At 40.2% G+C, this 127,534-nt stretch overlaps 3 protein-coding genes and 1 pseudogene across 11 annotated transcripts; 1 reads left to right on the plus strand and 3 right to left on the minus strand.

Moving 5' to 3' along the window:
* Nucleotides 1–47,388: 47,388 nt before the first annotated feature.
* DRAM2 (DNA damage regulated autophagy modulator 2) lies at nt 47,389–67,386 on the minus strand. Of its 6 annotated transcripts, XM_033093727.1 has the most exons (11): nt 67,261–67,334; nt 66,772–66,904; nt 66,095–66,223; nt 64,482–64,586; nt 63,322–63,466; nt 59,551–59,618; nt 58,124–58,263; nt 52,440–52,617; nt 51,828–51,910; nt 50,492–50,584; nt 47,389–49,972 (listed from the first exon to the last, which is right to left on the minus strand). In XM_033093727.1, exons 5-11 carry the CDS (start codon nt 63,450–63,452, stop codon nt 49,865–49,867), a joined length of 801 nt encoding a protein of 266 aa, XP_032949618.1. In that variant the 5' UTR covers nt 63,453–63,466; nt 64,482–64,586; nt 66,095–66,223; nt 66,772–66,904; nt 67,261–67,334; the 3' UTR covers nt 47,389–49,864. The 6 variants fall into 6 exon arrangements, with proteins under 6 accessions (XP_032949618.1, XP_032949617.1, XP_032949619.1 ...); XM_033093726.1 differs by lacking the exon at nt 66,772–66,904 and having other exon boundaries at nt 67,261–67,386; XM_033093728.1 differs by lacking the exon at nt 66,095–66,223.
* A 1-nt stretch (nt 67,387) lies between these two features.
* On the plus strand, nt 67,388–101,906 carry CEPT1 (choline/ethanolamine phosphotransferase 1). 3 transcript variants are annotated; one of them, XM_033093720.1, is made up of 9 exons: nt 67,388–67,510; nt 73,660–74,069; nt 80,305–80,452; nt 81,608–81,749; nt 93,209–93,293; nt 99,011–99,142; nt 99,598–99,756; nt 100,279–100,404; nt 101,024–101,906. In XM_033093720.1, exons 2-9 carry the CDS (start codon nt 73,731–73,733, stop codon nt 101,141–101,143), a joined length of 1,251 nt encoding a protein of 416 aa, XP_032949611.1. In that variant the 5' UTR covers nt 67,388–67,510; nt 73,660–73,730; the 3' UTR covers nt 101,144–101,906. The 3 variants fall into 3 exon arrangements, with proteins under 3 accessions (XP_032949611.1, XP_032949612.1, XP_032949613.1); XM_033093721.1 differs by lacking the exon at nt 93,209–93,293 and adding an exon at nt 87,946–88,030 and having other exon boundaries at nt 101,024–101,790; XM_033093722.1 differs by lacking the exon at nt 67,388–67,510 and adding an exon at nt 68,321–68,431.
* On the minus strand, nt 75,373–76,320 carry LOC117014562 (60S ribosomal protein L28-like; annotated as a pseudogene).
* Nucleotides 101,907–104,167: 2,261 nt separating the features above from the next.
* Nucleotides 104,168–121,668, minus strand: DENND2D (DENN domain containing 2D). 2 transcript variants are annotated; one of them, XM_033093731.1, is made up of 12 exons: nt 121,453–121,668; nt 116,819–116,994; nt 115,867–115,979; nt 115,092–115,161; nt 114,312–114,389; nt 113,102–113,242; nt 111,782–111,930; nt 109,274–109,451; nt 106,175–106,216; nt 105,685–105,769; nt 105,102–105,341; nt 104,168–104,684 (listed from the first exon to the last, which is right to left on the minus strand). In XM_033093731.1, exons 1-12 carry the CDS (start codon nt 121,508–121,510, stop codon nt 104,608–104,610), a joined length of 1,407 nt encoding a protein of 468 aa, XP_032949622.1. In that variant the 5' UTR covers nt 121,511–121,668; the 3' UTR covers nt 104,168–104,607. The 2 variants fall into 2 exon arrangements, with proteins under 2 accessions (XP_032949622.1, XP_032949621.1); XM_033093730.1 differs by lacking the exon at nt 121,453–121,668 and adding an exon at nt 117,593–117,875.
* Between the last annotated feature and the right edge of the window lie 5,866 nt (nt 121,669–127,534).

Raw genomic sequence — 127,534 nt, forward strand, 5'->3', positions numbered from 1 at the left:
AGAAGAACACACTTCCAGATGTAAAAGGTGATTGGAGCCACCAAGTGTACCTTTTGGTGCACTCCCCTGAGGTGGCCACTGGGTCCATGAAATAAGTGGACGTGGGGAGGGGTTGCTGCAGCAATGCAGAGATGAGCTAAATGTAGACACATTTCTCTTGAACTCTGCAAGGTACAAAATGTCAACAAGAACTGTTCTGTCAGCAAGAGACAGAGACTGCAGATGGCTGTAGGGAAAATTCCCCAGTGGGGAAGGCCCCACACATAGCTAGCAAGTGGATTACATTGGATCAATGCCAGACGCAAATACACAAAATACTATTAAAGCCTTGGAACAGAAAATAGTGTACTAGTTTGGACCACCAAGTTACACTTCTTTGGATGAAGGGATGCACTTTACAGCCCACAGTGTCCAAAAGTGGTCCCCATGATATCACATCGGATGGACTTATCATGTTGCATCTCATCCTCAGAGTAATGGTTTAATAGAAAATCAGAATGAGCAGTCGAAACATTTGTTGTCTAAAACAGGGGAGATAAAAACATGAATGGTTGGCTTTCATGGCTTCAAGAATGTGTGCTCACATTCAACATGAGGCGGGGTTGAGGGAGGGTCCCCACTGGATAGATTCCTCCATTTTTCTAAGGGATCTGGGGAGAGAGTTAGGGAGGATGGCGGTTCGACTATACAATTCTTCCCTACAGTACCGTAACTTTCTTCTTTCCTACCTGATCTGGGACCACAGGTGCAACTGCGGGTGCTGGAGGCAGGGATGGTTCCTAAGTGAGAAACTGTAACTACACCTTTAAGTCTTTGTGTCAGAATTCCTAAGGGCTTGATAGGGTGGATTGTACCTTCACCCCATTCAGGTAGATAGTGTCAAAATTGAGTTGAATTCTCAGACACCCTGGTGGTGTTCACAAATTTCTTGTCCTACACACACATTGGAATTGGGTTTGGGAACCTAATTTACACACACACACACACACACACACACACACACACACACGTGTGTATGTTTATTTATATGAAACTGGGTTAGTAAAACATAAGCTACTCCATCCTTGTCAGAACTAGAAGTTTTCTCAAGAAAGCCCATTGATTCTTTAATTTTAATATTTATAATTTTCTTTCCTAGGATATCTAGTTCCTTTTCAATTCTGTTTCTCTGTGACTTTTTGATACATGTTTATGTTTTTAACTTTAATATTATTCTGTAAACAAAGTAAACACTTTTCTTATAGCTTGACTCTGTACCTGAAATCTTTGAGAAACTCATTCTGCTATCCATTGTTTCTAGTTATGATTTCTGAATGTGAGATCATGTTTCTTGGAACTTTGTGTTAATTTTGAGCCTTTTTAGATTGCATTTCTTTTTAGAGAATTTGCATGTGCATTGTAAAATTAAGTATTTTTATTCAAAGTATTATTTACATACAATAAACTATAGAAATCTCTTTTTTTTCTTCAGGTAAGACAGGGGAAGAGATGATTTAGTGTACATGTTACATTCAGCCACAACTGAGAACAGAATCAGTCCAGAATGTCACACGTCCAGAGAAAAGGACCAAAAGGGTCCAAAGGACCCAAAAGGCACTGTTTTCATATGAGCAAAGTGAGTCTCTCTAAAGGTGGTCACACGATCAGATGGCAATGGATGTTCTAGATCCATTGAGAAGTTCTAGACAGCAGGCATGCAGTCCAACAATTTGTACCAGCATCCTGGCCTCCGGCTTTCCTTATTTCTTCTCCTGTGGCTCCCACGGGTGCACAAACTAGTGATTTATTTGGACCTCGGCCTCATCTTTCTTCTTTTGTGCTTTAGCCTGTGCATCCACTTCTTTCTCCACTTGGCTGTCATGGCACGGGGGGTTTCTAAGAAGATGGCGCTAAGGCTGAGAGCTAAACTATAGAAATCTTAAGTGTACAACTCAGAAAATCTTTACTTATATATATATACATGTAGAACATTTTCTGTCCCCTAGAAGGATCCATGTTGTATCTTATCACTCAATATTCTACCACTAAGGATGAGCAATATTCAGATTTTTATTTCCGTGGATTAGGTTTGCTGAATCTTAACTTTTATATAAATGAAATTTTACAGGATACAAAAAGTTTTGCTCAACATCATGTCTGTGAAATTTGTCCATGCTGTTGTATACAGCAGCAGTTCATTTCTTTTTGTTATGTAACATCCCATTACATAACACCTAATTTATTTATTTATCCTAACACTGATGAATGTGTTTTTTCTAGCCATTTGCATTTTCTCTTGCCAGTCTTTTGGGGAAGCTGCCCATGTCAGAGTAGTTTTAATTTTTTGCTTGAAAATTTTAAGACCATGTCTGTAGTATAACTTTAAGTGTAACTTAAAATTTCCCTTCACCAGTGAAAAGCTGAAACAGGTAATATGTTTTTCCATGCTTTCACTTTCAGTCTGTGTCAGTCTTGCAATTTAAAGTGAGTCTCTTATAGGCAGCATATAGATGGGGTTTTGTTTTGTTTTGTTTTATCCATTCTGCTACCCTATATCTTTTGATTGGACCATTTACTCCATTTACATGTAAAGTACGGGGTCAGACAATTAAGTTTGCCAACTCATCTCAGAAAAAGTGCTGCACACCTCATTGCTGAGTATCACTGTGGTCACCTTCAAAGTACTCCCTATGAGAAGCTATGTACTGATGCCAGCACATAGTCCACCCTTCAAAGCAATTTTGGAACTCTTTTTCTGGAATGGCCATCAGAGCTGTCATCATATTACCCTTGGAGTCTTGAATGTCATCAAAATGTCTTCCTTTCAATGTTTCCTTTATCTTTGGGTAAAGAAAGAAGTCATTGGGGGCCAGATCAGGTGAGTAGGGAGGGTGTTTCAACACAGTTAGTCGTTACTGGCTAAAAACTCCTTCACAGACAGAGTTATGTGAGCTGGTGCATTGTTGTGATGCAAGAACCATGAATTGTTGGCAAAAAGTTCAGGTGGTCTAACTTTTTCATGCAGCCTTTTCAGCACTTCCAAATAGTAAACTTGGTTAACTGTTTGTTCAGTTGGTACAAATTCATAATGAATAATCCCTCTGATATCAAAAAAGGTTAGCAACAGCATTGCAACAAGTTCACGAACTTAATCATCAGACCTTTGTAATTATTGATAGGTATGTGCTTATTGTCATTTTGTTGTTTTTGGTTGATTTTGTTGTTCTCTGTTCTTTTCTTCTTCTCTTGATCTCTTTCCTTGTGATTTGCTGGTTTTCTTTAGTGTTTTGATTGGGTTTCTTACTCTTTATTTTTTGTATATTTTTTGGTTTGTCGTTACCATGAGGTTCAAATATATTCTATAACTGTCTATTTTAAGCTGATAGGCATTTAAGTTCAAATCCATTCTAAAAGCACTACATTTTACCACCTCCCTCCACTCTTTATGTTTTTGACATCGTGTTTTATATCTTTTTGTTTTGTGTATCCCCTGACTATTTATTATAGTTATAGTTAATTTTGCTAATTTTGTCTTTTAACTTTTATATTAGCTTTTTAAATTATTGATTTGCTATATTTATTATATATTTGCCTTTACCAGTGAGATTTTTTTTTCTTTCCTCTTTTTCTTATTTCTGGTTATGGCCTTTTCTTTTCTGCATAAAGAAGACCCTTTAACATTTCTTGTAAAGCTGGTTTGATGGTAGTAAACTCCTTTAGTTTTTGTTCATCAGAAAATCTTTTTATCTCTCCTTCAATTCTCAATGATAACCTCACTGGATATAGTATTCTAGTTTGTAGGTTTCTTTCCTTCAGCACTTAAATATGTCTTGTCACTCCTTTCCGGTCTGTGAAGTTGCTGCTGAGGAATCAGCTGGTAGCCTTATGGGGTTTCCCTTGCATGTACCTTGTTTTCTTGCTACCTCCAAGACTGTCTCTTTATCATTAACTTTTATCATTTTTATTAGAATATGTCTTGGTGTGGGACTCTCTGGGTTCATCTTCTTTGGAACTCTTTGCGATTCCTAGAGCTGTATATCCATTTCCTCCCCCAGATTAGGAAACTTTTAGCCATTATTTCTTCAAAATATTTTCTGCCACTTTCTCTCCTCCTCTCCTTCTGGAATCCCTATAGTGTGAATGTTAGAGTGCTTGATGTCATCCCAGCGGTCCCTTATGCTATCTTTATTTTTAAAAAATTTGTTTAGGGCCGGCCCGGTGGCTCAGGCTGTTAGAGCTCCATGCTCCTAACTCCAAAGGCTGCCGGTTTGATTCCCACATGGGCCAGTGGGCTCTCGACCACAAGGTTGCCAGTTCAATTCCTCGACTCCCTCAAGGGATGGTGGGCTCCGCACCCTGCAACTAAGATTGAACACGGCACCTTGAGCTGAATTGCCGCTGAGCTCCCGGATGGCTCAGTTGGTTGGAGTGCATCCTCTCAACCACAAGGCTGCCGGTTCAACTCCCGCAGGGGATGGTGGGCTGTGCCCCCTGCAACTAGCAATGGCAACTGGACCTGGAGCTGAGCTGCGCCCAACACAACTAAGACTGAAAGGACAACAGCTTGAAGCTGAATGACACCCTCCACAACTAAGATTGAAAGGACAACAACTTGACTTGGAAAAACAGGCCTGGAAGTACACACTGTTCCCCAATAAAGTCCTGTTCCCCGTCCCCAATAAAATCTTTAAAAAAAAAAAAATTGTTTAGGGCAGCCGGTTAGTTCAGTTGGTTAGGGCGCAGTGCTCTTAACAACAAGGTTGCTGGTTTGATCCCTACAAGGGTCACTGTGAGCTGCGCCCTCCACAACTAGATTGAAACAACTACTTCAGTTGGAGCTGATGGGTCCTGGAAAAACACTTAAATAAATAAAAGTTTTTTAAAAATCGTTTAAAATTTTGCTTTTCTCATTGGGTGATTTTCACTATTCTGTCTTCCAGATTGCTATTCTGTTCTTCTGTATTAAGTAATCTGTTGATTCTAATTATTTTTCATTTCAGTAATTGTATTCTTTATTTCTGATTGGTTCTATATTACATTTCCTAATTTTTTCTTGAGGTTCTCTCTAAGTTCCTCTATTCTACGGTCAAATTTGTTGAGGATCTCGGTAACTGTTTTTTTTGAAAAAAACTTTAATAGGTAAATTACTTATCTCTGCTATTCTCTGGGATTTTTCTTATCCTTTCATTTGGGTCATATTCTTCTTTCTCCGCATTTTGTTTGACTTTCTATGTTTGTTCCTGTGAGTTAGATGAAATAGCTCTCTCTCCCAATCTTGCAATAGTGTGTACGCTGTGCGCCATATGTTTTTTGCAGGACAGTTGTAGTCTGGATAGGGATGTGCAGTGCCTGGTGTGCCACGTGGACAGGAGTGGACTCCGGGCAGGGAAGACTGGTGTATGAGCATGTGTGGTAGCTCCCTGTTGTGTGGCCAGAACAGAGTCAGTGCGGGGCAGCCTGGTATGTGTATATTTCCTTGCTCTTCTGTTCCAGGTGGGGCTCTCCAGTGTGTGTGCATCACAATGCCTTCCTAGTTCTGCACTTTCTCTGGCTGGGTCAATCCCTCGTGTGCATGCAGCAGTGCCCCATATCTCTGCACTTTCTCTGAATGCGGTAGCCCTGTGTGTGGGTATTGCAAGGCTTTGCTAGTTCTGCACTGTCTCCAGGGAGGGGAGCCCTATGTGCATGCAGCACAGTGAGGGACAACATACAGTGGATCTGTAGGTCAGACAGAAAACCTGGATAGAGCTCCTGCCCGCTATCCAAGTGCAGAGGAAATCCAAATAATGGTGCTCACTGGTTCCTCTAGTCCTGGAGAGTTCCCTCAGCTCCCAGAAAGCTCTTATGGATCCCCAGCCTTCTCTATCTCTCTCTCTCCTGTTTGTTGTGTAGATACTATTCAGTTGGCCCTCAGCTGTCTCTCAGGAGGAATAGCTCTAAATATAGGTGTATATTTAATGTGTTCTTGGGAGGGGCACAGTCAGCACCCCCCTGTGCTGCCATCTTGGACCTGCCTTCTATCTGCTGTGGCTTTGCTTTTCATTTCCCTCATGACTAATGATGTTGAACATCTTTTCACGTGCTGAGTGATCGTTTGTATACCTTCTTTGGAGAAATGTCTATTCAAGTTCTTTGTCCATTTTTGAATTGGGCTTTTAAAAATTGATGAGTTCTACATCTTGATATATTCTGGATATCAATCCCTTATCAGATATATGACTTGCAAATATTTCCTCCCATTGAGTAGATTGCCTTTTTGCTTTCTGTTCTTTGTTCTTTTAGGTGATGGTCGGTCGGGTGAAGCCACAAGAGAGGGCTCAGGAAAACAAAATTTGTTATACCTACAGGTCCTGGAGAGGCAATGTCACTACGTGCTGAGGTCACACAGGAGGAGCACCAAGGAAGCAGACTCAGAAAACAGGTGGGAGCTGAGAGAGAGACAAAGAGAGGACTTGTGGACAAGTACCTTTATTAGGGATCAGTGTGGAGTATAACAGGGGTTTTCATTGGTGCATTTAAGTGTCAATAGGTCACAGTCAGAAGAAGGCAAGAAGGGGAGTTCGTGGCAAGGGGCAACCTTATCACACTGGTGTATCTGGTTTTCTAGGCAGGGGGCTCACAGCATGTTTACTGGGATATTGAGGTAGTAGGAAAATGTGTTTTAAAATTTACAATACAATCAGTTCTGTGATGCCTCAACATCATTAACAATACTAACTGGGGTGGATAATGCTTGCCACCTGGGTTGTGGAGTTGTTAAAGGTAAATGGAACAGCTTGACTTAGCCACTGATGACAAATTTTGATAAAGGTGACAACTAGGAGGATCCACTTGGGTATATTAAGAGGGTTTGATACCCAGTTCACAATCAGGCATGCTACTATGTGGGACAAATCCAGGTACCTCTGGATTAAGGGAATCTACTAGATGATTTTGGTTAGGTTTAAAAGACTTTTACCTCTTGGCCATTCCTCATAACTTGGCCTGTATCTGTCTAGAGTTACTCATGCACATATAACAACGGATGCTCTAAATGGCATAAACTCTTCCTTCTCTGGCTAGTAAATAGACAAGAACTAGTCTGTTATCCATTACCCTTTGGTCTAGAGACTCATGGACAAGTTGTATAAGGGACAATGTTTTAAGCAACCTTTGAATATGATCTGAAAGGTCCACTGAAACATGCTGGTTGGCAGTTATGATTTGATTTTGTTTTACAAAGGCTACTGTTCTGATTCCAATTCTGGTGGCTCGTGTAGCTATGGAAAGTCCTATTAAGATAGGAATAAATATTGCCCATTTTGCCTGGTGTTCTTGGGTTGATGGAAATGGGGCAGTGCCTGTGGATAAAGAACTAGGGGAAGCCCCTGTGTAAAACCACTGCATATTTGGGTGTGGCTTTATTGGGGAAAATCTGCAGAGGAATTGGCAAAGAAAAAATATATAAGGTGATGTACCTGTGAGTTTGGGTCACAATAGAACTCAAAGGTGCCATTATTTAGAGCATAATGTACCTGAAAGGATGTTATCATAAAAAGGGTGAAGCCCTCAGCATGTGGACTTGGCCAAGTACAGCTGAGTCCTGGCCATAACTGGACTACAGTTTGCAGCCGTCCTGGGTGAGTACACTTAGGAATGCAGTCAGGTAAAGTATTTATGTGAATGGGGTGGGGGGGAGGCTTTCCTTGGAAGCCATTGTAGAGTTTGGTCTAGCATGGCATTGGCCGGGAGGATGCTGATGGGAACTAACACAGTTTCAAAGGACTAAGGTCAAGACCAGCATTTCCCTGGCACGTACCTATGAGTGGGAGGTTTGGTCTGTCAGCAGGGTGGTGCGGTGGTGGTTGTGATATGAGAAGAGCAGGGAAGGGAAGGTGTGCGTGGGGGTGCTGTGTGTGAGCGTAGGCTCCTGGGTGCCAGCCAGCCTTAGGAGTGCTGGGGGGTGTGGAAGTCCTGCCATGCTCGGTGTTTTAGGGAACAGAAATCATGGGAAACGTTTAGAAGGGCACATAGGAATAGCAAATCTGGGGGGTGAGGAGCTAGGCATGGCAGAGAGGTATATGAGGAGAAATTGCCTGCTGGGTGGCATTAAGATGCGATGCTTTGCATCCTCTAGAGGCTTAATGCATTCTAGGGCTGTTCTACTAACATGGGGTTTTGAACTCATGATTCCACGGGCAGATTTTAGCAGGATCCAGGGTTAAACAATTAGTAATCTCTGGGAAATGGTACTCCCAGGGTTCACGTTCCTAAGGGGCCAATAGTACTCCCAGGGTTCATGTTCTGGAGAGGCAGTACGATGAAACAGTTCCTTGTGATCCGTTGTGGGTGGCAGCGGTATCACACTGAGTTCAGGAGTTGTTGAAAGGGGAAGTGTGCAAAATAGAGTTCAAATCCTGAGCAGAAGCAGTTGTCTAAGATGAAGTCACCTCCACTGGCAAGCTCTTGGGCTACTATTTTCACTTCCTGTAAGGAGCTGGTAGAGTGGGAGTTAAGCCACTGTCCTTCACATTCTGAGTACATTGACAAGGTCTCAGGCTTTGGTATTAGCTTATGGAAGTACTCCTGTGTCCAAATTAAATATCTAGGGGATCCCAACTGGCTTTCAATAACGAAAGGATATTCAATCAGCTGTCCCTGACTGGGCCTCCAAGCCAAAGGGGTTGGAGGGAAAATCAAAGGGTCATATTTACATGAGGAGTCACTGACAGGAGTAATGAGGACATAATCATCCCAGACAGTGAAATGAGCCAGATTGCCTTTGATAACAAGCAGGGAAAGATTGCACGAAATTAATGTGAGGGGTAGGGAACCTCCTGGGTAAAGAGTTGTGGAAAATGGGGGCTTGTAGGAGCAAACAGACTCACTTAGAAGTTCATTTCCCAGAGAACAGTTTTAGTAACAAATAAAAGTCCCTTAAGATGTTTTCTCACCCTGTTCTAATGGCCAGGTCTGAACTGCAGGGGAAGTGGAGTCCCTTGGTCAGAATCAATGATATCCAAAACACCAAAGAGTCTAAAATTATCTTCATGAGGTTAGTGACAGTGGTCTCCTTTGCGGCATGCCAAATGGGGAAGGCTAGCATCAATCCCATAAAAAAGTCAATCATAGTAAGGGCATACTGGTTGGCACCTGTGCTTGGGGGCAACGAACCAATATAATCAATGTGCCATTGGGAGAAGGGACAGTTACCCCGTGGAACAGATCCCCCCTGAAAAACATGCCAAAGTTTATTTTTGGAGCATAAGTCACAGTTGTCACTCACTGTTTTGGTCAGAGGGAGACCCAGAGGAGTGTCCTGTTTATAGTTCCATTTGACAAGAACATACATACCCCAGTGCCCAGTACTATGTACGCAAACTACCGGCATGTTTGAAAACAAGGAGGGGTCCAGCGAGGCAGCTGTGTGGCTAGCAAAAGTGTCTTAATCTTAGACAATTGGTTTGCTGTATTGCTGAAATGTGTCTCTAGAGTGTCATGTATGTGCAAAACATGGTTGACAGAGTGGGAATGGGCAATGTTTCCAACTCTTTCCAAATGTGGGCTCCTCAGAGGGGCCGGCTTTGTACTAATTAAGAAATCATCTTTCTGCCATTGGCCTGACCAGACCATTGCAACTGCCCATGAATCACTTAAGATCCCAATATGAGGAACCTGCACAGCAAAGTGCATCCTGGAGTGTCAAATGCACCACTTCCAACTTTGCAAGCTGGACAGACTCATGGACATTATTCTTAGTCAGAGAGGTATTCAAGACCAGATGACAAGCTGCTGCTCTCCCGCAGGCTGCATTGCATACAGTGGTGGTGCAGCTGTCAGGGAACTACACTCACTTCCATTCCATGTGAGACAGTTGGTCCCAAGGGGCTACCGATTTCACTATGAAAGGAAGCAATGGGGGCATCATTGCCATCTCCAGATTCATGTGCAAGAAGCTGAGCATAGGGGAACCCACATCTTTCTACAACTTAGAAAGATACTGTTTGTCAGGTTTAACCAATCACTGGAGGTTCCATTTCCACTTCAGCAAAAAGGCTTCCATGGCCTGGCAAATTGTCTGTCTTGGAGAATGACCCAGGTGAGCTTTAGAAAAATTTGTATTCTGCTGTTCTTGGGTGGCGTGTCCTTGTATATGGTAGGTCTAGTCTATTTATTGTGTTCTTCAAGTCTTTTATTTCCTGACTTATCTTCTGTATGGTTAATCTATCCATTATTGAAAGTGGGGTATTGAAGTCTCCAGCCATTATTGTAGAACTTCCTATTTTTCCCTTCAAATCTGTCAATTTTTGCTTCATATATTTTGGAGGTCTGTCATTAGGTGCGTAAATGTTTATAATTGTTATATCTTCTTGCTGTATTACACCTTTTATTAATATAAAGTGTTCTTCTTTTCCTCTTGTAAACTTTTTGAATTTAAAGTCTATTTTGTCTTATATTATAGACATCTCACACTCATGGTTACTATTTTCATGGAATCAATTTTTCTATTCTTTCACCCATTTGTGTCTTGGATCTAAAGTGAGTCTCTCATAAACAGCAAATAGTTGCATAATGTTTTGTTAAAATTTATTGTGCCAATCTCTATCTTTTTATTAGATAATTTGATACATTCACATTTAAAGTAATTACTTATAAGGAGGAACTTAACTTCTGCCATTTTGCCATTTGTTTTTTATATGACTTACAGCTTTTCATTTCTCATTTTCTCCATCACTGCCTTCTTTTGTGTTTAGTTGGTTTTTTATAGTGATACATTTTGATTCCATTTTCATTCCTTATATGTATATTCTGTAGATGTTTTCTTTGTGGTGATGATAAGAATGATATATAACATCCTACACTTATCCAACTCAAAAGTCTGCCAACTTAACTTCAAGAGCATACAAAAACTATGTTCCTACATACCTCTGTTCACCATTTTCTGTTATTGATGTCGCAAATAACATCTTTATACATTAAGTGCCAAATAACATAGATTATGAACTTGTCTTTTTTTATGAATTTGTCAAATTTTGATGAATTTGTCTTTTAAATCTTGTAGAAAATAAAAAGTATTGTTACCAACAAAAACTACAATAATACTAGATTTTATAATTTTCCATGTATTCATCTTTACCCAATTTTTTAAATTCTTACAGCTTCGAGTTACTGTCTAATTTCATTTCAACCTTAAGCACTACTTTTAACAATTTTTGCAGGGCAGGTCTAGTGGTAACAAATTCACTCAGTTTTTGTTTATCTGGGAATGCCTTGATTTGTTCCCTCATTTGTGAAGGACAGTTTTTCCAATTATAGAATTCTCAGTTGACAGTATTTTTTTTCTTCCAGCACTTTCAATATATCATCCCATTGCCTTCTGACCTCCAAGGGTTCTACTGTAAAATCAGCTTATAGTCTTATTGAGAATCCTTTGTATGTGATGAGTTGTTTCCCTCTTGCTCCTTTCAATAGTCTCTCTTTGTCTTTGTTTTTGAACAGTTTGATTATAATGTGCCTCAGTATGGATTTCTTTGGATTTATTGCTCAAGATTGCTGTGGTTATTCAGGGTTTTTAGTGTTTCCATACTAATTTCAGGATTAAATTTGCTATTTCTATTAAAAATGTTATTGCAATTTTGATAGGGATTTAATGGAATCTCTAAATTTCTTTTGATAGTATGGATATTTTAACAATATAAATACTTCTAATCACAGAACACAACATATCTTTCCATTTATTAATGTCTTCTTCAATTTCTTTCATCAGTGCCTTATAGTTTTAAGTGTACAGATTTTTCACCCCCTTGATTGAATTTATTTCTAAGTATTTTTTTATTTTTGAAGTATTAATGGTATTGCTTTCTTTCTTTTAAATGGTATTGCTTTCTTTATTTCTCCTTCAGATAGTTCACTGTTACTGTATAGAAATTCAACTGATTTTTATATGTTGATTGTGTATCCTGTAACTTTAATGAATTTGTTGATTAGTTATAACAGTTCCTTGGAGGAGTCTTTAGGGTTTGCCATATATAAAATCGTATCATTTGCAAATACAGACAGTTTTACTTCTTCTGGTTTGAATGCCTTTTTTTTCCTTAATTGTTCTGGCTAGAATTTCTAGTACTATGTTAAATATAAGTGTTGGGATTGAGTATCCTTGTCTTATTCTTAATCTTAGAGGAAAAGTTTTTAGCTTTTCACAGTTGGATTTAATATTAGCTATCAACGACTTGTGGGAGCTGCAGATCTCTTGCCCTACCTCAGCATCTTACGCCATGGCCGTTCCCGAGACCTGCCCCAACCACACTATTTATATCAACAACCTCAATGAGAAGATCAAGAAGGATGAGCTGTCTTCTCCCAGTTTGACCAGATCCTGGATATCCTGGTGTCATGGAGCCTGAAGATGAGGGCCCAGGCCTTTATTATCTTGAACGAAGTCAGCAGTGCCACCAATGCCTTGCGCTCCATGCAGGGTTTCCCCTTCTATGACAGCCCATGCGCATCCAGTAAGCCAAGACTGACTCAGATATCATTGCCAAGAGGAAGGGCACCTTCGTGGAGCGGGACCACAAGTGAGAGAAGAGGAAGCCAAGAGCCAGGAAACCCCGGCTGCCAAGAAGGCTGTGCAGGGTGGGGCAGCTGCCCCAGTGGTTGGGGACATCCGGGGCCTGTTCCAGTAAGCCAGGACATCTCATCACCGGCCTTCCTCTGCCACATGGCCTCACTGTGGGGCAGAGTGGGGAGGGGCCTCCACTTGGGGTTCAGAGTCCCCCTTCCATTTCCCTGTGCCCCTGTCTCTGGATGATGGTATCTCCACTCAGAAATGCCGGTCCCTTCTTGCCAGACTCTTCCTGTAGTATCTTTCTCTGTATCTCAGTCACTTGGTGTCTTTCCTTGACCTTGATTTTGCTGTCTGTGTAGAAAATCTAGAAGAAGCTACTCACTAACAGTTAGGAGTAATAAGTGAATTTAATTTAGCAAAGTTGCTAGAAATAAGGTCAATATGAAAAAGTCAGTTCTATTTCTACATGCTAGCCATACACGAGCAGACTTCAAAATGAAAAATAGCTCTGAGAAGTCAATTCAACAAAAGGTGTGCACGCCCCCACACACAAACACAACACATACCCACTGAAACTACAGAACACTGCTGAGAGAAATTGGTGATGGCCTCAGCAAATGGTGAGTGTCTCTCTACTGTTCAGATGCCAGTTCTTTCTAGATTGATCTAAGAGTCAACACAATTCCAATCAAAATTCCATCAGTAATTTTGGGGGACACAGTCTGTTTCTAAATTGGGAAAGGCTAAGCAAGACAGGTGAGATTAAAGCTGGGGGCCTGCTATAGTGGTCCAGATGGTGTGGTATTGGTATAAGGGTAGGAAGATGAACCGATGGGGCAGAATAGAGTCCAAAAACAGATCCACACATGTGTGGTTACTCAGCGAATGATGAAGCTGCTGCTGTAGTCCACTGGCAAGAGGACCTTTTTGCCTACTCAGTGATGCTGGACCAATTGGAATCCATAAGGGAAAAAATGAGCTCTACCTCAATTATATATGTTAATTTGAGGTGACTCATAACCTGAATGTGACAGCTAAAACAATACAGGTTCTAGAAGAAAACAGGAAAACGTCTTCATGACCTTGGTGAAGGCATGAAAAGTGGGAAGGAACATCCTGCTTTCTAAACAGGATACAGAAAGCACGAAGTATATAGGGAAAGATGGATAAATTGCACCCACTCCTTAGATCTCTGAATCTGTGTGTGGGCTTTTCTGGTGGGTCACACTGTTTTGTCCTATGTCCACTGATGCTAACTCACACTTTGTCTGGCATCACTGATGGTTTACTGTCCAGCTTCCTCACTTTTGCCCTAAACCTATTCTTCTGCACCCAGATTTCTGTCTACCTTTGATTCATCAGGTGTGATTCCAGTTCCAACAGCCCTGTCCCCTCAGTGTATGTGTTGTGTGCCATTGAGCTGTCTCCTTTCTTCTCCTTGCTGGCACCCCTCCCATTTCATTTTGCTCCTGTCCTATTCATTCTGCCTTCCACTGTTTCTTTTTTCTCTGTAGGTCTCTGGGACTGTTTCATTCTTTTGTTTTTCCTTAGAGTTTATTTTTATAAGCAAAAGTACAGTATGCTCATTATAGTGTTTATTTCCATCCCTTTTAGTTAACAATGGTTAATGTTTTGAATTTTTTCCCAGTCTTTTTTCCTACTCAAATATCTATAAATAAAGTTATGTCACACTAATTTTTATATATTAAAAAATATGTTAGCTGTCATATATGGCCTTTATTATTTTGAGGTACATTCATTCTATCCCTAATTTGTTGAGAGCTTTCATCGTGAAAGGATGTTGAATTTTGTCAAGTGCTTTTTCTGCATCTACAGAAATTATCACGTTTTTATCCTTCATTCTGTGAATGTGGTATATCACATTGATTGATTTGCATATATTGAACCATCTTGCATCCCAGAAATAAATATTATTTCATCATGGTGTAGGATCCTTTAATGGACTCTTGAAGTTGGTGTGCGAGTACTGTGTTGAGGATTTGCATCAATGTTCATCAGGTATTTTGGCCTATAATTTAATTTTCTTGTTATGTCCTCATCTAGCTTTGGAATCAGGATAATGCTGGCCTTGTAAAATGAGTTTGGACATGTTTCCTCCTCTTCAACTTTTTGGAAGAGTTTGAGAAGTATTGATATTGTTCTTTAAATGTTCGGTAGAATTTACTAGTGAAGTGATCTCATTATGGACTTTTCCTTTTCGGAAGGTTTTTGATTACTGTTTCAGTCTTCTTACTTATTATTGGTGTGTCCAGGTTTTCTATTTTTTCATGATTCAGTCTTGGTAAATTGTATATTCCTAGGAATTTACCTATTTCTTCTAGGTTATCTAATTTTTTGGCATATAATTATTCATAGTAATCTCTTACGATTCTTTGTATTTCTGTGGTATTAGTTGTAATGTCCATCTTTTGCTTATCATTTTATTATTTGAATCATCTCTCTTTTTTTTTTCAGTTAGCCAGCTAAAGATTTGTCAATTTTGTATATCTTAAAAAAAAAAAAACCTCAACTCTTTGTTTTGTTGATCTTTTCTATTTTGTTTGTGGTCCATTTCATTTATTTCTGCTCTAACCTTCATTACCTCCTTCCTCCTGCTACCTTTGGCCTTCATTTTTCTAGTGTTGATGAACTCTCTCAACTTTTGTTTGTCTAAGAAAGCCTTTGTCTCTCTTATTTCTGAAGAACAAGTTTTTCAGGTAGAATATTCTTGTTGGGCATTTCTTTCCTTTCAACGCTTTAAATATATCATCCCACTTTCTTCTGGCCTGAAAGGTTTCTGCTGAGAAATCTGATGATAGCCTTATGAGGGGTTCCCTTGTAAGTAACAACACTTTTTTTCTTTCTCTGCTTTCAAAATTCTCACTTTAGCTTTGATTGTTGAGAGTTGGTTATATTTGTCTTGGTGAAGATCTTTTTGAGTTAAGTCTATTTGGGGACCTTCAAGATTCATATACCTGGATGTTAATATTTTTCCTCAGATTTGGGAAGTATTCAGCCATTATTTCTTTTTGTTTGTTTTTTTCAGGTGTGCAAAACAACATAATGATTAGACATTTACACCCCTCACAGAATGATGACCCCACTAAGTCTACTACACATCTGACATCGTACATAGCTATTATAATACCACTGACTATATTCTCTATGCTGTACTTTACATCTTGTGAATATATATATATATATATATATATATATATATATATATTTGACATTCAGTAGTATTTCATATTGGTTTCAGGTGTACAGTGCAGTAGTTAGGCATTTATATAATCTATGAAGTGATCCCCCGTAAAGTCCAGTACCCATCTGACACCCTACATAGTCTTTACAACATTATTGATTATATTCCCCATACTGTATTTCACATCCCTGTGACTATTTTGTGGCTACCAATTTGTACTTCCTAATCCCTTCACCTTTCTCAACCATCCCCCAAAACCCCTTTTTTTTCTCTTTATCTCTGAGTCTATTTCTGTTTTGTTTGCTCGTTTGTTCTGCTCTTTAGATTTCACAAATAAGTGAGATCATATGGTATTCGTCTTTCTCAGTCTGACTTATTTCACTTAGCATAATATCCTCTACGTCCATCCATGTTGTTGTAAATGGTAAGATTTCATTCTTTTTTATAGCAGAGTAATACTCCATTGTATCAATGTATCACAATTTCTTTATCCAACTATCTATTGATGGGCATTTCAGTTGTTTCCATATCTTGACTATTGTGACTAGTGCTGTAGTAAACATAGAGGTGTATATATTTTTTCGAATGAATGTTTTGGATTTCTTTGGATAAATACCCAAAAGTGTAATTGCTGAGTCATGAGGTAGTTCTATTTTTAATTTTTTGAGGAAACTCCATACTGTTTTTCACAGTGACTGTACCAAATTGCATTCCCACCAAAAGTGCACAAGGGTTCACTTTTCTCCACATTGTCGCCAACACTTGTTTATTGATTTATTGATGATAACCATTGTAACAGGACGTAGTATCTCATTGTGATTTTTTATTTGCATATCTTTGATGATAAGTGACGTTGAGCATCTTTTCATGTCTATTGGTTATCTGTATGTCCTCTTTGGAGAAATGTCTATTCAGGTCCTCTGCCCATTTTATAAAATAAATTTTTTGGGGGGGTGTTGAGCTGCATTTTTTTTTTACATATATATAAATTTTGGATATTAACCTCTTATCAGATGTACCATTAGCAAATATCTTCTGTCATTCACTAGGATGGCTTTTTGTTTTACTGATGGTTTCCCTTGCTGTGAAAAAACTTTTTAGTTTGATGTAGTCCCATTTGCTTATTTTTTCTTTTGTTTCCCTTGCTTGAGGAGATATATCAGTGAAAACATTACTAAGGGTAATGTTTGAGTGTTTACTTCCTATATTTTCTTCTAGGAGTTTTATGATTTCTGGTCTTACATTTAAGTCTTTAATTCATTTTGAGTTTATTCTTGTATATGGTGTAAGAAGATGGCCCAGTTTCATTTTTTTTTCATATATCTTTCCAGTATCCCCAGCACCATTTATTAGATTGTCTTTACCACAATGTAAATTCTTGCTTCCTTTGTCGTAGATTAAATGACCACATAGGCATGGATTTATTTCTGGGCTCTCTATTCCATTCCATTGATCTATGTGTCTGTTTTTATGCCAATACCATGCTGTTTTGATTACTTGTAGTATTTGATATCAGGTAGCATGATACCTCCAGTTTTGTTCTTCTTTCTGAGGACTGCCATGGCTATTAGGGATCTTTTATGTTTTCATGTAAATTTTGGGATTATTTCTTCTAGTTCTGTGAAAATGCCATTGGTATTTTGATAGCGACTGAATTGAATCCATATATTGCTTTGGGTAGTATGAATATTTTAACTATATTAATTCTTCCTATTCATGAGCACGGTGTATGTTTCCATTTATTTCTATCTTCTTTAATTTCTCTCTCCAATGTCTTATAGTCTTTTACTTCCTTGGTTAAATTTATTCCTAAATATTTTACTTTTTTGATGCAGTTGTGAATGGGATTGTTTTCTTAATTTCTCTTTCTGATAGTTTGTTATTGGTGTATAAAACTGCAACTGATTTCTGAATATTAATTTTGTATCCAGCTACTTTACTAAATTCATTTATGAGTTCTAATAGTTTTTTTGGTGGAATTTTTGGGGTTCTCTCATGTAGTATGATATCATCTGCAAATAATGACATATAATATCATGTAATCTGCAAATAATGACAATTTTACTTCTTCCTTTCCCATTTGGATGCCTTTTATTTCTTTTTCTTTTCTGATTGCTGTGGCTAGAACTTCCAGTACTATGTTGAATAAAAGTGGTGAAAGTGGGCATCCTTGTCTTGTTCCTGATATTAAGGGGAATGGTTTTAGCTTTTCCCCATTGAGTATGATGTTAGCTGTGGGTTCGTCATATATATGGCCTTTATTAGGTTGAGATATGTTTCCTCTACTCCCACTTTGCTGAGAACTTTTGTCATAAATGGATGCTGGATTCTGTCAAATGTTTTTCCTGCATCTATTGATATGATCATATGATTTTTATTTTTCACTTTGTTTATGCAGTGCATCATGTTAATTGATTTGCAGATATTGAACGAAACTTGTATATGAGGAATAAATCCCATTTGATCATAGTGTATGATCTTTTTAATATATTGGTGAATTCAGTTTGCTAATATTTTGTTGCAGATTTTTGCATCTATGTTCATTAGGGATATTTATAGTTTTCTTTTCTTTTTTTTTTTTTTTTGTTTGTGTAATGTCTTTGTCTGGTTTGGGGATCAGGGTAATTGTGGCCTCACAAAATGAGCTTGGTAGACTTCCCTCTTTCTGGATTTTTTGGAATACTTTGAGGAGAATAGGTGTTCTTTTTTGATGTTTGGTAAAATTCACCTGTGAAGCCATCTGTTCCAGGACTTTTGTTTGGAGCTCGTTAATTACTGATTCAATTTTGGTGGTAGTAATCTGTTCAGATTTTCTGTTTCTTCTTGATTCAGCCTTGGAAGATTGTATGCTTCTTGGAATTTATCCACTTAGTAGCATGCTATTTAGTCTCCATGTGTTTGTGTGTTTTTCTAATTTGTTGGTGTATAGTTGCTCATAGTATTTTCTTATTTTTATTTTTTTGTGTTTCTGTGGTGTCTGTGGGTCACTTCTTCTCCTCTTTCACTTCTGATTTTATTTATTTGGGTCCTCTCTCTTTTTTTCCTGATGAGTTTGGTTAAAGTTTTGTCAATTTTATTTATCTTTAAAAAAAACCAGCTCTTGGTTTCATTGATCTTTTGTATTTTTTTTCTAGTCTCTATTTATTTTTTTAAACTTTTTTCTTTTTAATTTATTTTAAGTGTGTTTTTTCAGGACCTATCAGCTCCAAGTCAAGTAGTTGTTTCAATCTAGTTGTGGAAGGTGCAGCTCACAGTGGCCCATGTGGAGACTGAACCGGCAACCTTGTTGTTAAGAGCACCGCACTTTAACCAATTGAGCTAACTGGCCACCCCTATTTTGTTTATTTTTGCTTTGATCTTTATTATTTCCTTCCTTGTAATAACTTTGGGCTTTGTTTGCTGTTCTTTTTCCAGTTTCCTTAGGTGTAAAGACAGACTGTTGATTTGAGATTTTTCTTGTTTCTTTAGTAGGCCAGCATTGCTATGAAGTTCCCTCTTAGGACTGCTTTTGCTGTGTCCCACAGATTTTCGGTCATTGTGTTTTCATTTTCATTTGTCTCAAGGTATCTCTTGACTTTTCTTGATCTCATTTGTTGACCCACTCATTATTTAGTAACATTTTATTTAGTCTCCAGGCATTTGTTTGTGTTTTCTGGTTTTTTCTTGTAATTAATTTCTAGTTTCATACAATTATGGTCAGAGAAAACACTTGGTATGAGTTCAATCTTCTTAAATTTGTTGAGACTTGTTTTGTGACCTAATATGTGGGCTATTTTGGAAAATGTTCTATGTGCACTTGAAAACAATGTATATTCTGCTGCGTTGGGGTGAAATGCTCTAAAAAAATTAGATCCATCTGGTCTAGTGTCACTTAAGGCTGCTGTTTCTGTGTTGATTTTCTGTCTGGAATATATGTCCATTGGTGTCAGTGGGGTGTTAAAGTCCCCTACTATGATTGTGTTACTGTTGATCTCTGCCTTTATGTTTGTCTTTATTTGCTTTATATATTTAGGTGCTCCTATGTTATATGCATAAATGTTTATTAGGGTAACACTCTCTGGTTGCATTGATCCCTTTATTATTATGTAATGTCCTTCTTTGTCTCTTATTATAGTTTTCATTTTTAAGTCTATTTTGTCCAATATAAGTATTGTTACCCCAGCTTTTGTTTCATTTCCATTTGCATGAAATATCTTTTTCCATCCCTTTACTTTCAGTCTCTGCATGTCTTTCGATCTGAGGTGGGTCTCTTGTAGGCAGCATATGCATGGATCTTGTTTTCTTATCCACTCAGCTAACCTGTGTCTTTTAATTGGAGCATTTAATCTATTTACATTTAAAGTGATTATTAATAGGTACATAGATATTGCCATTTTATTATTCATATTTTTTTAATCTTCATTTTTCTCCTTTCTTCTGCTTAAAGAAGTCCTTTTAACATTTCATGTAATACTGGCTTGGTGGTAATGAATTCCTTTAGCTTTTTCTTGTCTGGGAAGCTCTTTATCTCTCCTTCAATTTTAAATGATAGCCTTGCTGGGTAGTCTTGATTGTAGGCCTGCAAAATTTCTGTTGAGAAATCGGCTGACTGTTTTATGGGAGCTCCCTTGTAAGCAACTAGTCGTCTTTCTCTTGTTGCTTTTATGATTTTCTATGTCTTTAACCTTTGGCATTTTAATTATGATGTGTTTTGGTGTGGGCCTCTTTCAGTTCATCTCGTTTGGGACTCTCTGTACTTCCTGGGCCTGTATGTCTATCGCCTTTGTCAGGTCAGGAAAGTTTTCAATCATTATTTCTTCAAATAGGTTCTTGATCTCTTGCTCCCTCTCTTCTCCTTCTGATACTCCTATGATGCAAATGTTGTTATGCTTGCTGTTGTCCCACGGGTCTCTTAAACTATCTTTATTGTTTTTGTTTTTTTTGTTGTTGTTGTTTCGATTGGTTTTCTGCTACCTTGTCTTCTAAATCACTGATTCAGTCCTCTGCTTCATCTAATCTCCTATTGATTCCTTTTAGTGTATTCTTCATTTCAGTCATTGTATTTATTTCTGACTGGTTTTTTGTTTTTTTTATGGTTGCTGTGACCTTCTTTATGCTTGCTATCTCTTTGTTGAAATTCTAAGTTCCTTAAGCATTTTTAAAATCAGTATTTTAAACTTTGCCCCTGGTAGTTTGGTTGCCTCCATTTCAGTTAGTCCTATTTCTGGAAGTTTCTACTATTCTTTTATTTGGGACATGTTTCTTTGTTTCCTCATTCTCTGTTTTGCTTCTATGTGTTACTGTGTTTCCCCGAAAATAAGGCCTAATTGGAAAATAAGCCCTAGCATGATTTTTCATGATGACATCCCCTAAACATAAGCCCTAATGTGTCTTTTGGAGCAAAAATTAATATAAGACCTGGTCTTATTTTCAGGGAAACGTGGTAGGTAGAACTCCTATGTGTCTCAGTCTTTGCTGGGTGGCCTCAAGTAGTACGTGTCCTATGTGGTCCAATGGCACAGTCTCCCTGATCTCCTATATGTATGTTCCAGGAGTGTCCCTTGAGTGTGTTGTGTGTGTTCTCCTGTTGTAATTGAACCTTGATTGCTTTTGGAACATCAGTAGATGTAACTGACTTTCAAGCAGACTGTGATGATTGGCTATGCTTACAGTGAATGAGAGGCTGTGTGGGGGCAGACCCCTCTGAAGAGGATTCACCCCTGTGGGCTCTTGTGCCTGTTGAGAACCCCCCTTTAGGTGTGCCACTTGTGGGCTAACCAGGTAGTGCTCTGGTGTGGTCTGAAGGTGGCCTGTGTGTATGTTATTTCTGGTATCTCCTTGGTAGGACTCCTATGCAGGCCAATTTCAGCTTTGCCTGTTACTGGCCCATGGTTACATGGTAGGAGCCATAAAGCTATATGTGGTTGGCTGCTGCCTGTGCTGTACCTGGAGGCATGTGGGGGTGGCCTCGCTGTAAACATCTGATGCTGGCTGCCACTAGTAATGGGCCTCAGGCAGCTTAGCAAAAGGCCCAGGGCCCCCTATGCCTATTACTACATTCCAGCTGCCTGTCAGTCCCAGTTGTTGAAAGAGCCTCCCTAGGTGTGTGGGCTGGGCTGGATGACCTGGTGTTGACAGTACCCTTGGCAATGCAGCACTAACTGGGCAGGGCAGAATCCCAGGGAGTCAAGAAATGTGGCTGGTGGTTTCTACAAAGTTAATGCAGATTCAGTTCTTATGCCAGTGCCCGGCCTGTGACCACTTCGCACAGCACCCCAAGAACACTGCAGTCAGCCACCGCTTGCTTTGGTGTAGTGCCTGGCCTGTGACCAATTTGTGAAATGCCCTTAGAATACCAGAACCAGCAACCAGTTGCCTCAGGCTTGCAAATCCCTGAGAGCTGCCCAAGAGTGGCTGCAGCACAGGTTTTGGGTCACTGTCTACCACCAAAATTTCACTGGGCCATTGTGGGCCATTAGCTGCTGCAAAAGGCTTCCACAGCTTATGGTGGTGAGGCCAGCCACCCAGGTGCCCAGAGTGTCTCTGGCAATCCAGCTCTAGGTGGGCAAGGTGGGGTTCCAAGGAGCTAAGGGGTGTGGTTGGTGGTTTCTACAAAGTCAATACAGTCTTGGCTCCTGCACTGATGCTGGGCCTGTGACCATCCTGCAAAAATGTCCTGAGAACACCATGGGCAGCCACCCCCTGTCTCAGGCTCACAGGTTCTAAGAGCTGCCCAAGAGATGCTGCAGTGCAGGTCTTGGGTTACCACCCATCAGCAAATGTTTCCCAAGGCCTATTCACTGCTGCAAAAAGGCTTCCACGATTTGTGGGGCAGGGCAAGCAGCCCAGCAGTCAGTAGTGTTCTGTGCGATGTAGCACCAGCTGTGCAGGGGGCAGAGACCCAGGGTATCACCAAGGTGGTACACATGCACAGATTCCACCAGACCAATGTGGTCCCAGTCTTGGCCCTTTGGGGGAGGACTTAACACTGAAAGATGGTGCCCTCATGTAGGCCACACGTGTGTCAGGTTCCACACAGGGACAGCAATGTCTCCTGCCCCTCCAGCTCCTGCCCTGAAACCACACAACTCAGTCCTTCCCCGCATATCCTTGGGCTTCCCAAGTTTCCACCCCTCTATCAGAAACCAGGCAAGTGCCCACAAGTGAGCGAGTTCGTGTGCTGGCTCTATAAGAGAGTGTCTGGGTTTCCAGCTGCCCTCCACTCCACTAGGAAGGGCAGACAGAGTCCTCACTGATTTTTACTGCCAAATGCTATGGGAACTCCTCTTCCTGGCACAGAACCCCTGGCCTGGGGAGTCTGGCATGAGGCTGGAACCCCACCGTCTTCAGGGGGGACCTCGGCCACTGATGTGGCCCTCCCAGTGTTCAACCACCATCCATGGGCTTAGGGTCAGACCACTTCGTGTCTTCCCACTTCCTACCCATCTCAATGTGACCTCTTCTTCAGATCCTTAGTTATAGGGATTCTGTTCAGCTAGTCTTGAGATGATTCTTGAGGTTGATTGTTCTATAATTTATTTGTAATTTTGGTGTGATCCTAGGATGTAGTAGGCATATAGTGTTTACCTAATCTGCCATCTTGGCTATAAATCCTATTATTTATTTAAATAATCTTTCTGCCCCTTTCTTTCATCTTCTTCTAGGACTCCCATAATGAGTAATTTGCTCTCATGATAGTGTCCCATAATTCTGTAGGCTTTGTTCACTATTTTTCATACTTTGTTTTTTCTTCTCCAGGATAAAGAGATTTGTCTGCAAGTTCACAGATTCTTTCTTCTGGTGATCGAGTCTGCTGTTGAAGCTCTCTATTGGATTATTATTATTATTATTATTATTATTATTATTATTATTATTATTGCATTTGTTGTATTCTTCAGCTCCAGCATTTTTGTTTGGTTCTTTTTTATGACTTCTATCTCTTTGAACTTCTCGTTTTGTTTATGTACTGTTCCCTGAGTTCCTTGATCTCTTTATTTCTGTTCAGTTGAAAATTCCTGTACTTCTTTAAAATCATCATTTTTAATTCTTTTACAGGTAATTGGTAGATCTTCCATTTCTTTTGTGTCAGTTTCTGGATAATTATTTTGTTCCTTTTGTTGTGTCATGTTTCCTGACTCTTGTGGGTTTGTGTTGATGTCTGTACATATTAGGGAACAATCACCTCTTCCAGACCTTTTGGATTGGCTTCAGTGAGGAAAAACTTTCACCTGTGGGTGGTTGTGAAGGTACTATTTGGGGGGGGTGCAGAGTTTACATTTTTGTGGAGAGCATAGTGGCATCCTCTCATAGTGGCATACAGCTTGATCACCTGTAGTCAATGTCAGTGAAAACTGCAGGAGTTCTCAGTGGCCAAGGCTGTAGGTGTCTTCAGTGGCAATGGCATCTAGGAATGTTGGGGCCCTTGGTGGGAAAGGCTGCTGGGGTCCTTCTGATCTTTTTTGTTTGTAGGAGGAGATTCTAGCCAAGAAGGTACCTTCTGGCATCAGGTCTGGAGCAATGGCACTCTAAGCAGCAGCCAAGTTAGGGAGCATGCAGAACTATGGTGATGCCTGGGACACAAGCACAATTGTGTTGGTGGCATGGGTGTCTGAGGTGCAGGCATTGCAGGTCATCCACGGAACTGAGGTCTGGGTATCTGGAACTTGCTGTGGTGACTTGCGCCCTCAGATGGGGGTGCAGAAGTGGCATGGGTCCAGGGATGACAGGATGTTGTGGTAGCCTGGGCCTAGAGAACAGGGTGCAGTGGCAATGCAGCTATGGTGATGGCAGGTCACAATCATCACTCAGGCCTCAGGAAATAGAGTACAGAGCACTAACAGTGTGGTCATAGCCACGACTTACGCCATAGGGGTCAGGGCACAGAGCAATGGCAGTGAAGCACTAGTGATAGTGGGTCAAAGTGCTGACCCAGGACCCGGGGAGGGGGGTAGGGAATGGTGCAGCCACTCTGGTCCCATAGATGGTAAGGTGCTGTGGCAACCCAATTTTGGGAAGTGGAGTACAGCAGTGACTTGGGCACCAGGGGACTTAGCACAATCAAGAGCTCCAGCCCTGGGAAGGAAATTTAGTGACAGGGACTCTGGGCAGCTACATCAGCTGTGGCCAGTGTCAGCAGAGTGTGTGGGTCCTTGGTAGCGAAGGCTGCAGATGTCCCTGGTGGTGATGAAGATTGCTAGATTCCTCCTGTTCCCCTTTTCCCCATGGGGTGAAATCCATGCAAGGGGATTCTCTTGGTGCCGAGCTGCTTTTGAACTGGTGGATGGAGTGAGGCAGGTAAAATGCTTCCTATGCTTTTTTATGCAGCCATCTTCAGATTTCTGTGCTCCACAGGGTTTCTGCTGCTTCTTCAGTGTAGTCCAAAGCTTTCGCAGAGCTTTTTTTGTTGGTCTGTAGTGGTTTATGTGTCGTTTTTGCAGGGGAGTCAAGCACTGGGATCTCCATGTTCATCATCTTGCTCACATCACCTCCCAACTGGAGGTATTTCTTAGGGTGAACTCAGCATTCAGTCTGACAAAACTATCATAAACCACTCTTACGTCTCAGAGGCTATGAGGCAGGCACCACAGCTTGCCATGTGTTCCTCTTCTGTGGAAGAAAACTGTGGTAGTTCACATAGCCACCTAGAAGCTATTTTCTCTGACCTTCCAAGTAAGAGCTCAGTTTCAAAGAAATGAGATTAAATTTGTGTGAAATGTGGAAGCTTTTCTGGTTTAAAAGCATCATGTTCCCCAGAAGCTTAACACAACTCCATAGGTATAACTTCCAGGGTTCCCACAAGGAAGTTGCCCAGTTATAAGAGTCCCACACTAAGGAAACCATCAAAATATGGCTTCTCATGAGATATTTATAAGTTTACAAGTTCAGACTCAGTTTACTGATCAGGGTTTGTTTTAACCACAGTAAAATTTGCTTAATAACATCGTTGATACATACCATCTTTACTTACTTCCAGAGGTAGGAAACTAACTGAAGGTAAAATTCTCATGCAGAAAAGGGAATAATTTAACCCTTTATCCACACTCTCATTAACACCTTTAAAAGTCAAATTAATACATTTTATAATCACCAGACTTATCATTCAATGAGACTTCTTATTCAATGTTCCTTCTGTCCCTTAACAAATTGGACTTTTCTTTAGCCAATTAGTATCTAGAGTGCCCACAGATTTTGCATTCTAGATATCAAAGGTAAGTTTACATTAAATAACAACACATCAGAACACTTAATAAACCAAACATAGTACAGTCATTTTTCATTCTTTTCAGTGAAAGTGTTTCATTTCATTCTTTTCAGTGAACGTGTTTCTTTCACATACCATCAGTAAATTAGAGGTTTTATCCAATCTGAAAGCAGTCTTATCACTCAAAACTAAGGTTTTGTCCATAGGCTTTTGGCTTACATTTTTTAAAATGGTGCTCACTTAAAGACATTTAAGAAAGCTTTGCGTTCCCATCAGTTGTCACTAGATGACAGCATTGGACATTAATCAGACTCCAGCAGAGGATTATACTATATGAACATGCATTGATTGACTTTGTTGGAATGTTGTTTCCAGCCTAGTTGTGGTTTACCCACTCCCACACATATTGGGTATTTTTTTTCCCTATGACCCTCAGCCTTAAGTTAGTGTGTGTTAGCAACACACAGCAGAGGCTACCCTTGCTTGCCAGGGATCTAATCCAAATGATACAGGACAGGAACCACAGCTGCTAGTGGGACAGCTGTAAGCATACCTCTTCTGTGGGAGAAAAGCTTCCAGTAGTCCTTACAGCACTCCCCACAGCCAGGTAAGAGCTAATTTCTCTAGCTCCCTAAGTATCAGCTCAGGTGTGAAAAAAGACTCACATTACGTGTTTTATTGTTTGTTTTTATTTTTATTTTCCCCCCTTTCTTCTGCCTTCCCCACATTAGGTGGTTTTGAGAGCCATCCTGACTTTACAAAATCATGATCCTCAAGAGCAAATAATTGCTGTTAGAGATGTCATCTTTTTAAATTCCAGATATTGAAAAATTAGTTTTTCTTGCTTTTGTTCCTTAATCATTCTTGCTAGGCAGTTAATATTTTTATTAAACTTTTCAACAAACTTTCACTACTTATTTTCTCTATTGTGTGTCTGTTTGTTCACTGATTTCTGCACTTGTCTTCATTTGTTTTCTTTTATTTTCTCTAGATTTAATTTGTTTTCTATCTTCTTAATATAGAAATGTAGATTTTTAAATTTCTCTTATAGTAAATGTGTTTAAAACTTTACATTTCTCTCTATGCTCTGCTTCAGATGTATCCTTCAAGTTATAAAAGTTTTTTATTACTCAACTTAAAATATTTTCCACTGTGAGTTCTTCTTTGAACAACTGGTCATTTGGAGTATGTTGCTTAATTTCTAAATATTTAGACTTTAAAATGTTGCCTTTTTATCTTTCTTTTCTACCTTAATTTCACTTTTGTCAAACTGAATACTCTGCATGAGTATTCATATCCCTTTGAAATGTAGTTAGACTTGCTTAAAGGCACAACAGATGGCCAGTTCCCTTGTGCACTTTATCAAGATTAATATACTGAAGTCGTTGGACATAGTCTTCCATAAATATTAGGATGAGCTGGATAATAATGTAATTGAAATGTTCTAAATCCTTACTATTTTTTAATGTGATTGTTCTATTAATTACCAAAGGTGTGCTAAGTCTCAAATTATGATTGTGGATTTGTCTTTTGGTCTTTATAATTCTGTCAATTTTTGCTTCATACGAGTATATTCAGAAGGAAAAAAATGACTCATTGTATGAGCGATCTTTACTTAGATTAACTGCTGACTGCTTACCAGATACTGTGAAGGCCAGCAGGTAATAAAATAACATATTCAAAGTACTGAAAGAAAAAGACTATCAACCAAGAATTCTATGTCCATAAAAATTATCCTTTAAAAATGAAGGTAAAATTAAGATGTTTTCAGACAAAGAAAAACTGATCATTTGTCACTAGAAGGCCAGACCCATAACAATACTAGAAGGAAAACCTTCAGACCAAAATGAAAGGATACTAGGGAATAACTTGAATCCAACAAAGAAACAGAGGGCACTGCTAAAAGTAACTACATAGGTAAATATTCAGTATAAATATATTTCAGTTTGTAATTCTTTTCTTCTATTTGATTCAAAAGATAATTGCATAAATAATTATAAATTTTTGTTGATGGCCTTGTAAAAATGTAATATATATGAAAGTAGTAGCACATATGCATGGAGATAATATAGCTATATTGGAGCAACATATTTGTATGTGGGGTTCTGGTCAAGATGGCAGAGTAGGTAAACACTGTGCTTACCTTCTCTCATGACCACATCAAAATTACAACTAAACTTCGAAACAACCATTATTGAGTGTGGGGACAGAGTCCCAGAGAGCAGTTTCCAGGCTCTCGGCCTCGCGTGGGGAGGTGTTGGCTCGGGTAGTGAATGACCATCAATTGTGATTGGTTGGCCATCAGCTGTAACTGGTTAGCCAATTGGCTACTGATGTAACTGCGGGGCTGCGTTGGTTGGTTGGCAGGCAGAGAAGTGAATGGCGGACTGCAGATCGTGTGGCTACTACTGCGTGTGTCTCGCCCAGCTGCCAGAGAGAATATAGTGGTATGAATCCCCTATCTATGGCTCCATGGGTATTCCTTTTTGGCCTAGCCATATCCTGCATTCTTATGTGGGGAGCAGGATCAGAGGCCTCGCAGGCTGCCCTGCACGACATTGAGAATTGCCTGAAATGTTGCTGAACTGAAGCCCTACAACTAAGGACATACAGAAAAAGCCATCTCAAGACTGGTAGGAGGGTCAGAGATACAGAAGGGACTGGTCCTGTACCCACATGTGACCACTAAAAATTGGGAGGGATATCTTGGCTGCAGAGGTCTCACCCAGAGGAACAAGAGGTCCCAGCCCCACCCTAGCCCAGGGTTCCAGTGTTGGGGAGAGAAATCCCCATAATTTCTGGTTGTGAAAACCAGTGGAGATTGTGGCTGAGATGAAGAGTAGCTGCACTCCCAGGTGCTCCTCTTAAAGGGACCGTGCCAGACTTACTCACTGATGGAATCACTGGCTCTGAGCTCCAGCACTGGGGCAGCAGCTGGAGAGGTGACAGAGACATATGGGGGGAGGGGGGAAACTGAGTTGTCTGGCTTCAAGACAAGGGCTGGAGGGGCAGCTTTCTATCAGACAGAGGAGCTGCCAGAAGCCATTGTTTCTTTGTTGAGCCCTCCCCCTTCCCAGTATGCAGATGCAGGTGGTTGCTATAAATGAGATCCATCAAGCTGGCTAATGCTGTTCATTCAGCATGCCCTGGTGATTCTGAGACCCTGCCCTAACTATGGGACACAACCAAGCCACTTCCAGTGGCTTTTTCATACAAACGACCTGCCTTGGCTCATGCTGCAGACTTTCCTATGGTCTCTCAAAGGTTTGCAAAAGCCAGACAAGCAGCATTTGGTTTGAGCATGTCCCGTACATCTGGCTGAGCAGCCCTAAGCTGGCAGCCAGCCTTGGTTCATGGCTTGGCCTCTCAAGCCACTTCCAAGCCTGGCATAGGTGGCGGCCATCTGAGGATTGCTTTGTGGCTCCTGCCAGGTAGCCCCAAATGGGGGAGAGGATGTGGTTGAACTTGTCCTGCAGTGGGTACCTTCCCAGGTGGCCCTGGAGCTAGCACACCCAGTGACCAGCTTTGAAGCAAGCTGGAGCATCACCCAGCTTGTTCCAAGGAGGATGCACCCAAGGGGCAGACTGAGCAGGTACCAGCACCCTGCTTAGGCAGATCCTGCTCTGTAGGGTCAGCCTCTGCACCACAACTCTTCCACTGTAGTCACAGCCAATCCTCACACCCAATGAGCCCGAGGGTCAATCGTTCCCACTGATGTGCAAACAACAACCAAGAACCAAGGCTCAACTACAACAGGAGGGCACACACAACACACACAAGGGACAGACCTGGAGTATCTGGCTCAGGAGACCAAGGAGACTGCACCACTGAATCCCACAACACACCTATTACATAAGGCCACTCTACAAAGACTGGGAGACATAGCCCCACCTAATACACTAAAACAAACACAGAGAGGCAGCCAAAATGGGAGACAAAGAAACAGGTCCCAAATAAAAGAACAGAACAAAGCTCGAGAAAAAGACCTAAAGAAAATGGAGACAAGCAATCTACCAGACATAAGAGTTCCAAACACTGGTTATAAGGATGCTCAATGATCTCAGGGAGAACTTAAACAAAGAAATAGGAAACATAAAAATGGAGATAGAAAACATAAAAAAGAACAAGTCAGAAATAAAGAATACCATAATGGAAATGAAAAATACACCACAGAGAATCAATAGATTAGATGAAGCAGAGGATCAAATCAGTGATTTAGAAGATAGGTAGCAGAAAATACCCAATCAGAACAACAAAAAGAAAAATGAATCAAAAAAAATGAGGAGAATTTAAGGGGCCTCTGGGACAACCACAAACATACCAACATTTGTATTATAGGGGTACTAGAAAGAGAAAAGAGAGAACAAGAATTTGAAAACCTCTTTGAAGAAATAATGATGGAACACTTCCCTAACCAGGTGAAGGAAATAAATATAAAAGCCCAGGAAGTGCAGAGAGTCCCAAACAAGATGAACCAAAGAGGCCCATACCAAGACACATTATAATTAAATGGCAATTAAAGACAAAGAGAGAATCTTTAAAGCAGCAAGAGAAAAGCAGTTAGTTATATACAAAGGAGCTCCCATAAGACTGTCAGCTGATTTCTCAACAGAAACTTTGCAGGCCAGAAGGGATTGGCAGGAAATATTCAAAGTGATGAAAAGCAAGGACCTACAACCAAGATTACTCCACCTAGCAAAGTTATCATTTAGAATTGAAGGACACAGAGCTTCTCAGACAAGAAAAAGATCAAGGAGTTCATCACCACCAAATCAGTATTACAAGAAATCTTACAGAGACTTCTTTAAGATGAATAAATAAACAAAATGAATATAACATAGCAATAACTACATACCTATCAACAATTACTTTTGATGTAAATGGATTAAATGCTCCAATTAAAAGATAGGGGGCTGAATGGATAAGAAAACAACCCTTCACACATACTGCCTACAAAATACTCACTTCAGACCAAAGGATACACATAGACTGAAAGTAAAGGGATGGAAAAAGATATTTCATAAAAATGGAAACAAAGAAACAAAAAGGTGGGGTAGCAACACTTATACCAGACAAAAAAGACTTTAAAACAAAGACTATAACGAGACAAAGAAGGACCTAGTAATCCCACTTCTGGGTATTTATGTGAAGAAACCCAACACGCTACTTCGAGTGGACATGCTCATCCATAGGCTCATTGCAGCCCATCATTCACAATGGCCAAGATATGAAGGCAACCTGGGTATCCCTGAATAGACGAATGGATAAAGAAGAGGTGGTACATATACACAATGGAATATTACTCAGTCATAAAAAAGAAAGAAATCTTGCCATCTGTAACAACATGGACCTAGAGGGTATTGTTCTGAGTGTACTAAGTCAAATAGAGAAAGACAAATGTCATATGATTTCACTTATAAGTGGAATAAAGAAACAAACAAAACTGAAACAAAAAAAAAATGTTCAAAACAGAAAAAAAAATTGAAATTAAGTTGGTACAAACATGAACTAAAATGATTTAATTCAGAATGTTAATTATAATCCCTAGTGTGATCACTGAAATGAGAATGACTCAAAAATACATAAGAATTAAACAGGTAGACTAGAAAATGTCTATTTAACACAAAAGAAGTCAATAACAGAGAAATATAGATACAATAAAGATACAGAAATGTAGAACAAAGTCGTATCATGGTAAATGGTGTAGTAAAAAGCTCCAGGAATCCATCCCACCAGCCAAACAACTACTGAGGTGACAAGAACTGCCAAATTCAACTATTTTGGAACTCTGGAGTCTAATTGAAAACTTGCAGTGACCAGTGGAGTGCTTGATGAAGAAAGATGCTGGTAAATATTGGTAAATTTTTATGCCTGGCACAGTAGTTACCATCCTTTAGCCACAGTCCTTCAGCAGCTAGCCATGGGGATACTGGTATATATCCTGGTGTGGCTTGTTGGTTTAAGGGGGACAATAAAGACTTTGTCTTCTAAAAATCACGGTTGTATATTTTGATCTGACTGGCAGTTCACTGAAGGAACAGCACAGAGGGTGGTCATTTAAAACTTAGGCAGAAGTGATTTCCAGGTGGCATCTGTCTAAAAAATTTGTTTTCTTCTATTTTCCCTTTGGGCCCAGGCATTTAAGGAAATCTTTGTCAGGTCTCTGGCTGAGCATGTAGATAGTGAACAGAGACATTAGTCACTACACATGACAAGGAATACAATCTTTGTAAAAATAGTTTGAAAAAGTCACCCAAAAAACAATAATGTTGGTCTTTACCAACCAACATTAGTTCTCTCTGGGCAGGGGAAGAGTCTCATTTCCAGAATTACCACATTACAATATTCAATATTTCCAGTTCTCAACAACAACAAAGTTACAAAGCATTCAAAGAAACAGGAAAGTAGTTTATTCAAAGGAAAAAGAGAAATTGACAGAAACCATACCTGAGGAAACCTAGACATTGAGCGTAATGACACAAAGACTTTAAATTAACTTTCTTAAATATGCTCAAAGAGCTGAAGGAAACAATGGACAAAAAATAATGAAATGTAAGAGCTAAAAGTATAAAATTCTTCACAGTTAGAAATAAGTCCCCATAACAGTGGGTTAGGCAATGGTTCCTTATAAATGACACCAAAAGCATAAGGGACAAAAGAAAAAATAGATAAAATGGGCTGCATAAAATTAAAGATTTTTGTGCATTGAAAGACACCATTAAGAAAATGAATCTTTTCTGACCACAATGGCATGAAACTAGAAATCAACTACAGAAAGAAAACTGGAAAAAACACAAATATGTGGAGACGAGGTAACATGCTACTAAACAACCAATGGATCAAAGAGGAAATCAAACAAGAAATCAAGACTATCTTGATATAAATGAAAATGAAAACAAAACTTTTCAAACTTTAGGGAATGCAGCAAAAGCAGTTCTAAGAGGAAAGTTCAAAGCTGTATAGGCCTATCTCAAGAAACAAACAAAAAGTCCTAAATAAACAATCTAACTTTACACCTAAAGGAACTAGTATAAATAAATAAATAAATAAATAAACAAATAAATAAATAAATAAACAAAACCCAAAGTAAACAGAAGGAAGGAAATAAAATGAGAGAGGAATAAAATAGAAATTTCAAAAAAACAACAGAAAAGATAAATAATACTAAGAACTGGTTATTTGAAATAATAAACAAAATTGACAAACCTTTAGCCAAACTTATCAAGAAAAAGAGAGCTCAAATAAATAAAATCATAAATGAAAGAGAAGTTACAACCAACACCACAGAAATACAAAGAATCATTAAAGATTACTATGAACAAGTATATGGCAAAAAAATTTGACAATCTAGAAGAAATGGATAAATTTCTAGAAGCACATAAACTTCCAACACTGAACCAGAAAGAAATAGAAAATCTAAATAGATTGATTACTAGCAATGAAATTGAAGCAGTAATCAAAAAACTCCCAACAAATAAAAGTTTAAGACCAGATGACTTCACAGGTGAATTTACCAAACATATAAAGAATTAATACCCATCCTTCTTTAACTATTTCATTTTTTATCAAGGATAATCATTTCTTCAGTTTACAATAACATTCCTCATTCCCATAGGAGGCCCCCTCAGAAGCATCTTTTTTTTAAAATTTATTGGGGTGACAATTATTAGTAAAATTACATAGATTTCAGGTGTACAATTCTGCATTACATCACCTATAAATCCCATTGTGTGTTCACCACCAGGAGTCAGTTCTCCTTCCATCGCCATATATTTGATCCCCCTCAGAAGCATCTTTAACATCCATAATTCTACCAATAGTTCCTTCAAAGCAATCCAGGCTTTTTCTAACATGCATCTCGAAACTCTTCTAGTCTCTATTCATTAATCAATTCCAAAGCCACTTTTTGTTTGGATATTTGTTATAGCAACACCCCACTTCTTGGTAAATGATTAATTTGTTAGGGCTGTCATAACATAATGTCACAGACGGATCATGCAAAGTATCTTTTTTGACCACAATGGGATGACACTAGAAATTAACAACCAAAGGAAAACTGAAAAATTCACAAACTTGTGGAAATCAAACATCATAATCTTAACAAAAATGGGTCAAATAATAAATCACAAGGAAATTAAAAACCACTTAGAGATTAATGAAAATAAAGAAAACATCAAAACTTATGGGACACAGAAAAAGAATTGTTAAGGGGAAATTTATCAGTATAAATGCTTACATAAAAAATGTAATAAAGTATATTACAACAAATCAACAACATAACTTTAAAATTTAAAGAACCAGAAAAAAAATAAACCTCAAAATAGCAAATATAAGGAACTAATAAAGATTAGAGCAGAGATTAACAAAAGAGAATAGAAAACCAATAGAGAAAAGCAATGTAACAAAAATTTGGTTCTTTGAAAACATCAACAAAAATGACAAACCTTTAGCTAGATGAACTACGAAAAAAGGAAGATTCAAATTACTAAAATCAGAAATGCAAGGGGGACATTACTACTGATTCTACAGAAATAAAAAGGATTATGAGAGCATTATGAACAATTGTATGCCAAAAAATAACCTATTGAAATGGACAAATTTTTAGAAACAAAAAACTTACCAAGACTAAATCATGAATAAATAGAAAACCTGAGTAGAATTAAAAATTATAAGAAGATTGATTATAAGAAGATTAAATCAGTAATCAAAACCCCCCAACAGAGAAAACCCTTGAACCTGGCTTCACTAGTGCATTCTACCAAATATTTAAAGAACTAATACCAACCCTTCTCAGACTTTTCCAAAAATTGGAGAGGATACACTTTCTAACTTATTCTATGAGGCCAGCATTATCTATATACTGAAGAAAAACAAGAACACTGTGAGAAAACTATAGACCAATATCCCTTATGAACATGGATGTAAATACTAGCAAACAAGAATTTGGCAGCATATTTAAAGAATTAGACGCAATGAGCAAGTAGAATTTATTCCTGGAATGCAAGGATGGTTCCAACATATAAAAATTGATCAATGTAATACACCACATCAACAAAATGAAAGAGAATAAGCCCATAAGGTCATCCCAATTGATGTAGAAAAAGAAGTTGACAAAATTCAACATTTTTATGACAAAACACTCAACAAACTAGGAACAGAAGGAAACTACCTTAATGTAATAAGAGCCATATGCGAAAAACCTACCATAAACATCATACTGAATGGGGTAAGTCTAATTATATATATAATTTCCATTTGCATAAATTATATCTAAGGCCTCTTCCAGCTCTGTGAATCAATTTCTTCCTAACCAAAGTAGCATCCACTATATTTACACCAAGAAAAAGATTTCCATTCTTTAATGCATTTTAGTGTGTGTGTGTGTGTGTCTGTGTGTGTGTGTTATGAGCTGAATTTTATTCCCCCAAAACTTGTTTCAACTTCAGTTGAAGTCCAAACCCCAGTATTTCAGATTGTGACTGTATTTGGAGATAGGATCTTTAATGAAATAATTAAGGTAAAATGGGGTATTTATTACATTTTTCTAAACTTACTTCTTCACAATCTTACTACCCCTGGCCCAAACACGTCCCTTTTAAAAAATTTTACCATCCCCCACCACACTCCCTTTTGGCAACCATCAACTAGTTTTCCATATCTATTGGTCTGTTTCTGTGAGGTATTTTATATGACATATATGTGTGTGTGTGTGTGTGTGTGTGTGTTAGATTCCATATATAAATGAAATCATATGGCATTTGTCTTTGTCTGACTTATTTCATTAAGCATAATACCCTCTAGGTCCATCCATGTTGTGACAAATGGCAAGATTTCATTTTTTTATGGCTGAGTAATAGTTTATTGTATATATGGGTAATACACACACACACACACACACGCACGGTGCCAAAAAATGTATACACACTTTAAGAAAGGAAAACGGTATTAAGATAGTAATACTCAACATATACCAATCACAAAAGATGAATACAAGTCACGTTTGACTTCTGCAATTACAAGAGGTGCTCAAAATGTTTACCATCAGCGTCCAGACACTTCTGATTACAGTGAACATTGTTTGGTAGACTTCTGTGGTGAGTGTGCAAACTGTTCCAACGCCACAGCAGAAGCAGGACTTGTGGCTGTGCGAGGTGTCCCAGATATTCCCTTGTGCACATCACACACAGCACCACGCGTCTCAAACTTATCATGGATGCATGCAATTGTTAGGCATGTTGGAGGTTCTGTTTCATACTCATGTCTTCATTGTCATTGTACTTCCACAACGTTCTCGAATTACAAAATGGTCTTGCGCTCCTTGAACGACAACCGTGCTTCCTTTTTCTTTGACTGTCCTGCTTGTCACATGATGATGCCATCTTTTGAGCGAACATCATACTACACGTTGCTACCATAATTCAATTCAACTTCAAAAATACATAGATAGCATCTCTTAAAATGTGTATACGTTTTTTGGCATCCTTGGTATATTACATATTATTTTACATACTGGATTTTCCTGGCACCCTCTGTGTATTATATATATTATACACAGAGGGCACCAGAAAAATGTATATACATTTTAAGAAAGGAAAAAACTGTATTAAAATTATGCTGATGGTAACCACTTTGAGCACCTCTTGTAATTGCAGAAGTCAAATGTGACTTTTATTCATCTTTTGTTATCAATATATATTTATTACAATTTTAATAGTTTTTTCCTTTCTTAAAATGTGTATACATTTTTTGGCGCTCTCTCTCATATATATACATAGAGGGTGCACATCTTCTTTAAGCAGTCATCTATCAATGGACACCTAAGTTGTTCCCATATCTTGGCTATTGTAGATAATGCTGAAATAACCGTGGTGTATATATAGCTTTTTGAATTAGTGTTCTTTGTTTTTGTCTGATAAATTCCCAAGAAGTGGAATTGCTGGGTCATATGGCAGCTCTATTTTTAATTTTTTTGCAGAACCGCCATACTGTTGTCCATAGTTGCTGCACAAATTTATCAACCCACCAACAGTATACAAGGTTCCCTTTTCTCCACATCCTCACCAACACTTGTCATTTGTTGATTTATTGATGATAGCCATTTTCACAGGTGTGAGGTGATATCTCATTGTGATTTAAATTTGCATTTCTCTGATGATTATTGACATTGAGCATCTTTTCACGTCTATTGGCCATGTGCATGTCCCGTTTGGAGAAATGTCTATTTTGGTCCTCTGCCCATTTTTAATTGGATTGTCTTTTTGGTGTTAAGCTATATGAGTTCCTTATGTATTTTTGATATTATCCCCTTATTGGATATATTCTTTGCAATATATCTTCTCCCATTTAGTGGGTTGTCTTTTGGTTTTGTTGATGGTTTCTTTCACTGTAAAAAAGCTTTTTAGTTTGATGTAATTCCATTCATTTCTTTTTTCTTTTGTTTCCCTTGCCTGAAGAGATATATAAAAAGCAAAACACATTATTTAGACTGATATAAAAAAACTTTATTGCCTATATAAACTTCTACGAGTTTTATGATTCATTTTGTCTTTATTTTTGTATATGGTGTAAAAAAAGTGGTCCAATTTCTATTTTTTTTGCATGTATCTGTCTTGTTTTCCTAACACCACTCATTGAAGAGATTGTCTTTACTGGATTATGTATCCTTGCCTTCTTTGTCATAGACTAATGACCATGAAAGTGGGTTTATTTCTGGGTTCCCTATTCTGTTCCATTGATGTATTTTTTGCCAGTACCATATTGTTTTGGTTATTGTAGCTTTGTAGTATAGTTTGACATCAGGGAGCATACTACTACCTAATTTGTTCTTTCTCAAGGTATCATTAGCTATTCGGGGTCTTTTGTGGTTCCATACAAATTTTAGGACTAGTGAGCTGCTTCAGTTCTGAGAAGAATGCCATTGGTATTTAAATAGGAATTGCACTGAATCTGTTGATTGCTTTGGGTAGTAAGAACATTTTAACAATATTAATTCTTTCATTCATGAGCACATTATATCATTCCATATATATGTGTTATCTTCAATCTCTTTTATCAATGTGTTATAGTTTTCAGAATACATATATTTCACCTCTGTAGATAAATTTATTCGTATTTTATGCTTTTTGATGCAACTGAAAATGGAATTGTTTTTTTTAATTTCTCCCTTTGAGCGTTATTAGTGTATAGAAACACAATATGTTTCTGTACATTGTTTTCGTGTCCTGCAGTCTTACTGAATTCATTTATTAACACCAGTAGTTTTTTGGTGGATTTTCTATATATAATAACATGTCTTCTGCAAATAGTGAGCATTTTACTTCTTTCTGATTTGGATGTCTTTCATTTCTTTTCCTTGTCTGATTTCTGTGGCTAGAACTTCAGATAGCATGTTGAATAGAAATGGTGTAAGTGGGCATTCTTGTTTTATTCATGATCTTAGAGAAAAAGCTCAGTTTTTCACCATTGGGGTTTGCCATGTATATAGAGATTTTTCTTGTTTCTTGAGGTAGGCCTGTATCACTATAAACTTCCCTCTGAAAACTGCTTTTGCTGCAGATTTTGAAACATTGTTTTCATTTATTTTGAGGTACTTTTTATTTCCTCTTTAATTTCTTCATTGACCCATTTATTGTTTAGTAGCATGTTATTTAGCCTACACGTGTTTGCGTTATTTCCATTTTTCTTATTGTAGTTGATGTCTAGCTTCATATTATTGTGGTCAGAAATGATGTTTGACGTGATTTCATTCTTCTTAAATTTATTGAGACTTGTTTTGTGGCCTAACTTGTGCTCTGTCTTGTAGACTGTTACATGTGCCCTTGAAAAGAATGTATATTCTGGCATTTTTGGATGGAATGTTATATATATGCGTAGTGCCAAAAAATGTATACACATTTTAAGGGAAAAAAACTATTAAAATTATCATACTCAATATATACTGATAATAAAAGATGAATACAAATCTGTTTGACTTCTGCAATTACAAGAGGTGCTCAAAGTATCCAGACACTTCTGATTACGGCCAACTACTGCTTGAGCAATATTGACCAAAGTATCCACTTGTATTCATTTTTTGGCACCTCCAGTATGTGTTGTGTGTATACGAATATGAAAGTGTATTTTAAGTTGATCATCACACAAGTTCGAATGCATTCTGAAAGGACTGCATATTTGCCTCCCCCGTTTTGTTTTTGATGTCATATTTTACATTTTTGTGTGTATTTCCTAAAAATTGTTGATACATAATTTTACTACTTTTGTCTTTTAACCTTCATACTAGCTTTATACGTGGTTGATCCTTTACATTTGTCATTAACAGTGACATTTTTTCCTTTTTATTTTCTTATTTCTAGTTTTTGCCTTTTCTTTTCTACTTCTACAAGTCCTTTTAACATTTGTTGTATTGCCAATTTAGTGGTGATGAACTCTTTTAGTTTTGGCTTGTCTGGGAAACTCTTTATCTTTACTTCAATTACAAATGATATCCTTGCCAGGTAATCTTGGTTGTACGTTTATCTCTTCATCACTTAGAACATATTGTACCACTCCCTTCTGGCTTGCCAGTTTCTGCTGAAAAATTAGCTTAAAGTCTTATGGGTGTTCCCTTTTAACTAGTTTTTTTGTTTTTTTTCCTTGCTGCTTTTAAGATTCTCTGTCTATAATTTTTGACATTTTAATTATGATATGTGTCTTGATATGGGTCTCTTTGGATTCATCTATTTTGGGACTCTGTGTTTCCTGGACTTGGATGTTTGTTTCCTTCACCAGGTTAGGGACATTTTCAGTCATTATTTCTTTGAATAGGTTTTCTGTCTTCTACTGCTGGGACCCCTATAATACAAATATTAATATGCTTGATGTTGTCCCAGAGGTCCCCGATACTCACCTCATTTCTCAAAACTCCTTTTTCTTTTTGCTGTTCTGATTGAGTCATTTCCACTACCTTGTCTTCCATATCGCTGATCCATTCTTCTGCATCATCTAATACACTATTGAATCCTTCTATTGTATTCTTCATTTTAGTTGTTCTATTTTTCAGTTCTGTTTGGTACTTTATCTGTTTAAACTACCTCTGTTTAAGTTCTGTGTTCATCCATACTTTTCCTGAGTTTGGTGACCATTCTTATGAGCATTATTTTGAACCCTTTATCTGGTTGATTGCTTATCTCTGTTTTGTTTAATTCTTTTTCTGGTGTTTGTCTTGTTCTTTTTTTTTGAAACATATTCCTGTCTCCTCATTTTCCCTAAGTTTGTGTATTTCTTCCTATGTATTAGATAAATCAGCTACATCTCATGATATTAGAAGAGTAGCTTTATGTGGAAGATGTCCTGGGGTCCAGTCCTACAATACCCCATGGTCACCAGAGCCAGGTGTTCCAGGGATGTCTCCTGTGTGCCCTCCTGTTGTAGTTGTGCCACAACTGTTGTGGGCAGAACTCTCCCTTGGCCCAGTTGTCTCTGAGTCCTGCCTGCAAATACCATTGCCATACTGATGTGCAGGCTTGCCCCCAGCATGACTGGTATGAGGTTCAGCTATGACTGCTGTAACTGGTGTGGACGCTCTAGTGTCCAGTACAGGTCTCTAGTATAGGTGGCTGTGAGGCCTAGACTCTACTCTGGTAGGCATGTTGGTAGGTGGGGGCTGGCCCCCAAGTGCCACACCGCTTTAGAGTAGCTCCAGGGTTGCCTAGGGCCTCCTGTGAGGTGATGGGGAGCAGGGTGCTGTCCTAGAGTGGCTTTGATGTGCACTGGCCAAGACAAGGTTGGGCTGCACAGGTCCTCAGAGGAGCACTGGGGTGGGGCAAACTGCTAGTAGGTTAATGGAGAGTACCAGAACTGGTGCTTGCCAGTGTAGGACAAGCTATATGGGAGAGAAAAACAAAGCAAAACAATAGAAAATAGTATCCACCAGTGCCTCCATCCAAGTAGAAAGTTCCAAGAGATCCCTGCCCCTCTGGCACATGCTGTCAAATCATTCAGTATATGTGCTTTGCATACGACCCAGATGCTTTTCAAACTGCTGCCTCTATGCTGAGACTGAGAGTGAGGTTTTCCAAGACACTCTGCTCCCTTGGAGGCAAGCCTCTCTGGTCCTCAAAACCAGATGATACAGGGGCCAAAGCTGGTGCTGGTCCCCTAGGCTGGAAAAACCAACATAAGTTTCAAAGCCTTCACGTCTCAAGGGGTCCTGCACAGCTGTGATATCCCTTGCACCTGTGGAATGCCACACTAAGGGTGTGAGGCCTGACTAGACTTTGTGTCTACCCCCCTGCTTGTCTCAATGTGGCTTTTTCTTTACATCCTCAGTTGTAGAGACTCTTTCCTATTAGTCTTCAGTTTGCTCTCAGAGAGAGTTGCTCTACATGTAGTTGTGTTGGTGTGCTTCTGGGAGGTGAGACCAGGATCTAACTACTCCGCCATCTTGACCGAAAGTTCAACTATAGATCTTAATTATTCAGTATGATCAGTTCACAATAGTATATACCTGTCACACACAACTCCATTTCAAGATGGACAATGTTTGCAGTAAAAGCTCTGTATTAGTTTGCTAGGGCTATCATAACAAAGCACCACAGACTAGGTGGCTTAAACAAATTTATATTTTCACAACCTCAGACACTAGAAGTCTGATATCAAGGTGTTGACAGGGTTGGCTTCTTCTGAGGCCTTTCTCTTTGGCTTGTAGATGGCCATCTTCCCGTGCCTTCAGATTGTCTTCCCGCTATATGTGTCTGTGTCCTAGTCCTAATTTCCTCTTCTTATAAGGACACCAGTCGTATTGGTTAGGGTGAAACCTAATGACTATTTTAACTACCTACCTATTTAAAGACACTATCTTCAGGTAGGGTCTCATTCTGAAGTACTGGGAATTAGGACTTCAACATGAGTTTGGGGGTGGAGGAGACAACGCAGCCCACAACAATACTTCATGCCCCTTTACTGTCAGTCTTTCCCATAAAGCAAACACTTTCTGACTTCCTTCACCATAGTTTTGCCTGCTCTTGTGCTTCAAATAAAGAATCAATTATTATGTATTTGCATCTGTGTGTGGCTTTTCCTGCTCAATACAATGCTGTGGTGATCCATCCAGCTTGTACATGTCTTATTTCTTTGTACTGCCAAGCAGTAAGCTGTTACATAAATATACAGTGGTACCTCGGTTTTCTAACATAATCCATTCAGGAAGACTGTTCGAGTTCTGAAGCATTTGAAAACCCAGGTACGGTTCCCCCATAGAAAGTAATGCAAAATGGATTAATCCATTCCAGACCTTTAAAATCAATCCCTAAAACTGCAAATTTAGCATGAACTTTACTATCTAATGATACCATAGATCCGTAAAATTTACGGCGTTCGTAAACCGAAAGGTTCAACGGAGACGTTCAAAAACTGAGGTACCACTGTACCTCAACTTGTTTATCCATTCTCTTAATGATGGTCATTAGAGTTGTTGCCACACTTAGACTATTATGAATACAATTGCTGAGATTCTTGTTACAAATTTTTTGTGATCATGTTTTTATTTCTCTTGGGTAAATTCCTATGAATGGATTTTGCAGGATCACTGGGTAGATATATGTTTAACTTTAAAAGAAACTACCAAATCGTTCTCCAAATTGGTTTACCAGCAACACAAGAGGCCCAGTTTCTCATATACTTATCTACATTTGGTGTTGTCAGTCTTTTTTATTACAGACATACTAGTGGGTATGCAGTGGTATCTCATTGTGGCGTTTACCTTATGAGGATGTGCATCTTTTCATGTGTAATTTGTCCATTCGTATATATATTCTTTTGTGAAGTATCTGTTCAAGGCCATTGAACGTTTAAAAAACTGGATGGTTTTTATTTTTGATTTGTTGGTGTTCTTTATATATTCTGCATGAGTTCTTTGTAAAATACACATATTGTAAATTTGTTCACCTAGTTTGTGATTTGCCTATTCATATTCTTAATTGTATATTTTGATTAAAAAAATCTTAACTTTTGAAAAAGTCCTCTGTATTCTTTTATGTTCCTAAGAAAATTTTGCCTTCCTCAATGTCACAAAGATATACTGCTAGGTTTTCATCTAGAAGTTTTATGGTTTGGGATTTTTCCTGCAGGTCTATGATGCACCTTGAAATGTCTCCATAGGACTGAGGCAGAGATTGAGATTCAGGTTTCCATTAGGATGTTCTGATGTAAAAGCATCAGTTGAAGATTTTCTTTTTCTAATTGCATTTTCTTGACTCTGATTATGTATAGGTGTCTATTTTAGGACTCTATTAACGTTCCACTGGTGCTTTTGTCCATCTTCATGTCAATAATACACTGTCTTCTTTATTGTAACGTTATGATGTATCTTGAAATCAGTGTTTGTGTCCTCCAATGTTAAGATTCCTTTGGCTACGTTAGGTGCTCTGAGTTCTACAATTAACTTATCAACTTCATCAAAATATCCGGCTAGGAATTTTGTTAGGGATTACACTAAATCCACAGATCGTCAACTAGAGATTGGGCATCTTAATATATCGTTTTCCGATACATGAACGGGACATATCTTTCCATTTAGTTACATGCTGCTGAACGACGATACATTCTGAGAAATGTGTCATTAGGCAATTTAATCATTGTGCAAACATCATAGAGTGCACTTACACAAACCTATATGGTATAGCCTACTAAACACCTAGGCTGTATGGTACAGCCTATTGCTCTGGAGGGGAGGAAGTGTCTTCTGGGTTCTTGGCTGAGGCATCCCTGTAATAAGACAGACTAGCAGGAGGAAAACAAACAAGTTTAATAACATGTATGCCTTCTGCATACATAGGAGAGACCCAAAACAATTGAGTCACTCACCAAAATAGCTGAAGCTACCACCTTAATTATCCTCAGCTGAAGACAAAAGGAAGTGCTGGAGTTAGGAGTAGTCAGTTATGTAAACAAAGGTATGGTTCTTGTGCAGATTTAAATGACTGTTTTTGCATTTTTAACAGTTTCTAGAGATAAGGTCAATCCCCTCTTCCAGGTGTGGCAAGAGAGACACCATATAAATGGAAATTTTCCTTAAAAATTTAAATGTCTTTTACAAAGGGTAGTTTCTTGTTTTTCAAAGCTTCTCTCATGTCTGCCATTTCTTAAAATTAAGCAGCCTAAAATAATCCTTACGTCAAATAGACATATTTTGATGCGACAAATTCTGTTCCCCCACAGCTCCTAAGCTACAAACCATACATGTTACTGTACTGAATACTGTAGGCAATTAAAACATAATGGTATTTGTGTAATGCATCGTTCTACAACATTACAATGGCTACATCACTAGGTGATAGGAAACTTTCAGCTTCATTATAATCCTATGGGACCATTGTATATGCAGTTCATTGCTGATCAAACCATCGTTAAGCAGCACAATTGTATTTAGGTATTTTATATTTTAAACAGCAACTTTTGTAGCTTTCACTGTAAAGGTCTTATCCATGTCATTAGATTTGTTCCTAGGTGTATGACTGCTTTATGCTATGGTAGGTAGTATATTTCAATTTTTGTGTTAATATAGAATTGCAGTTTATCACTACTATTGAACTTCTATCCTACTATGATCTTTCTAAGTTCACTTAGTCCAAAATTAGTTTTTAAAAATTTCATAGGATTTTTGTAAATACACTACCCCTTTTCTCTTAATCTTTATTTTTAATTTTTGTTGTTGTTGCCTTATTATACTGACTAGGACTTCTATTGCAATGTTGAATAGAAGGCAAGGATATTTTTGCCTTCTTTCTAATCCTAAGGGGAAGGAATTTAATATTAAATCATTCATATATTAGCTGTTAGATTTTTATAAATGCCCGTTGTCAAGTGGTGGAATTCTGCTTCTGGTTTGCTGGGAGTTTTTATTGTACATAAGTGTCCAATTTTGTCAGCTTTTTATGTTTCTGATTTTTCTTCCTTATGTTACAATGGTGAATTGTATTGCTGGGATAAACTCCACTTGGTCATGCTATATCATTTTTGTTTTTTTATTGCTAAGCTTTATCTCCTACTATTTTGTTAAGTATTTTTGCATCTGTATTCATGAGGGATATGAATCTTTTCCTCTTCTCATTTATCAAGTTTTGTTACTGGGGTCATGCTGGTCTCTCATAAAAAAAGTTGAAACGTTCTCTATTTCTTGAAAGAGTTTATGTAGAACTTAAGTATTTCTAATTTAAACAGTTGATAGATTTCACTTGTGAAATAATTAGGGCTTGACGTTTTCTTTTTGGAAAGATCTGTGATTACAAATTCAATACTTTAATAAATATGGAGCTATTTTTAGATTTTTTCCCCCCTTCTTATATCCCTTTTTAGAAGTTATGTTTCAAAAGGCATTTGTTCATTTCATCTGAATTGTTGAATTTATTGGCATAAAGTTGTCCATAACATGCTCTTATCTTTAATATCAACAGGCCATCTAGCGATATGCCTTTTTCATATCCTTGGTAGTAGTAATGTTTTCTCTTTTCTACTTCATCAGTTTTTGTTGTTGTTGTTAGACTATCATAACAAATTACCATAAACTGGGTGCCTTCAAAGAACAGGAAGTTATTCTCACATTTCTGGAGGATAGAAATCCAAAATCAAGTCTCCCTTTATAGGGTGTGGGAGAGAATCCATCGTTGCCTCTTCCTAGTTTCTGGTTGCTGGCACTCTTTGGCTTGAGGCTGCATTACTCCAACCTCTGCCTCCATCGTTAGTTGGCCATCTCCGTTTCTGTGTCTCTATGTGGCATTCTTAGAAGGGCACCAGTCATTGGACTTAGGGCTCATCCTAATCTAGTATAATTTCATCATAACTAATTACATCTGCAAATATCCTATTTCCAAATAAGGTCATATTCTGAAGTTCTGGATGGACATGACTTTTGAGGGGAATACTATTCAACCCCATGTTAGTCTTGCTAGGTGTTTATCAATTTCAATCATTTCCAAAAACTCTCTTTTGGTTTTGCCAAATTTCTGTGTTAAATTTCCATCAATTCTGGAAAAGTTCTCAGTCGGTATCTCTTCAAACATTTCTTCTGTACCATTCTCTTTATCCCCTCCTTCTGAAACTCAACTACAAGATGTAAGGCCATTTGACTTTGCTTTCAAATCTCATATACTGTTCTTTTTTATTTTCACTCCCTTTTTCCCAATTTTGTTTTTATACTTTCAAATGCCATTTTCTAGTTTATTGATCCTTTCTTGTATATGTAGTCATATCACATTCAATCCTAGAATGTTTGTGTTTTTCAAAGTTTACGTGTCTCTGCTGAAAGTCCCCATCTCCTCATGCCTATTTTATCACCCTTTCACTAGCTCCTTCGGCATTTTTATCATAGGTATGTATTATAATTTGATAACTGCCACATTTGGGAAATCTCTGAGTTTGCTTCTATTGAGTGTTTCTATCTGGATCAAATTTTTCTGCTCCTTTGAATGTCTTATACTTTCTTATTGCGTCCTGGATATTTTGTATGAGAATAGGCATGAAAATAAATGTTACCTGCAGAAATGAGTATAATTGTTTCTTTGTCAGACTCCTAGAGTGGGAAGCTGGGTTTATCACATATGTAGCTGAGGTGATGAATTTGTTGCTGCTTTAGTTTGATTCACTTCACCAGTTGCTTCAAATATTTTAAGTGAACAAAATTTTCTTTCGGCAGGTATTGGAATCTGAGCATTGGTGCAAGTTTAGTGAAATCTTTGTCCTTTTCAGCTGAGCTGCCAGCTTCCCAAATATGGGGGATTTCTCCCTGAACATTCCAACTGCACAGTTTAGAATTTCTGAGGCATTCTTTGTATTCTACTCAAGCTTTCCAAGTAGGTGAATTCTCAGGTGAACTCTTTCTTTCAAATTACCATGCCTTTTGGAGGATAGAGTGACTCACACTGTTAAGACTCATATGCCTGAGAGAGATTATTTCTTTGTTTTAAGTCTGTTCTATATTTTAATCATTCCCCCCCAATATTTCACATACTTTTTATTATACAATATTTTTAAAAATCACATTATCCTCAGAAAAGTCTACATATTGAGAAGGTGCCAAGAATGTGGTGGCATATACACATTTTCCAAAAGTCTAACTTTCATTTCAAAACTTGAGGGTTATCAGTGGTAACAAATACTTTCAATTTTCCTTGACATGACAGGCTCACTTTGTTCATTCTCACTAAAATGTCTGCCATATACCAAAGTCTGCATAAGCATAGTTTGCTATTCTTTTGTTGTTGCTGCTGTTGTTTTTAAAGAAAACTATGGAGGGGGTACAAACTTATGCAGAGGTTGTCAAAAAAGGGATTTTTTTCCTTCTATATTTTAATCTTTTTAATGAATGAGTACATCTCTTTCTAAAACCAGCATCCTAGCTGGTTAAAAAGAGGTAAGATGTACATCATAGATTTACAAGGACACTAATAAGCCAATATTTACTGAATTTAAATTTCAGTGAGTCTGTACAGGACACTGCAGAAGAGATAATAAAAGTTATCTTTGTCTTTAATAAATCCTTCGAGCATTTACAAATTATGATACTATCCTAGAAATATAAAATATAATCTTAGTAACTGGGATGGACAAAAACACAGCTCCTAAATTATATTAGATCTCGTTTAATTTTCGAAAATCTGGTTAAAAGTGGCTAGTGGAGGCTCCTTCTACCATGAGATTCTGCCATGTTTTAAAATCTTGTTTTTATCCAATCAATATCCAATATGTAAGGAGGAAAAATTAAGAAAGAGCATTCCTGTTTTTCAAAACCTTAATATGAAAATAAACACACGCATTACATTTGTATTTTACTGGCTAAAATTCAATCTCATGCGTACACTTAATCGAAAGAGAGGCTGGGAAATATAGTCTTGCTGTGTTCCCAGGACATAAAAGAAATAAATTTTCACTAACAGGTCACAGTATCTGCTAATTTTATCAGCTTAAAACCTCTTCTTAAAGCTAAACATCCAACACAAAAATGTTAATTGAATTAAAGAGAAATGCCATTATGTGTTCATCCAATCTGATAGTGAAGACAAAGCATATTTTGAGGGTATGGTTGTCTGCTATTACTTCACCCTTAAGGTGAGGGTTTAACACATATTCAAAATTTCTATTTATAATTCTTTTTTGAACTTACTAATATTTTCAGCCTATGTTATTTCTAAGGGTAAAAGTTAAACAATGGAATTAAGATACTATTTTTGTCTTAAAATAATTTCTTTAATGTGTTAGTGCACATCTCTAAGCCTAATACTCTAGTATGGATATAAAAGTCCATCTTCTTCTGTCATCTTCCCCCCTGACACAATTTGTAATTTTATGAACTCTGATTCTCTCAATTTTCCCCTCACCATACTATGGTCCTTCATACCTTGTATTACAATTTCCTTGATAATATAGCAATCAGGACTGGATGCTGTTTCCCAGGAGTGGTTGCACCATGATTTTCAGAGGCATAATAAAAACTTTGTTATAGTTTGTATAAGAGTACATTTTTTGTAGTGATGCCAGGTTTCAATAAATCAATGTTTATTGAAATGTCTCCCATGTTCACTGCTGCTTGATACAGGTAAACAGTATTTCATTCCATTTTCTGTCTTCTTAGTCCAGAAGTCTTCAGAAATTAAAGTCCCATTCTAGCAACGTATTCATAATCTACCTCTCTGGTTCCACCATATAACCATTTGCCCTTAAATTGCTCCCCCTTCATACTTGTTCTCACAATGTTTTATTCTGGATATTGAACCATTTCTTCAAAAAAGATAAACCTTGTTAATCTTCTTCAAGGATTCTTTTGCAAACCAGTTTGTCACTGGGCATCGTCTAGATGAGCATTTTCTTCTTTGGATTTCATCTGGGATCTGTAAACCACTCTTTAGCTGCACAGATAGGGATCCAAGTAGAAGCTATCCAATCACTTGTAGGATCAAAGAGATAGATAGAAAATTGTTTTGGTGGATGTACATACCACAGTTATTTTGTAACTAGGTTTTTTGGATTGTTGATTTTTGTCCTTTAGAATTTGGGTTCTATAAAGAATAACCCATTAAAAAGGCTCAAAATTTGCCTGTTCAAGACTCCTTTTACAAATAAATATAATTTGTTATAAAGAAAAATCTAAAAACTCTTGACTGCAGGTTGGAGTGACTTTTATATTAATTGTACCTGCTGTTATTCACAAACTTCTCAGCCTTGTGTATGCACATTAACCTTTGTTTTATGTAAAAAACGATTGGAGTATATTTAACTATAGCTACTTTGCTCATTTGTGATTAAAATCTCATACCAGAGACCAAGCTTCATGAAATTATTGCAAGCATGTGATAGACCAGTTAGCATAATATCTGACCTGATGGCAGGAATCAAATTAATACCTCCAGAATCTCTTGTGCGAAGCTTAAGCAATGACAGTGCTCACATGAGTCCAGGTCTGCTGCCCTTGAAAGGTAGATTCCAGAAGAAAAAAATTTTATAAAGACTGTAAGTAATGTATTAATATGGTAAAACTATTACTTCAAAACCCAATTCTAAAGGAGCTGCTGAGCAACGATGATCATTTGATGTCCTGAAAAATGTCTCTGATAAAGGTGCTCCAAGGAAAACATGCTTTACAATGATTTCTAAAATGAAAAAGGTTGGGTTTTGCAGACTGCTTAGTGCACTTCTGGTGTTTCTCTTAAATAAAGCAGAAAAAAATCTACAGTGTTGTAGTCCTTTGGTTTTATTTTCTGGGATGAAAAAAAGTATCGGCATAAATGTTTCTATATGATCTTCTTGAAGATACCCTTTAAAATAACGTATCAAATGGCTTAATTCATGTCTCTTGATTATCAGTTTCCATCAATGTCACTGTCAGCCTTGATTAACTGGTAGAAAATTTCAGGGCAGAATAAGTAACTTTTATGAGTATTTTCCCAATCCCTGAGAATCATAATCATCACAGAAATATTTTATCCTTTCATTACAAGTCTCTGGAAAGTAGCCGTGTCCGTTCATTGTTAACAGGGCAAGGAGCAGTGTCATAGAGGGTTAATCCATGTAAATTGGCTTCCACCCGTAAAGAAATTTTCTGGAACAGAAAAGAAAATTATATATAGAAGTTTGCTTCTTAAAGACAAATCACATCTTCAATTCTTCAATATGTTCTGAGGAATATCGTTTTGGATTAGGAAGGTAACTCAATTCTAACTAGTAACAAGAGTGAGACAGCTGCTGTACGGCCAAAGGTATCATCTGTAGTACCAATAGAGCTGGAAAACCCACGCTTCTGTACTCAGAAGTTCCTTGCTTTTCTTTGGTTTCTATGAAGAATCAGTAAAAGTAAATGTTGAGGCTGGCCTACGTACATGTAGGCAGAGTTGATGAAAATTCTGTGAAAGAATTTCTGCATATTTGATTGTTTTACACCCCCATTTTTAAGGCTGAATCTTGCTAGCAAGACACAACTTCTGCAAACATGAAAACAATTCATCTGAGAAGTTTCTCTTCTCATATCACTGCTTACGAAGTTAAATTTTGAAAAGGCTGGAGACTTGCCTATAGAAAGTTCTCAAGGAAGTTTGACAGCATAAAATCTGTGTTTTCTTACCTGAAAATCACGGATATAAGTCAGGAAAAAACCAAAGAAGGAAAATGACATAGACCATTCTGCTGCAGTAGTGATCATGTGAAGCACATAGCCCTTGTGTGACGATGGAAAGAAAGAATAGTTCTGTGACATTTCATTCAAATGATCTGCAATTTCTCTCAACTAAAAACCCATAATATTTATAAACCAATCTGCCTCCTGAAAAGAAACCCTTGATAGATTACACCTATCTCCAGAACTCCAGGCAGACACTAGGAAAGTTCTCCTAAATGATCTAGCTATCCTGCTTTTATCCAGGGCAAATCCAAGTTCCATTTGAATAGCTAAGACAGGAGATCTTCTAGTCTACAATCAAGAAGTCACTGCCTTTCCCAAAGCCATAAGAGTCATGAAATACCACTAAAAAAAGTTTAAGTGAACAATGCTCACGATACACTTAGTGCTATTTTTAGAGCATTAAATAATACATGGATTATATTTTAGACAATCTTATAAATTATTTCATTCATTCTCACAAACATGTCCTACCTAGGGCTGATTTCTTTAAAAACAGTTTAAAATAAAATACCACTGAGCAGTTGGTGAAAACAGATGAAATCATTTAATTTCTATTTAGTACTGTGTTTCCCTGAAAATAAGACCTAGTCGGACCATCAGCTCTAATGTGTATTTTGGAGCAAAAATTAATATAAGACACGGTGTTATATTATATTATATTATATTATATTATATTATATTATATTATATTATATTATATCGTTTTAAGACCTGGACTTATTTTACTACAATATAAGACCGGGTCTTAATATATATTAATTTTTGCTCCAAAAGACGCATTAGAGCTGATGGTCCGGCTAGGTCTTATTTTTGGGGAAACACGGTATATGTCCTTTCTCTTTTTTCCTCAGGATCAAAGACGCCATCTCTATTCAGATATGCACTATATTGGAACTCAAATACAGAGTCCATAATAATAAACTTCCAGGTAACAAAAAGTCGGGGACTTTTTTTCAATTCAGTAAACAAGTATTCTAATAATAAAAGTTCTCAGTTGGGTATATCGTGTACTATATCCATATTTAGAGGAGTCAATTTCTGAGAAAACTCTTTGCCATCACAATTCTCTTCATGTCTTTAAAATGGCTGCAGACCACAGCTGACAGGAGAATATGGATGGTTCCACATAAATTCTATCACATATAGAAAATAATCCTAATTCATAACTGATTCTTCTACTGAAAAAAGTTTCATTGTTATTGATGAAAAATACAGCAAAACCAACCCAAACTGTCATCTTCACTATAAAACTTAAGTTTTATAGACTCCAAGTTCTTACTTTGTCCTCGGGCTTCCAGTGGAGTTTCTGTACTATATCAGGGCCGAAACTGCCACTGTACAAAAGTGATGAGCAAGTCAGCACTATAAAGAGAAATAGTCAAGGAAAAATCTCAGAGAAGACCTGTATGTTTACATTAGATTCGAAAATCACTTTAAAGGTCCAAAAGGATTCCTCATACATTTGTTTTCAAGCTCCAAACCCATTTTCTTAGAGACGTCATGTTACATGGCAGCAGGAACATTTTCAATGTGCCCAGAGGTTTGCTATGAAATGGTCACCAAGTCAACCCCCTCGTAGCTCAGCAATTTAGCAGTTCTATCACAAGCTTCAGTCAGCTACATGATTGTTCTCAGGAAGGGAGGGCACTGATTCATCCCTCACATCTCTGAAGTGAGCATGATGACGCTAAACACGATCTTTGTTCCCAGCCCAGTGACTGAGGTCCTTCGTAAAATTTGAATTGCATGTTTCAAATCCTTTAATTTGGGGTTACTAACCCAAAACCTCACTGTCCACAAGAGACCTGCTTATAACATGCCAAGAGTGTTCACTTAAATGTTATTATTTCATTCCCTTCCAGGTGTAGCCACGTTTTAGAGCAAAGGATACTGCTAAATGCACTTACTCCACACCAGACGACTGCCAGCAGTCTAATCCAGAAGACTTGTTTGCCATGAATTTTGGGCTGCATTTGGTAGGAGAGGATGGTCTGAACAAACATGTACAATGAGCCCATTCCAAAGGTGAGCACAGCGCCACACACATGTACAATAAAAAAGGTGGTTTTCTGAGCGGTAGAAAGAAGAAATGAAAATAAAAGAAACTCAAAACACACTGCCCGCACAATATTGAAAAGCATAAGCCAGTGATTTCAAAACGACATTCACTGAATTTGAAAGCTCTGCAGATTCTACAGATTACTTCCGGAAGGAATTTTCTCTCCGAGCGCTCAGCATAAACCTGAGGATTACAGTAATACAAATTATTTCGTATGCCACTACTGAAAATATGATAGTAATTATTTATTTACTCATTTAATGTTTGTTTACTTGGGTGCCTTTTATATGTTAAGCACTGTTCTAAGTACTCAGACATATTAGTGAACAAAACAGACAAAAATCTGGCCCTTAGAGTTTACGTTCAACTCTAGAAGCATAATCAATAATAAACTTTAGAAATAAATTCCATGGTATGCTAGATGGTGGTAAGGTTACAGAAAAAGAGCAGTGCAAACTATGAGGATTAGGACGGTGGAATGCCGGGAGTAGGGAATTTCAATTTAAATCTAATTTAACTCTAAATGCAATTAAAAGGCTCAAGAAATTAAAACATCCCCCCTTGGCTTTAGTTTTATTGGTTTTGAAAAATTACACAAGGGATTACCATAAATTGTAATTTTTTTTTCTCCTTTACCTTACTTTCTTATCAGTATCCACTTACACTTCTCTTTTTACTATTTATACCATTTGCTTAAAAAGCGATGACAGAAGCTCTCGAAAAATTCTGCAACGGTTTTCAGTTGAACCGCTCTATTTTTCTAAACTGATGCTGTCTGTATTTCACTGGGTTGAGATGGACAGTATAGCACTTGGCACAGAGGGTCTGACCAAAGTAACAAGAGAGGGGAGCTTAGGGCTTGGTTCCCTCATTTTACAAATCAACTGTGCTAATTTAATTCACAAACACAGAGCCAATTTTCTTAGGTGAAGGTGTAGGAAGTTTCTAGTACAAAGAAGTAAAATGTAACAATTTATTTGCCAAAGGCATTGATGTCCTTTTGGAGAGAGAAAGGGCTACTTTGATATGATTTTGGGTGTTAAAACTGACAATAAGTTAGGAGAACTGGGAAGACAAAAAAAAAAAAAAATCCTTGTTATTCTACTCTGTGTAACAAAGGGGGGAACCATTCAACACTGATAAAACATTAATATAAAATGGTATTATCTTTTTGGTTTATAATTATGTGAATTTATCTATACATATGGATAAAGGCTGGAAAATACAGGCAAAAATGAAATCAATTGTTTTACAGTTAAGAGCAGGAATATGGGTAAATTTTCCCCCTTAAAAGTATTGTCACATATATTGATGAAGCTAAATACAGATATATCCTGATCAATGTCCCTTGTGAGCAGTACACAGTTCTTTTAACACAATCCTCTGGGTTAAAAAGTAAAAATAAAGAATGGAGAGCATTTACTACTATGTTTCTCTAATTAAAATAGAGGTATTATAAAACTGGTTTTAATTGGCCGTATCTCTGCTTAATACAAGGTTTGATCAAACAATACGGTGAATGTTTAAACAAAAAAAATTTATTACAGTAAGACACATTACCATTAATCCGCCTCAAAATACTCACCCTTGCTTTGAACACACTTATCCCATGATTATTGCCACTTTCTGAAGCAGTTCTGGAAGTCTTCTTGGGTGAGTGCCTTGAGTTGCACTGTCGTGGCTGCCTCGATGTCCTAAATCATTTTGACTTTGGGGAGAAGCCAGAAGTCACACGGTTCCAGATCCGGTGAATAAGGAGGATGAGAACACACCGTAATGTTTTTATTTCACAGAAATTGCCGTATACCAGAAGTGATGTGTAACATGGAGCATTGTCATGATGGAGGATGATTTACGGCACACGTTAAAATAGACCTTCTCTCAACTGTAGCTCACACCCAAATGACTGCACCGAACACATTGAAACTTGTCAAAGACTGTTACTAAGGTTTGACACGCCGCTTCCCATACTGAAGATCCCTGCCTTTCCGTTGGATGGCATTCGGCAGCAGCACTCACCATAGTTTTTGATCATAACGGAAAGGCTTGGTGTCACACATCTCTTCTGGTATGGCAATTTCTGTCAAATAAAAACATGACGGTGTGCCTTTATCCACCGTATTCACCAGATCTGGCACCGTGCAACTTCTAGCTCTTCCCCAAAGTCAAAATGATCAGGAAAGGTAAACGTTTTGAATCAATTCAGGACATCGAGACAGTCATGACAGCGCAACTAAAGACACTCACGAAAGAGGACTTCCAGAATTGTTTCAGAAAATGACAAGAATGACGGGATAAGTGTGTTCAAAGTGAGGGGGAATATTTTGAGGGAGATTAATGGCAATGTGTCTTTTACTGTAATAAATTGTTTTATTTAAACATTCACCATATTATTTGATCACATCTTACACATTTAATTTTGTTATTTTAGAGACTAGGGAAACAGCAAACAATCTTGAAATGGGCAAGAGGTTATCTTTTCAATGGAATGCTAGAACCTCTGGGACTGGTTCTACAGGAATGTGAGTTTTATTTGGCTTTGAGTAGGCTATTTTGCAAACAAAACTTGTGTAATGATAGAAGTTATGGGTAGAGATACAACTTACAGAAAACTGATAGTAATGCAAATAATTCACATATATAGTAATGCAAACTGTGTCCTGCTGAATGCAATTAATTATCACTTGTGAATAATGACCAGTTTTGCATCTATTTGTAAATTCATTTTAGCATCCCTTATCCAACTATAAATATGTGATACTTTGACTTCTCTTTTGAACTGGTTTGTAATATGTAGTATTTTTCTCATTAATTAGTAAGTTAAATAAAATATTGGACATGTACAAAAGTCATGATTTTATCCTCTTTAAAAATATATTCTTTACTAAAATAAAGACAAAAACTTATCCTTGACAAAGACAAACAAGAGAAATTAGAAATATGTGATCAGGGGCAAATGTTTTATATAGAACTTATAAATTATACATTGAGTGGTCTATAATATTTACATAAAAGCAGTTAATAAAATTTAGGAACTAATCTGCTTACTTATCCTTATCCCTTCCAAAGTCTTCTTGAGGATAAATTTTCTAGTAAGGGAGAATGCCATGTGACACTAAAGGCATAAATTACAGAGTTATGCTGCCACAAGCTAAGGAACACCAAGGATTACTTGCTACCACCAGAAGCTACGAGAGAGGTATGAACCCATTCTCCCTCTGAACCCCCCAAAAGAACCATCCCTACCCACACTTTGATTTCAGAATTCTGGCCTCCTGAACTTTGACAGAATACATTTCTGTTATTTTAAAGCCATCCACGTTGTGGTGTTTTGTCATGGTAGCCCTAGGAAATTAATACAGATTTCAGCCTACTTATCCCTTCCAAGTTTCCTTGAGGATAAATTTCCTAGGAAGAGAAAAATTCCTCTAAGTAGGCACTGAGTACACTTGCTATGTATTTGTTTTCCTGAATATTATGACACACTTTTTTTTTCCAAAAAAATTTTGTAATTTTTAAGTCAGATTTTTTTCAAATGCTGTATTATAATTATTAGGTGTCTTTAAATGCAGACAACCACTGTAATAGCAAGAGAATTTTTTATCCATCCTGCTTAGTTCCTTTGGGCTCTCTCAATAAGTTACTAAATATTTAATGAGAGCATGTGTGTGCTAAATACCATGTTAGTTGTTGAATACACAATGGTGAACAAAAGTGTTGTGCTTAATATTAAGATATATATCAACTAAAATATTTTTAAATAAAATTTTAAAAGCACAGATATAAAATTAGACTATAATAGGCGCTATGAAGAATTTGTTCCCAGAGGCTTGGAGAACACAAAGAAAACTTGAAATACATAGGAGCAAGTCTATCCACATCAAAGATTGCCCTGAGGAATTACAGTCTGCACTGAGACCTGAAAGATGCCTAGGCCGGGGGTGTGGAATGTCCCACAGAAGAAACAACATGTGGAGTTAAGTAAACTTGTCTTATTCAAGGAACAAAGAAAGGCCACAGTTGTGGACAATGGAGACATCGGAAGGGGAACAATGCAGAGTGAGGCTGGAGAAGGAGACAGCAGCCAGATCACAGGAGACCTTTGAGTTAATTAAGCAATTTGGCAGTTACCAAATTTCTTTTTCTCTGTTGATTATAGCTCTTTTCATGCAAGTTTGAAGCTACAGATCTTTCCACAAGGGGACAGGGAAACAGAGGGAGATGTATATATGTATTTCCAAAAGATTACTTTGGCTGCTATGCTAAATTAAAGGGATATAAGAGTGAATGCTGAGAAACTATCAAGGAGGCTATGGCAGGAGTCCAGAGATGAAATCTAAACTGGTTGAGGAGATGGTAGGGATAAAAGTGGAGTTAGAAGTGGAGAGAAGCAGTTGCTTACAAGAGATGTTTAAGAGGTGCACCAACAAGTCCTCACTTGGAAACACAGCGCTAGCCTCTCTTCTAAGTCAAGCTCTGTAACTGTCAACCTGCTTCTCACTCAAAGGTCTCGTACGATCACGCTGCTGTCTCCCCCTCCAGCTTCCTTCTGCATCACTGCCCTTCCTCGCGTCTTCATTATCTATAACACTGGACATATGTATGAAAGAAAGAAATTTCTATTGCGTTAAGACACTGAAAATTTGGGCTTTGTTACAGCAGCAAGCACTACCCTAATATCCCCTTGGATTATAACACTAGAGATTACTAGTGTTACTATGCTTAAACAATGAAAAGGAGAGAGTAATCAGAAGCATTATAGGAATGGAGAACTTTGAACACGAGAGAGAGACAGAATATGCCTCTGTGTGTATTTGTATGAGTTTATGTCTGAATAGTTATTAGATCTCTCAATAGGTGTCTAATGGAAACTTTAAAGATTGCAGAGAAATTAATCAAAAAGCACCAGAGGCCCAGGATGCAACCAGTAGTGCCAAAGATTTATCTGAAAAAACTGCAATGGAAAGGAATGTGGACAGTTTGCAAATATATGGTGAAGGTTGACTGCTACTTTAACATTAAGAATTCCCTGCGAAAAAGCTAGAAGAGCCTCGGATCTTCCCATTACTTCCTAATATAAGAGCTGGGTACCTAGGAATGCAGGCAATCAATGGGAACATCTAAACAAGAACATAAAATAGGTAAATGAGTATAAACTGTCAGGCATATTTTTTAAAAAAGCTCAAATCTGTAATTGTGTCACTTATAATTTATAGCGATTCTTAACTGGTCTTGGAGTAAACTCCAACTAAGTAGTAATAAAGAGTCTAACAAATAGAATCCTGTGGATCCTTAAAAAGTCAGAATAATTTATATTTGTACAAGAAATTATTGAGAACGAAATTTTCTAATTTGTGAATGTAGCTATTTCTAAAAGGGTCAAATAATATCAAAGCAGTGGAATTCTATTTTGCTAAGGCAAAGAAACAATAAAGCAAGTAACTGAATGTTTCAGGTTTCCTTTGTAACATGTATATTTATGTACTTCAGGGAAACATCTGGATTAAAGCACAAACCTGGAAGTTGGCCACAAGAGAAAGTCCTAAACAACTCAGCAATCCAAGTACAAGGCCAGCCTTGTTTAATCTGATGATACAATTGCCTTCAGGATTCAGAGCATGAACTTGCTTATAACGAACATAAATGGTAGCAACGCCTGGGAAGAGATAATCCAAGAAACAAGCAATAAATAACCAAGGAATAAAGTTGCCAATAAAGAGTTCGCAAAGGTCACGTCTATCGAGAAACACAGATTTGTCCTTCTAAAGTTAATCTGAGAGAAGAAAAAAAACTAAAAACCAAAAACAGCTGTAGATTTCAAAGGAATCTGAAGGTTGGACTATGTAATTACTGCTAACTGCAGTGTGGCTGAGCAGTTCATTGCTTCCCACGGGCCTCAATTTACCAATACTTAGGATAAAATGTAAGACATAAGCTTAATGCGTCCAAACATCAATCTTTCTGAAATCTCTAATGGTGTTACATAAAACACAAAATATTCTATATGATTGGCATTCAAGTCTAAATTAATTAGTCGTAGAATATGGATACAATGTGCGTACGCACAAAACACCAAGATTTCTTGCCTCAAAAAAAAAAAAAAAGATTATTCACCTCACTCTCTCATTTCATTTTATTTCAAATTACTACAACATGGCTCAATCAGACACAGCACTTACACAGAAAATAAAAAAATTTTATCACCCTTATGAGTGAAGAAAGGGCCAAATCGAACTCTGTATTGTAAAAACATTGTCAAAAAACTCAGAAGTGCAGAAAACATAGCAGAGACATGATTATGTAGACATGTTTTTGAAAACTTTAGTTGTAAGATAAACTTCTATACATTGAGTCATTTACTTGACTTTACTTTCTGACTTCATATGGAAGAATGCAGATATTTAGAACAATCGTTAAGTGGTGGAAAAATAGTATTTTGGTAAACCATTAATAAAAATTTGGTTCAAAAAATAATTAACAGGAACATAAAATACTACAGTAGAACTCCATTCCTTTGGCATTAGAATATCACTCAAAAATCAAAACATGGTTCCATCGCTATTCTCAAACTTCTCAATTATTTATCCTGAAGGAATATAGTTGGGGTTAGTTGTGGTCAGTGTGTTTACAGTTCTTTGTCCTCTAATCGCTGCTTAAGAAATCTACTTAAGGTCTCAGGGGATATTTGGTTATACTTTACAACTCGTATTTGAACGAGTAGTCAAATAACCCGCCAGATTTTTTTAAAGATTTATTTCCATAATTTAGTATTTCTAGAAATCGTCTTTTAAAACGAATATATATGTGAGCAATAATTCAGCGATAACATTCCCTCAAGTATGGTAACTACAAAGTAAAACAAGTAACACAGTAATATCCAAGAAAAGGACAGGGCAATTCAGCTATTAATTTTGATTGTTACAACGTCACTCTTATTACTTACATAAAACTGCGGCGAAATTTAACATTGCCCCAAACAAGCATTTTTCTGGAGCTACTGTACCAGTGTCACTGAAAGAAAAAAAAAAAAAAAAAAGAAGGTATGTGGATTTCTGATCCTAGATATACTCGTACACATGTGTTTCTTCTAAGGGATAAGAAATAACGGGTTACTTCAAATCCTTTATCTTTTTTATATAAGTTCAGCTCATAATTTTATAATGGGACATGACAACTTGAGCTCACAATTATTTGCCAGTTCACTTTTTCTCATACCATTTAAGATGATTTCTTTTTGACATCATAGAAATCAGTATAAATTGATTTTTAAAAAAAAGCTATGCTTGGCATGTGAAGGATGCATTACTGACCTACATCAGTCAGCAGATGTGTTCATCTGTCTCTCCTGAACATCCCCTAAACATCACAGGTCTTTTCACAACTGTCTTTTGTCATCTGTTGTTGACTCTGCCTATAATTCAATTAACACAGAATCATTTCCTGGTCAATTAAAAAAATATTTATCAAGCACCTACCATGTCACAGACAGCATTTGAGAGAGAACATGGTGGTAAATAAATGAGACAAAGCCTTGCCCTCCTGGAGTTGCCATTCAAGATCAGTTTTGAGGCCCCTCCTCTCAATGGCCTGGGCCAATCCTCTAGCAGAATGCTGACTCCCATAGCATTCTGTCCAGACTTCCATTAGAACCACTTAGCACACTGTACTGCCAGGTATCTGGGTACGTGCCGGTCCTTCAGGACAGTGTGGAGTACACAGATCCAGGTCAACAGCCCTCCACTGACTAACTGAAACCTTGGGTGCGTTCTCGTACCTCCTTAAAACTATTCCCTATCTGCAAAATGGAGCCATTCATTCCTTCCCAGCCTCTTCAGATCAACATGGCTTTTTGTTGCTGTTGTTCCTTCTACCTTTCAAGTTTGCAACAATAATGTGTAAGTATTATTCTCATAATCAGGAAAAACCCCATCATTTTAACAGTTGTATTGCAAATGATGCTTTTGTTTTGGATTACCCCCAAAGTAAACAAAAGCATGCATTTCCAAGATGGCTGGCTAAGCGGGGCGCCTTCCCTGGCTCTGGGACACGATGACACAACCTGGCCTCCAAGTGAGAACAGCCATGCCCACTCCCTCTGCAGCATAGCCCTTCAACCCACTCATACCCGTGGGCATCACACTATTTTGATCACATACCAGGAAAAAAAGTCGATCATGTAACTTCAAAATGTATCTATTTATTATATTATACATATGTATTAAATATAAGTTTAAATATTTTAAGATTAATAAAATATACATAGAAGTTCTAATAATTTCTTCTCATCCCCCAGTGGTTAGTCTCATGCACCCTACTTGGGCACCAACTAAGAGAACACCTGAAGCCCACTTGTGTAGAATTGGCTTTGAAATGAAATTTACTTTCATTATGTCCTTAGGGGCTATAACAATTAACTATTTTACCATGTTTCCCTGAAAATAAGACCTAGCCAGATAATAAGCTCTAATGCGCCTTTTGGAGCAAAAATTGATATAAGACCTGGTCTTATTTCACTGTAAGACTGGGTCTAATATAATATTATACATAATAAATATAGTATATAATATAATACCAGGTCTTACATTAATTTTTGTTCCAAAAGACGCATTAGAGCTAGGGTTTCCAGGTGGGAATTCCCGCCTGTTCTCAGGAATTCTTTTCCCTTTCCCATTCCCAAAACCCGAGATATAAACTGTTTTCTGTTCTCCACAATGAATCGTTTCCACAAAGTGACAGCCTATACTACCAACCACCTGGGTTCAAGGAGCCGATTTGCCTGATTTCCAGACCAACTTTTCTTGGGATTCAGGAATGCAAAAGTGGAAAAAATTCCCGAGATCGGACAGGAATTCCCGCCCAGAAACCCTAGCAATAAATAGGGAAAAAGTCTAAGAGATACATTGTGAGTAGTGCGTTTATTTCCCATTGTGGGTATTACTGGGTTCAAGGAACCAATTTTCCCGATTTCCCAACCAACTTTTCTCAGGATTTGGGAATGGGAAAAGTGAAAAAAAATTCCTGAGAACGGGCGGGAATTCCTGCCTGGAAACCCTAATTAGAGCTGATTGTCCAGCAAGGTGTTATTTTCGGGGAAACACGATAGTTAGAGTCTATGAACTGAAAGAAACTATGCAGAGTATCTAGTTTAACTTAATCATTTTACAGATGAAGGAAATGAGCCTGAGAAGTCAAAATAAGTACCATTGAATTTAAATATATTAGAATGCTGGGGAAAGATACTCAGATAACAACACTCAGTTCATTAGAAGAAAAATAAAAAGGTGGAAAAGGGACATAAAAGGAAGTGTCTAGTGTACTATCGGTCAAAAAAATCACATGCAATACCAACAGAGAACTGAAACTTTGAAAGAGAACTCAAATGGCCTCTTAAATTATTTAGGGCTTTTTAAAATGAAAGCAGGCAAGTTTTCGAAGAGGAAATAAAAATGCTGAAGGACCCACATGAATCTTATGTATGTTATTTTCTCTTGGCATTACTAAAGAATGAACTGACTCCTTCAGCTACAGGTTCCTCTAGCAAAGCGGGAAATAGTGGTGATTCTTTATCAAATTAGTCCTAGAATTGGAACCTTAAATTCTAACATATCTTTGGGTTTTGGAAATCTTCCCCCAGTGCACCCAATATGTTGATACCCTTTGTGTCACACCATGCCACTATGGAAGTAACAAATGTAGATGAGAATGCCCTGATCTGACACTTAAAAACAAATAAACGTAGCCTTTTGAATGATCATCCTTTAAAAGTGTATTATTTTCTGGTTAGAAAGGTTATTTCTCAGAAGGTAAACAAATAAACAAAACAACTACAACCACAAGAAAACAAACCAAACTCTGGAAATGCACCAAGTCATTAATGACTGGGGAGTGGGCAGGAACTGGAGGGGGTTTAGGAAGAGATGTCCACTTTTTATTTTTATAATCACTCTAGTACTCTTTAAAATTTGTTATAATAAGCACATGCTGCCTTTATAGTTGGAAAAAAAGAGGGTTACACACAGCACATGCAAATGAGCATCCATCATTAGTAATTTTGAAATTTCAAAAACATTGCCTATAAATTTTGATACTTAATGTGTCAGAAAGATCTAGGCCACATGTCATAAAAAGTAGGAGTCCAGCCTTTAGAGTCAAACTGCCCGATCAAATCACACGACTCAAAAACTGAGTCGTGTGCCTTTGGACAAATAACTTAACCTCCCTGGACCCCATTTTCTCCTCTCTCAAATGGAGTAGTAATTCCAACCTCAAAAGGTGTTTGTAAGAATTCAATTATTTAAGACCTGAAGAATGCTTAGAACATCACCTGTACACAGTTAAGCAGATCAATAAATGTTTGTCATTACCATTATCTTTTAGTATTATTGTTGTTTGCAGCATTTTGGTTTTTTTTTAATTTTAAGGAGAGAAAAATTCCAATTCTAACTTCTGAGACAGCTTCCAATACTTATTTGGAAGACAAGGCCCTCAAGTGTCACAATTCACTAAGCAATTCCCCAAAGGAATCTCAGCCCTCTGTCTCCACATTTCTCTATCTCATAGAAAGAGCCAAACACAACTTCCCTGTTATGTTCCGTTTATCACTGTAATGCCAAACATAAAATTTGAATTTTAAAATGTTAATATTAAATCTCGGCTTCAATGTGAAACTATGAATGAGACATAAACATTCTCCTATAAAATACATTTCACTGACCTGATATAAGGCAAAGCAGGGTCAACATGGTGGAGGGTTATGGCAGTAATGTATGAAAATATGAACGCAGCGGCGGTCCAAATTACAAGGGCTGAAGGAAGGAAACTGAGGCCTTGCTGAAACCACCACATCTCAAACAGGTCCTCTGAAGTAGGAAAAAACAAATTACAAGAAGTTATTTGCAAGAATTTCATCTAGTCTACTATAGCCATCTATTCCCCCAACCTTGGACTTATCACCCCGAGCTATTCTACTTCTGAAGTCATCCCTACACCATCTAACACCTGTCCTCCTTCGATTTCTCAGTGAATGAAACCAAGATCCACCCACTTGCCAGAAGCCTTCTTTCTCCCCCACCTTTCCATACATAATCAAATACCAAGTACTGTTTATTCCACCTCCGAATTTCCTTTAAATCTACCTCTTCTCTCCATCTTCACTGCCACTACCCTGCCTAAACCACTATCATTTCTTGGCCAGATTATTATTATAACCTACTAAATGGTCTTCCTCTAGTCAGGACCACAACCAATCTAGACTCCACCCTAAAACCTTCTCATTCTAAAATACCAATCTGATCACCTTATTCTCCCACAAAGAATTCTTCAGTGCCTCCCCTACGCCCTTATAAACAGTCTTTCCTCCTTAACATGCTTTAGAAGGTCCTTGCGTTGTCCGATCTCTACTCCCTTTCTATACTCATCTCTCGCCACTCTGGCCTCCAAATCCCGTGCTCTAGTCATCATCTCCATCATCATTACAAACGCAAACACAGTGCTTACTGTGTCAGCAGTGTTACTAAGCGCTTCAAATACACGACCACATGTATTTCTCACAACAGAATTATAGAGGTTAAGAGAATTGCCCAAGGTCATACATAGGGAGGTAGACAGGATTCAGACTCAGGCGGTTCCATTCTAACACCAATCGCTACACTGCCAGAGCAAACTTCTTTCAGATCTTCAAATGTGTCGCCCCTCGCATACCTTCAGACCTTATGTACGCTGCTCTGTCGGGATGACTAGACGACAATGCTATCAGTCCTTCCTCCTCACTACCACCAATTAACTCCCACACAAGTCCCAACTCTTCTAGCTTCGGCTGACGGTCCCTGCTTTGTTTCCAATAGCACCCCTTTACTTCCCCGCCAGGACACTCACCACTCTTAACTGTTACTTGTTTGGTTTTATCTTCTGCACTAAACTTTAAGTTCTGTGAGGGCAGGAACCAACTGTTTTGTTCACCATTGTATTTCCAGCTCCTACCTAAGGACCAAAAGAGAAGGCCTAAATATATACATACCACACATCACCTCTTCCTAGCTTACATTCCAGACTGAGAATATCGGTAAGAAATAATGAGTCAGTAATGTGAATTAGAAAACATGAATGTGTCTTCATGCGTTTAATTTTTTAAAATAAATATAGAAATACTTTCAAATTACTCCTATGCATGTGAAAGTAATTTCATGTTTGGAAGAGTATCTTCTCAGTTTGTTAGACTGAAATTTAGTATTTCCAATGAACTCTGTAAAAACTTAACTATTTTCTCCAATGTGCTCAGCTTCCTCGTCTCAGACTGACCTTCCAAATCATCAAATCTCAGCCATTTTTGACTTGTACTTGTCATTTACTCTGATCATCTGACTTGTTGCTAAATATGTACATTCAAATCTTGTCAAGTAAGTTTCTTTTTCCTTTGTCCCTAAAGCCACCATTAGAGACTTGATTTGAGTAATTTCCTGTCTGAATTACCATAATCTCCTCCTTCGTGTTCTTTTTTCCTCAGCAGTCTTTAACATTCCAAAAGTTTTCTTCATCTATTTAATCATGACAATTGCTTGCGAAATTCCTATAATGGTTCCCCCAGCATTTATCTCTGAGACAATAATTCTCAATTCCTATAAATTTTGAATTACAGTACTTCTAAAATCTTTAATTTTTCTCCTTTCATCTCTTTAAATGTTCATTTGTTTCTGATAATTCTAATCTAAAATCCTTGAGAGTCTGGTTCCATACATGTTGATTCCACTGATCTTTGCACATGTCTTTTATGGTTTTTGACTATGAGTTCATATTTAGCTTATCTTAATTAGGAGCATCTTATATGGCTGAGGTTTAAGATGAACCATTTCAGGGAGGGTTCGTGTTCATTTTTGCCAGGTACTCTGACACATTACTAACTTGGGCCAACTTTAGTTTCTTGGCTTCCAGGTTTTTTAGACCAGGTATGTCAATTTGAACCTTGAATCTGAGTAATGGCAGACCCTGCAGTTTTAGTTATCAGGTGGTATTTTTATTCCCCCACCTGGAGCTCTTGTGAAAATGAACAAATTTTTTTGTGTTCTCTCTTTGCCAGGAAGGATTTTTCCTAGGCCATTTTCCACTGCTTTTGTATAGATTTTTGAGGGTTCTGGCTGAATTTGGGAGGAGGTGGTTTCCAAGGCTATACAATTTCAAGTAAAAATATTTACTTTTTTTTTTTAATGAAAAAAGTCATTCCCTGAAACACAGGTACCATTTACACAAACTACCTACCATGTGAATGGTACCTCTTGGAGGTACATCTGGGAGGTCAAAGGGGGTATGATTTTTATCTACTTTGGGTGGGGACCAAAGCCTATCACCTGTCCCTAACTGCTTCTGCCAAGCAAGCAAAATTAGTATTTTAATGGTTAATAATTTAATAAACCAAAATACTTGAAAATATGCAGGAATAACCTTTACACAGCAGTAAGAGTGTTTAACAAAATGTTTCTGCATCGCTCACCCACCTATCTTCTCTACTTTCTTTGGTGATCCATGAATCAGAACTGCAGTTACACTTTTTAAGTTTCACGAATACTTAAATGCCAGTGGTAATAAAATGAATTCCTTATGCTGTCTCCTGTAAGTGGTGACTGCTAAAAAAACGATAAGAAAGAAAATTCTCGATATTGCAAGTGAAGAAAGCCCTAAGCTTCTTTCCGAGGTACACATAACCATTAGGCCTAAAGCAAAGCATAAGAAAAAAAATGGTTGTTTTTTCTAAACTCTAACTTAACCTTCTGACAAATGTAATATTCTTGTAATGGTTAAATTCTAAAGAATCTAGAAGTTTAACATTTTTTATAAGTTGGATCGAGTATTACAGACAATTTGGGGAGACTCTGATCACGCACTGCAAATTACAGAGCTGCATTTGCGTGCTGATTTATAAATTAAAATTTGGGACAACTGGAAAAATCATTTCTGTGTTGTTTTTCAAACACATCCTGATGCAAAGCACGGTAGTGGACACAAAGCACTTGCCATTTACCTTTCAGCACTAGGCTCACCCCCGCGATAGAATTGCGCGTAGTAGACTTGAGTTTCGCAGAAACACAAGGTCACCACAGATCTCAATTTCAAACCTCCTCCCAACCTCCCCATTAAGGAATCTGAGGCCGGGAGTGACAACTGCAACACGTACTCAACCGTAGTTTTTGTGGGACTGAGGCAGGGCTTCTCGGTAACGGCTTAAATGCCAGGGAATTGCATATTTGGATCGCTGCCTTCTTCCGGAGGCGCAAAGCTTCGGGACGAAGATCACCGCTCCGCTACGCCTGGGGCCCGGAAAAGATGCGGGAGGCGGAGCTTAGCCCGGCTTGGGGCGGTGGGAACCCGGGAAGGGGGAGAGGAGGCCGAGACCAAGGACGGGGACGGGAAGGTGAGGCGCGGAGACCTGAGGCCAGCCTGCACCAGCCCCGGCCCCCAGGAACCCCGGAGCCCGCCCGCTGCCACCACGCTGTCCCTCTCCCGCGCCTCCCCCAGTACTGTCCCTGGAGGCGCAGCGAGCTGGCACGCGACTCGCACGCCCGCCACGGGGGTTGGGGGCTCCGGGCTTTAGCCATTTCCCCGACCCGCTGACATACAGCCCTAGAGCGGGCTGGGGCCGCCCTTCATCCCCTTTCCGGCCTACCTTCCTCGGACGAGCCCGCCAACGCCGGCCGCCAGGTCCGGAGCCCCGGGATGGACAGAGATGGGGCGGGGCCCCAGGGCGCGCTCCCGAGCAGCATGGCCCGGCCCGGGGCGCGCTCACCGCGAGCTCCGACCCCGTATCCCTTTACGGCTGTCGCGAAAGTGTCGTGAACGTGCTGCCTCCCATCAGAGTCACCCAGTCGGCTGGAGGCGGAGGTCTTGTTTCTCCGGGTGTGCTTGTAGGGGTCCGGGTAAGGCTGCGGGGCTCGGTCTTGGGAAGACCTCAGGGGAGTGATGGACGTGTTGGGGAACGCGACTCTTAAGAGGGGTGCACAGGGGGCGTCCCTGCTCAGGGGTGGGGCGTGGGAATCTCCTGTGTTTGGGCTCGCGCGAGGCGGACGCCGTCCTTCCTCGCGCTGGGTGGCCTCGCGCGCGGAGTTGTGGGGAGGACGAGGGGCGAGTGCCCCTCTGGCCCCAGTTTGGAAGATTGCGGTGGCGAAGTGCCAGCGCGGGAAGGGGGCCGCGGTGTGCGGGCCGGGTCGGAGCGGGGAGAACCTCGGCGGGCCGGGGCTGGGCGGACCGACGGCTGGAGGCGCTGCCAGCGCGGAACCGACCTTGCCCGTCGTGTCCACACCCTCCTCGGGTGCTGCTAAGTCCACAGCCGGGTTGCATCCTGTGCCGGGGTTGCCTTCCCTTTGGCATGCGGGGCTGGTGTTGAGTGGTGGGGCCACGCTTCTTGGCCAGCAACTTTTCTAGAAATTTCAGTGTCTATCGACGAGCTCTGAGATCGCCAGCGAGGGTTGACTTGAGCAGTATTCTTGGAAGGAGGAGAAAGGGCCGGAGGGTTGCTAGTCGGGCTTGCCGGCGTTCCCATAGACACGGGATGAATGAGGTCTTTACATTGAGCCGTGTTGAACTTGTGTCCTCCGATTCGGTGCTTGGCGTTTTTGTGTCATTTTGGCCGTTTGCATCATGGGTATTGAATATATAGTTTTGCATCGGAGTCACCCCATTCATGAATGAATCCATATTACTGTAGTAGGCACATTCGCGGTTCTTTAAACAAATGTTCGTGTCTTATCTTGTAGGTGGACAAAGAATAAAGATTCGGTTTCTACTCTCCAACTAGTAGGAATACTATGTTCAATGTGTGGGTCGAATTGAGGACTAACGTAAGTTAGACTGTGGGAAGGGCTTTAGAGCATAGCATTACTATTGTAGAATCATTGGCGTTCACGTAAAATTCCAGAGATTGAGGTTCTAAAAGCATTTTGTTGCACATTCGTTCTATGCTGAGAAAAACTAGTAGAAGCGCGCGTGTCTTTACAACCCTCCCACTTAAACAGGTTAGGTAAATCTGCCTCTTGCATTAACTTGTTTTGACAGAGGCGTCTTTGTTGTCCAGTTAATAGGTTATTGCTGAATATTTACAACTATGGTTTCATGAAGTTGTTCCCTTTCCTCTCCCACATCCAATCTCTCCTAAAAATGTACATTATAAACATTATTAAGTATTTGATATTTGACTGTAAACTTTTCTTATAACTCCAGTTACATTCTGGTGCATAGTCAATTTCTTTTCTAGGCAGCAGTAGACATGTTCTTTAAGCTAGCGGAAGTGCTGGTGATGTTTTTGAGGGTCATGCCGTGCTGTCTTTTTTAAGGCAATAGGAAAATAATTTATAAAATGCCAGGTTTTTGCTTTTTCTTTCCTTGAGGAAATTGTTCCCTATTTTTAAGGAATGCAAGATTTCACTTTGGCAAAACAGGAGATCTACATTGTGTTACACAGGACTGTTTTTGCTTCCAAGTCTACTGAAAAGGCTTTTGTTTTCACTAACTTGTTCTGTGTATCACTTGTTAAATAATGCTGAATGTGATCCTCTGATCCTGTTGGTTTTCTTTCTGTTTTTTAAACTTGCTTTTTATAGTTTGCTCTGCCTCCCAAATAGTGTTGGCCACTAGTAGTGTTCCTTTATTGCCATCAAGGTTGGAAGGAGCTGTGTAATCACCAATTTCTGTGAAAAGACTGTAAACATGCTGCTGAATCAGTGCAGTTCAAAACTTGGCATCTTTAGGCATGGGGGGGTTGGGAATTTTGGAATCTCGAACTGCAGGTTGGATATTGTGTAAGCTTATCTAGTGCTCTGCTGAGTGGTGGAGATTCCTTTTTTAGTGTGATACCTGTCAGATGTGCCCCGGTGCTGATCACAGGAGAAATGTAGGGTGCACGCCATTATCCTCAGCTGCTGTAAGCTCAGATGTTGCACATCGTAGATTTAAGGTGCACAAATTGTGTGTGATTTTAGTAAAAGTACTCACTAAATGTCTGATTATAGTTTTGTACCTTTGTTGGACTTTTCACATAAATATTCATGCCTGCACGAAGAAAACTTTTTTTTTTGTTTAACCATATGTGCCCCCTGCTCTGGAAGTCTGTTCACAGCGTGTTATTATAACTTAGCTGTTTCCAAGACACCCCTACCCCCGCCCTTGGGCTTCTTGTGGGCATGGATGACATATTTCAATCTTTCTGTTTCCTCAGGGTCTAGAACAACTAAGTGATCATTAAATACTAGATGAATCATATTTGTTCATTGTTCCACGAAAAAGTACTAATTACCTACTTAGGTATGGTTTGAGATTCTGGGGAAAATAATGTTGACAGGCGTGGCCCCTGTGTTCATAGAGCTTTGACTAGTGTGGGGAAAAAGAGCAAAGCCACCACCACCAATAATAACAACCAAAAAAAAGTTCAAAATGTGATAAGTGCTATGAAAGGACTATTGAACTAGAAACAGTTTATAACAGAGGAAGGAAATTTGCTGATTAAAAGTAGAAAAGTTAAAGTAGCTATATGAATGCGATCGATATCATAAACTGAATTCCAGGTGATGGGAATTTTTTACAGTTTAAAATTTTTACTATTATGATTTATGAAAACATATCCTCCGTTAACAAATAGGCTGTGCTATAAAATTATAGGCTTCTTTATAAGCTCGTTGGTGGCTTTCCATAACATCAGAATAAAAATTCCTTGCCATGGTCTATTAACCTCTGCATTGTCTGGCTTTGCAAACTTCATTTTATTCCACTCTTTCATCTGGTTTACTACTGTCCAGACATGGTGATTTCAAAGGCACCTGAACAAGATAAGCTGTTTCTTGCTTCAGGGCCTGTTCCCTTTGCTTGGTCTCTTCCTCCTGCTCTTGAAATGGCTAGTTCCTTTGGTATAAATGCTACCTCTTAATAGACTTCAACCACTTTATCTAAAATGTGCACCCTCAACTATTTTCTGGTCCACACTGTTTTCCTCATAGCACCCATCACAATGTATAATGTTATTTGCTTGTTTACTAGTTTTTAGTTATTTTCCCATTCGACCCGGGAGCTGGGATCATTTCTATCTTGTTTACTGCACTCCGATATTGACTGAATGCATTTGGAACTTGTAATCCATTTTCTCATAAAAACTTAACGACTGGTGGCAAGATTGCTAGGATAGCCAGCAATAATTTTCATTTCTTACATTATTTTTTTTTTTTTTTTTAGTTTCTTGTAGTGTGTCAAGAAAAGGACATTTTTTCCCTCACCCTTTCTGCATAGGCCTAGCTCAGATAAAAATCGCAAGTGACTAAAAATGATTTTTGTAATATTTATACCTCCTTTTCATATTCCCATCCCACATCCTTTTCCCCTTTCTCTTTATTTATAGTCTGATCTTCCTATTGTAGTCACCTACCCAGTCCTGCTTCCTTGAGATGTGCATGCTTTTCATTGCTGAAATTCGGAAGCTCCTGTTTTTTCATGAGATGGTTTTCGTATCAATAGCCTCTGAGTCTCAGGTGTGACTGGGGGAAGGAAGAGTGGAGATGGACCTGTGGCAGTGACTTCTGTGTCTCTCTGTATTTGTTGAAAACAAAGTAGCTATCTATATGTCAGAGGCTACATGTATCTGAATTTATATTTGCAATCTTGTTGCTAATAGCTTCACAGAGACAATCTTGCCAAATTGAAATGGTCACAAATTCATTGCCTTTTTTGCATATATGAATTATAATGGCTAGATCTAGAAAGGTTTACCAAAATGTAGATTTTTCTAAAAGAGAAATAAGAGGTAAAAAAACAAAACAAAAAAACAACTAGGTCATCGGGAGAAAACACTCAGAAGGAAAGTATCACTTTATCATACAGTCCTGCCAAATGCTCAAACTTAAAACCATTAGATCAGTTGCTTGTAGCTGTTTAGTGCCAAAAGCAGGCCAGCACCATCAATATGTCACTTTATTTTTTTTAACAATAGAGGAATGGAACACTACAATAATTAAATATAAATTAAGTTGGCTCAACTTTTTATTCACACTTTAAGTGGAATTTCATATGAGCTGATCAGTTATAGATTATAGCTCACCAAATGTGAAAATGCATCATTCAGTTTGACCATATAAAATTTGGCTACCACAAAGCTAAGTATTTTGGTGATTATCCATCTATCATTTGATCTAAAATGATCTTGTAACCAGTTGATTGACATTGTATAACTATGGCTTAAAAAGAGTTTTAATCCATTGCTTTATGACATAGTTAGATGAGTGGAAGAATTCTTTAAAATAAGCTTTGATTTGCCTTGGTTTGAAAATTATCTCAATATTTTTATTTCAGAGTACTTTAGTTACATTGTTGCACTGGTGATCTCGTGATACTTTTGAGATTTTTGAGATTTTATTTATGGCAGTTAATGACTTAAGTTTTTCTGAACCAATTGTTGAGATACATGATTGAGATTTTAGATGTTGCTTTAGATCATTAGTGACATTGAAATTTTGGAATTTGTTATTTATGGGAATAGAGGAAAGAATTCTTGGGCATATTTTGATACTAGGTCCATTGTTGAAATGTCCTAGACCCTGTATCACATTCTGTATTTCATAGTGCAGCATTTCTGGGAATTTCGTATTGCATTCTGGATAGTGGCTAGCTAGCTCTCTACGAGAAGAGCAAAGTACACCTCACTTGGTTCAATGCCACTACCCTTTTAGCTCTATTAAGATAATTCCTTTTTTTTTTTTTTTTTTTTTTAATTTTCTAAGTCCTCTTATGGCTTCTCTTCCTCCTACTCACTAACCATGAATTTCCCACAAGGTTCTGTTTCCTTTTTCTTTCCATACTTAATCCCTTCAAGAACTTTTCTACTTTTTAGTCTTTAACTAGACTTTAATTTCTAAGTTGATAACTTAAAATTTTCATCTCTTATAGAAATTTTAGTCATTTGATTTTGTCTAAAACATCTCTACCTGAAAGTTGCATGTATGTGTCTCACCCCCGACCCTCATTCCTCCCCACCCCCACCACCAAAGCCAAAATAGCAAACTGATTTTCCTTTCTAACTCTCCCTACCGACACTACTACCTACCACTCATCTCTGTTAATTCCTTTTTCCTCTGCTCTTCATCATCATATCTGATCCCTAAACGGTTTCTCTTGACTCTTCCTTCTAAATAGAAATTACTTACAGATTTGACTCTTTCATGTTTCCATTTTTATTACCCTACTCTAGGCCTTCCATGTTCCCACTGCTTTCTCCATTCTGATGAGTATATATAACTATCCTATTAATCTTGAAAATATATTTGTCGTTATCTTCTTACGTTGCTTAATAACTTATAACAATCATATTATCTCTAATCTTTTCTGAGTCTCATGCAGGTACGTCAGGGATTAAACTCAAGGTCCCGTATGCACTTAGACTTTTTTTCGTACTGCCTCAGTTCATCAAGTCACTCTGCTAATGCATGTATACGGTCCTCTTAAAGTTCATTTCTTTCTTCTTGCTATTTATCCCCACCTTGTATATCCCTTTCCACTAGTAAGAAGTTTTATCTTTTAATTTCGCTTAAACAGAAACCCTGTATTTAAACTTCATTTACTAGTTCTATGAGCTTGGGCAAGTTAATTAGCCTCTCTGTGCTTAGTTTCATTTTCCGTAAAAATAGGGATAATTAATAGTCCTTACCTTCTAGGGTTGTTGTGAGGATTAAATGAGTTAATACAGAAGACGTGCTTAAATTTTTAGTACATAGTAAGTGCTCAATTAATGTTAGCTATTAGCAAATGAAATCTAATTTAAGACCCATGCTATTCAGGTCATTCCTCTGATACTAATACTGATTTGCTGCTGCTTTGGTATGCCTTTGGATCTCAGTTTTCAAATATGTGAAATGATTAGATCATTTCTAAGATTTCTTCCTTACACTACTGAAGACAGTGTGAGACAGAAAAAAGATACCTGATTTTCTGATCCCTGTTTGATATTTATTACTCTGTTACCAGTTTGATTCTTTTTTTTTAATTTACTAACATTGATGTAAATAATGGCTGATAATTTTTTGTTTGTTTTCAGGTAAAGACCAGCTACCAAAAGCTATAAAAGAAGATAAACTATTCTCTCCAAATAACAGAAAACCAAAGCCCATGAGTGGGCATCGGTCAACAAGGAAACGATGTGGAGACTCTCACCCGGAGTCCCCGCTGGGCTTCGGGCATATGAGTACTCCCGGGTGTGTATTAAATAAATTGTTTCAGTTACCTACACCGCCTTTATCAAGACACCAGCTAAAGCGACTAGAGGAACACAGATACCAGAGTGCGGGGAGGTCCCTGCTTGAGCCTTTAATGCAAGGATATTGGGAATGGCTAGTTGGAAGGGTCCCCTCCTGGATTGCCCCAAATCTCATCACCATCATTGGATTGTCAATAAACATCTGCACGACTGTTTTATTGGTCTTCTACTGCCCTACAGCTACAGAGCAGGTAAGAGAAATTTCTTAACAGCAGCTACGAATGTTTGTTATGTATCAGAAACACCGTCTTTGGCATTTCTAGGTCATTTTAGCTAAAGATCAGATAGATAGTTGGACAGCTGTTTTGTCAACTGTTTTAAAATATCCTATTACACATACTGTTAGTAAAACTCATAACAATCACCTACTTTATACACTATGCTTATGAGAAACCAGAAGTAAATGTGGGCTCGGATCCTAGTAGATAATGTTAGCAGGGATTAACATGTAAAATGTTCCTTTTAAAATCAGTAAGTCTCAATTCTTTACAAAAGAGTTTTATTTCTTTTCTTTTTTTTGGAATGTTGGATAAAGTCTTAGCAAATTTAAAATGGTCACAGAGAAAAGTCTGATAGTTAAAAGTCTGTGGCATGGCTGTAAATTAGTCTTATCAAAAGTGTTTTCCTCTCCATTCCACGGACAATTGTTGAATATCTCTTTTTCTATAAACATGTGCAACTGATAGACCTCAGGTATTTCTCTATTATTCTAACATGACAACAGAAGTGTAAGAAAAAGTCAATATAATGTATTTGCTGTATATCCTGCAATGGCTGCTATTAAAAAAGGAAGGAAGCATGGAATTGCTTACAAAGACTCTCCCTGGGCCTTGTGAATACAACAAGTCTCTCTACTGCTGTTCCCTTTTTTACCCTCTGTACTCATTACTTAAAACCAAAACTGAAAGTAGAACCTTTCATCACAATGGGTAAATTGATGTTTATCTCTTCGGTTTTAAAATTTCCTTGTCAAAAATGAATTAAGATAGTTAGGTAGATGACGAGAATCAGAAACAGTTGTTGTGCCCGTATTAATCTGAATGCTCAATCACAGGGAACCCAAAAAATAGGAGCTGGTCCTCGACTAAAGGCATCAGAAGTGATTCTGGACCATGTGTCACAATGGCCACAATTCCTTGTCTTGTTTTAAGATTGAAATAACAACTTTTTTTTTCCCTTTTTATTTTATTTTTTTATTCGTTACAATTTTTTTAAACTAGTCTTTTCAGATGATTTGTTAAAATTGTCACCATTTAACCCTCTGTCTTCTATTGTTATCAATTCATAGTTACTTAGTTGGGTTTTTTTTTCTTTCAGATGCTCATTTCCCCCTCATTCTTGACTAACTTTAATTGTTCTTCACCTTACAAATCTAGTCCATACAGATTATATGGACATATTTCTGGTTTTTCTTCATTTTCTTAACTATCTTGCTTTACGTCAATCGGGAAACTTAAAAACAAAAACCAGTATGATTGCTTAACTATTGCTGGGTCAGTTTCCCAGGGCAGTCACTAAAGAGTAATATAAGACAGGCAGGGTGGATAAGGGTACTGGGACGGGACCTGCTGCTGGGGGCAGGGCCCCGCCCTGTTCTAGGAACTTGTACACCTGGGGCACAGGGGAGGCCCAGGCAGGTGAATCAGATGGTTTCCAAGGGGATATTCAGGAAGCAATCTCTATTTTGGCCCAGATCTAGCTGATGGGTCCTGCAGCCATTAGGTAGCAGTCGTGTCTGGAATAGTCTCTCCTCCACAAATACGGGGGGTGCCAAACAAATGTATACAAGTGGACACTTTGGTCAACGTTGCTCAAGCAGTAGTTCGCCATAATCAGAAGTGTCTGGACGCTGATGGTAACCACTCTGAGCACCTCTTGTAATTGCAGAAGTCAAACGTGACTTGTTACCGGTAGATATTGAGTATTACAATTTTAATACAGTTTTCCTTTCTGAAAATGTGTATACATTTTTTTGGCATCTTCTGTATGACCTTGAACTTTTTTTTGTTGTTGTTTTTTTTTTTTTTTTTTTTTGGTTGGGGGAAGTCGGCTGATGCTTTATGCTTTGGGCAGTGGGTTTGAGGAGGTTCCCAGGAGCTCTTGGCCGGGCGAGTCCTCCTTCAGTGTCACGGGCTTCTGGCTGCGCAGAAAGGCTCTAGCTCTGTGGATGGCGGCCATGTGCCTGGGCGTTGTTGTTGATGGTGGTCCTCATGTAGGAGCTGGCCGGCTTTTGCTGGCCCGATCTCCACTCATGACGACCACCACACCTTTGCCAACGGCCGCTGGCTCTACGCCCACTGTCTTGCGGTGAATCAGCCCGTTGTAGCTGAAGGAGTTGCGGGGCTTCACATCATTGGGTTCCGTGCAGTACCTCTGCTTGTTCCTTTTGATCAGGAAGCTGGAGCACTTGCACGTGACCAGCCACTGCAGATGCGTGGACATGGCAACAGCTCCTCTCATTGCGGCAGCTGGAGACAGAAAGAGCTGTCCGTGGAGTATTTATTATGTGTCCTTTGAGCTGTGGCTTACTTGAGGATCAGAGGAATTTGGTCCAGATCTCACACATCCTTAGAGACAGAACAACAGGGAAGCGGGTTGATTATAGGAAAAGCCTTCCAATCCTCCTAAGCTAGCTAGTTCCAGGATGGGGATCAGGGAATGAGAGTGGGTTTAAAGGTAGCGCAGCCACTAATGGTCATTTACTAGACACCCAGCGTGTACTAGGCACCATGTTCCCTATGATACTTTTTTTCAGCTTCTGTCCTTACGTGCTTTGGAATTCTTGAGTCACCCTAGAGTTAGTTAAATCTTTGGGGAAATTTCCAGAATAGGAACTACTCTGATCACAGAGAACTTTTCAGAATTGCTGCTGGGAGGAAACAAGGTGGAATATGACTGAGCCATGGTTGGGTGCCCTGCAAGGGAACGTTCAACACAGGCTGTGCCTGGATGCATTTATAGCTGCATGGCAGAAATCCTTTTCGGCTTAGATCAGAATGCGTTAAAAGAGGCCATGGCTGGTTTTCATGACCTGTCTTATTATCTCAGTGATTATTAGTGAATTACGTGTAAATTCTCCAAGTTGCATTTTATTTATCCTTTTATACCTTATTTTGGAGTATTATGAGGATTAAGAAAGATCATACATTCAAAGTGCCTAACATACAATACTCAGTAAATGGTAGGTGGTTAATGTTTCTTTCGTTAGAAAGATAAAGTATATAACCTATTCTTCCACAACCCGCTCCCATTCCTGATTGCTCTAATAATGCATTATATATGGACTCATAAATTCATCTAAGTCCTTATTGAATTTCTTGTTTTTTCTTTGTCAGTGTGTCGAAGTCAAAGAATTACATAAACGTATTACTCAGTGAAATTCTCATTCATTGTAGCTCTTAATTCTTTCTGGGCCTTGTACCAGTGGGTGAGCGTTAAATTTCATACCTACAGGTATGATGAAGTTTCCATATATTTTTTTAAGTTACTAGATTTTAAAAATACACTGCCATTTCAGATACCAATCTTTCTGGAAGAAAAGAATGTCACTATTATAAAGCCTTAATCTGGGTTTATCTTTTTTTATTAGAAAAAAGCAAACTTTCCAGTAAATAAGAAAGGAAAATGGGTCCTTTTTTTCAAGTGCCTAAGGTAGAAATGTAGACGTCTCCCTTTTTATATAGAATAGCAAAATGTCCATGATCCATTTCCATTGCTAAGTATTTAAACCTTATCAACTGGTAGCTTTGGTTTTAGTATCATAAGGTAATTTAGAATTTATCTGGCAGCTTGATATATGTTACGTACGCTTGAGTTACCCTTGCCACGTAAGAGACAGAAAACCATGTACTGGTTTACCTGTGTTTCTATTTTATACACAGGAAAAACAGTACTGAGCTATATGCTATTACCAGTAAGAGCTCTTTCAGGTTTAAATATAACTTTTTAGAATGTGATTAAGTGTTTTGTTTTAATGATCATTTGCTTTGTTTGTGTATTGCTAAATTTAATGTTTTTTATTTAACTCACTAAAAAACTTGTTAGATTTCTTTCAAATATAGAAAAATGGGAAGATAATTAAAATGGCACATTGCACAATCTCATTGCCCAGTTAACTCCTGTTAACATTAAAGAGGAAGCGGAAAATATTTGTTTATTACATAGCAATAAACAAAAAGGTGTAAAACAAAAGTAAAATCTTCCCTTTTTTACCTGACTTTCCTTCCCACCCCTACTTCCAGTTCCCCTCCTCATACATAATGTTTAACAATTTTTTATTGGATTCGCCCAGGGGGAAAAAAAATCACTCTTGTACCAACATATTTGAGTGTGTATGTAAATCCCTCAGTTCTGTTTCAAAAGCTCAGTAAAATCTTAACGGTGCTTAGAATGTTTCTTAGAATTTTTCGCCTGAGTTGACTTATATAACAATATCGATGCGAGATTTTGCAAGTTAGTTACTTGCCAGATTGTGATAAGATTATTTGCTTACCAGTTCTTCCCCACCCACCTGTCAGGGTATAATAATGGTTTCCTGACTGATACATGAGTTCCTTCATTCATTTAGTGTATCTCCAGGCTCTTAACCCAGCTGAGGCCACACTCTTTCCTGAATGAGAAGGCAGCTTCTTAAAACACCCCTGAGAGTTGTGAAATAATGTGAACAAGGAAGAAATATATAAATATTAGTGGTTTACTGATTGACAGGAAGAAAATTCAAAGACAAGGCTTTGTGCTCCCTTTTCTTATGTATGTAATCACTATCTTGCAGCTTTATAGGATTATCCGTATACTAATAGTTGAAGTTGTCTTTGTTCCAGAGTAACACTTTGCCCCATTAAAATGCTAAGTTTAGACCCCAAGAAGACCCTACCCTCCTAGTCCCCTCAAGACATACTACTCAGTAGGAATGTCTGTGGTGCTAGTAGTGTCTGTCTGTCTGTCCGATCCGGTAGCCATAGCCACATGTGTCTTTTGAGTCCTAGAAATGTGTGTAGTGCAACTGAGGAACTGAACTTTTAGTTTGACTTAATTTTAATGACTTTAAACAAAAATAGCCCCATATGGCTAACGGCTATTGTATAGCACAGTGCTGCTGTCGACATCCTGGATTCCTTTAGGAGCAAGAAGCATTTGACCCAGAGTCTAAGGTGGTGTTCTTAGACAAACAAGATTAATCACTCAGTCCAGTGTGCCTGCATGTAAACTGTGGTTACATAACCACAGGTACTGCTTTCTGGCTTGGAACCCTGGCTTGGGGGAGGTATGTAGTAGTCCTTTTAACAGCCTCAGTGTTCTAAAGTAGGTGATTCAAAGAAAACGTTTAAGAGAAGCCTTACCTTTAATAACTGAGAGCTAAATAGATCTCTATTGGAGAGAAACCTCTTTGCGGTGCAGAATATATACTGAATATTATTTGTAGCTCTCAATAGTTTTAATTTGTAGCTCTGAGCATTTAATACAAGTTTAACTTGATAACTAGTACCTGAGAAAATATCTTGTGATTATAATAATTTTTCATGGCCTGGGTATGGTGAAATAGTGAAAAGTGATACAAACCACTCTTCTCCATTCTAAAAGAGAACAAACCAAATAGAAGCTCTCCTTTTTTAATGTACAACATTTAAATTCAATATTAGTGACTCAATGTGCTCACTTCGGCAGCACATATAATATTAGTGACTCAAGTTCTGTCTGGAAAAAAGAATCTATTCCCTGAAAATGTGGCCATAAATATTGGAAAAATATCGTTCTAAGCACTCTGTGTACAAGATAGTTATTTCCCTAGTGTTGCGCCAGTGTGTTTAAAAGTAAGTTACATGCTCAAATAAATTTGAAAGGTGGCAACACGTTGTATCCCCTTTCTTGGATATTCACAGTGTACATTAGCGATGTTGAGGACTAGAAGAAGTCCTGTAGGGAAATCTGTTTAACATTGTTTAACCCAGTGTTTCCCACGTGAGTTTAGCATGGAAATTGTTTTTTCACGTAATACCTGTAAACGTCTTGAAAGATAAAATTTGGGGAAAACTGTACTACGTGATGCATTAATTGACTCCTAGAATCTTAATGTTAGAAAGAATTTTATAGGAGTAGTCTAATCTCTCATGGGATTTCTGTACTGTCCCCGTGAAGTGGTTATCCAGCATCTGCTTGAGCACACCTACTAAGGATTTTAATTCTTTTATGCTTTGGATTGTTTAAAAACGTTTTTTATTATGTAGCACGTGGATCTTCTCTCCTATATCTTCCAACCAGTAGTACTTCTCCGGAGAATGAAGATAAAATACCTGCAAGCAAAAATTTATTAACCAAACATAGTAATTAGTATGTCTTAATACTCTTAGTAATTAATTAATTAATTAACGCTCTTCATATTTATATTAATTAGTATGTCTTAATACTCTTGCTTATTTTTTTTCACAGGCACCTCTGTGGGCGTATATTGCTTGTGCGTGTGGCCTTTTCATTTACCAATCTTTGGATGCTATAGATGGGAAACAGGCAAGAAGAACAAACAGTAGTTCTCCTTTGGGAGAACTTTTTGATCATGGTTGTGATTCATTATCAACAGGTATTATTGATTTTTTTCATGTTAGTAATTAATAGTGATAAAAAGAATGATAAACAATGTTAGAATAAATAAGAGCTTTATGGTGTTGTAATAGTTATCAGAATAAGTGATTTTGTATTAAGTTTTGGTATTTTCAAAAAACTATAAATCTGGTTAATGTTTGTTCATTATTAGCTGTATTGGGAAATTTAGAGTTTATGTTAATTTCTCCTTGTTACGTTTTTTCAACCCAAATATAATTGTTTTGGGCACCTTTTATTTTTAAAATCTTAGGGCATAATTGTCTTCATCAAAAATCTCATAAGTTATAGATGAGAGTACAATAGTGGGAGACTAGGAAATTCCTAGTCTTCAGTTGGTTTCTTGTCATTTGGCATAGCATTTAAACTATTTTGAAAGAAACAAACAAAACCTTTGATAGTTACAGTTAGTGAACTCAGATTTGCAGATGTCGGTACATGTTCAAGTTACTGTTTCAGTGTATCCTGACGTCAGCTTGCTTAGTGGAGGAGAAGGAACAGCTAAGCTGGTATAAAAATGTTCAAGACTCAAGGAAAACTCAAAACTTCCACTGACTAAGGGCTAGTTGGGCATCTCAAAAGGCTATTTTAATTTAATTAGGCAACAGCAGGCTGGTAAGTATCCTATTTTATTTTAAGTGATAGTCATTTTTGCACTGTAGTTTGAGTTCCAAACTTTTATAGGAAGTCTTTTTTCTATGTGTGTCACCCATAATGACATCTGCTAAATAAGAAAAGACAGCTATCAATCTGAAGCAAGTAGGTCCCTTTGAATTATCTAGGCCTTTAGTTTTTCTTTCTTTTTGACTCTCTCCCTTATAATTTTTTACTGCTTATTAGTACACTGTCACTAAATTGGGAGATTACTCAAAAAAAATGCTGAAGTATTTTAATTGCTTTGAAGAACTTGGTTCCATTAAGTGGTATAGTGAAAGAAGAGATTGAAATTATGGTGTAAAGTACAATGTAAAAGATTATATTCTGCTTTCCTGTTACCATAGAGAAGACTGGACATTTACCATAGAGAAGATTGTACATTTACAGCACACCTCCTTTTTGTCTCATTTAAAATCACTTCCATCTCAATGCTTGTTACTCAGATTGTTCAATTTTCACTGTGATCTGTCTTTTGCAGTTTTTGTGGTTCTTGGAACTTGTATTGCGGTGCAACTGGGGACAAACCCTGATTGGATGTTTTTTTGTTGTTTTGCTGGGACCTTCATGTTCTATTGTGCACACTGGCAAACATATGTTTCTGGAACATTGCGATTTGGAATGTAAGTAACACTTGGTCGTGATTTTGTTTTCTCTTTCAGATATGGAGAAATGTTGCCTTTAGGTATTTGAGTATTAGGAATTGACAAACCACAAAATTAGTTTGGTAATTAAAGGAAGTTGAAAACCCTCATAACTGTTCCCTAATGGTCTCTATCACATGTTCTTCTATCACACTTTTTAAAAGGAAATATTAGAACCTCCCAACCAGTATTTTTAAAGTAATGTGAAAAGCAGTAGCCCCTTCTCACTCATACACACTTGTCTTTCCAACAGACAAATTTTCTTTTTCTCATTGTTTTTCAATTTAACTCTGTGTTTTATTTTGACATAGTAAAATTCATTTTCAGGAAAGAAAAGATAGTTTATGAGAGCAAAGAGCAAGTCTCATCTCTAAATACCATAGCTTAATTAGATTGCATTCTTTTCACATTGTTTATTTATGAATCTGTAAAAATCTAAGCTCTTGGTAGTTCAGTGACATGAGCAAATCACATAGATTATTACTGCCAACGAAATACCTAAGAATTAAAGAATAAAATAAATCATCCTTTCAGACTTCAAAATGAATAGTTCCAATCTGGTGATCAGTACTTTTCCATAAATATTAATGAGTAAACCAGTCTTGGAATGAGGTTAAGGATGGAATTCACCAACTGGTGTTTAATTAAGTGTCACAGATCCTATTTACACTGTTCAAGTTAGTCTTTTATTTCTTTTCATGGTGTAAGATTAAAAGAGAAAAAACTTGAAAAAAAAGACTGAATACTTCATGAAATGTCAAAGTAAAAATCTCTGATGACAAATGATAGAAAACACCTTAACCTAGTCTCTAATTAAGGTGAATTGTTAATGGACTTAAAATTTTTAGAGCCCTAATAAACTTAGTTTTCTTGGCCTTGAAAAAGCCAGAATGCGTAGAAATTCAGCTGTTCCCTACAAGTTCAGTTCAGATGATTTTTCCTACTACCTATTTAAGTAGGATTTAAGTGTTCTTAACTTATGACATTAACTGAATAATTATTAATACTTTGGATGTTAACTAAGGGACTTAGAGTAATTTGAAAATAAAGGGGCTTAGAGAACATATTTACCGTCCATCTTAAGGTGTTATGCTGATTATGTGATAATAAGGACAGGAGCATCCAATTGAAAACTATATACCTGTGCATTCATCAGCAGTTTATAAAATGATCAATGCTCAGAAAATATTGAAGGTATGAAACACTTTTTAAAAAGCAGGAATTGAAAATACTATGTGCAGATATTCTTTCTCAGTATTGTTTTTGTAGCCTTTACTTCATTTCAGTAATATTTTCATCATCTTTCTCTGCATTAGGTAAAACTACAAACTATAATAGACTTCTAAGATCACTTGGTTTTCCCTAATCCGTTTTAATTTTCAGTAGTGTTACTGTTTTCAAAGATAGAAGAATTCATAATACCTGGATTTCACCTTGTTTTTGTTTCTTTGGTTATTATCTCAGAGATGGCTTTCAGGGTCTTATTTTGAAGGCTAATTAATCATCTAGCCCTAATCTATTCTTTTTTTCCCTTTCAAGTAAATCAGCACCAGCCATATGGTGTGGGAACTGAAGGAAGGAAAGAGAAAAGCATGGAAGCAGGGGAAGAGTCAATAGATGGTGTTGGTAGGAGTGATTTGCTATCACAGCTTTCTATTTGCCAGGCTGAGAATTTCCCTGGTGGTGTATTCCTTTGGGGAAATATGCTCTTGCAGAACGACAAGCAGTTCCATATTGTTAGATCCTGAGATGCCAGTGTGGGAGTGGCAGGAGATAGGCTGGAGAAGATCCAGAAAATCGAGGGCGTCCTATGTCCTGCCGAAAAATGTGGGTTTTTATCCTGAATCTGTGGGGAACCTTTGCAGAACCTAAAAACAGGGAAATGACAGAAGTACCTTTTAGAAAGATTAGTCTGACAGCATTGTGGAGAGTAAATTGGAGTGGGCTGGGCTGTGACTGAAGTAAGGGGACCCCTTAGGAGGCGTCAGCGTAATTAATGTGAGCAATGATGAAGTCTGAACTAGCACAATAAGAGTGCTATTAAAGAGAAAGGGTTAGGGTTGGAGAGGGATTTAAGGGATTGAAACTATGGTACGTGGTCTCTATTTAGAGATGGAGAATGAATGAGCCAACAGAGACTAGAATGATGCCCAGGTCCCTTCCTTAGGTGGTTGGATGGAAGGTGAGAAAGGCACTACAGGAAGAGGAGCCTGTTTGAAGGGAGAATCCTGTCTATACAACACGTACGCGAATGTGAGGGATGTTAGACATTCAGGCAGAAGGAGAAAAGCAGAAAACAGAGAGAGGCAAGCCTAGAAAGAAGCCCATGAAAATTACTGAACTGCCAGCGTAGGAAGAGGCATAATGGAATGAAGAGCCAGAAGAGGGATGAATTTGAAAAGATAACAACACTAAATGCTGCCAAGACTCAAAATGAGGACAGAAAATTGTACACTGAACTTGGCAGTATGAGGCCATCAGAGTGGTTTCTCTACAGTGGTGGGGTAGCAGCCAGATTATATGGGATGAGAAGTCGGTGGAATAAATAAGCACACAGTTAGCGCGGGTTACTTATAAAATATGTGGCTGTGATGGGAAGGAATGAGGCATCGGGTAGAGGAGAGAACGTGGACTTGAGTGAGGATTTTGTGTTTTGAGCATCATACAAAGGAAATTGACTAGAGAAGCGATTAGAGACAGCTGGGGAGAAAATAGTGGCAGAGAGAGGGGATGCTTTATGGAGCTAGGTTGCTAAAAATGCAAGAATAAAGGCGTTTCAGGTAATAGACAGGAGGCACTTGATAGTCTGACCCTCTCCCGCGGAGACCAGTGCTACCTTATAGTGGTGTGAAAAAGAGAAATACTATGGCCAGTTTAAATTTAACATCTCAGTTTAAATTATTAGTATTATAAGGGATTGGTTTTGATTTAGAAAGTTGTATGCAATTGTCTGAAATCCTACATTCACATTAAAACAACACTGAATTTATTTTTTAAATTAAAAGCAAGCTATCACCGTCATAGAAATATACTGCAAGAGCTTTACATTCAAGGAGATATTTCTCAAAATACCTATTTAATGGAGGCATATGGAATAATATCGATATTCCTAAAGAAGTGTTAAAAATGCCATTTTGGATTTTACGTATTTTTCGAGAGCAGATAAAATAGGCACATGTATAATAGGTTAAATAGTGAAGTAAAGTTTGTATGCTTGGAGGGGAGGAGAAAACCCCAATTTTATTTTGTTTAATTAGGAAAGAACAAGGTCAACTCTCAAAAGTAACGAAATTTTTTAAAATCAGTTTTTCTTACTGAGAAGAGAGTAAAAGCAGCCTTAGGCACCTTAGGAATTTTATTTTAAAACATTTTATTTTAGTTGTTTTATTTTGATGTTTCACACATGAGTAAAAAAAATCATGAGGATTTCTTTTTTATATAAAATAAATTCAGGTTGTTATGTTTCATGACCTTATAAAATAGTTTGCCAAATAAAAAAAAATTTTTTTTTTTTAGTCTCCTAATGTCAGTATTTTTAATTGCTATTAAGTTTGCTCTTAGTATCTTGAACAAAAATAGGCGTAGTAATTTAATTAACCCATAACTAAATGATTTCCATTCTAAGTCGGGTATTAGGAGAAAGCCAGTGTGATTTGGATACATCCTCCCTGAAATGATGAGCTATGTCTTCCAGCACTTTGCTCTGATCACAACTAAAAGCTGCCTTCCGCAGAGAATATTCGGACCTGTCACATCAGGACCTGTGTCCTGACAGTGCTGCTGTCCTGAGCAAGTAGAGAGCTGGTGGAAATGAGTACTGCTCATTGGGACCCTTCCAGACCCAGCTTAGCCCTTTAGGATTTTTATTAGCCCGGATATGAAAGACTGGGGAGGGAAATGGGCTTTAGAGGCTAGAATGTCACAGAAGGATTGGGTCAGTGGAAGAAGATAAGAATTATGAGTTGAAGCTCATTTGTAAACACTTGTAAAATAGTCTTTTAAATGTTTATGGATTATATTAAATGGAAGCACTCACCTTTCCTCTTTTAAGGCCTATAGAAACCTTCCATATCTAGGTATTTTTAGGTACCTAGATGTCTGTGTAGAAATTCATTTTAATACATGCTTAGAAACCCTAAACAACCTCTAATAAATTATATTTATACAAAACATGGGCCTTAGAAAAATCTTGCACACTATGAAAAGTAGAGCTCTTACTTAAATTATCATTTCAGCAAAAGAATACTCTGAAGTTATCTTTTCAGGAGGGAAAAAAAGAAATTAGCATAGTAAATTGAACTCAGGCCAGCATATTTGCCGCAAGTGTTATCTCCAGATTATCTTTCTGTGTGTCAGCTTGGTCAAGCCCCATAACTTTCATGGCCTCATTTCCTAATGTGTAAAATAGAGTTTTGGATTAGGGGATGTCTAAGGTTCCTTCTGTGAGTCGATTAATTTTACAGATGTTACTTCTAGTGTACATACTATTTATAATTACGGCAGGCAGAGTATTTATCTTCACTTCATTACATTTTTCAAGTCATGCTTCTAAGGTTTCACATTTGCATTAGCTAAAAACCCTGCCACCAACCATTTAGTTTTATGTAAGTAACTAATTTCCTGACTTTTTTTCCCCTATAGTTGAATGAAAAAAGTTAATAGGCTATGTATTCTACTGGTTGGTAGTCTGAGAAATCCAGCTCAGCTTGTTATCCAAGTAATCTCTAAAGAATAAGTATTCAAAGCTCTCATAGTAATTAAAAACTGCTGCCTGTTAATGTATAATCCACTTTCTGTGGATTAAGAATTAGGAAACTTCCTGGTGAATGCCAATATAGGATCTGCGTAACTGTAAATGTTTAAGACTTACCACATGAATTATTAAACACCAGAGATTTTCCTTTTAGTTTCTATTTTCCTGTGTATTTTTTTCTCAGCAATGATCCATTCATTTGGACTCTGCCCATTTTAATTTTATCAAATTATTATAGATACTATCCGAAAAGAACTATTTGTATTAATGTAAAACCTAGAGTGCAGTTTGGACTCTGAGATTATCAGGTAAAATTGTGGACCTCTTTCTATCACGAGCATTCCTCAGTACTTAATTTGGATTATGTCAATTTTATTTGAAGCCTTTTCTAAACCTCTAATCTTTATTTTTGTCACCGTCTGTGTTCCAGAACTTTTTTAATGATTGAATTGGATGTTTTACTTATTTTTACCACTAATAAACTAACCCAATATAGTAGAAAGTTATAATGCTGGTGTGGAATTAAGGGAAAAGAAAGAAGGAAAAAGGATAAGATTCTGGACTAGAGATTATCAGGAAACAGGACAACGAAATGGCCAATTAGATTTTTGCTTTCACCATATCCAAAAAAGTCACTTTCCCATTTGTGCTTTCCACATACATGTGCTAATTTTACTGAGATAGCAGAGGTAGGAGCATGATGAGATGCGAGGCAATGAATGAAGAGGTTCAAGGTTTTAATGGTTTTTCAAACACATGGATAACTGTACATTGGGGCTTCTGGGAGTCATTCCTATCTGCAGGGAAGTCTGGGTGGATTCTGGCCCTGAAGGGACCCATATTATATACACAGCGTGATTATTTGGCAAGTACTATTTACCATTCCTGGGTAATTGAGAATTGACTGTATTTTTAGTTCTAGTGTTTCCACTGCCGATTTACAAGTCATTTAGTGTGTCACAGTTTTAATTTTTAAGCTTTTGTACTATTTTGACTTGGGTAAGAAATACATATGTATGCATAAGATAGTGATCATATTGTGTAAATTGTATCGTTGAATCTTTAGCTGTCTCTCTAAGAAGAATGCTACCTTTTAAATCTACCGGGGGTGCCAAAAAAATGTATACAGTGGCCACTTTGGTCAGCTATTGCTCAAGCAGTAGTTCGCTGTAATCAGAAGTGTCTGGACGCTGATGGTAACCACTTTGAGCACCTCTTGTAATTGCAGAAGTCAAACGTGACTTGTATTCATCTTTTGTTATCGGTAGATGTTGCATATTACAATTTTAATAGTTTTCCTTTCTTAAAATGTGTATACATTTTTTGGCATCTTCTGTATTTCTATTATACCTGTTTTACTAGTGCTCTTTAGCAAAAGCTCTGAGTAAAGTTATTTTGAAATGTTTGTTTCCTTATGCATAGATTCGATGTTACAGAGTCCCAGATCCTAATTATAATAAGCCAGCTTCTCACAGGAACCCTGGGACCTTGGTTCTGGAACTTCACGGTAACTGCTAGAATATTCATGCTGTCCAGTGAACAATGGTGTGAACTCAATAAAGACATACCTTTGTCATGCACAGAATAATTAAAAATCAAAAAATCGGAAGTCTTCCTGGTGGCATTTCACAGACAAATAGGTTATTAGAAAAATAATTTTAATATATAATAGGGCAATAAAAATCCACTCTATTAAATAAACAAAAATTTTTGAAAAATAGTATTTCTGGTGATTTGATGCCAAAAACAGTTCTCATTTACCTACTGTACCTAATAATCATTTTTTATTCTATGTAATATTTTTAAAACAAATACCTTTCCACCATTAAATAGAATTTTTTTTGGTATTTATATTTTGAAAACTAAAGCAAGCAGAGTTTTCCTCAGATACGTCAGTTGAGAGGACTTTTTATAGCAATGTAGGAAAGATTCTGTTTGTTTTCTTGACTTCTTATATCCTTTAAGCAATGTAGTACTAGTTCTTTTGCTTCTGTTTTCCATGATCTTTGTTTTTAAAAAATTAATGCGAGAAGCTATTCTCACTTCTGTTTGTTATGTTTACTGTTTTCCTCTCTTAGCTGTACTTTTAAAACTAAGTCTCCTTTGCTTTCATGTTACTGTAGTCATCCTCTGAATACCCGCCTTTTTCAGGTTTGTTTGTTTTTAGTAAATACATGTTTCCTTAATAAATGCTGAGTAATATTTCTTTTCCTACTCACATTAGAAGTATAATTTTGACCTTATGACTTCAAAAATTTCAAGATTCATTAGGGAATGTTTTCCCAATAGAATCCTTCACACTTTTCTTGTATTAATAAAGAAACCTTTTTAGTATGAAAAGGTTTATTTACAAGAAAAATACAGCTTAAATTCCGTTTATTTTGCAATTCCGGGAGTGTTGGGGAACTGTTCATGTGAACACCTGACAGATCATTCTAGCAATCCGAAGCTACATTAGGTTTCCTACATTGAGTCCCCATGCCCCTAAATGCTACAATAACGTGACAGAAATAGTGAGTCTCTGGTAGCAGAGCGCTTTCTGAACAGCGTCTTGCAGTATCGTAAATCCCAGTTATCCAATGGCAGTGATGATAAGTTTGGGGCCAACTTAATAGGGAGGGATATTCTACATCTTTTTTCCCAAATAAACTTGAAATGTGGAGAATACTGAAAATACTAGAGGCATGTCCTAGGAGCAAAACTAAAGCCATTTTCGATTGCACTTACAATGTATTCACATAATTATTTGTGGAATTCCTTCTTAGGGTAGAAAAATATGCATAGTTCAGGATGTGTCCTTTAGCACCCCTTTACTGTTAACCTTTCTTCTGGTACTTTCTCCAAAGTCCTGAAGCTTTATGCTCACTGCAGTTGTCTAGATTTATAATTTTTGATAGCTCATTTATTATTATTAATTATATTCACCAAAGGTCATTTCCACCAATATTCTTAATGAAAGTAATAGTCAGGAGATTGGCTGTATTATTTACTCTCACCTTGTTTGTCTATGATAACAAAGTACCCTATATTTATAGAGCCATTCCTATTAAAATGTTTCTAAAAACAAATGTATTTTAATTTTAACCTAAAAAATGTTTTTTTCTCCAGATACAGTGTCTTCACTTTTACCAGTTGCTGCTAACTTGCAGGATTTTTCTTTTGCTTTTACTATTTATCACTTTAACTGATTTGGTCATTGAAATGAAATTGCCAGATGTGCTTTTTTTTTTACAAAGTTCGGGGGAAAATAATATGCTTCAGAAAGAGTGGTTATTACTAATTTGTTTCTAGATTAATTTATTAGCATCTAAACTTCCTATGTCAGCTATTGACTATTGGATTCTAAAAATGTGTGACAAATGTTTGTCCCTGTTGATTGATTAGTAGACTACAAATGAGGAGTTTGGTTAGCACTGTGTAGGAGCAACACTCCCAGTTTCTTTCAAGGCTCTGCCACTTATTGTCTCCGTAATGGGCCCTTGGAAATGTTACTTAACCTACCTGACTAAATTTCCTGATTTATAAAATAGTGGTAAAAGTCCTACCTCCTGAGATGGTTGTGAAGATTAAGAGTCAAAAATGTAATATGCTGACTACAGTAGCTGGCATATAACAAGTATTCATTATCATCATAATTATATTAATGTTTAAGACCTATGTTAGAAACTCCCAATAGTTTCCAGATTTCTTCCGGAATTATTTGTGCTAGTTCGAGAGGAAGAATATGTCTGTGATCCCTTTATTAACTCCAGCATTATTACTAAATAAGGTGAGAGGACTCGCTCCTAATACTTCTGTTTCCAAAGATGGTAAGGATAGGCTGCCCCTAAAATTTGAGACCTAAACTTTAGTTCCTCTTAGGGACTCGTTCTATTGTGGCCTTAGGCTCTTTTTTTTCTTTTCTTAAGTCACTAGATGGGTTGGGTTTTTTTGTTTGTTTCAGTCTTCTCCGACAATCTAAAGATCCATATGGTCTTGCATGTGGTAGATAATACTGTTTTAAATAATTCAGCTTATCTCAAAAATACACTTTCTCTGTATATAACACTTGAATTCAAAGTACTCATAATTATCCCTCAGCTGTACGGATAATGTTATTTAACATTAAACTCGCATGCGCTATTTGCCCCTTATCGTGATAGGGTAGAAAGTAAAATATTGAAAGGCAGTATATTAAATTTCTAGGCTAATATTTATTCCAGCCTACCAGTCTTCACCCCACCCATGGTATTTCTGGTAAAGCATATAATGAATTCCGTAGTCTGATTATGCATAAGTTCCCTCGTACTTCAGATCCATTTACAAATAATTGCAAATCTGTAGTTAATTGCAGTCTAATCCTTGAATAGGACTCCAGACACCTTCAGTGACTTTTTAAACAAACTGCTTCTTTTTAAACAATAACTCACAAGACAAATTGTGCAAACCAGGGTTTCTCGGACATTTTTAATTCAGCCCTAGTGTATATTCTGCGTTAACCAAGTGAGAAGCCAACCCATGTTACAGCACGGTCATATTCACTGTGTAGAGTTTAACAAAACATTTATGTTGACAAATTAACTGCAGAGTAGATCTTGGAAATGCATGTATCACATCTAGAAAAATAGATTAAATTGTCTTATTTCTGTTATTAGAGGGGAAAGACAAAAAATTCTGGGAAAAGATGAGTAACATGCTTATCAACTCTACAGAATGTCAGTTAAGTCCTTTGACATCCCTCAGTTAAATACTGAGTCTTGTTGGAATTCACACCCAATGCATTTGTTAGGTGTTCCAACTTGGGGCTTTGAAAACATCTTTCATGTTTCCGGTTCTCTTTTACATTTAGCCAAGGTACAAAGATGAATTGCATGAGGTTCCCTCCATTTTTATTTTGTAATGCTATACTTCTGGCCCTTCCCCTCCCAAAAGGCTACTTCATATATCCAGCAAAATGTTGTAAGATGTCTGCCCTCCACCCAAGACAGTCGATCATCTCTGACACCTGCTTAGTCTCCTGAGTCTGCTACTTGAGTGTAATTTCCCTTATTGGCAACACCACTCACCAGGTCAGCTCTACGGATTATTTATAGCCTAATTCAGTCCATTTTTTTTCCCCAATAAATGTATATATCAAGATAACTACATCAGTCTACATTTGCAGCTTAATAAGCTTCTATTTAAAAAAACATTTTTGAGCAAACAGATCCGTTTTTGTAGTTGTGAGAGACTGGTTACAACCTGGTTATTATGGGCGTGAGAGCTTACATGGCTTAAGCTCACATGATAGGTTGTCTGTTTTCAGTATCAATTTTAGACATGGGGGCTCTATTCCACTCTGAGAATTGAACCCCCTTGCTATTGTCGGTATCTACTTTTCTTGGACTGATTTTTTAATGTACTTTCTTACTAGATAAATTATTCACTTTGTTTAAAAACTAACGTTATAAAAAAGGTATGCAGTTAACAGTCTCCTTCCCATCCTCCTCTCCCAGCTGTCCATCCCCCACACAGTCCTCTCCCATAGGTGACCGCTGTTCTTAGTTTGCAATGTAGTCGTCCAGAAATTTGTTATGTAGTTAATGGCAACAATAAAAATAGAATATTATTTTTCGTTTTTATACAAAAGTAGCATATACACATTCTGGAATTTTTTTTTTTAACCTAATGTATCTTTGATATTTTTCCATATCACTATGTAGGGAGCCATCCCACTCTTTTTTTTAAAAGCTACCAAATATTCCATTGTGTGGAACTACCATAATTTCTATAACCACTCCCTCATTGAGGGATAATTTAAAATTTTGGTCTTATAAATAATGCTGTAATGAATAAACATTTTGTGCAAGCATATCTGTAGGATAAATTCTTAAAATTAGAAGGCATTTGGATCCAGTAATCTGAGAAGAAGAATCTCAAGATTTTATAAAGTGCTAGTCTACAGAAGGAAACAAACACCAGTTTATGCTTTGCTCCTCAATTGTTTTGCCCACATTCTTTTTTCCAGACTTTCAGTCTTCTAATTTCTACTACCCTGTTTTTGGGCCAGGTTTGTCTCTTCTTGACTGTAAGATCATTTTCACCAACTTCAAAGCTAATTCTTGACTGCTTTCAGTATCTTCTTCCCAAAAATCTTAGAGTAGTTGACCTAATAAGCGTAAGAATTCGAGAATTGGGTGAAACTTTTTTCACACCCACACCACAGAAGGCATTAAATGAATATATCTAAAGAACAGTTAAGTGTTGCAGGGTCTCAGTGACTTGTGTTACTTTAGTGAAAGCTCACTGTTTCTTCCATTTGATACTACAGAGCATTTATTTCAAGATCTCCTATTATATAGCAGTGCAATGAAATCCTCTGCTTGACACTTAATTTACACACACCTTTTTGTTTTTGTTTTGTTTTTTCTTTTTTGGTGGGAAAGGTTAAACTATAGTTTCAGCCCAACTTCAATGTGTCAGAAATTTCCTTTGGAAAGGAGGGGTTTTTATTGCTCTGTGAAATTCATCAAATTAAATTAAAAGGCTCTGGATGTTATTTGGTTTTGCTCGTAACAAATTTTTGACACCTCCTTTTCCCCTTTCCTCAATATTTGAGATTTTTTTTTCTATTGTGCATGATAGAGGAATGCTGCTAAGCTTGCAAGTAATTAACTTGAAATTGTTTTGAGTAATTCTGCTTTTTTGGCTTTTTGTACCTAATCAGAATTGATGTGACTGAAGTGCAAATCTTCATAATAATCATGCATTTGCTGGCAGTGATTGGAGGACCACCTTTTTGGCAATCTATGGTAACTGTTCACATTGTGTATCCCATGTAATGCATGTTGTCTTGTGCTTGTTTCTAATATAGGATAATCCAGTTAAAGAGTGATGTGTAACATTATTTTATTCTTTTTGAAAATAAAAAGTCACAGCCACGGTAGGCCACAAACTTCTCTTTTGGGCATGGTGAATTTTACTCCTTGAATTATGTGGTATGTTAGGTGCATTCCAGGGCTATGTTTGAAGGCTGACTGAATTATTATTTGTCATCTCATTTTACAGCTGAGGAAACAGGAGTTGGTGTATCACGTTAACCAATGACAAGATTAAATCAAACCTTTTATTCTCTTTCTGAACTCTGTGAGTCTCCTAGTTTTTCTGTCATATGCTTAAAGCCGAAGAACACATTTGAAGTAGTAAATGAACTCTGGCCTCAAAACAGAACAAATGCTTACTGAAACCAGTGCCATAAGATTGTTTCAACAAGCCAAGACCCTATTTTCAACCTCACCTGAAAAATAGTCACTCCTGCAATCACAGAGTGTTTCCCACAAACTTCTGGAAGAGGGAATGCGATACATATAACGTGGAGACCAGGCACACAGGCTCACAAGCCCGGCTGCCCCAGTTTGCTCCAGGCTCTACTGCCTGCGAACTTCATCTGTTTACTCAACTTGCTGTGGCTTAGTTTCCTCCTCTGTAAAATGAGGACAATAATAGTACCTATCTCATCAGGTTATTTTGTGGATTAAATGAGTAAAAACGTGTCAAGCACTTAGAATAGTGCCTATCAAATAATAAGCCCTCAATAAAAGTTGCTCTTCTTACAGTTGGAATGTATCCTTCCAGATTGGAGTCAAAATAGTTTGCACTCTCTGGTCCCTTTAATTCCTGGCAGTGACTACCACCCATTCGGAACATAGTATTTGTAATCTGTTTGGTGTGATCTTACCAAAAAGACTTACTACTCCTAACCAAACATAACTCTTAAAAATCAAATTAATTTTAAGGTATAAGGGAAATTTACTGAGCAAGAATTTTCCCTAAGTCACTTTGTGATGGTAAATTGGTGGCCCGAAGAAGTATAATTAACACACTTCCCAAAGTATTTCTTACCAGAAATTGTTTAATGCCTTTTGTTGGAAGAATAGGGTTGTGAGGAGGGAGAGGAAGGAAGAGAAATAATTCATAGTCAACCAGGCAAATTTTGAAACGATTCAGTCATGTGTATAATTTTCAGATCCACATCTTTCCTGCAGATTAGTCTCAAAAGCCAATGGGGTCTCTAAGGAAATCTGAGATATATTCTAGTGAAATCTGAGATCTATAGCTTTCACTAGAGAATTCTATGACATGCTCTTCACGAGGTTAAATAGTTATATAACTACATTTTTAAAACAGTTGAGCTGTAGAGCAAGTTTTACTTTTCCTAAAACTAGATCATAAAGCCTAAAGCTTACCGCCAGTTAAATTTTTATATTTCTCGACTAATATTATTATAATAGGCTTTGTGTTTTATACCAAAATCTACCCCCTTCCAAGATTATTTTGAATATCTTAAACATATGTAAGTTACCATTGTTTTACCATACCGATAACAAAAAGAAAATGGGACTTCTGCCTTGATCATCCAAAAACAAGTCCACACCAGGTACATATTCCTAATTATCCTTATCAGTGTGGAGATACACACTGATAAAAGCATTGTTGTAAATGAAGTTATGTACGCGCATTACATACATATCCTTACTTTTTAGGTGTTGCCTGGTAGTAAATTTGCTTCACTTGTTGCCTTTTCTTTATTAGGATTTATACACACAATCTGGATATGTACATAACAGGGGAAACTTTTTTTTTCCTTTTAAAAGGATCAAGTGTTTTGTCCTGTCTTTATTGATTATTAAGATAATATAATTATCCTTTTTAATTGCATGTTTAAAAAGGAATTCTCAGGTCCAGTTCCCGGACCCAGCAGTGCAAATCCGGGTTCAGTGAGGTGAGGCTGCAGCAGGGAAACAGATTCCTGGGCCCCTGTCTTCTTAGCATCACTGGTCCTACTGTTACCATCCTTAAAAGGGAAGGACTTGTCATCCCTGGTGCCATTTGGAGGCTTAGAGAAATATTCTGTGTTCTTTGAGCAATCCCTAATAGATTCCCAAAACTGACCTTGACCTCAGAACACTGTTATTTCTTTTTTTTTTTCTTTTGGACCTATGGGTTTATTGCTGAATGTGCTGTTTTGAATTGTAATATGTTAATTCAGGAGAGATTACTACATGTAGTGCTGCCACTTATTTGTGTGCCAAAATGGAGAGAAGATATTTATTTAGGGCCCAGAAGTTTTCATCTCTTTTGAAGCTGAAGGCATAAAGTGGAAATTGCTTTCCAAATTCTCATTAAAAAAGCTTTTACTGATATTTAGAAAGCAAATTTATGATAAAAACAAACAAAAACATTCCAAATGTCTTCATAAAGCTGATTCCAGAAGATCAGCTACCTTGCAAAGGTAAGTGATTTATCTACTGCATATGTGGATTACCTATTTCCTGCTGATTCCACCCCGCCGCCCCCAAAGAAATGGGTGTTTACCAAAGGTTATAGTTAGTGTTTGTTGGTTTGGCTGGGTATTTTTTGTTTTGTTTTTTGTTTACTTTTTTTTAACAAAAGAAATGATTTTCATGCACAAAAGTCAGTGGCATGGTTTACATATTGCAGGAAACAAAACAATACATTTTTGTGTATGCTTCTCCAAAAGAATATATCCTTTTGGAATGTCTTGGAACTATCTTCTATCATATCGATAAATGTGTATTAAACTTATTTGTCAGGTAGAACTGAGGCTTACTAGGTAATGTAATTTATTTGTGTTTCATTCTTAAACTAAGACTTAAGAAGTGCTCTTACTTAAATACTTCAGATATGGTGATTTTTCTTAAACATTTGGTAAACACTGTAATTATTGTTACGTTGTATTTTAACAGAATTCACTTACTGTCAAAAACAAATAGGCATATTCCCACATTCTTTGGAATGAAGTGTCTGACTTCAAAATGATGCTTTCTGTTTCTGTTGAAAAGTCTATGAAAACATTTTACTATGCCCAGAAGAAAACTAGTCTAACAGTTTAGTAACTGATATTCTGCATTAACTCAAACTATTAAACCAAAACATGGGTCATTTAAAATCTGGTAAATCGGAGGAGTGAGTCTTTTTTCCATTTCTAACCTTTTAAAAACCTTTAAAAAATTATATCAATATTATTAGGATGCATAATTTCCTGGCATGAATCCAGAGGGTTTTCCCCTGTCTGTAGGGCAGGAACCATAACCCAAGGGAGCTCTTAGTCCTCCCAAAGACTTCTGCGTAGGCCTGAGATGAAGGTGTTTTCATACAGCTTTCTGACTATTTCTGTAGGGTGGATGGATGTGCTCTGGCCGCCTGGGACGAGTTCCAGGAGGACAGAAAGAGAAAGATTGAGAAAGACACATGTGCCCATCCTCCTTGTCTTGGGGGTGAGGTGAACATGGCAACACTTTTAAGTGCTTTTAATAAGTGGGCAGTTGGTGCTGATTTTTAAGGGATCACCTGGTGAGGCTTGGGATTCCTTTGATCCCAGGTTTCCCTTTACCTCAGGTCTTCTAGTAGCTAACTACCTTTTTCCTTCTTAATGTGGGGGGCAAGATGTGTCTTTACACTCTCTCAAAACAATAATTCTACAGAGAGTAAGAGAAAGGGAGATCTTTATTTAATAAGTATGTATCGAGCACCTACAATCTGCAGAGCTCTAGAGAGAATATAAAAATCAAACAAAATTCTACACTCAGGAGCTTGTGTTTTGGTATATGTAGGTATCATATGACAAGTTAAGAGGGTCCTAAGAATATGATGCTTTGCTTCGGAGTCTGTACTTGCTTGCTTCCTTTGTGGTCCAAGCTGTCTACTGATTTGCCTGGCTTTTTTCTGTTTCTGTTTATTCTCTCTTCTTTCAAAGGGCAACAATTTCCATGATCCTAAAGCATCTTCCAGATTTTAAATACACTCCTGATACTATTCAGTTTAGTTATGGCACAGATTACTGCACCAGAGTTGGCACTCCTTCAGGCCGTACCCTGGCCTGAATACAGGCATGCCCCTGTAATGGATTCATGCTTTGCTTCTTTTGTAATCTAAGGGAGTGTAGTATTTCCCTCTTTGTCAGACTGGTCTTTTGTCTCTGGAAGGAAAAGGAAACCAACCAGCATATTGAATTTTAGCCAGGTGCATCAGATTTAGATTGTAATATTTCTAGTTTTCTGAGCTACAGCAGAAAAATCTCTTGGAGTTCAAAGCAACCATGGTATTGATTTTCTCTTTTATTGAAAAGTTTTGATTAGGTCTCTAGGGCTTGAAGATCAATTAGGGAAGGAAGACAACAATTGAGGATGCTTCATAACGTTCTGAGCTTGATTTTTAAATTGACCTATTTCATTTTAGAAAATTAAACACTGCTACAGTAAAACTTGAAATTTGACCAGTTGATTTCAGTTTTTTTTCACAGCTGCAGTTTTGCAAGAGATCATAGAGTTGTGTAGAGTTGTTGCGAATTTTGAAGAAATAGAGTATCTGAACATTAAGATTTATTTCTCTACCAATTTTACTGGGGTTTTATACATATAAAAAATGGGAAATTGCATATTTCCTATTTGATTTTAAAGTGTAGGCAGATGGCAGCCCTATAAAGTATAAAGTCCTAATTAAAATGTTTTCATTGTAAGAGTTTATTGCCTATTAAACCTTTGTGAGCTTTTAGAATCCTGTTACTATAGTCATTTGTTTCTTTATAGTCATTATAAAACTCTTATCATTTTACTGTTGCTTTCTTTTCAATCCATATGGGTCAAAATTTGAGACTTCAGAAAAGCTAAAAGAGAGGCGTAAAAAGGGAGAGAATCTTAATGGTTTTAAAAATTTAAGTCAAGTGTATTTCGTTTTAAATGATGGATTTGTGCTTGTAAGATGATTTCAGTCCCCATTATTTTAGGTAAATCACTCATTTTCAGTATACTATAAACATAGATTATTTACTTCTCCTGGAAAGTACATGTCTATATTAAAAATTTGGATACACAATTGTAGAGTTGTCTGTTCCTGCTAGGATGTGTGTAAGTTGTTTTTTCCCCTGCCTGTGAATACCTTCTTAGTTGCCCTCTGCCTTTATTAGCTGCCTGTATCTTAACAATTTGGAGTTGGGAACTCTTCTGAGTAGAACTTTTTCTTCCATTCATTACAGATTTCTTTCAATCTAGATGCAAATATTTTTAGTCTTTTATTTATGCTCCACACTTTCTCTCTCGTAACAGTTAGTAATGAATTACACATGTAGAGGTAGAGTTAAAAAAATGCGCCAAGAAAAAAGGCAAAACACACGTCTTTTAGAAAAATGCCAGACATTATAGCCTGGTTCACTGTTGCCACTTCTGGGATGTGTTAGGTGAACCTCACTTAGCTTATGACACAAATTAATAAAGTTGGATCAGTTATTTTTTTAAGGATTGATGTCAGAGTGAGATTAATTCTATATAGCCTTATTTTTTGAGACTTGTTATATTGCTTATAATGGAAAGGAGAAAAGCTTCCATTAATTTCTGTATTACACTGGAGGGAATGGAGAACATACCAGAATATGAATCAAATATTTGACTGTTCTGGTTTCTTATTTCAATTTGTGTATATTTTAATTGTTCTTTCTCTCTACCTATTAAAGATTCCAGTGCTGAATATTCAAGTGAAAATTTTTCCTGCACTTTGTACTGTAGCAGGGACCATATTTTCCTGTACGAATTACTTCCGTGTAATCTTCACAGGTGGTGTTGGAAAAAATGGATCAACGATAGCAGTAAGTATCCAGTGATTGTTTACGCTAGGACTTGGTTTTGTGGTTGTTTTGTTTTTCATTTGAATTGTTTAAAATCACTTAACTTGGAGTTTCTCCTTAGTCTTAAAAAAATAATATCCAAAACTTCAGTTTTATTTATACATGCATACATTTATATGCTTATGTATGCATGTTTATTTTTGTGATACACACATACTTTTTTACACTTTTTTTTTTTTTTTAAAGTATGACCTGCTTTGTAAAAGAAGCCTGGCCTTTTAAAAGTGAAATCCTCGGTCTGTGCCTAACCCATCCAAGCCACTGCTTTTCAGTAGCTGTTCTGGTGTCCTGTTAGAAACTGCTGGCTGTGCGGCACCATGAGGTTCTTAAGTTTGAGTTTGATGTGTGTTACAGCAGACCCACGCAGTCTCTGTTCAGTGTTGAGTATCATTAATTCCTCTCTTCCCTTTGTACAGGGAACAAGTGTCCTTTCTCCTTTTCTCCATATTGGATCAGTGATTGCATTAGCTGTAATGATCTACAAGAAATCAGCAGTCCAGCTTTTTGAAAAGCATCCCTGTCTTTATATACTGACGTTTGGTTTTGTATCTGCTAAAATCACCAATAAGCTTGTGGTAAGCATGAAAGTTGGGCCTTTTTTTTTTTTTTTTTTTTTTTTTTTTACTTATTTTGGTTTTGTGGCCATAGTTTTCATTCCATACCTCCCTACGCAGTTGTCAAGTTTACTGTCCTCCAATCAAAGTGTCTTGACATCAACCTGGGAGCTGTTTTTACTCTTCTGTGAAGTTACAATATGAGATTATCAGAAGCCCCAGGAACCTCTATAACTCTCTCTATCCACAGTTTAATTTGGTTACTTCGTTTGTCTTCATTCTTCCGTCTCATTCTATACACTCAAATTAGGCACCTTGTGAAAAGCATCTTTTGGGGCACTTTGTTGATATGGTATATCCCTTTGGTGTAATAGCTCTCTCACACACTTCATGTTGTCGGGGTTTTAGTTTGGGAAATTCGACAGATACTGCTGAAAAAAAATTCTTGAAATTTGCTGTTTGAGCACAATACTTATTTACTACGTAGCTCTCAATTGCTCTAATAGTGAAATGCGTATATCGTTGATTCTCTTTTATTCACAGGTGGCACACATGACTAAAAGTGAAATGCATTTGCATGACACAGCATTCATAGGCCCAGCACTTTTGTTTCTGGACCAGTATTTTAACAGCTTTGTTGATGAGTATATTGTGCTTTGGATTGCACTGGTAAGTATTGTACTGCGTCCTATTTTATGATGTGAAGGCTGCTTATTTTGTTGTTTCAGTGGGCCAGTCCTGAGAGATAGATCATATAATGGTAATAATTTGGAACGTCAGAAAACCACATTTATGGGACTTTGTGACAGTTCCATGTGGCGTTGTCTTTGAGACTGTGTGTGTGTGTGTGTGTGTGTGTGTGTGTGTGTGTGTGTGTGATTAGTTCTGCCTGCATCAGGGCTTATAAATTCCATATTTCTGACTGTAAAGTTGGAGTTGGTGAACTGCACTCTGTGATCCAGTGGCCTGTTTTTGTAAATAAAGTTTTATTGGAAGGTAGCCATGGCCATTCATTTACGTTTGGCTGTGGCTGCTTTCATGCTACACTGGCAGAGTCGAGCAGTTGTGACAAAGATAGTGTGGTCCACAAAGCCTAAACTATTTACTGTGTCTCTAAGAAAGACTTTGTTGATCCTTGATATAAAAGAAAACTTAATGAGGATATTGAGTTATGGGCTTGGGGGTGAATCTGAAGAGGAGAAAGTCAGAAGTAACTCCCCTTCACTTGCAGGAAGCTTAGAGATACCTTCGCAGGTCCTGAGAATCTAATGGTCTCTTTTCTTTCCAGGTCTTCTCTTTCTTTGATTTGATTCGCTACTGTGTTAGTGTCTGCAATCAGATTGCGTCTCACCTGCACATACATGTCTTCAGAATCAAGGTCTCTACAGCTCATTCTAATCATCATTAATGACATAATTGGTGTTATGGAGGAAACTCATGTTTTCTGCAGAAAAGAATCGGAACATATTAAGGAGAATGGGGCGGACAAGAACAAATATAATTTATCATAATCAATGTTGTATAACTTTTATTCTTTGTTGTTGGTAACACTGTCCTCTGTGAGAATGGGAATTTCCTATAAATTGTACATGTTGTCATACAGGGTTTGGCCCAAGAAAGCATGCAGGGAAAAAAATGCCACGTGTTTGTAATGATCCTGGATTCATCCAGAATAAAATTGTCGTGGGGAGCAGATCCCCAATGGTGGAGATTTCTAATGTCGAATATTTACAGGCCAAAAGATGGTTGCTTTATAATTTTAACAAATCATCATCTTTCAGTAACATCCTTGTTTAGTGTCCTCTCAAGCTTTCTTTACTAAGGAGCTCAGCTTGTGACACAGATGTATCCCCCTAGCTTATGAGGTGGAACTAGTGATAAACACCTTGAATTTGAATTGAAAGGCTTTCTATCTTTACATTGTTGAGGAAGTCATTTTTTTATTGCTCAAGAAATGGTATCTCTCACGGACTGGGGAAATCCTGTTAGCATGCAGAATAATGTGGTAATTTTGTCGATTCATTTTATTTTTTTAAATAAATATATGATCTGAAAGCCAGCCTTTTTCTCAGTTTTATTCAGTGGAACGATAAACTAAGTTTTAGTGTCATTTTTAAAACTTTAAGCAACATTTATTTGTTCTTTAATAAATAAGAAAATTCGGTCAGCTGTTATGTATCCTTTGACCTTTCTATTTTATATCAACTGTTTAACTTAAAACACAGGAAAGCTACGTTCATTTTCCCTCTTGATTACTTTTTTTGTTGTAGTCATCACCCTTGAGATGAGTCTTTTAGGAATTTCCAACCCTTCCCCCAGTTTTCAGTAAGAGAAGGCTGGGCCTTTCTGGCAAATTATTGAAAGTCTGTACTCTCCTTTTCTGGCTACTCAATGTCTATACAGCAGGTCCTTGGATAATATTTCATTCAAGTTATTTCATTATAACGTTGACAAGATGCCGTAGGAACTTAACTCTTGTTTATATCAGTTAGCCCGGGTAAAATTGGTTTCCTTCTACATCATGTTGCTTAAAGCTGCAGAAGCTATTGATGATGCTCGGTGAAGACTTACTGCACTACAGTTTGAAATGAGAACCCAGTGTCCTCAGTAACTATAAACCAGATCTGTTTTCATTGTATATAGATAGTTCAGTTGCTCCCCAGAAGAGGGAGACGGCAGAAAATGCTTAGACTGTTGGCTAAAATGAGGTATCTTGTTACTAGTTTTTGTTTATGCCGTTTCCAGAATCATGGATAAACAGTAGCTATATTGCCTTACCTGGCAGCCAGAACTCTTTCTTGCACTTGGGGTTCCATCAGTCCCATGTGATCTGGTTTAGCATTGACAGTGAAACCTTTTGTTCTTTACTAGACTATAGCAGGAGGGGAAATCTCTCATTACCTTTGCTTGCTAGCAACTTCTCCAGGATCTGGGGTAAGTGGAGAAGTGTGTACAGGAAAATGCTAGGGCAGATCAAGTTTGAAAGCTAGGACAAAGAATGAAGGAGTAGGCTATTTGACACAAAGACATGTACTGTTTTATGTGATTATTACAATAGACACAGCAGATGGTTACTACTTACAGTGGAAATTGAGGTCTAGAGAGGCTGGGTAGCATATAATGTCACACAGTTGCTACTTTTCTGAATGGGGACTAGAATCCAGATCTTTTGAGTCCTGGTCCAGTGTTCTCTCCTACCCCACACTAGGTGTTAGTGGGCAAAAGCTATAAGCCAAGATGCTAGAATCTTTTTCAGCACAAATGGAACCTGGAAAACGCGCAGCTATTTGGTGTGTCCATCCTTCGCTCTAGATACCATCAGCACCATATTAAAGGTACATTTACAGTAAATCCCAGCTGGCCGTGATTCTTCTTGTGATCATATACCTGGTTCGGTATCAAAATCACCTTAAGAAGCTTTAAAAATACAGGTTCCCAGTCTCTAGCTCTAGACATGAGGTGGTAGGTTTGGGGTGGGGCCTCACACTATTTTCCTAAGCTTCCCAGGATTCTGGTCCTCGTTCTAAAACGTTTTGAGGTACAACTAGCTTTAGAAAACACTGCTATGAACTACCTAGAAAGATGCAGTGACTCTTAAGAAGCTGTGAAGAGCTGCAGTGTAATTAGGGGTACCGTGTCGACAGTGGAACATCTGCCACGTGCAGTAGGTAGGCCTCTACCCCCAAAATCAAATTGCAGTGGCTTTAATTCAGTTGGGTAACCTTGACCCCCTTGCTCCACCTCCTAAAACATCTGTGTTCTTTGTATAGAATTCAGGGGCCTCTGAGGGCCACACTCACACGTTAAGATGGAATTTTTGAAAGACAAGATATTCCTCCAAGCTTCCGTCCCTTTCAGTGTGTAAACTCCAGAAGCTGTCTGGAGAGGGAAGCAGGACTCGGTGACCACTAAGCAAATTCCTTTGGACTCGTTAAGATGATAACTCTCTTTCCTCAAAGGGAAAAATGTCAATGCAGGGATCGCTCCACCTTGAGCCAAAGACTTGGACAGGGCTTCCCAAAATAACAGTGGGAAGTAGGATGTCTACAACCGAAGGTTCCAAACTGGAAATGACAGGTAGACAGACCTATTTATGGAAGCAAGGTAGTGTTCTTCCCTGGCTTCTGTTCACTTAAATTCCTACCCTCCAGTTACCCTAGACTGCAAATGTTTCCTTCTGGCTAGCAGCCTTTCCTCCGAGGATTCTGGAAAGCACACCTGGCTAGAGCCAGCAAGCACTGCCTTGTCCCCAGTGTTGCTGTTTGTACAGTATCCTTTATCCTTCCTGTTAGAAGTGGCGTGCTGACCCCTAGAGTGCGGCCACTCCACACAGCCCGAGTTCTGGGCCACTAGGACCAGGCCCTTTATTCCAGTTTATTCTCCCACCCATTGCCTTGTTCTCCGCCCATAGTGGAAGCCAAAGACACACATAAACAAGAAGAATTTCGTTTTTATTCTTATCCTCACATGTCCACAGACCTGTGTTATGTGGAGAGCCTGCGCCTTTGGGCCACACCTGCTCTCGCCGTGGAGGACTTGATATAATAATCACGGTTCCCGGGACAGGGCAGGTACAGCAACTTGTAAGTCTCTACAACGCCTGTGCTACTATTCCCTGCTCTGTGTCACCTCTGCAGGAAATGCAGCTTTGAGCCCAGCTCGGAGCACAGAGGATGGAGCCTTCTAAAGTCTCGGGAAAGCTGATTCCAGGGACCCCAAACTCAAGACACCAGCTCGAAGCAAGACCTGGTTACCAAGACTTGGAGGGCAGCTGTGGGTTCCGGGGGCTCAGCGCTTCACTGATCCTACCGTGCTGGCAGGGGACAAAGTCCAAAACTGGCCTGTAGGTCTAGTCACTCCATTCACCTCAGCTTATTTCACAGTCTTTTCCCTTGATTTCTTCTGTTTCTTCTGTTCCTCATATTCAAGTATTTTCCGTTGGAAATAGCCTGTGCGTTCAGAGACAGGTGTTAGAGGCACCTCATTTGGCCAGGCCGACTGTGATGAACTCGGAGAAGGATGAGAAATATCCTCTGCTCCCCATGCTCCCCTGCTACACCCCCCACATTCCTTCCCCGGGGATTCCCTGGCCCTCACAGACCCCTGGAGATCCAAGTCTTCAGTGTGGCCCCGAAGGAGGCCTGCTGGCTCATAAATAGAGCAGCTTCTATGAAGCCCAGGGGGCATTTTCTTAGGCTTCAGGTTCTTTCTTTCCAACTCCCTGATTCGATCACAGCTCTTGTGTGGGCCTCTGCAGGGAAATGCTCTTTCCTTCCCTCCTCATCTGAGGGGTGAGGGCTGGCCACACCTGACTTGGGGGCAGTAGCCCCCCTCTGGGCTTGATGTTAGGGGCTGCGACGGCTTACCTGCAGGAGGGTTCTTGCTCTTCTCAGCTTCCTGGATGAAAAGGGAGAAGAGCTGTGTCTTCACAAATTTCTTCACGAACCTGCGCTTGGTCTTGGAGGTCAGAGCCTTGCAGAAGGCCCGTTCTTGGAAGCGGCCTTGCCCGCTGGCTTCCCGCTTGATGTAGGAAGCATAGTGACCCACCGTCTTGACAAAGAACTGCACAAAAGGGCCTGAAACATGCTCGTTGATTTGTTCGGAAGCTGCAGGGGACATATAGAGGTCATCTCAGAGGGTAGCCGAAGATGAAACTACCCACTCTTACCTCCGAGTGGCGGCCACTACAGACTGAAAGCTCCAGGAAAGGGGGTCGGGGAGGGTTCGAAATTACTGATTGACTCATTAAAATGGGAGGCTGGCTGTGCGCTCTCCACCACGGCTTAGGAAGAATAAAATCTCACACTCAGACGTGCCCTAGAATCTAGGCGCCTGGGACTGGCCCAGGACTGCTCAGTCGGGTTCATTTCAGTTCCGGGAGGGAATGTTTGGGAATGATGCCCTCAAGTGCTTTGGAGAACCCCCAGATCAGAGAGACCTACGACTTACTCTGTAACTCATTGATCCCCTGGCCGAGAGAGCCTAAGATGTCATCCTGAAGCTTGGGTGGTAGGATGTCTTTTTCGTCGCCAACCTAGGAGAGGACAGCTCAGAGGTCAAGTAGTCAGGGCGGACGTGTGAAGGGCAGTGTTAGCAGAGAGGAGGAGGACACACATTCTGCACCCCCACTTCACCCCCAAATTAATAGGAGAGGAACAGGAGCGGTTTCTTGGCCTTCAGTTTGACTCTAAGCATTAGCAAGTCTCTCTACCTCTGTGGTGCCTGGTTTATACCCCTGCTCGAAAGGCAGCAACACTGATTGCCTTGTTGTGAGGTCATCTGTGTCTTGGTCTTTAGTGGCTCCTTGAGAGAGGGGAGGTCTTCTTAGCATGGGTTCTCACTCAACAAAAGCACTTAAGTTTGTGGAAATAAGTGGAAAATGAAACTAGAGTGATTGAGTTGGTGGTGGCCTGCAGGGGATCTGAACCCAGATACTCACTGACATTAAGAAGGTCCCTTCACAAAGATTCACCAACAGGACCTGAAATAAACACACAGAATGGCTTTGTCTCAGGAGGATTGACCATCTCCATTTATGCCGGTGGCTATACCTTTCAGCCCAAGTAGCAACAAAATCAGCATCTTTAATTCTCATTTCCTGTCTGACACTCCTTTCTCACCATTCTGCTCTTTGGAAATCTCAGTTCTCTTTCTGGGGAAAGGGTCTGAGGGTGTAGGAAGGAGGTTGAGAGAGAAAGAGAGAGAGAGAGAGAGAGAGAGAGAGAGAATACGTATGGGGAAATCATAGCAGGTCACTCCCTTAATTAAACATTGAGAAAAGTAATTGCTTCTATGTAGGGAACTAGTACATGGCACACACGACGTGTTTTTGTACACTTATTTAATCCTCCCAACAGTCCCATAGAGGCGGGTATTATCCCTATTTTGCAGGTGAGGAAACAGGTGTAAAGAAGTTGCTTGAGGTCATACTGCTAACAAACAGTGGAGCCAGCTCCCAAGGCTAGTGTGTGCCAAGCCTCAGAATTGTATCCCTCTGCTTGTACTCACCTTTAACTCCCTCCCTGTCTGGCCAACTTTAGGACAGGGATGGACATCTTTTCACGCTTGCAACAGCTTTATGTGCAACTGCCTGGAAGTCTGTTCTAAAAACTCCCTCAGAGCTTTGGGCCTTCCCGCCGGAAACAGAGAGAGAAGGAAATGAGCCCAGGGTCAACAGGAAGAGGGAAGGAAAGACGGTGAGGAGACCCTGTGTCTACAGGCTGCAGGGGAGACAAGCAAGCACAGGGCTGGACTTTGGGGGGCCCTGAGTTCTAGTACCAGCTCCCTCCCTGGTTGGGGGGCCTTCAGTCTAGACCAAAGGTTACAAATAGGCAATCCTGCTGGTTGGACTCCAACCCGAAGCTCTGTTTCTTTGATCCTCAGAGCATTTTTCAATAATTGAATTAGTTTCTGGTATTTAAATTAAAAAATTTCACATAAAATTTGGATTTGTGGCTTCTCCTGAAAACTCGGGGACTCTAACGCTGGTCCTCATTTTCAAGGACAACACTCAAGAGGGAACTGAGTGCAGCTGCCCCGTTGGGGCGGGGGACGGGGCATGTGCTCAACAGTTTGCCATAACCCCCCAAAACCTGTGTTGGTCACTGAAATGCCCACTGGGCTCCTCCTTTCAGTTTGGACCCTTGGTCTTGACAATAGCATGAATGATCCCTTCATGCTCCCTTCTTCCAAATAAAAGGAAAGAGAGGGACTGGAAAGTGTGCCAAAAGCAGGCACTGTAATTATCCATCAGCAGGGGAGAAAAGCTGAACTAGTCCAGGCCTGAAACCACTTGTATACATCGGCTCAGATACCTTCATGCAGGGAAGGCTGTTTGTTCGGGGCGGTTGGGAAGTAAGTGTGTGTGAAGAATTTTCTTGCGAAGTCATTCCCAAAAATCTAGTATTAGGATATATTACTGTCTGTCTAGTAATCACTTCCAGAGAGCTTATGTGGGGAGTCAGGGAGCACCCCCGACTACCACCCTGGCCCTCCCCATACCATTTTTACAGAGCAGCTGCTGAGGAAGTAAGCAGGCCAAGCCTCTTGGATGGTAGGAGCTGCAGTATAGCTGGCCTTGGGCTGTCTTCCCTCCTGGCCATCAGAGGGAGGAGTTGGAGCTGCAGTGTCAGGAAGTTTCATAACTTCTGGGGTTGGGACATTTTAAGTCTTATTGCTAAACACAGGGCTGATACTCTGTCCCAGTTAGTCACAAGGCGAAGGCTCGTTCAAAGGGCATGTGTACTCAGCAGTTCTGAGGCCTGGGAAGGCCAGGACGCAAGAACGGGAAACACTTCTTTCCTTCCCAGCAACACTGTGTAAGAAGGGCCTTGGTTCTCCCTGTGTGCTGGGTTCCATGATGGCCTGTGTGGCCTTGGAAATGTCAACTGAGTTCTCTGGACCTCAGGTATTTCTTATGTAAATGGAGGAAATACTGCCACTCGGGCTGGTTCCATGCCTCTTTAGTAGTTTTCTTCTAGCCTCTCCCCTTGGTTGGCCCTTTGCACAGAGGGAGTCAATGGTTAATCAGGGCAGACATACATACCTAACTACTGTGTTTCCCCAAAAATAAGACCTAACTGGACAATCAGCTCTAATGTGTCTTTTGGAACAAAAATTAATGTGAGACCCGGTCTTATTTTACTATAAGACCAGGTATAATATAATATAATATAATATAATATAATATAATATAATATAATATAATATAATATAATATATATAATTAATATAATTAATATAATACCTGGTCTTATATTAATTTTTGCTCCAAAAGACGCATTAGAGCTGATTGTACAGCTAGGTCTTATTTTCGGGGAAACAGGGTAACTTCTCGCTTGAGATTACAGTAACATGCTATCTCTTGAAAGTTCCTACTAAAGCTCTAAGCAGAGCACATGTTCTGAGTTGTTATTCCAAGACTGAAGATAGATTTATGCTATGAATGCCCATTTTCACCACCGAGCCCTTTGGTGTGTCTGGGGCACTGCCAAGAAATAGGAAGCTGACAAAATCAAAGGGCTGTATCCCCAACAGCCAACTGAGCTCAGAGCTAATCAGAAAGATGACTTTTGCTACAAAAATCTGTACTTTCAAGACTCATCGTTTTTGGGAGGGCTACATTAGTTAGCTCACATCCAAGGAATGTGAATGAATTCCAATAGGGTGTGTGTTGTAGAGACCAGTTGTGCTTATCCATTCAGATGAAAGACGGGACACCCCAAAGCCTACTCATTGGGGCCAACTGGCCTAGCACAGCAGATGACCCCTAAATAAGCGATGTCCTGCCCCTGAAGCCCAGAGGGAAATCCTTCAGGAGTAAGGAGCTGTGTCAGGCACCAGGGTGGGCGCTTTCGGCAGGTGATTTCCCCTCGAATCCCCAGGAACTGGACACTGTCATCCCCATCCTACAGACGAAGCAGCTCAGGCCTAAAGCGGCGAAAGCCCCGAATCATACAGCTGCTGTTAGGAGCAGAGCTGGGCTCCCAATCCAGGTCTATCTGGCTCCAAATTCTGCCCCCTTGCTGCTGCACCATACCTCTTCCATGGGGCTCTCCAGAACTTCCTGCCGAAAACGCATTTGTACTCCAACCATGAAGGGAGTGGGGCAGCAGACAGTGGCCAGCAGGCTCTCGGGGACAACGGGGATGTAGGTGTGTGCCCAGCTGAAGGGGTAGAGCAGCGCAGCGGCAGCGTGGATGCACTGAGACAGGGTGCTGGGGACAGGGCACAGAGAACGAGAGTCAGAGAGGCCTCCCCATGCCTGCACCCCTGGCACTCAGAGCAGCTGCTGCTACGACTGCTGCCTGTGCAGCCACACACACGCCAAGTCCAGGGGCCATGCGGCTCACAGAGCTGTGTTCTCCTCGCAGCTGGGAGGGGAGGGGCAGAGACCAGCAGAGGCTGAGGCTCCTCCTCTCATCCAGGATGGGGCCTCTCTTTGATCCTCCTGACCCAGTTAGTCTTTTCAACTCACTACTGGCTAAAAATAAAAGTGGCTCTTCCAAGAGGAGGGAAGAAGAAGAAATGCCTTCACTCAAACACATCACTGACTGAGCTCCTCTGGGCTAAGGATACCAGGAAGTGTGAGACACTGACCCTGCGTTTAAGGAACTCACAGCGTAGCCAGGGAGACAAACACATAAACATCGGGGTGCAGCAGAGAGGGGGAGCCTTGTTTTTCATCCTTATGTCTATCCAGCCCAGTCTTTACCGCTCATGGCTCTTTCTGGCCATGAAAGTTTATTGAAAGTTACCAAGTTGGTGCCTGAGTTAGCCTGGGAAATTCCTACATTCCAGGAACCTCTGCCTGGCAATTCCTACCCGGAAAGCCCCACAGAGGTGGCCCGGCTACCCTTTCCAGGGAGGCACCCCTGTGTAATTATTGCCTAAGTCGCAACTCAGGCCCCCCTCCTCACCCACCCCTCCACACACACACAACCCCGCCTTCTGTCTTCTCTAGTCTCTACTTCATTTCATGGCTCTTCATCTCTCCATGTTGCCCCAAAACCACGGCCAATAAAAACACAGATGTGGAAATCTTGTTCCAATTCTTGGTATCAAGCTATCACTTCCTGAGAAAGATTGAGAGTCTAGCCCAGGCTGCCTGGAAGTCCCCTCCTTGCCGGTGCTTCAGGGATCTGATAAGCTCGGGGTGGGAAGGAAGTGGGGAGTGGTGGGATCCCCCTGGAGAACTTGACCGCCTGAGAGGTAAGTCCTGCCAGCCTTCGCCCATGTCCAGACCATCTGACTCCTGGAATCACCTTCACTTTCTAAGCTCTGACCTTCGGGGGAAAGGCCAGAATCCCAGCTCCAACTACCCGGAAACTTCTCATTTCCCTACAGGGCTGAGAGTGGAAGAGCTATTTCCACAGCCAAAGATTACCCCACTTCCCTCAAGGGTTATCCCACAACTAGTGCCTTTCTGTCGTCGCTGGTTTTTATAAGACTTTCAGTGCACAGACCCCACTCCCTACCCAAGCTTCCTCTCCTCTAAAACCCATGACATTCACCTGACCCTCTGGCCTAACATTTGGATCCCTAGCCTCTTTTTCTTCTTCTTCTACTTCCCTAAAATGTAGAACCAGGGTTGTCAGCCCAAGGTCATCAGCTTCCTCCCGCTCCACACATGAATAGAAGGCCAACCTCCCACTGCTTTACAATATTTTTTTTCCTTCTCCATTCTGTCACGTTTCCCCATGTCCTTTTCAGACTCAACGCCCCCAAGAGGTAGAGCCCACGACATGACAGTACCCTGCTTCTTCTCAACACAGAGATATACTTAACTGTGAACTTATTATAAAGAAGAACCTCCAGCATTTACCAGTATGTGCTTGGCAGGGTGGTAAGGGCCTAATGTGAACTATTTCACTGAATCCTCCCCACAGCCTTCTGAGGTGGGTACAATCATTTTCTTCATTTTACAGATGAGGAGATCATAACTTCGAGAAGTTAAGAAACTAACCGAAGGGGAACCACAGAGCTAAAGATGGAAGAACAGGGCTTGAAGCTCATTCTGCCGATTTCAACACCCCTGCTTTCGACCAGTACAGAGTTCTGCATCTCCTCAGGTCAAAGACCATCTCTTGTTTGTACCTTCCTGATGCTTGCCATCTGGCAAACAGGTGACCCAGCATAAATGTTTGTTGAACGAGTGAATAAATGGATAGATGAGATGGGTTTGCCATTGAGGATGACGGCCTGACCTCCGTACCACTGTAGACCTTCCTGCCCTGTTCTCGCCCTCCTCCCCGCCCTCAGCCTTTCAAGAGCAGAGTCATATCTGCATCTACCCTAACTGGTGTGTCCCAGGAACATGTCATGCCCTTCTTCAAGCTGAATCAGAAACCTTCTTCAGGCTTAGACAGAAATCAAGTTTGGAGGCAGAAGGAGGGGAATTCTGAGGTTTAGTGCAGATCAAGACGTGGAGGCAGAAGGGTGAGCGCATGGGTCCTACAGCCGGATTTCCGGGGAGGCCCCACCGGCTGTTCCCTTGAACCCAGAGATGCCAGTCGGGTCAGGTAAGCTGCTCAGTGGCTGGACCCACCTGAGACCTTCTGCCAGGAAGATGATTCTTCTCTCCAGCACTGCAGAGGCAAAGATCTGGAGAATCTGTTCGAAACTGAGACAGTGCAACAGAGAACTAAAATCCACGTGTTCTAGGTGGGAGTCCAGGGGCCGTGTCAGTGAGATGAACTGTGGGGAAAGCAGAGGGGGAGGGTGTCGCCACGCGGAAACGTCATGCGGACCCCAGAATCTGGCCAGCATCTGCCAGCATCCACTCCCTTCTGCCCCAAGGAGTGAACCTGATCCTGGGTCTCCCCATCCGTGGTTTCCCTCTGCTTGGGGATAACACTGGTGCTGCCTCCCTTGCTGTCCTCACCGAGCACACCCACCTCCCACGCTGCGCTTCACCACATCACCTCCTTCCTGTTCCCTGAGCGTGTCACGCTCCTTCCTGCCTGAGGTCCTCCACAGGTTAGGCCCTCCCCCAGACTGCTCTGTTCCCTTCGTTCTCATCCTCCTTCCAGTCGCAGAGGCCTTCCTTGGCCACCTCGTACGGTATGTGTTTTCTGTCATTTCTCAGGCAGCATCCTGGTTTTTCTCCTTTCATCGCAATCATACGATTTTTAATTATGTATTTATTTGTCTGTCTCCTTCTTGAACAGCTGTCTCCTCCACTAGACTTTTAGCTCCATGAGGCCAGGGACCCCGTTCATTTTATTCCCCACTTTATAGCCAGAAAATAGTAAAGCTTGGTGCCGAGCAAGCATTCCATGCTTATTTTTTGAGTAAGTGGAAAAGCCTAGCCCCTCCCCTTGTTTTTATATGGGGAAACGAAGGTTCAAAGGGACACACAGATTGCCCAGAGAACCAGGGGTCAGACTGGAACTCTTAAAACAATGTACTGTTTGCTACTTTGTCTGCTTAAAACAGGAGCATCTCCGTGGGGCATGGGAGGGGACTCAAGGGTGGGTTTGGGTGATGAGAAATAGACACATGGAGGCCATAGGTACAGACATGGACAGACACAGGAGGAATAGGGTGGGGTGTGGGGGAAGTGGCAGTTTGGGGGCTGGGAGTAAAGTCCAGTCTAGCACCAGGAACCTCAGCTTATGTGGTTTATTTATGGTAAATAAGTCTTGGTGGCTTGAACAGTGACTAGGTCCTTGAAAGCATCACGTTGGGAGGATCAGAAAATTTGGGTTTGATTTGCAACTCTGTCATTAATTCAAGCCAAGACCCAGTCTGTGCCTGGCTCAGTTTCTGGGTATGTTAACCCAGTGAATAGAAGGGCCGTGAGGAGGGTACCACAGGGGCCTGCACCCTCCGGCCAGGGAGGCTCTTCCCCATCTTGCTAACCCACCTCAGTGCCCGAGTCGGGGATGAAGCTCTTGAGGGTGACAGTCTTCCCAGGAGCAGGGAAGGCCGCCTCTCGGAGGCCCTGCATGAACGGGTAAATGACCGCCATGGAGATCTGATGCCTCTTCTCCACTTCATCCAGGATCTGCATGGAAAGGACCACGGGGGGCATGCTTAAAGGGAGGGTGGCAGAGACCCCTGTGTGAGGCTCCCACACTGGCCCAGCCAACCTCATGGTATCTTCTAGGCCCCTCCACCAGCTGGTTCTCTCTCCTCCCTAGCAGACCAGTCTGCTGCTTATCTCTGGCTTTCTCCTAGCCTTCTTTTCATCTTCTCTCTACCCATCCGTAGTCCTCCCTTCTCCTAACACCAACATAAACTACATACCTTCCCCAGGAAATCCTCCCAGAGTACACCCCTCATCCATGACGGTCCATGTTCACTGGTGCTGGTTGGAATGGGAGCCTAGAAGGCTGGGCCGCTTGGGTGCCCCTCTGGCCTCCAACTGCCACTGGTGACTCCCCAGGACCAGAGCCTGCCTCCGACCCTCGGAACCCTGCCCTGATGACACATCACCCAAGCAAAGGCTGATGGAGGTGCCTGACTTCGCCCTCCAAAAGGCCTGCTGGGGGCGGAGCACACTGAAGCCCTTTCCTGGCCATTGGTTCTTAGGGACTCCTCTCTGATCCCAGCCCAGAAGCACTGGCTCTCAGGTGAGCTCCGGCACAAGTCCTAGAGGCCTAAGCATCCCTTCCACCCTGGAAGGAGTCGGAGGGAGTCCGACATTGTAGAACTATTGTCTCTCTGTTTCTTGGCTCTTCTGTCTTTCTCACAGATCACCTCACTTGAGCCTCACACCAACCTGTGAGACAGGAAGGTGCAGGATCATTACATACGTTTGACAGATGGGGAACCGGAAACGTGTGATGCCTAACCTGGGGCCCCTCCTACTGTCCTGTTCCAGCTGCTTCGTCACCTGACTGGAAGGGGAGCAGTGGACTCTCAGCAGGGGAGACGGTCCCCTAGGTTCAGTTCCCATTTTTCCCTAAAATCAAGTCGAGCTCAAGCCCTGTCTGCCTCAGTGCTCCCACATGTGCCTCTGCTGACCCCGGCTGTGAGGGAGGAGCTTCACCAAGGGCTCAGGGAACATAGCCAGGCAAACCTGGGAGCCAAACAGGCCTGACAGGCCCTGCGGAATCCGGTCCCACCCCTACCTTGGAGAACAAGCCGAAGCAGCCAATGCAGCTGATGATGCAGTACACCTTGGGGAGGCGAGGGCCAGGGCCGCTGGGCTGCGGGGACAGAGAGTTTCCTTCAGTGCTGCAGCCTCCCCAGAGCCTTTACCTAGCTGGGGCTGATGGGGACCGAGCCTGGTGTCTGGGACTGGGGACTCTTGGTGAAAGGTGGGCTGGATGGAGAAAGGCCTGCTGCTCAGAGGACAAGCAGCAGGGAGGACAGAGTGGCCACCTATGTGAAAAGAAGATGGCGTTGAGGGAGGTGGTGGGTGCACTGGCAGCACCAATACCATGCGCGGTCGGCAAAGGTGGGGAGGGGGCAAGTATACTGCAGCGATGAGGACATGGCTCTGGAGCAGAGCACTGTGAAAGTGACTTGGACGACGCTGAGAGCCAAGAACCGCTGTTCACAACTCCGTCCATGCTCGGGGAGGCTCCCGGGGCCATGGCACCGAGGCCTGGATGGAGAGGTGGAGAGGGTCAGGTTGGAGCCTCCCACAGAGCGGAGCTGTTGAAAGCTGGGGTGAGCAAAGGCCAAAGCGTGGCCAGCAGAGGTCCCCTGGGTGGGCGAGGAGAGGCGTGTGCCCCGTTCTTGTGGGGTTGCACAGGGCACTAATACGGCTGCTGCTGCGGGGCCGTGCTCTCTCTACAACCACCCCTGCCAGGGAGCCTGGTCTTTTGCAGCTGAGGCTTGAGCAAGCCCAGCTGTGGAGCCGATCGGGCTGCAGAGAGGAGGGGACAGTTCTGAGCGGCACAGACCAAGAGACGCCTGCAGTATCCAATCTTCCTGCTCCCATCCACATTGGTCAGGACGAAGGAGAAGGTCTCCCTGAGGAAGAGCAGACGTGATTTGCATTTGCTCACCAGACTCTAAACCAGGAAGGTGGTCGGCATCAGGGGTGTGCTGAGCGGGGTGAGGAGGACAAAGGGAGCTGCTGACCAGTCAGTCCCGAGAGTAGTAACATCAGCCATTTACTGAGTGCACATTGGTGTCAAGCCCCACGTGCCTCATCTCACTTAATTCTCAGAACAACCCTTTGAAGGAGGTTCCAGTATCATCCCTACTTCAAAGAGGTAAAAACTGAGGCTGAGAGCATGTGTCTCTCTCTATCCAAGGTCATTCAACTCCTAAGTAGTAAAGCCAAAATTCAAACTCAGGCAGTCCAACTCCAGGGCTCATGCTGTAAGGGACTTCGCCATGTCACCTGCTTAGAGGCCAAGGGCCATCTTCTAAGGCCAGCTTCTGCCAGGGGCAGAGTCAAAACACAGGAACGGTCACTTCTAGCACAGGGGAGACAGTCTCGCCCTTCTCTGCACAGAGACAACTGGTCAACCCAGTTAGCTAAGATCCGTGGCCTTGAGGGCCCCCAGACAACAACATGTTTATAATAAATCCACTGCATCCCTCCCCATCAGGAGGAAAGCTGGCGAGAAATCAGCATGCACACCAAGTGGGCGGTGCACGGGAACCCCATGGCTCCTACGGGCTCCTCTTCCCCAGTCCCAGAGGCGCGCCCCAGGGCCCCGAGGTTACCTCCGATACCCAGGGAGTGTTGCCCACTCATTCCCATCCGGGAAGCAAAACAAGGGGATGGCATCAAGCAGCCGCTCCTCCTCCTCCTGTTGGCCCCGAAGCAGGTTCTCCCGCTATAAGAAACGGAAAAGAGGCGAGTGGATGGTGCAGGTAAGGGCCGGAGGGCTGCCACGCTTCCACTGAGGCCCCAAAGCCGTCTGAGAATCAGCTTTTCCACTGGCCTGGGCTCAAAGCTGCCTCTGCCTGTCACTCTGCACACGGACTGCACCCTGGGTCTGGCGGGAACAACCCCCCCAAGGCTGAAACAGTCCTTCCTGGGCCAAGTCTACATGAATCTGGATTAAGCTTGAGTGTCCTGAGGATCTACATAGTCAGGAAGGGGGCCAGGGCCCCACTGAATACAGAAAGAACCAGAGACGGCCCAGCGGCCAGCGAGGACCACGTCAGACAGATATCACATCAGAGAAGAGAAGCGGCAACTCAGCTGCTGCACCTTCAGGGTTAACGAGAAGGATGTCCTATCTCCACCCTGTCACCCAGTACAGGAGCAGACCAGGAGCCTGACGCATGGCTGTGGCTACAGGCTGAGCCTGGCCACCAGCTGTGTGCCTGCCCCACCCTCTGCTTCCCACCCGTCCCTGAGATGGGATTCCGGAAACGTAAGCTTTCTACAGAGAAGGGTGACTGGCAGTGTAATCTGGAAGGACGAGGAGGTGCCTAAAGGGGCAGAAGAACTAGCCTCGTTTCCCAGCTAGGGAGCCTAGGTCAGCTCCTCACAAAGAAGCCAGACCTAGATTCTGGGGGAGATAACAGAACCCAGGGCTGGGCCTGCAGGGAACAGGAGCGGTGAGCTCAGGGCAGCTCCAGACTCAAGCCCTGGCAAGGTGGGGAGCGGGAGAGGGCACCCCGCCCGCCTCTCAAACATCCTCCTGCCTCCTCCTTCAGTCCTTACCTTGGGAAACTGGTAGGTGATCGTGGGTTCATAATCCTCCCCAGACCGCTTTTTCTTTAAGGAAACCACGAGGAGGTATTCAAAGAAATGCTGTCCTCCAGCAAAGTTGGGGAGGCAGTGCTCCCGGGCCCTTTCTGGCTCCTTTTCAGCTTCCCCTGGATTGTCCTGGGCAGATCCTGAAACCACGACACAGGGCCCACTCAGTATCCCTTTGATCTGTGCCCTGAGTGGACTCTGTGAGGCTCCAGGCAACTTCCACACCTCAAGGCCACGCTGCCAACGTGGAGGTCCCTGGAGCCTGTCCAGCATCTCAGGTCCTGGAACGGGACTAGAGCCAACTGGGCAGTTTCCATGCCTGCCCTGGGGAACGTGAAACCATGGAAGCCAAGGGGACAAAAGAAACCACTTATCTGGAAGCCAAGGAAATGTACTGGGGAGGCCACATGGGAGGTCACACGGCCGGGGGTACCGCAGAGACTCTGCCTACCCACAGGGTGCCCAGGGCAGTACCTGAAACAGTATGCCCTGGCTAGGCCTGTACTCACTAAATCAGAATAGGCGCAAGGGCCATGTGGCTGTGACCACACCAACCTCCACAGAGGGCATGATGGGATCTAAGAACCGGCAGGGGAAACCTCCCAGGCCTGTCACATGGGGGGGCGAAGTGGAGGTCAACATATAAAAGGAAGAAGAGAAAGAAGCATTTCAAGGAAGACACATCCGCATTGAAGAGAGTCACCCTGGAAAAAAGGAAATGGGTAATCCAGTGCAGACCTGCTCGGAGCCGAGGCAGCCGTTTCCGGAACAATCTGCGCATCCCGCCTACCACTTGTCTTTCCATCTTTTGGGGCCTGCGGGGCATGGAGCACTGCCCTTTCCTCCAACACAGACTGGCTACAGAAAGCCCAAGAAAGGGGCTGCTGCTTCCGTGTCCAACCACAACTCAACGAAGCCAAGCCCGACGCTGTCTTCCAAGTAGGAGAGAGCAGTTTCCATCCTGTGTACCCAATGGTTGAGCAAGAAGGATGTGACAGGACCCAGGAAGGTGGCAGAATGCCCGCAGAGGCAGCATCCTGGCACTGCAGCTCAGACCTCAGCTCCTCCCAAGAGCCCCAGGGCGTGGTGAGACAAAAGGTCGTGAACAAACACCTTCAAGGCCCGGCTGCTTCTGGGCCAAGGGCTTTGAATTCTGAGCTGCAGATCATGCAAGGGGTTGATTTACAACCTCAGGAAACTGAAGAACAGCCGATAGCATCAAACTGTGGGTACCGGAACCTCCCTGGTCCCAAGACAGGAATCTTATATCCCCATAACTTTGGTGCTCGACCTTTCACTTCTCAACCAGGTCAACAGCAGCAAAAACCCCCTGCACGGCCACTTGCCGCACACTGGAACTTGCACAGGACCAGCACACCTCATAGCCAGGGTGCCTCTGCCTTCCCGGATTAAGATCAATAGACTTGGCCCATTCACGATCCAAAAGGAGAAATTATTCTAGCAAGAGGGAATCTTAGGAACCAAGACGAACCTAAAAGCCTCCTGGCCCGCTGGTGAAATAGTGAGCACAGTTTGTCTCTGAGCTGGAGAGGTCCTGAGAGTTCAGCAGAACTACAAGGGTGTATCTCTCACCCCTGCGATATGTCCTAAGACAGACTTCTCTCACTGGGACCTGTTCCAGGGCTCCAGCGAAGAATCCCTTTTGCAAATAGGAAGCACTGACTCAAGACATTCTCTTCTCCCTGGCCTGCAGTAAGGGACTGGTTGCAGCAGCCTGAGAGTCACTCAATGGCAGCGGAAAGCATCTGGGTGATCTCCACCCCACCCCCACTCCTGCGAGTCTTTTTTGCCTGTTCAGCCACATCAGCAGATCTGCCCAAGCTACAAGCAGACCAGCTGGCCCCTGGGGCTCTAGTGGTGTCTAGAGGCTGTTTCTGGAGGCTGGGGAAGAGAGAAAGAATAGCAATAAATTAACTAGGTAGGAATCTCACTTGAGTGAATAAATGCACAGGGTAAGAGAGCAGGCTATGAAGCTGTGCCTGAGGAGCCAGGAGGCAAAAGAGTTTGGTGCCAGCATTTGCACTCCTGCAAAGAATTAGTAGCCCTCTGGAAGAACATGGGATGCGGGAGTAGAGGAGATGGCGGCCTTGCTCTTAAGCACTTCAGATCCTACTTTCGTGAGACTAGAAAAAGCCAGCACTCAGTGGCCCAGCCATGACTCCGGCGGGGGGAACCCCATCACAGTAACTAAGGATGAATGCTGTAATTGATGGGAACACTAGGAGCTGTCACCATGCTCATTTGCAACCTGCAGAGGCTTGCTGCACAATCCTCACCTCCTGTCTGAGGAACAAGCATCTTCCTAATACAGATGGGGAAACTGAGGCACAGAGTAATTCAGGGTTATTAACAGAATCTGTTGAGGGTGGGAATTATGAGATTTCTCTGCCATGCTCCTGCCTTCTGGATGCAGTACACACCAAACAGCCCACAAATGTGGGAAGTCGCCTGTGTGCAAAGGGCTTTGAGAACCAAAATCCTTTCACTGGCCATTGCAGAACCTCAGAAAATTATTCCTTTTCCCCAAATCCTTAGTGTTGCAATTTACAGCCCATTTTCTCCTGCTTTTGAATCAGAAGAGCCAAGAGAACAGCAAAACTCACAAACTCAAACAAAATTAAGTTACTAGACATTTGAGCTGAGGCCCAAGAAACCCAGAAAAAGATTGCTTTCTCCTGCCTTTCAAAGGGGATTATCAGCAGAAGAGAAAACATCCATCACACACACATATTTCATACAGGTCACCTCATTTAATCCCCAGTGCCCTAGAAAGGAATGATTATCCTGAGTGTTTAGTTGAGGAGGGAGCCACCCTTTCTAAGGAAGCCAGCAGGCTGGTTCCACTTGTTCCTCCACCAGGAAGCTCCTCCCACAGCCACCTGAGGAAAGTCCCAGACGGGGCTAGAATATAGGTGAGGGGAGTTTCTGGAACCTGGATCTCCAAGCTGGCTCTTCCTCTTCTAGCTCAGCTGCTGTCAACCTGGGACCACCACCACTCCTCCCCACTAGGATGATTTACACGTGTGTGTGTGTGTACACACACCCCTCCTACCCCACATTTGCCCTATGGCCAAAAGGGCAAAAGACGGAGTAAGAATGCTCCAGGAAGGTGGAGGACAGACGGAAGGTATGGACTATAAGGAGGGCACACTCTCCTGACCTGACAGGTGCCAGACCTCAGGACAGGTAGTACTAGCTGCTCATCTTCCAGTTCCTCAGTGACCAGGAAGCTCCTCCAGGCACAGTTATCAGCCTGGTTGGCCAGGGTGGGTGGGAACAACTGGAATGTCCCCTCCGAGTTGCAGGAACAAACCCCTGCCACTCACAAGGACTTCTCAGGGTTGGGGGAGACCAGGAAAGACCAGGTCAGTGCTCTCCAGAGAAGAGAGGACACCAGCTCCACCTGCATTCTGCTCCAGCCACTGCACAAGCCCAAGGCCTCTGAACCCACCAGAGGTCTCTGACCTCTTTGCCTTGGTGGGATGGAATGACCAAATACTGGAACCCCATGTTTAGGGAGAACAGCAACGGCTGGGGGTGGAGGGCAGGGGTGATGGCAGAAGAAGCACTGATCTCATCCTCAGGTCTCCCCAACTCTGGGGCCAGTAGTGGGTGGGTGGGTGGGGGGTCTCAATCTTTTAACTTGCCAATGTTAGAAGGGGTGGGCTGTCTGTGAATGACCCCTGCTTACTTTTCCAATTGGCTCCTTTCTCATCAGAAGGTGGGACCAATGAGCAAAGTAACTGAGGGTTATGCTCAGAGGCCACAGGACTGGCTAGTGATAAGTAGCAATAAATGTTTGTTGAATGAATTAAAAAACGAACGAATTCCTAATTGTCTTCCTTCCAAAGCCCAGTGCCCCTACTAAGAGAAGAAACACATATTAACTTCTAATGTAATCCCCATAACCCTGGACAGGGAGGAATTCGAATTCTCACTTCACTGATGGGGGTTAAGAGAGGCGTGACTTGGGTGGTTCACACACTAAGGAAGCAACTGACCAGGCGCCACCCCAGCTCTGCTGGTGGCCACACTCTCCAGGGCCACTTGATGTCCTTGGGTGGGGGTGGTAAGTCGTCCGGAAGACCAGCTTTTCTGGCCTGTGGCTAGTTGCACCACAGGGTCGAGTGCTGGGGATGGAGGGGGGGGGGGGGGTTGATCCCCGCGGGGTGGGGCTGAGTAGGGCGGGGCGACGGGCACCCCCGGGCCGAGGCAGGGTCTCCCGGGAGGACGCTCCAGGCACACTGCGGTTGCACCACAAGCTTCCTGGCTGCGAGTACACGTGGCCCCGGGGCCCCACAAACGTTTCCTTTGCCCGGCTGCCTCACCCCCACCCTCGCTGTCCTGGCCACTCATCTGACCTTGGACATCTCCCCACCTCGTCCTGTCCACCCCTACCTGCGCCTCTCTCCCTTCACCTGCGCCCTGCCCTGCCCTCCCGAATGCCCCGCAGACTTCTCGGGACCCCGACCCTCCGCGCCGCCCTCCCCGGCCCCCGCGGCGGTCAGCCTCATGTCCTGGCCCCGGTCTCCGCGCTGTGTCCGCACTCTTGCCCCGCGCCCGGGCCCGACACTAACCCCCACGGCCACGCTTCAGTCTCAGGCTGGCTCGGAGGCGGCGGCCGAGTCCATCCATGGCCCCTCCAGAACCCGGCGCCGGCTCCCACGTCCGTGCCGGCCCCGCCCCCCGATGCCCGACCTCCGCGGGCCCGACACTTTCACTTTCACGCGGGGGGTGGCAGAGGGAACCCGCCCGGGGCGGGGCGGCGCACCTTCCGGACTCGGCCCAACCCCCGGCGCACCTGGGCGGGCCCGCTCTTTGCTCAGCCCCGGCGGGCGCCTTGAGGTGACAGAGGGCGCTCAAGGCGCGTCCGGGAGGGGCGGCGCCACCTCGCCCCCACCCTCCCGGAGGCGCCCCAGGAAGCTTGCCTTTCCGAACCCCACGGTCTCCAAACGCGCAGGATCCTCTCGAAGTCACCCCCTACCTCCGTGGCACTGGCTGGGAGTGTCCTGTGGGTCCTGGCGCACCTTCGAGGTGGCTGCGGACTTAGCCCAGAAGGGGACAGAGTTTTCAGAGTGGTCACACCTTTCCAACCCCTCCATCTCTGCCCCCGCAACTGCTTTAGCTTCTGACCATTTCCAGATCATTTGCCAAGTGTCCTTCCACCCGCGGCACATGTGTGCCTGCCTTACTCTATTCCCGGTTCCACTTCCTCCAGCGAACCAAGGGGAACTGAGCCACGTGGGCTCCTGAGCAGGCACGGGAGATACGGCCGAGGGTCCTGACCCTGCGTTCAGTCCAGCGTGTTGTGTTTCTTTTTAATTTATTGGGTACTGTTGGTTAATGACATAAATTTCAGGTGTACAACTTTGTAAGTCTACATCTGCATGCACTCTATAGTGCGCTCACCACTGGAAGAAGTCTAGTCTCCTTCCTTCACCATGTATTGGACCCATTTACCCTCTTTTTCCTCCCCCACACCCCTTTTCCCCTCTGATAACCACCCTTCTGTTGTCTGTATCTATGAATTTGGTGTTTTTGTTTGTTTTATCCTTCAACAGATGGTTGGATAAAGATGTGGCACATATATACAGTAGAATGCTACTCAGCCATGCTAAAGATGAAATCATGCCATTTAGGACAACATGGATGGATCTGGAGAGTATTATGCTAAGTGAAATACGTCAGATGGAAAAGGGCAAGAACTGTATGATTTCACTGATATGTGGGATAGAAACAAAAAGCTACATACTGTCCAGCGTGTTCTTGGGCAGATGAGCATAATGCGGATAAACTCCGCCCTGACCCCAACAGAGATGTGAAAATTAAGGAACAGAAAGCTCTTTGTAAACTCTTATGTGATTCAAATTTAAGGGACGATGGTGATGACGATGACGATGATGACAGTTGCAGCTATCCACACTTCCTGTTTCTTAATCCCAAAGCTCAATACAGCCTTTCTGCTCCTTCTCCACCCTTCTCTCTTTCCCTGGCTTCCAAACATGCCCAGACTTCAAGCTTCAGTTGCCAGGCATGAATATTTGCATCTGATAAGCCTCACGTGCTCCCTAGGGATCTGCCCTGGTTCCCCTCCCGGTCTCAGGACCTGCATCTGTACAGTAGGAAGGGTGGAGGCAGTGCAGAGTCCTTCTGGAGTTGCTCCTTTCACAGAGGTTTCAGCCTGACTTTGAGGCTTGGGAGACAGAGGGAAGACGCTCTGGCAGGAAGATGTCTGGGATCTATAGACATGACACCGCCACCCTCCACCTACAGCTTCCTTCCCTTTCCCGTGCATGGCCTCAGGGTGACTGTCCTGTTACAGGCTCTGGAGGAGCAGTAGTGAGGAATCCAGCCCTGGTATTAAACTGTCTGCTTTTAGCCCAGAGTTTCCAAAAGTCACCTCTACTCTGGGCCTATGCAATTTTGTACATAATTACACAGTCTGTTTCTATTCCCTATTCTCAGTGTATTCCCTCAAGCAAAGGCATTTCTCTTCCCCAAGTACTTTCTCTTGGATGCACCTATGTCTTATGCATCTCTGTGTAAGTTTAGAAGTAATTCATGATAAGCTTGTCCAATTGGTTGAATATTATTGTGCCTTAAATTTCCCAACCTATTTTATGGTGGTCCCAACCAAACTACTTCCTTCCTTTAAAAACGGATGAAGAAAACAAAACAAAACAAAACAAAAACACAACAACAACAACAAAAAAAACGGATGAAGAAATATGTGCACATGTACACCAAAATGACATGTACAAGAATGATCATGGAAATCTTATTTGAAATAGCCTCAAACTGGATGTAACCTGAAATATCCATAAACAGTGAAATGGATGAATTGCGGCATCTTCTTACAATGGAGCACTATACAGCAGTAAAAAATGAATAAACCACTGCTACAATGACACGGTTATTTCACACAAACATAATGCTGAGCGAAAAAGCCAGACACGAAAGAGTATGTAATGTGAAGCTCCATTTATATAAAGTTAAAAACAGGCAAAACAAATATATGGAATGAGAAGTCAGGATATTAAATTTAGGGAGGAAGGAGAATGTAATTCGGATAATACCATAGGGCTTTTGGGTGCTGGTATTGTCCTATTTCTTAACCTGGTGGCATATACATAGGTGTACCCACTATGTGATCTTTCTTTGCACTGCAAACTTCTATGCATTTTTCTATATGTATAGGAAACTTTAATTTTTACATTAGGATGTTAGAATGACATAAATGGAGGTATAAACTATTAGGTGGGTGCAAAAGTCATTGTGGTTTAAAAGGTCAAAAACAATTGCAAAAACCGCAGTTACTTTTGCACCAAACTAAGAGTTGAGTTGAGAATAAATTGAAAAATTATTGGGATGTAAAGGAGTAGAGTTAAATAGAAATCTACATTGTTGAGAAGTGTGTGCGCATGTAACAATAAGAAAAACTTCATTGGTTCGTAGTTAGAGGGAGATTTGGGTTTCAAGTGATGGGTTAATATGGGAGAGACTAGAATGTAGTTATGGACATTAGGGGAAGGAACCAGCAGAGGCGAGATGCAAGAAAAAGTGGCAGATGGAACAAGATCTGAGAAGAGGGGGAGAAGGTGGAAGTCAGGATCTCAGGTAGAAGATTGGCTTTAAACGGGAAAAGTGTACTTTATTTGAGGGGGAAAGTGGGATGAGAGTGGGAGTCGCGTCCAGCACAACACGGGCAGTGAGGGGACGAGAAGGGGCGGCTTTGGGTTAAGTTTTAAGAAAGAAACATACAGAGACTTAATGCAGTTAAATCTCAGAAGGCCAAGGGTCTCACAGTTCTGAAAGACTGGAGCCCAGAACAAAGCCGACTGGAGGTTTTTATTGATAAGTATACAAGGGAGTAGCAGTGTTTTTGGCACGGTCTGTGGGACTCACTTATCACGTTATAGAAACAACCCAAACCAATTATGTTGCTCTTCAAACAGCCGAAGCAGAAAGTCCTTGAGGTGAGGTATGCAACTCCTTTAAGGGACATATGTCACATGTTGAAATTGTTTCACAGGGCTGAGCAGAGAGAGTTTAATCTTATCACTCTCAAGACTTTTTTTCCCAATTAGGTGAGAGGGAAAAGTCAGAACCAAAAGCGGCTTTTCCCAGGTAGGGGAAAGGGGAGACAAGGACCCTTCTCAAATCTTTTTAAGGCGGCTCATCAGGGGGTCTCCATGGGGTTCCACCTGGCTTGAGTTGTCCCCCCACCCCCACCCCCTGTGGGGAATCTTACTCGTCATTGGCCGCAAACCCTCTTTTGGAGACTAAATAGAGAGAAATATACAGTCCCAGAGACGCACAGTCTCACAGACTATTCTTTCCTTAAGGAAAGACATGGTGGGGGGGCAGTCTGCTAGGCTGTTGTGTGACAACAAGTGGGTATAGATGTTGATTAATTTGTAGAGGAGGAAGTGGGAAGTTAAAGGTCAGAAAAAGAGGCCCCGGTTTCTGCTAAAAGAGTTTTTTCTTGTAGCTACCATCTCCCACTCTATCCCTCAGGTTATTCTCCCAGAGTCTGGCTGTGAAGGGAAGAAAATGACACCAGCCCTCCTTTCTTGAAGCACTCGCAAGGGAGTCCACAAGCAAGTTTTATTCAGGGAGGCAGCATGGCACGATAGGATGCCCTTGGACAAGCCCTACGCTGCAGATTACTTGAGGCATTTCCTGAGTCTTCCTCCCCTAAGATCATTAAATCACCTTGCAGGGTGGTGGTGAGCACTAGAAAGAATAGATTTGGAATCCAAAGGTCCAAACTTCACACGTCCCGTTAATGCTCCGATCACTGCACTCTCAACTGCATGTCTTTGAATGGCAGAAGTACTATGACCAGGCTCCTGTTTCCAGGTTCTTCTAAGAAGTCCTGAAGATGCTCCACAGGCCAGTTCTGGTAGTTGCTTGTCGTCAGAGCCCATCATAGGGATCCAGCTATCACTTCCTCCTTCTGCAGTTATGCCCACTTGTTTCAAGACAGACTGCAACAGCTCTCCCCTGTGCCATTGTGCCCAACCTGGACACTGACCCTATCTCCAATTCCATACAGAATAGCTAAGGGAGAGAAATAAGGTTTGGTATGACTTGGCTGAAGGCTTTGTGATAAGAGAAGGATATTACAGAAGATAGAACGTAAACATGAAGTCTCACTGTTCTTGGGGTCTGCAGAGACGTCCTCTCCTCGCCTGCCTGCCCCATGTTGCAGGGACCAGCTGACCTGACTGTGATGGAAATGCCCTAGAGTCAGTATTCACAGTGTTCCAGAATGATTGGTGATGGCAATGTTTATTATATTCAGGGAAGAACCCCTTTCACAAGATGTGATCTTGTCCTTAGGCACAAAAACACCAGACCAACAACAACAAAACCAAAACAAACCTCCAAAGAATGGGCCTTTCAGGGTGGAATAACACTATCAATAGTCCTGTATACTTCCTCTTCATAGCTTGAGGTGAACGAAGCTCAGCTACCTCTCCTTCAAGCTATCTTGCAGGATTGGCTTCTGATCTGTGAGAAAAGACTCGGACAGTATCCCACACATCGGCCAGGAATAAGCCATGGTGGCCAGGATTAGGAAAGAGAATTTGAATATTGGAAACAAAGATGACCTTTTACATTAAGAAAGAGCTCCTGGAGTCAAACTTCTCAAATCTCTCTCTTCTAGACAAAGGTCTGCTCTATATTTGGATAATCTTGACCAAACCTTGACACCCATTCCCCCCCCCATTTAAATCAGATCTTCCTGTTACAACCTCAAATCACACCATTTCCTTAAAGCACTTATAATGCTCTGTAGTTACACGTGTATCTCTGAGATGAATTGTTCAACTACCCTCTCTTTTTCTAGAGTCATCCCCAGGAGGCATGGATCATATCATGTCTCTTTTGCTCACCTCTGTGTCCCTACGCCTAGCACAGTACCAGGCATACCCTAGGTAACCAGTAGTCAGTGAATATTTGAGTGGCTCAGGGATGAATGAATAGATAAGTAATCTGCCCTAAACTTCCATCTCTAAGGAGACAGATAATTATCTGAAACATTTTTGTTCTGGGTTCTACTCAGGACACACATTTAGGTTGCTTAAGACACATTCTGCCTTTTATCTTTGCTGGCAGTCTTTAATCAGAGGTGTATCAGATGGGTAGAATCTGATCATGGTAGTCCCAACCTCCTTTCTGGAGATGGATTTACAGAGGACATGTGACACAGCTCTGACCAGTGAGAGGTCAGGAGATGTCTATTCTGGTCAAGGGGAGATCTGCTGGAGACTTTTGGTTTCTCTAGAAGAGATGGTGCTTTTCCGCCTCTGGACATCACTGGGTTTGGATGTGATGACAGGAACTGCTGAGATAAAGCCAGCACACTCCACAGGACAGGGCGACACACTCCCAGAGTAAGTGGGGTGGGAGCCAGGTACTGCTGGCAGGAGCCTGGAGTGGCCTCCGCTCTACTCTTCTTGTTACCTGAGATAATAACTCTGCTTCTGAATTAAGGCAGTGGGTTTTCTAAATACATTTTACATGGCATACAACACAAATACACACACATAATATACAAAAACCACAAAAGTTTTACAAGGCAATACCACCCCTACTACGTGTAAGGCATTTCTTCTTTTTCTTCCATTCTATTATTGCATTTTTAAAAAT

The sequence above is a fragment of the Rhinolophus ferrumequinum genome, chromosome 22 (assembly GCF_004115265.2).
Source record: "Rhinolophus ferrumequinum isolate MPI-CBG mRhiFer1 chromosome 22, mRhiFer1_v1.p, whole genome shotgun sequence".
Lineage (NCBI taxonomy): Eukaryota > Metazoa > Chordata > Mammalia > Chiroptera > Rhinolophidae > Rhinolophus > Rhinolophus ferrumequinum.

Bases quoted from the DNA above. Each gene is read 5' to 3' on its own strand.
- DRAM2 (XM_033093724.1), bottom strand. From the start codon at position 67,357: ATGCTGCTCGGGAGCGCGCCCTGGGGCCCCGCCCCATCTCTGTCCATC. The intron at 58,264-59,550 runs GTAAGTAATAAG...ATCTCTTCCCAG, and splicing joins AAATTTCGCCGCAGTTTTAT to GCGTTGCTACCATTTATGTT. The intron at 49,973-50,491 runs GTAAGAAAACAC...TTTCTGTTCCAG, and splicing joins CTTATATCCGTGATTTTCAG to AAAATTTCTTTACGGGTGGA.
- CEPT1 (XM_033093720.1), top strand. From the start codon at position 73,731: ATGAGTGGGCATCGGTCAACAAGGAAACGATGTGGAGACTCTCACCCG. The intron at 99,143-99,597 runs GTAAGTATCCAG...CCCTTTGTACAG, and splicing joins AAAATGGATCAACGATAGCA to GGAACAAGTGTCCTTTCTCC. The intron at 99,757-100,278 runs GTAAGCATGAAA...TTTTATTCACAG, and splicing joins AAATCACCAATAAGCTTGTG to GTGGCACACATGACTAAAAG.
- DENND2D (XM_033093730.1), bottom strand. From the start codon at position 117,680: ATGCCCCGCAGGCCCCAAAAGATGGAAAGACAAGTGGTAGGCGGGATG. The intron at 114,390-115,091 runs GTCTGTGCCGCT...CTGTCCCCGCAG, and splicing joins GATACTGCAGGCGTCTCTTG to CCCAGCGGCCCTGGCCCTCG. The intron at 111,931-113,101 runs GTGGGTTAGCAA...CTTTCCCCACAG, and splicing joins TCCCCGACTCGGGCACTGAG to TTCATCTCACTGACACGGCC.